Source organism: Anomaloglossus baeobatrachus, chromosome 9, assembly GCF_048569485.1.
Source record: "Anomaloglossus baeobatrachus isolate aAnoBae1 chromosome 9, aAnoBae1.hap1, whole genome shotgun sequence".
Taxonomy (NCBI): domain Eukaryota; kingdom Metazoa; phylum Chordata; class Amphibia; order Anura; family Aromobatidae; genus Anomaloglossus; species Anomaloglossus baeobatrachus.
The window spans coordinates 18646832-18791010 of NC_134361.1; the positions used below are offsets into that span (position 1 = coordinate 18646832).

The window sequence follows — 144179 nt, forward strand, 5'->3', positions numbered from 1 at the left end:
TGTAGTATGGGCTGTATTCTCAGTTACTATAGGCACAATGCGCTCAGTTGTAGTATGAGCTGTATTCTCAGTTACTATAGGCACAATATTCTCAGTTGTAGTATGGGCTGTATTCTCAGTTACTGTAGGCACAATGCGCTCAGTTGTAGTATGGGCTGTATTCTCAGTTACTGTAGGCACAATACGCTCAGTTGTAGTATGGGCTGTATTCTCAGTTACTGTAGGCAGAATACGCTCAGTTGTAGTATGGGCTGTATTCTCAGTTCCTTTAGGCACAATCCTCTCAGTTGTAGTATGGGCTGTATTTTCAGTTACTATAGGCACAATGCGCTCAGTTGTAGTATGGTTTTTATTCTCAGTTACTATAGGCACAATACGCTCAGTTGTAGTATGGGCTGTATTCTCAGTTACTGTAGGCACAATACTCTCAGTTGTAGTATGGGCTGTATTCTCAGTCACTATAGGCACAATACGCTCAGTTGTTGTATGGGCTGTATTTTCAGTTACTATAGGCACAATACGCTCAGTTGTAGTATGGGCTGTATTCTCAGTTACTATAGGCACAATACGCTCAGTTGTAGTATGGGCTGTATTCTCAGTCACTATAGGCACAATACGCTCAGTTGTAGTATGGGCTGTATTCTCAGTTACTATAGGCACAATCCTCTCAGTTGTAGTAAGGGCTGTATTCTCAGTTCCTATAGGCACAAAACGCTCAGTTGTAGTATGGGCTGTATTCTCAGTCACTATAGGCACAATGCGCTCAGTTGTAGTATGGGCTGTATTCTCAGTTACTGTAGGCACAATACGCTCAGTTGTAGTATGGGCTGTATTTTCAGTTACAATAGGCACAATACTCTCAGTTGTAGTATGGGCTGTATTCTCAGTTACTATAGGCACAATACTCTCAGTTGTAGTATGGGCTGTATTCTCAGTTACTGTAGGCACAATACGCTCAGTTGTAGTATGGGCTGTATTCTCAGTTACTGTAGACACAATCCTCTCAGTTGTAGTATGGGCTGTATTCTCAGTTACTATAGGCACAATACTCTCAGTTGTAGTATGGGCTGTATTCTCAGTTACTGTAGACACAATACGCTCAGTTGTAGTATGGGCTGTATTCTCAGTTACTATAGGCACAATATTCTCAGTTGTAGTATGGGCTGTATTCTCAGTTGCTATAGGCACAACAATACTCTCAGTTGTAGTATGGGCTGTATTCTCAGTTACTGTAGACACAATACTCTCATTTGTAGTATGGGCTGTATTCTCAGTTACAATAGGCATAATACGCTCAGTTGTAGTATGGGCTGTATTTTCAGTTACAATAGGCACAATACTCTCAGTTGTAGTATGGGCTGTATTCTCAGTTACTATAGGCACAATACTCTCAGTTGTAGTATGGGCTGTATTCTCAGTTACTGTAGGCACAATACGCTCAGTTGTAGTATGGGCTGTATTCTCAGTTACTATAGGCACAATACTCTCAGTTGTAGTATGGTCTGTATTCTCAGTTACTGTAGGCACAATACGCTCAGTTGTAGTATGGGGTATATTCTCAGTCACTATAGGCACAATGCGCTCAGTTGTAGTATGGGCTGTATTCTCAGTTACTATAGGCACAATACTCTCAGTTGTAGTATGGGCTGTATTCTCAGTTACTGTAGACACAATACTCTCATTTGTAGTATGGGCTGTATTCTCAGTTACAATAGGCATAATACGCTCAGTTGTAGTATGGGCTGTATTTTCAGTTACAATAGGCACAATACTCTCAGTTGTAGTATGGGCTGTATTCTCAGTTACTATAGGCACAATACTCTCAGTTGTAGTATGGGCTGTATTCTCAGTTACTGTAGGCACAATACGCTCAGTTGTAGTATGGGCTGTATTCTCAGTTACTATAGGCACAATACTCTCAGTTGTAGTATGGTCTGTATTCTCAGTTACTGTAGGCACAATACGCTCAGTTGTAGTATGGGGTATATTCTCAGTCACTATAGGCACAATGCGCTCAGTTGTAGTATGGGCTGTATTCTCAGTTACTATAGGCACAATACTCTCAGTTGTAGTATGGGCTGTATTCTCAGTTACTGTAGGCACAATATTCTCAGTTGTAGTATGGGCTGTATTTTCAGTTTCTGTAGGCACAATACGCTCAGTTGTAGTATGGGCTGTATTCTCAGTTACTGTAGGCACAATACGCTCAGTTGTAGTATGGGCTGTATTCTCAGTTACTGTAGGCACAATACGCTCAGTTGTAGTATGGGCTGTATTCTCAGTTACTATAGGCACAATCCTCTCAGTTGTAGTAAGGGCTGTATTCTCAGTTCCTATAGGCACAATACGCTCAGTTGTAGTATGGGCTGTATTCTCAGTCACTATAGGCACAATGCGCTCAGTTGTAGTATGGGCTGTATTCTCAGTTACTGTAGGCACAATACGCTCAGTTATAGTATGGGCTGTATTCTCAGTTCCTATAGGCACAATACTCTCAGTTGTAGTATGGGCTGTATTCTCAGTTACTGTAGACACAATACGCTCAGTTGTAGTATGGGCTGTATTCTCAGTTACTATAGGCACAATATTCTCAGTTGTAGTATGGGCTGTATTCTCAGTTACTATAGGCACAATCCTCTCAGTTGTAGTAAGGGCTGTATTCTCAGTTCCTATAGGCACAATACGCTCAGTTGTAGTATGGGCTGTATTCTCAGTCACTATAGGCACAATACGCTCAGTTGTAGTATGGGCTGTATTCTCAGTTACTGTAGGCAGAATACGCTCAGTTATAGTATGGGCTGTATTCTCAGTTACTATAGGCACAATATTCTCAGTTGTAGTATGGGCTGTATTCTCAGTTACTATAGGCACAATACTCTCAGTTGTAGTATGGGCTGTATTCTCAGTTACAATAGGCATAATACGCTCAGTTGTAGTATGGGCTGTATTCTCAGTTACTATAGGCACAATACGCTCAGTTGTAGTATGGGCTGTATTTTCAGTTACAATAGGCAGAATACGCTCAGTTGTAGTATGGGGTATATTCTCAGTCACTATAGGCACAATACGCTCAGTTGTAGTATGGGGTATATTCTCAGTTACTATAGGCACAATACTCTCAGTTGTAGTATGGGCTGTATTTTCAGTTACAATAGGCACAATACTCTCAGTTGTAGTATGGGCTGTATTCTCAGTTACTGTAGGCACAATATTCTCAGTTGTAGTATGGGCTGTATTCTCAGTTACTGTAGGCACAATACGCTCAGTTGTGGTATGGGCTGTTTTCTCAGTTACTATAGGCACAATATTCTCAGTTGTAGTATGGGCTGTATTCTCAGTTACTGTAGGCACAATACGCTCAGTTGTAGTATGGGCTGTAATCTCAGTTACTATAGGCACAATCCTCTCAGTTGTAGTATGGGCTGTATTCTCAGTTACTATAGGCACAATCTTCTCAGTTGTAGTATGGGCTGTATTCTCAGTTACTATAGGCACAATACGCTTAGTTGTAGTATGGGCTGTATTCTCAGTTACTATAGGCACAATATTCTCAGTTGTAGTATGGGCTGTATTCTCAGTTACTATAGGCACAATCCTCTCAGTTGTAGTATGGGCTGTATTCTCAGTTACTATAGGCACAATACGCTCAGTTGTAGTATGGGCTGTATTCTCAGTTACTGTAGGCACAATGCGCTCAGTTGTAGTATGGGTTGTATTCTCAGTTACTATAGGCACAATACTCTCAGTTGTAGTATGGGTTGTATTCTCAGTTACTGTAGACACAATACGCTCAGTTGTAGTATGGGCTGTATTCTCAGTTCCTATAGGCACAATCCTCTCAGTTGTAGTATGGGTTGTATTCTCAGTTACTGTAGGCACAATGCGCTCAGTTGTAGTATGGGCTGTATTCTCAGTTACTGTAGGCACAATACTCTCAGTTGTAGTATGGGCTGTATTCTCAGTTACTATAGGCACAATCCTCTCAGTTGTAGTATGGGCTGTATTCTCAGTTACTATAGGCACAATACTCTCAGTTGTAGTATGGGCTGTATTCTCAGTCACTATAGGCACAATGCGCTCAGTTGTAGTATGGGCTGTATTCTCAGTTACTATAGGCACAATCCTCTCAGTTGTAGTATGGGCTGTATTCTCAGTTACTATAGGCACAATACTCTCAGTTGTAGTATGGGCTGTATTCTCAGTTACTATAGGCACAATACGCTCAGTTGTAGTATGGGCTGTATTCATAGTTCCTATAGGCACAATGCGCTCAGTTGTAGTATGGGCTGTATTCTCAGTTACTATAGGCACAATACGCTCAGTTGTAGTATGGGCTGTATTCTCAGTTACTGTAGGCAGAATACGCTCAGTTGTAGTATGGGCTGTATTCTCAGTCACTATAGGCACAATGCGCTCAGTTGTAGTATGGGTTGTATTCTCAGTTACTATCGGCACAATCCTCTCAGTTGTAGTATGGGCTGTATTCTCAGTTACTGTAGGCACAATACGCTCAGTTGTAGTATGGGTTGTATTCTCAGTTACTATAGGCACAATACTCTTAGTTGTAGTATGGGCTGTATTCTCAGTTGCTATAGGCACAATACTCTCAGTTGTAGTATGGGCTGTATTCTCACTTACTATAGGCACAATACGCTCAGTTATAGTATGGGCTGTATTCTCAGTTACTATAGGCACAATACGCTCAGTTGTAGTATGGGTTGTATTCTCGGTTACTGTAGGCACAATACGCTCAGTTGTAGTAAGGGCTGTATTCTCAGTTCCTATAGGCACAATACGCTCAGTTGTAGTATGGGTTGTATTCTCAGTTACTGGAGGCACAATACGCTCAGTTGTAGTATGGGCTGTATTCTCAGTTACTATAGGCACAATCCTCTCAGTTGTAGTATGGGATGTATTCTCAGTTACTGTAGGCACAATACGCTCAGTTGTAGTATGGGTTGTATTCTCAGTTACTATAGGCACAATACTCTTAGTTGTAGTATGGGCTGTATTCTCAGTTGCAATAGGCACAACAATACTCTCAGTTGTAGTATGGGCTGTATTCTCAGTTACTGTAGGCACAATGCGCTCAGTTGTAGTATGGGTTGTATTCTCAGTTACTGTAGGCACAATACGCTCAGTTGTAGTATGGGCTGTATTCTCAGTTACTATAGGCAGAATACGCTCAGTTGTAGTATGGGCTGTATTTTCAGTTACTATAGGCACAATACGCTCAGTTGTAGTATGGGCTGTATTCTCAGTCACTATAGGCACAATACGCTCAGTTGTAGTATGGACTGTATTCTCAGTTACTATAGGCACAATGCTCTCAGTTGTAGTATGGGCTGTATTCATAGTTCCTATAGGCACAATACGCTCAGTTGTAGTTTGGGGTGTATTCTCAGTCACTATAGGCACAATACGCTCAGTTATGGTATGACCAGTATTCTTCTCTGTTATAGGGAATGTATTCTCATGTGCAGTAGGACCAGTATCCTCCTCTGTAGTATGGGATATGTTCTCATGCGCAGTAGGACCAGTATCCTCCTCTGTAGTGTAGGATATGTTCTCATGCGCAGTAGGACCAGTATCCTCCTCTGTAGTGTAGGATATGTTCTCATGTGCAGTAGGACCAGTATCCTCCTCTGTAGTATGGGATATGTTCTCATGCGCAGTAGGACCAGTATCCTCCTCTGTAGTATGGGATATGTTTTCATGTGCAGTAGGACCAGTATCCTCCTCTGTAGTATGGGATATGTTTTCATGTACAGTAGGACCAGTATCCTCCTCTGTAGTATGGGATATGTTCTCATGCGCAGTAGGACCAGTATCCTCCTCTGTAGTGTAGGATATGTTCTCATGTGCAGTAGGACCAGTATCCTCCTCTGTAGTGTAGGATATGTTCTCATGCGCAGTAGGACCAGTATCCTTCTCTGTAGTATGGGATATGTTCTCATGTGCAGTAGGACCAGTATCCTCCTCTGTAGTATGGGATATGTTCTCATGTGCAGTAGGACCAGTATCCTCCTCTGTAGTGTAGGATATGTTCTCATGCGCAGTAGGACCAGTATCCTCCTCTGTAGTATGGGATATGTTCTCATGCGCAGTAGGACCAGTATCCTCCTCTGTAGTGTAAGATATGTTCTCATGCGCAGTAGGACCAGTATCCTCCTCTGTAGTATAGGATATGTTCTCATGTGCAGTAGGACCAGTATCCTCCTCTGTAGTGTAGGATATGTTCTCATGTGCAGTAGGACCAGTATCCTCCTCTGTAGTATGGGATATGTTCTCATGCGCAGTAGGACCAGTATCTTCCTCTGTAGTGTAGGATATGTTTTCATGTGCAGTAGGACCAGTATCCTCCTCTGTAGTATGGGATATGTTCTCATGCGCAGTAGGACCAGTATCCTCCTCTGTAGTGTGGGATATGTTCTCATGTGCAGTAGGACCAGTATCCTCCTCTGTAGTATGGGATATGTTCTCATGCGCAGTAGGACCAGTATCCTCCTCTGTAGTATGGGATATGTTCTCATGCGCAGTAGGACCAGTATCCTCCTCTGTAGTGTAGGATATGTTCTCATGTGCAGTAGGTCCAGTATCCTCCTCTGTAGTGTAGGATATGTTCTCATGTGCAGTAGGACCAGTATCCTCCTCATTAGTGGGGGATATGTTCTCATGTGCAGTAGGACCAGTATCCTCCTCATTAGTGGGGGATATGTTCTCATGTGCAGTAGGACCAGTATCTTCCTCATTAGTGGGGGATATGTTCTCATGTACAGTAGGACCAGTATCCTCCTCATTAGTGGGGGATATGTTCTCATGTGCAGTAGGACCAGTATCCTCCTCATTAGTGGGGGATATGTTCTCATGTGCAGTAGGACCAGTATCCTCCTCATTAGTGGGGGATATGTTCTCATGTGCAGTAGGACCAGTATCTTCCTCATTAGTGGGGGATATGTTCTCATGTGCAGTAGGACCAGTATCCTCCTCATTAGTGGGGGATATGTTCTCATGTGCAGTAGGACCAGTATCCTTCTCATTAGTGGGGGATATGTTCTCATGTGCAGTAGGACCAGTATCCTTCTCATTAGTGGGGGATATGTTCTCATGTGCAGTAGGACCAGTATCCTCCTCATTAGTGGGGGATATGTTCTCATGCACAGTAGGTCCAGTATCCTCCTCATTAGTGGGGGATATGTTCTCATGTGCAGTAGGACCAGTATCCTCCTCATTAGTGGGGGATATGTTCTCATGCACAGTAGGTCCAGTATCCTCCTCATTAGTGGGGGATATGTTCTCATGTGCAGTAGGACCAGTATCCTTCTCATTAGTGGGGGATATGTTCTCATGTGCAGTAGGACCAGTATCCTCCTCATTAGTGGGGGATATGTTCTCATGCACAGTAGGTCCAGTATCCTCCTCATTAGTGGGGGATATGTTCTCATGTGCAGTAGGACCAGTATCCTTCTCATTAGTGGGGGATATGTTCTCATGTGCAGTAGGACCAGTATCTTCCTCATTAGTGGGGGATATGTTCTCATGTACAGTAGGACCAGTATCCTCCTCATTAGTGGGGGATATGTTCTCATGCACAGTAGGTCCAGTATCCTCCTCATTAGTGGGGGATATGTTCTCATGTGCAGTAGGACCAGTATCCTTCTCATTAGTGGGGGATATGTTCTCATGTGCAGTAGGACCAGTATCCTTCTCATTAGTGGGGGATATGTTCTCATGTGCAGTAGGACCAGTATCCTTCTCATTAGTGGGGGATATGTTCTCATGTGCAGTAGGACCAGTATCCTTCTCATTAGTGGGGGATATGTTCTCATGCACAGTAGGTCCAGTATCCTCCTCATTAGTGGGGGATATGTTCTCATGTGCAGTAGGACCAGTATCCTCCTCATTAGTGGGGGATATGTTCTCATGTGCAGTAGGACCAGTATCTTCCTCATTAGTGGGGGATATGTTCTCATGTGCAGTAGGTCCAGTATCCTCCTCATTAGTGGGGGATATGTTCTCATGTGCAGTAGGACCAGTATCCTTCTCATTAGTGGGGGATATGTTCTCATGTGCAGTAGGACCAGTATCCTTCTCATTAGTGGGGGATATGTTCTCATGCACAGTAGGTCCAGTATCCTCCTCATTAGTGGGGGATATGTTCTCATGTGCAGTAGGACCAGTATCCTTCTCATTAGTGGGGGATATGTTCTCATGTGCAGTAGGACCAGTATCCTTCTCATTAGTGGGGGATATGTTCTCATGCACAGTAGGTCCAGTATCCTCCTCATTAGTGGGGGATATGTTCTCATGTGCAGTAGGACCAGTATCCTTCTCATTAGTGGGGGATATGTTCTCATGTGCAGTAGGACCAGTATCCTTCTCATTAGTGGGGGATATGTTCTCATGTGCAGTAGGACCAGTATCCTCCTCATTAGTGGGGGATATGTTCTCATGTGCAGTAGGTCCAGTATCCTCCTCATTAGTGGGGGATATGTTCTCATGCACAGTAGGTCCAGTATCCTCCTCATTAGTGGGGGATATGTTCTCATGTGCAGTAGGTCCAGTATCCTCCTCATTAGTGGGGGATATGTTCTCATGTGCAGTAGGACCAGTATCCTTCTCATTAGTGGGGGATATGTTCTCATGTGCAGTAGGACCAGTATCCTCCTCATTAGTGGGGGATATGTTCTCATGTACAGTAGGACCAGTATCTTCCTCATTAGTGGGGGATATGTTCTCATGTGCAGTAGGACCAGTATCCTCCTCATTAGTGGGGGATATGTTCTCATGTGCAGTAGGACCCGTATCCTCCTCATTAGTGGGGGATATGTTCTCATGTGCAGTAGGTCCAGTATCCTCCTCATTAGTGGGGGATATGTTCTCATGTGCAGTAGGACCAGTATCCTCCTCATTAGTGGGGGATATGTTCTCATGTGCAGTAGGACCAGTATCTTCACTGCTTAACACTGTATCCATATTCCTAGGTTTAGGTCTGTCGCTGTTCTGAGACATTTCCACGGCGCCGTCTTCTGGTGGTGAGTTCTCTGTAGCACATATCTGACACGCTGCTCCCCCGATGTCACTGTGTCCTGGGGGGCAACAAAAAGATGAAAGAATAAGGCCAGACTGCTGTTATAGGGGGTCCACACACCCAAACTGCTGTTATAGGGGGTCCACACACCCAGACTGCTGTTATAGGGGGCTCCACACATCCAGACTGCTGTTATAGGGGGCTCCACACATCCAGACTGCTGTTATAGGGGGCTCCACACATCCAGACTGCTGTTATAGGGGGCTCCACACACCCAGACTGCTGTTATAGGGGGGTCCGCACATCCAGACTGCTGTTATAGGGGGGTCCACACATCCAGACTGCTGTTATGCTGTTATAGGGGGGTCCACACACCCAAACTGCTGTTATAGGGGGCTCCACACATCCAGACTGCTGTTATAGGGGGCTCCACACACCCAGACTGCTGTTATAGGGGGCTCCACACAACCAGACTGCTGTTATAGGGGGTCCACACACCCAGACTGCTGTTATAGGGGGTCCACACACCCAGACTGCTGTTATAGGGGGCTCCACACACCCAGACTGCTGTTATAGGGGGCTCCACACACCCAGACTGCTGTTATAGGGGGCTCCACACACCCTGACTGCTGTTATAGGGGGGTCCACACACCCAAACTGCTGTTATAGGGGGCTCCACACACCCAGACTGCTGTTATAGGGGGCTCCACGCACCCAGACTGCTGTTATAGGGGGCTCCACGCACCCAGACTGCTGTTATAGGGGGGTCCACACATCTAGACTGCTGTTATAGGGGGCTCCACGCACCCAGACTGCTGTTATGCTGTTATAGGGGGGTCCACACACCCAGACTGCTGTTATAGGGGGCTCCACGCACCCAGACTGCTGTTATAGGGGGGTCCACACATCTAGACTGCTGTTATAGGGGACTCCACGCACCCAGACTGCTGTTATGCTGTTATAGGGGGGTCCACACACCCAGACTGCTGTTATAGGGGGCTCCACACACCCAGACTGCTGTTATAGGGGGGTCCACACATCTAGACTGCTGTTATAGGGGGCTCCACGCACCCAGACTGCTGTTATGCTGTTATAGGGGGGTCCACACATCCAGACTGCTGTTATAGGGGGGTCCACACACCCAGACTGCTGTTATAGGGGGGTCCACACACCCAGACTGCTGTTATAGGGGGCTCCACACACCCTGACTGCTGTTATAGGGGGGTCCACACACCCAGACTGCTGTTATAGGGGGCTCCACACACCCAGACTGCTGTTATAGGGGGCTCCACACACCCAGACTGCTGTTATAGGGGGCTCCACACACTCAGACTGCTGTTATAGGGGGCTCCACGCACCCAGACTGCTGTTATAGGGGGGTCCACACATCTAGACTGCTGTTATAGGGGGCTCCACGCACCCAGACTGCTGTTATGCTGTTATAGGGGGCTCCACACACCCAGACTGCTGTTATAGGGGGCTCCACGCACCCAGACTGCTGTTATAGGGGGGTCCACACATCTAGACTGCTGTTATAGGGGGCTCCACGCACCCAGACTGCTGTTATGCTGTTATAGGGGGGTCCACACATCCAGACTGCTGTTATAGGGGGCTCCACACACCCAGACTGCTGTTATAGGGGGGTCCACACACCCAGACTGCTGTTATAGGGGGGTCCACACACCCAGACTGCTGTTATAGGGGGCTCCACACACCCAGACTGCTGTTATAGGGGGGTCCACACACCCAGACTGCTGTTATAGGGGGGCTCCACACACCCAGAGTTCTATTATAGGGGGGGCTTCAGACCACACATCGAGTCTGATGTTATAGGGGTGCTCCAGACTACACATCCAGACTGCTGTAATAGGGGGCTCCAGACTACACATCCAGACTGCTGTTATAGGGGGCTCCAGACTACACATCTAGACAGCTGTTATAGGGGGGCTCCAGACTACACATCTAGACTGCTATTATAGGGGGCTCCAGACTGCACATCTAGACTGCTGTTTGTGATGGTGGAATATGGGTGTTTGCAGGTTAATCACCCCCTGCGGGGCTTTTGTCCCTAAGTCTGGGGGAGGAGGGCCTGTAATCCACCTAAACTCTCTGCTTACCTGGGGTATTATTTATTCTGGCTGAGGAAGACAGGAAAGAAGGAGTGATATTGATCCTCTGAGGGAGAAGCTGACACCCCAGAGAGACTGTGTGAAACCCCGATTTCCCTGGAAAAGGACCTGTGGAGGATTATGACTAACCTCCTGGGACATTTATCCCATTACTGGACTATTTTACCCTCTGTGTGGTGGATTATTTGATGGACCTTCTGACTTGCTTGGAATAAATGTTCTTTGGATTGTTCAATCCTCTCTCACTCTGTTGATTGTGTGATATCGGAAAAGGACCTCGTGACAACAGGTGGCAGCAGTGGAATCATCAGAGCACAGCTCAATGGAGATCCACCCACAGAGTGAGTACAGAAACTGGACCGCATCCAGTGTACAATAGAGAGCCAGAGATCTGGGCGTGAGCTATTAGGGACTGAGTAAAGAAGGCTTAATTGATCTACTGGTGGATGTTAGCTAGACCACCTCCTCCCAGATGTCTAACGGACAAGCACTGGAGACGGGGATCCCTGCTCCAAAACGCCAGTGGTTGGTGTGGCTCAAAGAAGAGATGGCGGTTCTGGGCCCAGATGTATATCAGGAGTAGGAGGAGGCTGCTCACCGAGCACAGCAGAGACAAGAAGCAATGGAGTCTGGCAGAGGGAGTAATATGAGTTGGAGTGTAAACCCAGCGATCCAGGATACTGTACGGATCACCCGGGTGGACTTCAAGCCATTTGATGAGGCTTCCGGAGATGTAGAGGGGTTCTTCAAGGACTTTGAGCAGCAGTGTGCGGTGATGGAGGTTCCCCACTCTGGCTGGATGCGTTTGTTAGTGGGACTCCTGAACGGAGCCTGGCAGAGGCGTATCACACCATTGACTCACAGCAGAACCGGGATTACAACATTGTAAAGCGGACTATCCTGAATTATCATGCCATCACCCCAGACTCACATAGGGCATAGTTCCGAGACTTCCCATGCACCACGGGGGGGATTGTTTAGGATGTATGCTCATAAGATGTCCCAGGCATGTCGGAGATGGCTGGAAGCGGAAGACGCCTCCACTGTGGAAGACGTTATACAGGTATTTCTTATAGAACAATTTCTTTACAAGTATCCCTCAGAAATACGGGAATGGGTCAGAGAATGCACGCTGTGCACCTTGGATGGAGCTGCAGCCCTGGCTGATGAGGCCCATACTATCTGACCACAATGGAGGAGGCTTCTGGACAATAAGCCACAGCCTGTTCCTGCTCCCCGACCCTCTCCAGTTATATCTGCCCCTCCAACCAGCCGCAGACCGATGACACCCACATCTCAAAATCCTTGACCCCAGCAGTTCTGACCATGCCCTGTGGGAATCACAGATAGGAGATGTTATTGGTGCGGGCAACCTGGGCACCTGCAACCCAGTTGTCCCGCAAGTACTCGGAGGGACCCCCACGCACCTACATCTCGTCCGGTGCTTTTTGTGCATCCCATCCCGCCTGAGGAAGAGGTGCAACCACTTCCATTGGAGTGTACCGCTGACCCCTGCACCATAGATGCCCCTGTTGGAGTGTATGGCCTCCGGCCTTTGTCAGCAGGTTCTCCTACTGCCTTCTCCAGAATACACAAGTACGACGCAGCGCATATGTTATCGATGTGGACAGCCTGGGCATCTGCAAAACACTTGCCCTGCTGGTCGATTGAGGAATGACCTTGCATCAAATCGACCTGTTCACTCTCTACAGCTAAACACAATGGAGGAAGAGTTCTCGCTCTTCAAGTTGACTTGCCTAATGACTCAGACACTCATGGTCGGCCACTAGGGGTTTATGGGGTCTGGGCCTCAGCCACGAGTTCCTCTCACCATCAAAGTAAGCAGTTACATGAGGTTGTGCTGGATGGACAGAGAGTCATTGTATTTTGTGACTCTGGGGCATTTCTGACAATAGCTGGTCCCCGGGTGGTTCGGCCAGAGGCGATACATCATGGACCAGGGATTGTTATTGAATTGGCTGGAGGACAAGGGAGAAATATCCCCAAGGCGATTGTAGATCTGGACTTTGGCTTTGTGGTCAAGCAATGTGTGGTTGTGGTGATGAGCGGCCCGCCTGCAGATATTCTCCTAGGAAATGATGTAGGAGATCTACAATGCCGATTTGTGGGTGCAGGAAACACAGTTTGAGTGAAGGAAGACACTAAAGGAAGCTTGTCCTTCTGACCCTACCGCTGTACAAGGGACTATCGACCGCTGAGCAACATGGACTTAAGTGAGGTGGCCAGAGGTCTGTGTAGACCTCATGGTGCACTCATATATTAAGAAGGAGGGAGATGTGATGGTATGATATTGTGGGTTATTGTTTATTTTGTGTACAGTCATGGCCAAAAGTTTTGAGAATGACACCAAAATTCTATTTTCACATGATCTGTTCCCTCTGGTTTTAATTGTGTTTGTCTGATGTTTACATCACATACAGAAATATAATTGCAATCATATTATGAGACCGGAAGGTTCTATTGACATTAGAATGAGTTACTGCAGCAAGTCAATATTTGCAGTGTTGCCCCTTCTTCTTCAGGACCTCTGCAATTCTCCCGGGCATGCTGTCAATCATCTTCTGGAGCAAATCCTGACTGAGAGCTGTCCATTCTTGCATAAGCAATGCTTGCATTTTGCCAGAATTTGTTGGTTTTTGTTTGTCCACCCGTCTCTTGATGATTGCCCGCAAGTTCTCAATGGGATTAAGATCTGGGGAGTTTCCAGGCCATGGACCCAAAATCTCTATGTTTTGTTCCATGAGCCATTTAGTGATCACCTTTGCTTTATGGCAAGGTGCTCCATCATGCTGGAAAAGGCATTGTTGGGCGCCAAACTGCTCTTGGACAGTTGGGAGAAGTTGCTCTTGGAGGACATTCTGGTGCCATTCTTTATTCATGGCTGTGTTTTTAGGCCAGACTGTGAGTGGTGCGATTCCCTTGGCTGAGAAGCAACCCCACACATGAATGGTTTCAGGATGCTTAACAGTTGGTGTGAAGCCCCACAGGTGTAGTGTCGGTGCATTACCTTCAGGGACTCCACTCGGCTGGATCTGTCACAGGTAGGAGATCTTCTTCTTGTCGTGACGCCACTCTCAGTATTGCGGTCAGTGGGGGGGACCGCCACTGCAGGTTGAGGGACGCCTGGGGCTGATGGTGAGTGCAGTTAGTTGGAATAGCCCCCTGAGAGTGAGGCAAGCCCCAGGGCCCTGTGTAGATGTGTAGAACTACAAGGCGCAGAATGACTCAACACAGGCAGGATGTCTTTCAGGGTTTTTACTCACAGTTGATGGCAGGGTGAGTGACCCGGGCGTAGCTGGGATGAACCAAGTGGGAACCAGGTGTCCTTCAGGCTGACTTGTGAGGGTGACTACTAACTCGCCTTCCTTAGCCCTTGGTGGTTTGGGGTAACCCCGACTTTGAGTCCCTATGGGGGTCACCCAGGGAAGATGCTGCAGCCTCTCTCCCCTTCGGTTGCCGTTTGCTTGTCGCCTGGACCAGGCCACTCCAGCTGCTTGCCTCCTGTGACCTATGGGCCCTAACTGTGGCTACGTGGCTGCGGCTTTTGTAGTGTTGTGGCGTGGGCTTTGAGAGCCCCACACCGGCAGGTTTAGCAAAAGAAAGCTGGATCTATCTCCACTTCGGGATCTGCCGCCCGTTTGGGCCTGGTACTCTCTAGCAGTCTCCTTACTTCCCACTCCGTGCTCTCTCTTTAGCTGAAGATGGATTTCGGGTAGCCCTCCTAGTTGACCGTTCTCCCCCGTCAGTAGCCACTGCGCGGGCGCTGTCAGACTGCACAGCCCCAGGGATCTGCTCCTCACTCGAGCTCCCTGGACTCTACACTGCTCTGGCTCACTGCCCCTCCTCTCCTGTTCTTGCCTACGCCACCTAGCAACCAGACTCTCTTACCACACCCCTTGAGAGGAGATGGAGGCTTTTGGCCCCCTCCACTATTCCAGTGAAGGTGAAGGCTTTTCCCCCTCCTGGGATCCCCAGGGGTCCTCTCATGGGTACATGTGTGAGACCTGATCACTATGCGCCTGTGTACCACACCCCGGTCAGCCTTCTGGATTACCTGTGTTGTACTGTTCCCAGCATGGGTGCAGTACTCAGTGGTGCCTGACCAGGTCAGGGGCGCCACATTCCCCCTTAGTTATCACCAGCACGTCCTCGGGCTGCAAGACAACATTTTAAAATGCATAAAACATTAAAACATGTAAAACATTTTTAAAAGCACCAGGTACCATACATCACCACCCTCCACCCACAAGTCCGTTAACCCACCCAAAACCCTCTCACATTGGCCGCGCCTTCAGCCACTTCTGGCAGGATGTAGAGGCGGCTTTCATGGGCTGGTGGTTTCAGGGTATACCTGGCCTGGTGGATCCGCGCCTTCAGCCACTTCTGGCAGGATGTAGAGGCGGCCTCCACAGTTGGTGCTGACCAGGTACCCTCTTTGTGGTGGAGAGCCAGGCCCCATAAACAGGCATGCTCTCTGGTCGCAGGCGAGCCAAGGCCCTATATACGGACGGGCTCCTCCTGGTTGCAGACGAGCCAAGCCCCTAAACAGGCTGACTCTGGTGGTGGTGGTGCCCTTTTGGTGTAACTATTTACACTGCGAGAGTTTGTGGCTATAGCCAGTTCATAGCCTTAAGGTTTATTTCTCACAATAGTTTATGTGGGCACATTCTTGAACTTTAAAACGTTGCAAAACAAACTTTCCAAACTGGTCAAAACTTGCTGTACTTTACTTAAACTTATGCAGACTCCTCTTCACCAGGGCTTGGGCCTGTAGGGCTGCGGCACCTGTTGCTTTCTTGACCTTTTTCCTCATCTGTAGTTGTCTCGTCAGTAGGTCCTTTGTCTTTTCTTTCTTCTTCTTTGGGACATGGCACTACATCTAGCGCATACCACCCTCTTTCTCCTTGGTGCATGGTGAACTGTACGGAGTCTCCCATCTTTAAGTTTCTGCCAGGGTGTCCTCTGGGCAGATTAGCTCTGACGTCTCTCCTATTGACAAAAATGCCTTCTTTGATACCAGGTGCTACGATGAACCCGTATCCTGACTTGAGGCTGAAGTCCTCCACTACTCCTCTGCAAAGGGGTCCTCGGACCTGTGCTTTGGCTCTTCTCAGGAACCTTTTTTCTTGTAGGTCTCTGGCCGTGATGTCATCTCTCTGCTCTGGGGATGGCGGTGCAGGGGAAAACTGAGTTCTGCTGCGGCGCTGTGTCTTGCGGGCTGGATTCTGCGAAGTGCAGCTTACAAGCTCCCAGGTAGGGCGGTTGGGCAGGTCTTCTTCGTCAGCAGGAGGTGTCAGGTCTTCCTCGTCCCAGCGGGAATATGGCAGCATCTCCGGCTCTGGGACTAGCACTGCTGCTGGCTCCGGGGGCAACTCCTCAGCTTCTTGCCCTCCTCTCCCCCTTAGTTCTTCGCTGCACTCTGGTCGTGGCAGCGCCGGGGATGAGTGTTCCTCAGCTGGCCCAGGCGGTGGACTCTTCAGCGTGGTTGCTGCAGGGGTTGCCTTAGGGGTGTGCGGAGGGAGCATGTATCGGTCCACCATCTCCTGTGGGAACTTGGCCTCCAGGTCAGCCTTCAGCTGCCAGTATGCGGAGTCTTCACCTATCAGGGATTTCCTAGTAGGGACTTCCTTAGGCTGGGGAGCGGTGTCTGCTCTGGCCTTGCAGGCCGGGGTAAATGGTGATGCAATCTCTTGGCGGGCCGCGCCCTGTATGGCGGCGGCCTGGTCTTGGCGGGCCGCGCCCGGCATGGCGGCGGCCTGGTCTTGGCGGGCCGCGCCCTGTATGGCGGCGGCCTGGTCTTGGCGGGCCGAGCCTGGCGTGGCGGCGGCCTGGATCTGCGTCGCTGTTGCGGCCAGTTCTTGGCGGGCCGGACTGGGCATTGCAGCCGCGGTCTGAATTGGCGTCGCATCCTCGATGGGGTCCGTGCAGGTGGAGCTGGGCGTCGCTGCAGTGATCGGGGCTTGACGGGCCGCACCTGGCGGGGCTGCGGCCTGGTTCAGCATCTCACTTGCGGCTCGGACGAGCGTCGCTGCTGCGGTGGGGTCTTGGCGGACTGGGCTCAGCAGGGTGGCAGCCTGGGTCAGCGTCACACCTGCGGCACGGATGAGTATCGCCGTGGCAGTCGGACCTTTGCGGGCCAGGCGGGGTGTCGCTGCGGCGGCCTGGATTTGGCGGGCCGCACCTAGCGTGGCTGCGGCCTCGCTCAGCGTCGCCGCGCCAGGCGCCTCTTCTGGGACCGCGGTCGTAGCAGCAGGGGTCGGAGCACTTGCGCTGGCCGGGGCAACTCTGGACTCACCCATCGGTGGCACCATCGGGATCTGAGTCGTCGCCGCTCGATCTGGCAGGCGTCGCGCGGCTCCCTCCTCGTAGGTCCGAACCGCCGCAGCCATCTCCAGAAGCTCCATGCGTTCCTCTCTGAGCTGTCGCATAATCCTGGCCTCCAGCTGATCACAGAAGATAGCAAGCTCCCGGCACCACCAGGCAGCAGAGCCTGGTTCTGGGTATCCACGTCCGGACTCCATTTCTTCTCTCTGCAGCAGCAGGCTTGTGGCTCTCTTTCCTTCCCGCCGTCTCTGGACGCTTCCGCTCTCTTCACAAGCGAGGTCAGAACTCTGCAGGGGATCTCTGGGTAGCCACACCTCTTCGTGGGCGGTAACTTCTCCCAGCGCGGGCTGCTGTTGTTTTTCAGCGCGCTTTTCATGGTGGCAATATGGCGGCGCTTCCAATTTTTCAAGCGGACCGCCCAGGCACATGGTCACCTGTCTGAACAGGTCTAGTCCTTATCCTGTTCGTGACGCCAGATGTGAAGCCCCACAGGTGTAGTGTCGGTGCATTACCTTCAGGGACTCCACTCGGCTGGATCTGTCACAGGTAGGAGATCTTCTTCTTGTCGTGACGCCACTCTCAGTATTGCGGTCAGTGGGGGGGACCGCCACTGCAGGTTGAGGGACGCCTGGGGCTGATGGTGAGTGCAGTTAGTTGGAATAGCCCCCTGAGAGTGAGGCAAGCCCCAGGGCCCTGTGTAGATGTGTAGAACTACAAGGCGCAGAATGACTCAACACAGGCAGGATGTCTTTCAGGGTTTTTTACTCACAGTTGATGGCAGGGTGAGTGACCCGGGCGTAGCTGGGATGAACCAAGTGGGAACCAGGTGTCCTTCAGGCTGACTTGTGAGGGTGACTACTAACTCGCCTTCCTTAGCCCTTGGTGGTTTGGGGTAACCCCGACTTTGAGTCCCTATGGGGGTCACCCAGGGAAGATGCTGCAGCCTCTCTCCCCTTCGGTTGCCGTTTGCTTGTCGCCTGGACCAGGCCACTCCAGCTGCTTGCCTCCTGTGACCTATGGGCCCTAACTGTGGCTACGTGGCTGCGGCTTTTGTAGTGTTGTGGCGTGGGCTTTGAGAGCCCCACACCGGCAGGTTTAGCAAAAGAAAGCTGGATCTATCTCCGCTTCGGGATCTGCCGCCCGTTTGGGCCTGGTACTCTCTAGCAGTCTCCTTACTTCCCACTCCGTGCTCTCTCTTTAGCTGAAGATGGATTTCGGGTAGCCCTCCTAGTTGACCGTTCTCCCCCGTCAGTAGCCACTGCGCGGGCGCTGTCAGACTGCACAGCCCCAGGGATCTGCTCCTCACTCGAGCTCCCTGGACTCTACACTGCTCTGGCTCACTGCCCCTCCTCTCCTGTTCTTGCCTACGCCACCTAGCAACCAGGCTCTCTTACCACACCCCTTGAGAGGAGATGGAGGCTTTTGGCCCCCTCCACTATTCCAGTGAAGGCTTTTCCCCCTCCTGGGATCCCCAGGGGTCCTCTCATGGGTACATGTGTGAGACCTGATCACTATGCGCCTGTGTACCACACCCCGGTCAGCCTTCTGGATTACCTGTGTTGTACTGTTCCCAGCATGGGTGCAGTACTCAGTGGTGCCTGACCAGGTCAGGGGCGCCACATTGGCATGAGACAAGACTGGTGGCAGCGCTCACCTCTTCTTCTCCTAATAAGCCGTTTTCCAGATGTCCCAAACAATCGAAAAGGGGATTCATCTGAGAAATGACTTTCCCCCAGTCCTCAGCAGTCCACTCCCTGCACCTTCTGCAGAATATCAGTCGGTCCCTGGTGTTTTTTCTGGAGAGAAGTGGCTTCTTTGCTGCCCTCCTTGAAACCAGGCCTTGCTCAAGCAGTCTCCGCTCACAGTGCGTGCAGAAGCCCTCACACCAGCCTGCTGCCATTGCTGAGCTAGCTCGGCACTGCTGGTAGTCCCATCCCGCAGCTGAAACAGTTTTAAGATATGGTCCTGGTGTTTGCTGGTCCTTCTTGGGCGCCCTGGAGCCTTTTTGGCAACAATGGAAGCTCTGTCCTTGAAGTTCTTGATGATGCGATAGATTGTTGACTTTGGTGCAATCTTTGTAGCTGCGATACTTTTCCCTGTGAGGCCATTTTTGTGCAGAGCAATGATGGCTGCACGTGTTTCTTTAGAGATAACCATGGTTAACTGAAGAGAAACAATGATACCAAGCACCAGCCTCCTTTTAAAGTGTCCAGTGGTGTCATTCTTACTTAATCATGACTGATTGATCGCCAGCCCTGTCCTCATCAACACCCACACCTGTGTTACTGGAACAATCACTAAAACAATGTTAGCTGCTCCTTTTAAGGCAGGAATGCAATGATGTTGAAATGTGTTTAGGGGGTTAAAGTTCATTTTCTTAGCCAATATTGACTTTGCAAGTAATTGCTGTTAAGCTGATCACTCTTTATGACATTCTGGAGTGTATGCAAATTGCCATTAGAAACACTTAAGCAGTAGACTTTGTAAAAATTAATATTTGTAGCATTCTCAAAACTTTTGGCCATGACTGTAGGTTCGTATTTTAGGCACAATGCTCTGTCCATTCTATGTATTATTTTCCTGTCTGCAGGTTTATAACCCCGGGCAGTGCTTCTGTCCCTAGGTCTGGCTGGGAAGGAGAAGAGACAAGCAGGAAGATTCATCCTCTGGGGGAGATGCTACAGCTACAGGCAGCACCCCAGAGAGCCGTTGAGAGACCCCGATTTCCCTGGAAAAGAACTGATGCAGTGACTCATTCTCGGGACATTTATCCCATTACTGGACTACTTTACCCTCTGTGTGGTGGATTATTTTTATGGACCTTCTGTTTTGCTTGGAATAAATATTCTCTGGATTGTTGAATCATATCTCGCTCTGTTGATTGTGTGATATCGGAGAAGGACCCCATGACACTGTTATAGGGGGCTTCAGACTACACATCCTGACTGCTGTTATACGGGGGCTCCAGACTACACATCCAGACTGCTGTTATAGGGGGCTCCAGACTACACATCCAGACTGCTGTTATAGGGGGCTCCAGACTACACATCCAGACTGCTGTTATAGGGGGCTCCAGACTACACATCCAGACTGCTGTTATAGGGGGCTCCAGACTACACCTCCAGACTGGTGTTATAGAGGGCTCCAGACTACACCTCCAGACTGCTGTTATAGGGGTCTCCAGACTACACATCCAGACTGCTGTTATAGGGGTCTCCAGACTACATATCCAGACTGCTGTTATAGGGGGCTCCAGACTACACATCCAGACTGCTGTTATAGGGGGCTCCAGACTACACATCCAGACTGCTGTTATAGGGGGCTCCAGACTACACATCCAGACTGCTGTTATAGGGGGCTCCAGACTGCACATCCAGACTGCTGTTATAGGGGGCTCCAGACTACACATCCAGACTGCTGTTATAGGGGGCTCCAGACTACACATCCAGACTGCTGTTATAGGGGGCTCCAGACTACACATCCAGACTGCTGTTATAGGGGGCTCCAGACTACACATCCAGACTGCTGTTATAGGGGGCTCCAGACTACACATCCAGACTGCTGTTATAGGGAGGCTCCAGGCTACACATCCAGACTGCTGTTATAGGGGGCTCCAGACTGCACATCCAGACTGCTGTTATAGGGGGCTCCAGACTACACATCCAGACTGCTGTTATAGGGGGCTCCAGACTACACATCCAGACTGCTGTTATAGGGGGCTCCAGACTACACATCCAGACTGCTGTTATAGGGGGCTCCAGACTACACATCCAGACTGCTGTTATAGGGGGCTCCAGACTACACATCCAGACTGCTGTTATAGGGGGCTCCAGACTACACATCCAGACTGCTGTTATATGGGGCTCCAGACTACACATCCAGACTGCTGTTATAGGGGGCTCCAGACTACACATCCAGACTGCTGTTATAGGGGGCTCCAGACTGCACATCCAGACTGCTGTTATAGGGGGCTCCAGACTACACATCCAGACTGCTGTTATAGGGGGGCTCCAGACTACACATCCAGACTGCTGTTATAGGGGGCTCCAGACTGCACATCCAAAGTGCTGTTATAAGGGGGCTCGACAAATCCAGACTGCTGTTATAGGGGGCTCCAGCCATCCAGACTGCTGTTATAGGGGGGCTTTTCTAGTGGCTCGCTATGGCCTTCCTATCGGTCTTGTACAATTACAAATGTTGTGCTCCAAATACCTCCTCTGAGTAATATGGCTTATATTTGGTCACCCCGTCGCCCTCTCCGTGTCTGCGGTGATTTATGGGTCATTTTTGCTGCTCCACCTTAAAATATCAGAACAGTCACTACCAAGAAAAGAGGCCAAGTCATGCGGTCACCGCTTATCTATATGGGCGAGAGTAAAAAGCTGCTAGAAAATGTCTTAAGACAAATGGACGACAAGGCAGGGCGAGTAAATAAAGCTATTTGTAGGAACAGTGTCATGACCCAGATTTGTGAGGAAAAATAAAATGATCACCTCCATAAAGACAAACATCGGACGTATGCCCAAATACAATGTGAACAGAGGCTAAGGGCATATTCCCACACTGACCCTCAACATTTGGCTTCTACAGGCTTTAAGAATCACAGTCCACCTGCTCCTCATTATATAATATGGCATGTACAGCCTTTACGTGTCACAATACACAGGAAGCTGCAGAATATCGCTCTGCTCCTCTGTATAGGAAGTCACTTCTACAGCCTCTATATATCACAGCACATAGCATACTGCAGAATATCACTCTGCTCCTCATTATATAATATGGCATGTACAGCCTTTACGTGTCACAATACACAGGAAGCTGCAGAATGACAATCTGCTCCTCTGTATAGGAAGTCACTTCTACAGCCTCTATATATCACAGCACATAGCATACTGCAGAATATCACTCTGCTCCTCATTATATAATATGGCATGTACAGCCTTTACGTGTCACAATACACAGGAAGCTGCAGAATGACAATCTGCTCCTCTGTATTGTGGGTCACTTCTACAGCCTCTATATATCACAGCACATAGCATACTGCAGAATATCACTCTGCTCCTCTGTATAGGAAGTCACTTCTACAGCCTGTATGGATCACAGCACATAGCATACTGCAGAATATCACTCTGCCCCTCTGTATAGTGGGTCACTTCTACAGCCTCTATATATCACAGCACATAGCATACTGCAGAATATCACTCTGCTCCTCTGTATAGGAAGTCACTTCTACAGCCTGTATGGATCACAGCACATAGCATACTGCAGAATATCACTCTGCCCCTCTGTATAGTGGGTCACTTCTACAGCCTCTATATATCACAGCACATAGCATACTGCAGAATATCACTCTGCTCCTCTGTATAGGAAGTCACTTCTACAGCCTGTATGGATCACAGCACATAGCATACTGCAGAATATCGCTCTGCTCCTCTGTATAGTGGGTCACTTCTACAGCCTCTATATATCACAGCACATAGCATACTGCAGAATATCACTCTGCTCCTCATTATATAATATGGCATGTACAGCCTTTACGTGTCACAATACACAGGAAGCTGCAGAATGACAATCTGCTCCTCTGTATAGTGGGTCACTTCTACAGCCTGTATATATCACAGCACATAGCATACTGCAGAATATCACTCTGCTCCTCTGTATAGTGGGTCACTTCTACAGCCTGTATATATCACAGCACATAGCATACTGCAGAATATTGCTCTGCTCCTCTGTATAGCAAGTCACTTCTACAGCCTGTATATATCACAGCACATAGCATACTGCAGAATATCGCTCTGCTCCTCTGTATAGTGGGTCACTTCTACAGCCTCTATATATCACAGCACATAGCATACTGCAGAATATCACTCTGCTCCTCTGTATAGCAAGTCACTTCTACAGCCTGTATATATCACAGCACATAGCATACTGCAGAATATCGCTCTGCTCCTCTGTATAGTGGGTCACTTCTACAGCCTCTATATATCACAGCACATAGCATACTGCAGAATATCACTCTGCTCCTCTGTATAGCAAGTCACTTCTACAGCCTGTATATATCACAGCACATAGCATACTGCAGAATATCACTCTGCTCCTCTGTATAGCAAGTCACTTCTACAGCCTCTATATATCACAGCACATAGCATACTGCAGAATATCGCTCTGCTCCTCTGTATAGGAAGTCACTTCTACAGCCTGTATATATCACAGCACATAGCATACTGCAGAATATCGCTCTGCTCCTCTGTATAGCAAGTCACTTCTACAGCCTCTATATATCACAGCACATAGCATACTGCAGAATATCGCTCTGCTCCTCTGTATAGCAAGTCACTTCTACAGCCTCTATATATCACAGCACATAGCATACTGCAGAATATCACTCTGCTCCTCTGTATAGGAAGTCACTTCTACAGCCTGTATATATCACAGCACATAGCATACTGCAGAATATCACTCTGCTCCTCTGTATAGCAAGTCACTTCTACAGCCTGTATATATCACAGCACATAGCATACTGCAGAATATCACTCTGCTCCTCTGTATAGCAAGTCACTTCTACAGCCTCTATATATCACAGCACATAGCATACTGCAGAATATCGCTCTGCTCCTCTGTATAGGAAGTCACTTCTACAGCCTCTATATATCACAGCACATAGTGTACTGCAGAATATCACTCTGCTCCTCTGTATAGGAAGTCACTTCTACAGCCTCTATATATCACAGCACATAGCATACTGCAGAATATCACTCTGCTCCTCTGTATAGCAAGTCACTTCTACAGCCTCTATATATCACAGCACATAGCATACTGCAGAATATCGCTCTGCTCCTCTGTATAGCAAGTCACTTCTACAGCCTCTATATATCACAGCACATAGCATACTGCAGAATATCGCTCTGCTCCTCTGTATAGGAAGTCACTTCTACAGCCTCTATATATCACAGCACATAGCATACTGCAGAATATCGCTCTGCTCCTCTGTATAGGAAGTCACTTCTACAGCCTCTATATATCACAGCACATAGTGTACTGCAGAATATCACTCTGCTCCTCTGTATAGTGGGTGGCTTCTACAGCCTGTATGGATCACAGCACATAGACTGCGCCGAGCTCGTCCTCCGCTCTGAGAGGCCGGTCACATCCTCCGTGTATCACAGTACATAGCAGACTGCACTGAGCTCGTCCTCCACTCTGAGAGGCCGGTCACATCCTCCGTGTATCACAGTACATAGCAGACTGCACTGAGCTCGTCCTCCGCTCTGAGAGGCCGGTCACATCCTCCATGTATCACAGTACATAGCAGACTGCGCCGAGCTCGTCCTCCACTCTGAGAGGCCGGTCACATCCTCCGTGTATCACAGTACATAGCAGACTGCATCGAGCTCGTCCTCCGCGTATCACAGTACATAGTAGACTGCACCGAGCTCGTCCTTCGCTCCGAGAGACCGGTCACATCCTCGATGCATCACAGTACATAGCAGACTGCACCAAGCTCGTCCTCCACTCTGAGAGGCCGGTCACATCCTCCGTGTATCACAGTACATAGCAGACTGCATCAAGCTCGTCCTTCGCGTATCACAGCACATAGCAGACTGTGCCGAGCTTGTCCTCCGCGTATCACAGTACATAGCAGACTGCACCGAGCTCGTCCTCCGCTCCGAGAGACCGGTCACATCCTCCATGCATCACAGTACATAGCAGACTGTGCCGAGCTCGTCCTCCACTCTGAGAGACCGGTCACATCCTCCGTGTATCACAGTACATAGCAGACTGCACAGAGTTCATCCTCCGCTGAGAGGCCGGTCACATCCTCCGTGTATCACAGTACATAGCAGACTGTGCCGAGCTCGTCCTCCGCTCTGAGAGAGCGGTCACATCCTCCGTGTATCACAGTACATAGACTGTGCCGAGCTCGTCCTCCGCTCTGAGAGACCGGTCACATCCTCCGTGTATCACAGTACATAGCAGACTGTGCCGAGCTCGTCCTCTGCTCTGAGAGACCGGTCACATCCTCCGTGTATCACAGTACATAGACTGTGCCGAGCTCGTCCTCCGCTCTGAGAGAGCGGTCACATCCTCCGTGTATCACAGTACATAGACTGTGCCGAGCTCGTCCTCCGCTCTGAGAGACCGGTCACATCCTCCGTGTATCACAGTACATAGCAGACTGTGCCGAGCTCGTCCTCCACTCTGAGAGGCCGGTCACATCCTCCGTGTATCACAGTACACAGCAGACTGCACTGAGCTCGTCCTCCGCTCTGAGAGGCCGGTCACATCCTCCATGTATCACAGTACATAGCAGACTGCGCCGAGCTCGTCCTCCGCGTATCACAGTACATAGTAGACTGCACCGAGCTCGTCCTCCGCTCCGAGAGACCGGTCACATCCTCCGTGTATCACAGTACATAGCAGACTGTGCCGAGCTCGTCCTCCACTCTGAGAGGCCGGTCACATCCTCCGTGTACCACAGTACATAGCAGACTGCATCAAGCTCGTCCTTCGCGTATCACAGTACATAGCAGACTGCACCGAGCTCGTCCTCCGCTCCGAGAGACCGGTCACATCCTCCGTGTATCACAGTACATAGCAGACTGTGCCGAGCTCGTCCTCCACTCTGAGAGGCCGGTCACATCCTCCGTGTACCACAGTACATAGCAGACTGCATCAAGCTCGTCCTTCGCGTATCACAGTACATAGCAGACTGCGCCGAGCTCGTCCTCCGCTCTGAGAGGCCGGTCACATCCTCCGTGTATCACAGTACATAGCAGACTGTGCCGAGCTCGTCCTCCGCGTATCACAGTACATAGCAGACTGTGCCGAGCTTGTCCTCCGCGTATCACAGTACATAGCAGACTGCACCGAGCTCGTCCTCCGCTCCGAGAGACCGGTCACATCCTCCATGCATCACAGTACATAGCAGACTGTGCCGAGCTCGTCCTCCACTCTGAGAGACCGGTCACATCCTCCGTGTATCACAGTACATAGCAGACTGCACAGAGTTCATCCTCCGCTGAGAGGCCGGTCACATCCTCCGTGTATCACAGTACATAGCAGACTGTGCCGAGCTCGTCCTCCGCTCTGAGAGAGCGGTCACATCCTCCGTGTATCACAGTACATAGACTGTGCCGAGCTCGTCCTCCGCTCTGAGAGACCGGTCACATCCTCCGTGTATCACAGTACATAGCAGACTGTGCCGAGCTCGTCCTCTGCTCTGAGAGACCGGTCACATCCTCCGTGTATCACAGTACATAGACTGTGCCGAGCTCGTCCTCCGCTCTGAGAGAGCGGTCACATCCTCCGTGTATCACAGTACATAGACTGTGCCGAGCTCGTCCTCCGCTCTGAGAGACCGGTCACATCCTCCGTGTATCACAGTACATAGCAGACTGCACCGAGCTCATCCTCCGCTGAGAGGCCGGTCACATCCTCCGTGTATCACAGTACATAACAGACTGTGCCGAGCTCGTCCTCCACTCTGAGAGGCCGGTCACATCCTCCGTGTATCACAGTACACAGCAGACTGCACTGAGCTCGTCCTCCGCTCTGAGAGGCCGGTCACATCCTCCATGTATCACAGTACATAGCAGACTGCGCCGAGCTCGTCCTCCGCGTATCACAGTACATAGTAGACTGCACCGAGCTCGTCCTTCGCTCCGAGCGACCGGTCACATCCTCGATGCATCACAGTACATAGTAGACTGCACCGAGCTCGTCCTCCGCTCTGAGAGGCCGGTCACATCCTCCGTGTATCACAGTACATAGCAGACTGTGCCGAGCTCGTCCTCCGCGTATCACAGTACATAGCAGACTGCACCGAGCTCGTCCTCCGCTCCGAGAGACCGGTCACATCCTCCGTGTATCACAGTACATAGCAGACTGTGCCGAGCTCGTCCTCCACTCTGAGAGGCCGGTCACATCCTCCGTGTACCACAGTACATAGCAGACTGCATCAAGCTCGTCCTTCGCGTATCACAGTACATAGCAGACTGCGCCGAGCTCGTCCTCCGCTCTGAGAGGCCGGTCACATCCTCCGTGTATCACAGTACATAGCAGACTGTGCCGAGCTCGTCCTCCGCGTATCACAGTACATAGCAGACTGTGCCGAGCTTGTCCTCCGCGTATCACAGTACATAGCAGACTGCACCGAGCTCGTCCTCCGCTCCGAGAGACCGGTCACATCCTCCATGCATCACAGTACATAGCAGACTGTGCCGAGCTCGTCCTCTGCTCTGAGAGACCGGTCACATCCTCCGTGTATCACAGTACATAGACTGTGCCGAGCTCGTCCTCCGCTCTGAGAGACCGGTCACATCCTCCGTGTATCACAGTACATAGCAGACTGCACAGAGTTCATCCTCCGCTGAGAGGCCGGTCACATCCTCCGTGTATCACAGTACATAGCAGACTGTGCCGAGCTCGTCCTCCGCTCTGAGAGAGCGGTCACATCCTCCGTGTACCACAGTACATAGCAGACTGTGCCGAGCTCGTCCTCCGCTCTGAGAGAGCGGTCACATCCTCCGTGTATCACAGTACATAGCAGACTGTGCCGAGCTCGTCCTCCGCTCTGCGACACTTTTCTCTTTGCCTTTTTCATCTTCTAAGTTGACCGATCTGGTCATAAATCAGAACTATGGTTCAGGGGAGCAGAGCGAGGACCTAACGCTGCTGCCATCAGACGCTGCCACTGATCACAGCACATTGTGCACTCTTATGTACAGTGATCAATAGAGGCTGCAGAAGACTATGCAGACACAGCATCTAAGGCTCTGACACAGGAATTTAGTGTTTTCCTCTATCCCAGAACGTCATTAACCCCTGCACCAATTTATACTCTATTAGACCCCATGAGACACGCCCCCCCCAATTTCCAGTCCAGTACTCACCAGTAGAGCTGTGTATATAGAAGACCACAGACAAGCACAGCAGGCACCCGCAGAGCACGCACACAGCAGCAGCAGCGCGGAGCGCCATGCCGGGGGCTATCAGGAGCGCAGAGCTGAGGCGACAATCCCGACCAGCTCCGCGCAGATTTCATCAATAAGGAAATATTTCCTAAATTATGCTCTATAAACTCCGCCCGATCGCAGGGGCCAAGTGTAAAGTTAGGGAGGAACTCTGATAAGGCAGCCATATTCGTCACTCAGCAAACACAGCCTGCAATCATTCGATTCGGGAAAAATATGTTGCGTGCGGAGGATTTCTGCGGCTGTGATTTGCCCTTCCACGGTTATGGCCTTTGATTTGATAAATATCCAAGAACAGTTTCTTTCCTTTTTAATTTAGAGGTGTGGGTTTAGGAGACCATTGACGAGCAGAAGCCATTGATGGCGCCTCCTACTGGCCGTGAGGACCACACGAGCCTGGTCACCGCCACATCTGGTTCACAAACACCGTTTTCTAACTCCCGAGACGGAGTCACAGTTACACCGCTCAGTACTGATAACCACCAAATCTGCTAAAGAAGAAAACCCATACCTACACCCAGAGAATAAAAGCTGGAAATTACAGGACAATTACATCACGGGGGCGAAAAGGAGCAATAGGACCATTCAGCATTAAACATAAAACCAAAAAAAGAAAAACTGAAAAACAGGTCACAAAATAACAATATCTTTATTAGTTATCAATTAAAAGACCATGTATTAAAGTTTAAAAAAAAAACCCAAAACACAACCAATGGCTGGAAAAAGAAGGGAGTCATAAAAGGAGAGTGGACCAGCAGAGTATACAGGAAAAGGGGGCAACGATATCAATAAGGATTAAAGTGCAAAATTAGTACATAATAGGACTACAAGGGAAGGGAAAGTGTCACGTGCGAGGAAGGAGTAACCTTACATTAGAACACATATATAATATACAGGGTGGTCCAAACGTAGGTGGACAGTGTGTAATAGGGTTATCAAGCATGGTGTAAAGTGAAACTGACTCAGCTGCCCTTAGCAACCAATCAGATTCCAGCTTTCATTCTTCACAGACTCTTTGGGAAATGAAAGGTGGAATCTGATTGGTTGCTAAGGGCAGCTGAGTCAGTTTCACTTTACACCATGCTTGATAACCCTATTACACACACTGTCCACCCACTTTTGAATCACCCTGTGTGTGTGTGTATATATATATAAATATATATATATATATATATATATATATATATATATATATATTATATATGTGTTCTAATGTAAGGTTACTCCTTCCTCGCACGTGACACTTTCCCTTCCCTTGTAGTCCTATTATGTACTAATTTTGCACTTTAATCCTTATTGATATCGGTGCACCCTTTTCCTGTATACTGTGCGGGTTACCTCTCCTTTTGTGACGCCCTTCTTTTTCCAGCCATTGGTTGTGGGTTTTTTTTTTTTTAAAAACCCTTTAATACATGCTTTTTTTAATCAATAACTAATAAAGATATAGTTATTTTGTGACCTGTTGTTCGGTTTTGCTCAGTACTGGTGTATAGTGTCCACCATGCTGCTGCATTTTACTGTTCTATCTCACCCCAGTTCTGGACCCAGTACTGCTAAATAATCCCATCTGCTGCTTTCCAGCCTTTACCTCCCCCCAGTGCTGGATTCACAGGTGCACGACGCACTACTGCTGTATGATGTCCTCCATATCCCTGCTGTCTTACCTCAGAGCAGGAGCCACAGCCGCACTGCTCAGTAGTGCAGTATGTCCTCCTATGTATAGTGTTTCTCACACCCAGGTGCTGGATTCACAGCTATCCTGCTTAATAACGCCCTTCGTGCTGCTACCTCTAGTGTTTATCACTCTCCCAAGAGCTGGAACTCCAGCTACACAACTCAGTACTTTCACAGCTTCTAGTACTGTATATGATCATCTCACCCAAGTTCTGGATTCACAGTCGCACTGCTCAGTACTGCTGCAGTATGTCCTCCATACTCATTTTTATAGGGGTTTATAGCACCCAGGTGCTGGATTGACAGCCGCACTGCTCAGTACTGCTGCAGTATGTCCTCCATACTCATTTTTATAGGGGTTTATCGCACCCAGGTGCTGGATTGACAGCCGCACTGCTCAGTACTGCTGCAGTATGTCCTCCATACTCATTTTTATAGGGCTTTATAGCACCCAGGTGCTGGATTGACAGCCGCACTGCTCAGTACTGCTGCAGTATGTCCTCCATACTCATTTTTATAGGGGTTTATCGCACCCAGGTGCTGGATTGACAGCCGCACTGCTCAGTACTGCTGCAGTATGTCCTCCATACTCATTTTTATAGGGCTTTATAGCACCCAGGTGCTGGATTGACAGCCGCACTGCTCAGTACTGCTGCAGTATAACCTCCATACTCATTTTTATAGGGGTTTATAGCACCCAGGTGCTGGATTGACAGCTACCCTGCTTAATAATGCCCTTCATGCTGCTACTTCACCCAAATGCCTGATTCACAGCCATACTGCTGCAGTTAGTACACCATACTGATGATTTTTACATTGTTTATGTCATCAAAGTGCTAGATTCACAGCTACACTGCTTACTAATCCCCATAACGCTGCTACTTGTAGTGTTCAACACTCTCAGCAAAGCTACGCAGCGCAGTTCTTCCACAGCATCTAGTGCAGAGGTTCCCAACTCCAGTCCTCAAGGCACACCAACAGTGCATGTTTTCAGGATTTCCTTAGTATTGCACATGTGATAATTTAATCACCTGCAAAGGTGCTGAATCCAACACCCATGCAATGCTAAAGAAATCCTGAAAACATGCACGGTTGGTGTGCCTTGAGGACTGGAGTTGGGAACCTCTGATCTATTATATGCTGACCCAAATGCTGGCTTCACAGCTACAGTGCTCAGTGCTCCTGTATATTGTCCTACAAGCTGCTGCAGTTTCTGATCTTGTGCTACCTACAGACTGTGCAGCAGTAATATCTCCTGGCGGTGTATGGGAGACATCACAGCTGATAATCTCCACTAGCTCAGAGACAAATAAAAATTCAAGATTGACCCCGCAGAGGAGAACACTGGTGAAAAATGCATATAATGGCCAGAAATAGTGTTATGCCTCCTCAAAGAGAGGACGGAGTGTTTATCCCCTGCAGGAAGGTGCGGACCCCTGTAACAACGTCTGATCAGGGAGCTCCTCAGGGGGTTGGTTTGTTCCTGTAATTATGGAGACACAAGTCTACACGGGAACAGCACCTGCAAAATGAAAAGGGATTCATACACAGACCCAACTGTAAAGCTGAATCTAAACATCCCCCCCTATATGTGACCGGCGCCTATAGAATGGTTCAGGACATGGATACCAAACAGAAATCATTTAATTCCAAGAAGAAGAAAAAAAAAAAAACCACAATATACAGATTTCTATAAAGAGCGAACAGAACAATAATATAGAGGGACCCATGCTACCGGGGTCACTAAGGTCATCGAAGCCCAACCTTATATCACTGTGCATCTGAAAAAATATCCCGACCGATCGAATATGTACAGAGAGGAGCGGAGAAATCCTGCAAAATCATAAAGGGGAAGGCGAGACGGCGGCCAGGAGCTGGCAGTCACCCGCAGACCGAGCCCGGCACTAGTCACAGCCCGCGGTCAGTCTACGGATGACGGCCCGCAGCCAGTCTGGGCACGAGTCCTGGTGTCATGTCACATTTCCCTCTCAAAATAAATAAACGGAGGTTCAGGAATAAGAGAAGAGGGGAACAATCAATATCGCCAATATTTTGTCTACTAACCATCTTTTTTCGCGCGGGAAGAGGGCAGCGTTCCTGCAGTGGCCTCTACAGGAGAGATGTGGTATGACATGTTGGGAATGAGGCGATAATACATTTTCGGACAATGACCATGTGACAAATTTAAAGGTGTTTTTTCAGGGTGTGTGTGTATATCTATATCTATATATATCCTTCTTAAAAAAAAACAGTGCCTCCTGTCTACGGTCTGTGTGTGGAGCGTTGCAGGTCGGCTCCATTGAAGTGCATGGAGCAGACCTGCAATACCACCCACGGCCTGTAGAGGGGGTAGCGCTGCTTTTGGAAGGGTAGCCATGTTTTTCTGATCCTGGACGGCTCCTCCTATTATAATCCGTCACGTCGTGGTCGTGGCTCGTGGAATAATTTGGATAAGGCAGCAGCAGGGACGTCGTATAGATACATTCAGGCGGATATATGACGTTCTATTGGTCAGAAGCGATTATGGAAGCCGCTGAGTATCAGCCGGGAGGCGCCATGCAGGTACATTCATGAGAAGCCGTGATATCATCAGGAGCGAGAATGACAGAGCACATGAGCGAGAGAGAAAGACCACCGACCGGCTAAATATTGGGGTCTTCCCGTGACCCCCCCCTGTCTATCACTGGGTCATCCGCTCTACACCGACTCTCCCTAAAATGACATCAATAACAGAAGCCGCTCTCTGCCCGCGTGACCGTCAGTCGTGGAGACCGGCACAGCGGGCAGCCGCGCTCGCTGGGGACAGCAATGTATAAGATGCACGCGGTCTCCTCCCCCCGGGGTCTCAGTGCTGCATGCTGCCGCCACTCTCGTGGCTGGGGGGAGGGGTGTCTTGGCCCCCAGGTGTCCTCTTTTTGTGGCCCCGGATACAGTGAGCGCTCTCGCAGCAGTCGTCATCATCGTCGCTCTCGGTTGAACTTTCTCCGAATGCCCTCGGCTTCTCGTAGATGCAGCAGCCTGAAAGAGAGAGCACAAATCAGAATGGCGGCCGGAGAGGCTCGGGTCACATCTGGTCCTACAGGAAGACATTAGCATGCTCAATGCCAGAATCATTTACAGGGGGAGACAGGTAGGCAGCACTATCAGTGCCGACATAATTAAATAAAAGGAGAGAGAAGGAGGCAGCACTATCTGTGCCACATAATTTACAGAGAGACGAAGAAGCAGCATCTGTGCGGACATCATTAATAGAGGGGGGGGCCGTACCATCTGTGCAGACATCATTTACAGTGGGAGAGACAAGGAGGCGGTACTATCTGTGCCAATACCAACGGATGGAGCGATGGGGAGCCAGTATCATCTATGCAGACATTTACAGTGTGAGAGACGGGGAAGCAGTACCGTCTGTCCTGACATCATTCAGAGAGGGGGAGATAGGGAGGCAGCACAATCTGTACTCACATTTCATGGAAAAAAGCAGGGAGGCAATACAGTCTGTGCCAAAATCATTCAGATGGAGAGACAGGGAGGCATTACCAACTGTGTCAATATCATTATCAGAGGGAGAGTCGGGGAGGCAGTACTATCTGTGTTGACGTTTACAAACGGAAAGACAGGGAGACATATCTGAGCCGACATTATTTAGTGAATGACAGAAAGGGAGGCAGTACTATCTGTACTAACATTTACAGCAGAAGAAACAGGGAAGCAGTACAGTCTGTCCCAACATCACTCAGGGAGGGAGAGACAGGAAGGCAGTACTATCTGTGCTAACATCAATGGAGGGAGCTACGGGGAGACGAATATCTAAGCCAACATCATTTACAGAGGGAGAGGCGGGGAGACAGTGCCATCTGTGCTGACATTTACAGAGGAAGAGAAAGGTAGGCAGTACATGGAGGGGGATCATGGAGGGGGGGGGAGAGACCGGAGGGGAGGGGGGGAAAGACCACGGAGGGGAGGAGGGAGGGGAAAGACCACGGAGGGGAGGAGGGAGGGGAAAGACCACGGAGGGGAGGAGGGAGGGGAAAGACCACGGAGGGGAGGAGGGAGGGGAAAGACCACGGAGGGGAGGAGGGAGGGGAAAGACCACGGAGGGGAGGAGGGAGGGGAAAGACCACGGAGGGGAGGAGGGAGGGGAAAGACCACGGAGGGGAGGAGGGGGGGGGAAAGACCACGGAGGGGAGGAGGGGGGGGGGAAAGACCACGGAGGGGAGGAGGGGGGAAAGACCACGGAGGGGAGGGGGGGGGGGGGAAAGACCACAGGGGGGAGGAGGGGAAAAAAAAAAAAAGACCACGGAGGGGGAGTTTGCAGGAACTGACAAAATCTGGCAGCGTATAGAACAAGGATTACTGGATATAAAAAAATAAAAACAGGATTTGCCCTTTAAATCCTCGGCCGCTCCAGAATTATTGCCCCGGTTGGTTCTTCTGGTCCTGGTCACATGACTGCTGCAGCCAATCGCTGGTGATGTCTGTGATATGGCCTTGGAGTCAGGAATCACTGGAGCGGCGGAGGATATAATGATTAGGAGGATATGTGATCATTTCTTTATGAGGGGGTGTAAGGCCGGGGTCTGTGGGACCCTCACCTTCATACACGGTGCAGACCACGAGGGCCTCACGTGTCCCCTGCACCTGACAATCAATCCTCATCTCCCTGCAGAATCTAGGAAGATCTGCCCGTTACCATGGTAACCTGATGAAGATGTTCCATGAACGCCCACTGTCAGATGTCACCGCTCACGTTCCTAATATAGCCGAGCAGGATGAATCAGGACGGACCTGGAGAGCCGCCAGACCTGACAGATTTGAGGGGGGGGGGGGAAGAAATACTGTGTTGCCATGGTAACAACCATGCACCTGCAACGACACAATATCTCTCTACAGATCTTGGCGATTCTACACCGAGGTCAACGCTGGAAGCCGAAGAGTTAAAGGGGCAATCTGCCTCAACTCAGCCCCACTAGATGGCCGGTGGGGTCTGACCCAAGATCCCCAGGATCCAGTGGATCGGCATCGATCTGCCCGGGTCACCCTGCACAGCACTTGCACCCAGAGGGTCCCCCGAGATCTGACAAAATTAACCCATTCACCACCAAACTTGAACATGTATGGCTGCAGTATGTGAGGAAATGATTGGTCTCCAGTGGGGACCACCGGCCGCAGACCCCGCACTCTGCATGAGACCACCGGAAAGCCGCAGTGAGCCGTCACAGCTGCACTTAGGCGGATAAACAAACACCGGCGGCCACGACCAGACCGATGCTATACAGTCATGAAGGGCATTGGTTCAGTCACTGACGCTCAGTTGGGGTTACCCCCCACACACATCACCGGCCCCCCCCCCACACACATCACCGGCCCCCCCCCCGCACACATCACCGGCCCCCCCCCGCACACATCACCGGCCCCCCCCCGCACACATCACCGGCCCCCCCCGCACACATCACCGGCCCCCCCCGCACACATCACCGGCCCCCCCACACACATCACCGCCCCCCCCCCCCCCCGCACACATCACCGGCCCCCCCGCACACATCACCGACCCCCCCCGCCGTCCATCCCCGCGGATCTGACCCTCACATTTGGAGGAGCGGCGGCCCAGGTTCTCGTTGTCCACCGTGTCGCACGTCCACTCCACCTTCTTGTCCGGTTTCCTCTTCCGCAGCTTTATGGTCAGGGAGCGCGGCTCCTGCAGGAGAGGACGGCAAAGAGTTAATGATCCCCCAGATCCAGGGTCCCCGAGTGTGGAGGACTCTGCCCCGATGTAATCCCTCACCTCTCCTGCGGGGGCGCTGCAGATAAAGGACCTCACACAGAATCGTCCTACAGTGGGACCCCCAGAGTGACACATTTACTGGCTGTGACCCCAAACATGCAACGTGGGGGATCCGGACCCCATCCCCGGCCAGAGAGACACTTAGAGAAATATATCTCCACCCCCTCTCACACAGCAGCCCCCACCCAGCGGACCCCCCCTCCCTCACACAGGAGACCCACCCCCCTCACACACAGCCCCCCCCCTCATCCTCCTGTCACACACACAGCCCCCCACCTCCTCCTCCTGTCACACACACACAGCCCCCCTCCTCCTCCTCCTGTCACACACAGCCCCCCTCCTCCTCCTCCTGTCACACACACACAGCCCCCCTCCTCCTCCTCCTGTCACACACACACAGCCCCCTCCTCCTGTCACACACACACAGCCCCCCTCCTCCTCCTCCTGTCACACACACAGCCCCCCTCCTCCTCCTCCTGTCACACACACACAGCCCCCCTCCTCCTCCTCCTGTCACACACACACAGCCCCCCCCCTCCTCCTGTCACATACACACAGCCCCCCTCCCTCCTCCTGTCACATACACACAGCCCCCCTCCCTCCTCCTGTCACATACACACAGCCCCCCCCATCCTCCTGTCACATACACACAGCCCCCCCCATCCTCCTGTCACATACACACAGCCCCCCCCCTCCTCCTGTCACATACACACAGCCCCCCCCCTCCTCCTGTCACATACACACAGCCCCCCCCCTCCTCCTGTCACATACACACAGCCCCCCCCCCCTCCTCCTGTCACATACACACAGCCCCCCCCCCTCCTCCTGTCACATACACACAGCCCCCCCCCCTCCTCCTGTCACATACACACAGCCCCCCCCCCTCCTCCTGTCACATACACACAGCCCCCCCCCTCCTCCTGTCACATACACACAGCCCCCCCCCCTCCTCCTGTCACATACACACAGCCCCCCCCTCCTCCTCCCTGTCACATACACACAGCCCCCCCCCCTCCTCCTGTCACATACACACAGCCCCCCCCCCTCCTCCTGTCACATACACACAGCCCCCCCCCCTCCTCCTGTCACATACACACAGCCCCCCCCCCTCCTCCTGTCACATACACACAGCCCCCCCCCCTCCTCCTGTCACATACACACAGCCCCCCCCCTCCTCCTCCTGTCACATACACACAGCCCCCTCCCCTCCTCCTGTCACATACACACAGCCCCCCCCCTCCTCCTCCTGTCACATACACACAGCCCCCCCCCCTCCTCCTGTCACATACACACAGCCCCCCTCCCTCCTCCTGTCACATACACACAGCCCCCCTCCCTCCTCCTCCTGTCACATACACACAGCCCCCCTCCCTCCTCCTGTCACATACACACAGCCCCCCCCCTCCTCCTCCTGTCACATACACACAGCCCCCCCCTCCTCCTCCTGTCACATACACACAGCCCCCCCCCTCCCTCCTGTCACATACACACAGCCCCCCCCCTCCTCCTGTCACATACACACAGCCCCCCCCCCTCCTCCTGTCACATACACACAGCCCCCCCCCCTCCTCCTGTCACATACACACAGCCCCCCCCCCTCCTCCTGTCACATACACACAGCCCCCCCCCCCCCTCCTCCTGTCACATACACACAGCCCCCCCCCCCTCCTCCTGTCACATACACACAGCCCCCCCCCCCTCCTCCTCCTGTCACATACACACAGCCCCCCCCCTCCTCCTCCTGTCACATACACACAGCCCCCCCTCCCTCCTCCTGTCACATACACACAGCCCCCCCCTCCTCCTCCTGTCACACACACACAGCCCCCCCCTCCTCCTCCTGTCACATACACACAGCCCCCCCCCTCCTCCTGTCACACACACACAGCCCCCCCCCTCCTCCTCCTGTCACATACACACAGCCCCCCTCCCTCCTCCTGTCACACACACACAGCCCCCCCCCCTCCTCCTCCTGTCACATACACACAGCCCCCCTCCCTCCTCCTGTCACATACACACAGCCCCCCCCCTCCCTCCTGTCACATACACACAGCCCCCCCCCTCCTCCTGTCACATACACACAGCCCCCCCCCTCCTCCTGTCACACACACACAGCCCCCCCCCCTCCTCCTCCTGTCACATACACACAGCCCCCCTCCCTCCTCCTGTCACATACACACAGCCCCCCCCCCCCCTCCTCCTCCTGTCACACACACACAGCCCCCCCCCCTCCTCCTGTCACATACACACAGCCCCCCCCCCTCCTCCTGTCACACACACACAGCCCCCCCCCCTCCTCCTCCTGTCACATACACACAGCCCCCCTCCCTCCTCCTGTCACATACACACAGCCCCCCCCCCCTCCTCCTCCTGTCACATACACACAGCCCCCCTCCCTCCTCCTGTCACATACACACAGCCCCCCCCCCCTCCTCCTCCTGTCACATACACACAGCCCCCCCCCCTCCTCCTGTCACATACACACAGCCCCCCCCCCTCCTCCTGTCACATACACACAGCCCCCCCCCTCCTCCTGTCACACACACACAGCCCCCCCCTCCTCCTCCTGTCACATACACACAGCCCCCCCCCCTCCTCCTGTCACACACACACAGCCCCCCCCCTCCTCCTCCTGTCACATACACACAGCCCCCCTCCCTCCTCCTGTCACACACACACAGCCCCCCCCCTCCTCCTCCTGTCACATACACACAGCCCCCCTCCCTCCTCCTGTCACACACACACAGCCCCCCCCCTCCTCCTCCTGTCACATACACACAGCCCCCCCTCCCTCCTCCTGTCACACACACACAGCCCCCCCCCTCCTCCTCCTGTCACATACACACAGCCCCCCTCCCTCCTCCTGTCACATACACACAGCCCCCCCCGCCTCCTCCTCCTGTCACATACACACAGCCCCCCTCCCTCCTCCTCCTGTCACATACACACAGCCCCCCTCCCTCCTCCTGTCACATACACACAGCCCCCCCCCTCCTCCTCCTGTCACACACACACAGCCCCCCCCTCCTCCTCCTGTCACATACACACAGCCCCCCCCCTCCTCCTGTCACACACACACAGCCCCCCCCCCTCCTCCTCCTGTCACATACACACAGCCCCCCTCCCTCCTCCTGTCACATACACACAGCCCCCCCCCCCCTCCTCCTCCTGTCACACACACACAGCCCCCCCCCTCCTCCTGTCACATACACACAGCCCCCCCCCTCCTCCTGTCACACACACACAGCCCCCCCCCCTCCTCCTCCTGTCACATACACACAGCCCCCCTCCCTCCTCCTGTCACATACACACAGCCCCCCCCCTCCTCCTCCTGTCACATACACACAGCCCCCCCTCCCTCCTCCTGTCACATACACACAGCCCCCCCCCCCTCCTCCTGTCACATACACACAGCCCCCCCCCCTCCTCCTCCTGTCACATACACACAGCCCCCCCCCCCCCCTCCTCCTGTCACATACACACAGCCCCCCCCCCCCTCCTCCTGTCACATACACACAGCCCCCCCCCCTCCTCCTGTCACATACACACAGCCCCCCCCCCCTCCTCCTGTCACATACACACAGCCCCCCCCCTCCTCCTGTCACACACACACAGCCCCCCCCTCCTCCTCCTGTCACATACACACAGCCCCCCCCCCTCCTCCTGTCACACACACACAGCCCCCCCCCTCCTCCTCCTGTCACATACACACAGCCCCCCTCCCTCCTCCTGTCACACACACACAGCCCCCCCCCTCCTCCTCCTGTCACATACACACAGCCCCCCTCCCTCCTCCTGTCACACACACACAGCCCCCCCCCTCCTCCTCCTGTCACATACACACAGCCCCCCTCCCTCCTCCTGTCACATACACACAGCCCCCCCCTCCTCCTCCTGTCACATACACACAGCCCCCCTCCCTCCTCCTGTCACATACACACAGCCCCCCCCCTCCTCCTCCTGTCACACACACACAGCCCCCCCCCCCTCCTCCTCCTGTCACATACACACAGCCCCCCCCCTCCTCCTCCTGTCACATACACACAGCCCCCCTCCCTCCTCCTGTCACATACACAGCCCCCCCCCCTCCTCCTCCTGTCACATACACACAGCCCCCCTCCCTCCTCCTGTCACATACACACAGCCCCCCCCTCCTCCTCCTGTCACATACACACAGCCCCCCTCCCTCCTCCCTCCTCCTCCTCCTGTCACATACACACAGCCCCCCCCCCCTCCCTCCTCCTCCTCCTGTCACATACACAGCCCTTTAAGGAGATGCACACAGCACTGATTGCGTCACTCCCCGCCCAGTGACGTCACTCACCGGCTGCGCCTCGCTCTCGGTGGTCACGGTACTGGACGCGGCTCCGCCCCCCACCGCCGTCCCGGAGGTTTCCGCCATCTCACTAGACTCGCCCCGGGCTCCGCTGCAACTGGAGCGTCAGATCCGCGCCTGTAGGATGACAAACCGTCCGCTGCTGCCACTTCCGGCGCTCTATCCGGCCACTTCCGCTCCTCTCGCTGGTCCTGGGAGCCGCCTGCGGCTTTATCTATGATGTGAGCTCCGTTCCGCGCGTCCACTCCTCCGCCCGAGCCTCTGACCCTCCCGCGCGTCACGATTCACGATATTCTCCGTCTGTTCTTATCGTACTTTCACTTCTGCCCGGAACCATCATGGCCGACACGCCATTCTCTTTTCCGTGACGTAAGGCTGCGTCATTCTGAGACCTAGAAAAGTCTGCGCACCAAGAAACCATCTCTTCATTACAGGTGTGTCTCGGCGCCATTTTTCCGGAGTCTAAACTACATTGCACAAACGTAAGAGGCGCCGGTAAAATGTCTCCGCAGTGAGGACAGATCGTCACATCCATGATAGACGTGTGACAGACAACCAATGGCGTGCTCTGATCACAGCCACGTGACGCTTGTCTTCCTGAATTGACGAATCACAGCACCAAACTATTTTCGTTTCAGCTGTACGGCTAAATCCGCGCCTGACTAACTACAGATCCATGATATCCCTACGCCAAGTCCCTCGCACAGAGCCCTCGGTCGCCGTCTTGCGAGGGGGAATAGAAGCACCCGTTGCCATAGTGACAGCGTCCTGGTAGCAGCTTCCGCCGGAAGTGGAAACGACAAGGAGGAGGAGGGAGAGGGAGAGAAGGCAAAAGCGAGAGAGGCGCCTGGAGCCTGAGGCAGGGAACACCACGTGACCCCGGGGTAGGTGGCGCTGACGTCACGCTGTCGTGACGGCATCCATTAGTTTGTGCAGTTTATTGACGTCATTCGTGTCCTGTATATGACGTTCACCCCCCCGAACCTGAGCAATGGGGGGCAGAGCTGCTGCTGAGCGGCACCAGGGGCTGTGGAGAGAGGGCTGTGCTGTCCCCGAAGCACTACAAGTCCCAGCTATCCTCCACAGGCTCAGTGTGACCTCAGGAAGGCGCTGCCCCCCCATAACGTCCTCATATCTGGCGGCACAAGCTCCACACACAGGCGCTGCTCTCTGTGCACGCCACTCTGAGTGTCTGCCTTTTTTGGGGGGACGATGAACGATGTGGAGGGAGCGGGGGGAGATGGACGATATGGAGGGAGCGGGGGTATGATGGACAATGTGGGGGGACGATGGACAATGTGGAGGGAGCGGGGGGATGATGGACAATGTGGAGGGAGCGGGGGGATGATGGACAATGTGGAGGCAGCGGGGGGACGATGGACAATGTGGTGGGAGCGGGGGGATGATGGACAATGTGGAGGGAGCGGGGGGATGATGGACAATGTGGACAATGTGGAGGGAGCGGGGGGATGATGGACAATGTGGAGGGAGCGGGGGGATGATGGACAATGTGGAGGGAGCGGGGGGATGATGGACAATGTGGAGGGAGCGGGGGGACGATGGACAATGTGGAGGGAGCGGGGGGATGATGGACAATGTGGAGGGAGCGGGGGGGATGATGGACAATGTGGAGGGAGCGGGGGGAGATGGACGATATGGAGGGAGCGGGGGTATGATGGACAATGTGGAGGCAGCGGGGGGACGATGGACAATGTGGAGGGAGCGGGGGAGATGGACGATATGGAGGGAGCGAGGGTATGATGGAGGGAGCGGGGGTAAGATGGACAATGTGGAGGGAGCGAGGGTATGATGGAGGGAGCGGGGGGACGATGGACAATGTGGAGGGAGCGGGGGGAACGATGGACAATGTGGAGGGGAGCGGTGGGAACGATGGACAATGTGGAGGGAGCGGGGGGAACGATGGACAATGTGGAGGGAGCGGGGGGAACGATGGACAATGTGGAGGGAGCGGGGGGAACGATGGACAATGTGGAGGGAGCGGGGGGAACGATGGACAATGTGGAGGGAGCGGGGGGAACGATGGACAATGTGGAGGGAGCGGGGGGAACGATGGACAATGTGGAGGGAGCGGGGGGGAACGATGGACAATGTGGAGGGAGCGGGGGGAACGATGGACAATGTGGAGGGAGCGGGGGTATGATGGACAATGTGGAGGGAGCGGGGGGAACGATGGACAATGTGGAGGGAGCGGGGGGAACGATGGACAATGTGGAGGGAGCGGGGGTATGATGGACAATGTGGAGGGAGCGGGGGGACGATGGACAATGTGGAGGGAGCGGATGGACGATGTGGGGGGACGATGGACAATGCAGAGGGAGCGGGGGGACGATGGACGATGCGGGGGGACGATGGACAATGTAGAGGGAGCGGGGGGACGATGGACGCTGCGGGGGGACGATGGACGCTGCGGGGGGACGATGGACGCTGCGGGGGGACGATGGACGCTGCGGGGGGACGATGGACGATGCGGAGGGAGCGGGGGGACGATGGACGCTGCGGGGGGACGATGGACGATGTGGAGGGAGCGGGGGACGATGGACAATGCGGGGGGACGATGAACATTGCAAAGGGAGCGGGGGACGATGGATGATGCGGAGGGAGCGGGGGGACGATGGATGATGCGGAGGGAGCGGGGGGACGATGGACAATGCGGAGGGAGCGGGGGGACGATGGACAATGCGGAGGGAGCGGGGGGACGATGGACAATGCGGAGGGAGCGGGGGGACGATGGACAATGTGGAGGGAGCGGGGGGACGATGGACGATGGACAATGTGGAGGGAGCGGGGGGACGATGGACAATGTGGAGGGAGCGGGGGGACGATGGACAATGCGAAGGGAGCGGGGGGACGATGAAGATGAACAATGCGAAGGGAGCGGGGGGACGATGGACAATGCGGAGGGAGCGGGGGGACGATGGACAATGCGGGGGGACGATGAACAATGCGAAGGGAGCGGGGGGACGATGAACAATGCGGAGGGAGCGGGGGGACGATGGACAATGCGGGGGGACGATGAACAATGCGAAGGGAGCGGGGGGACGATGAACAATGCGAAGGGAGCGGGGGGACGATGGACAATGCGGAGGGAGCGGGGGGGACGATGGACAATGCGGGGGGACGATGAACAATGCGAAGGGAGCGGGGGGACGATGAACAATGCGAAGGGAGCGGGGGGACGATGGACAATGCGGAAGGAGCGGGGGGACGATGGACAATGCGGAAGGAGCGGGGGGACGATGGACAATGCGAAGGGAGCGGGGGGACGATGGACAATGCGGAGGGAGCGGGGGGACGATGGACAATGCGGAGGGAGCGGGGGGACGATGGACAATGCGGAGGGAGCGGGGGGGACGATGGACAATGCGGAGGGAGCGGGGGGACGATGGACAATGCGGAGGGAGCGGGGGGACGATGGACAATGCGGAGGGAGCGGGGGGACGATGGACAATGCGGAGGGAGCGGGGGGACGATGGACAATGTGGCGGGGGGACGATGGACAATGCGGAGGGAGTGGGGGGACAATGGAGAAATGCGAAGGGCAATGAAGAGATGGGGGTGGTTGGGACGATGGTGGATGCGAGGGGTGAGACAAGGTTCAGTGGAGGGGGGCGAAGGAGGGAAGGGAACAGGGAGTGATGGATGATGGACATGATGGAGGGGTGCTGCTTTCAGTGACGATTTGTGCTCCCCAGTATTAATAGTTCCACACTGACGGAGCTATTAATGGTGGGGGGCAGTGCGGAGTATTAATGGTGGGGGACAGTGCGGAGCTATTAATGGTGGGGGGGCGGTGCGGAGCTTTTAATGGTGGGGGGCAGTGCGGAGCTATTAATGGTGGGGGGGCAGTGCGGAGCTATTAATGGTGGGGGGGGCAGTGCACAGCTATTAATGTTGGGGGGCAGTGCGGAGCTATTAATGTTGGGGGGCAGTGCGGAGCTATTAATGGTGGGGGGGCAGTGCAGAGCTATTAATGGTGGGGAGGCAGTGCGGAGCTATTAATGTTGGGGGGCAGCGCGGAGCTATTAATGTTGGGGGGCAGTGCGGAGCTATTAATGTTGGGGGGCAGTGCGGAGCTATTAATGGTGGGGGGGCAGTGCGGAGCTATTACTGGTGGGGGGCAGTGCGGAGCTATTAATGGTGGGGGGCAGTGCGGAGCTATTAATTGTGGGGGGCAGTGCGGAGCTATTAATGGTGGGGGGCAGTGCGGAGCTATTAATGGTGGGGGGCAGTGCGGAGCTAGTAATGGTGGGGGGGCAGTGCGGAGCTAGTAATGGTGGGGAGCAGTGCGGAGCTATTAATGGTGGGGGGCAGTGCAAAGCTATTAATGGTGGGGGGGCAGTGCGGAGCTATTAATGGTGGGGGGCAGTGCAAAGCTATTAATGGTGGGGGGCAGTGCGGAGCTATTAATGGTGGGGGGGCAGTGCGGAGCTAATAATGGTGGGGGGGCAGTGCGCAGCTATTAATGGTGGGGCAGGGCAGTGCGCAGCTATTAATGGTGGGGGGCAGTGCGCAGCTATTAATGGTGGGGGGCAGTGCGGAGCTATTAATGGTGGGGGGCAGTGCGGAGCTATTAATGGTGGGGGGCAGTGCGGAGCTATTAATGGTGGGGGGCAGTGCGGAGCTATTAATGGTGGGGGGCAGTGCGGAGCTATTAATGGTGGGGGGCAGTTCGAAGCTATTAATGGTGGGGGGGCAGTGCGCAGCTATTAATGGTGGGGGGGGGGCAGTGCGCAGCTATTAATGTGGGGGGGCAGTGCGGAGCTATTAATGGTGGGGGGCAGTGCGGAGCTATTAATGGTGGGGGGCAGTGCGGAGCTATTAATGGTGGGGGGCAGTGCGAAGCTATTAATGGTGGGGGGGCAGTGCGCAGCTATTAATGGTGGGGGGGCAGTGCGCAGCTATTAATGGTGGGGGGCAGTGCGGAGTATTAATGGTGGGGGGCAGTGCGCAGCTATTAATGGTGGGGGGGCAGTGCGCAGCTATTAATGGTGGGGGGGGCAGTGCGCAGCTATTAATGGTGGGGGGCAGTGCGGAGCTATTAATGGTGGGGGGGGCAGTGCGGAGCTATTAATGGTGGGGGGCAGTGCGGAGCTATTAATGTTGGGGGGCAGTGCGGAGCTATTAATGTTGGGGGCAGTGCGGAGCTATTAATGTTGGGGGGCAGTGCGGAGCTATTAATGGTGGGGGGGGCAGTGCGGAGCTATTAATGGTGGGGGGGCAGTACGGATCTATTAATGGTGGGGGGGCAGTGCGGAGCTATTAATGGTGGGGGGGCAGTGCGGAGCTATTAATGGTGGGGGGGCAGTGCGGAGCTATTAATGGTGGGGGGCAGTGCGGAGCTATTAATGGTGGGGGGCAGTGCGGAGCTATTAATGGTGGGGGGCAGTGCGGAGCTATTAATGGTGGGGGGCAGTGCGGAGCTATTTTTATCTTGCTTTTGCCCCTTTCTATGTGAATCATGCGTCAGGACATGAGGCAGCTCTGTCTGTCTGTCACTGCTCTTACAGTAGAGAATCCCTCAGCATCGTGTTGTTTGGGTCTTGCCCCCTTCATGGTTTTCCAGGCGCAGCGCTGCTACTGTCCCTGCAGCTCCTTCCCCTTCATCAGGGGGGATTTTCCATGTCCGTTCCATTCTGCCGTCTGTAGGTTGTTACTTTACGGGGGGGGCGGCCTCAGGGGGGCGCTATAATGTCCTCATTGTATAATGTCTGCAGAATCTGCGAGCTTCAGACGTATTTGCCCTCACCATTTCTCAGGATGTGGCTGTCAGTCACTGAGGTCCGGTCTCCCCGATGTCTCACAGCTGAGGGTCTGTTATAGTCTCTAGAATGATGCGTTCCTCCTGCACTGATACATTGTAACAAACTTTCTTAGGTGGTTAATAATTAGTGATTGCTTTGAGGCAAAAAACTAAGGACCTCGCTCCTCGTAATGTGAGGTCCCAGTGACGCGTCCGCTCCTGATGGTCATGAATGTGCCCTGCTGCGCCATTAACACAGAGTCTACAACTCCTGATCTCGTGATTGGTCGGATTCCCAACAAGCAAATGCTTATCACCTATTCTGTCCATTATCCGATACATATGGTCTTATCCATCACTGCTCTGGATGATGCTCTACTTCCCCTGTGGTGGCTGCACATCACTGCTCTGGATGATGCCTCTACTTCCCCTGTGGTGGCTGCACATCACTGCTCTGGATGATGCCTCTACTTCCCCTGTGGTGGCTGCACATCGCTGCTCTGGATGATGCCTGTACTTCCCCTGTGGTGGCTGCACATCGCTGCTCTGGATGACCCCTCTACTTTCCCTGTGGTGGCTGCACATCGCTGCTCTGGATGCCGCCTCTACTTCCCCTGTGGTGGCTGCACATCACTGCTCTGGATGACGCCTCTACTTCCCCTGTGGTGGCTGCACATCGCTGCTCTGGATGATGCCTCTACTTCCCCTGTGGTGGCTGCACATCGCTGCTCTGGATGCCGCCTCTACTTCCCCTGTGGTGGCTGCACATCGCTGCTCTGGATGATGCCTCTACTTCCCCTGTGGTGGCTGCACATCGCTGCTCTGGATGATGCCTCTACTTCCCCTGTGGTGGCTGCACATCGCTGCACTGGATGATGCCTGTACTTCCCCTGTGGTGGCTGCACATCACTGCTCTGGATGCCGCCTCTACTTCCCCTGTGGTGGCTGCACATCGCTGCTCTGGATGATGCCTCTACTTCCCCTGTGGTGGCTGCACATCGCTGCACTGGATGATGCCTCTACTTCCCCTGTGGTGGCTGCACATCGCTGCACTGGATGATGCCTCTACTTCCCCTGTGGTGGCTGCACATCGCTGCTCTGGATGATGCCTGTACTTCCCCTGTGGTGGCTGCACATCGCTGCTCTGGATGATGCCTCTACTTCCCCTGTGGTGGCTGCACATCGCTGCACTGGATGATGCCTGTACTTCCCCTGTGGTGACTGCACATCGCTGCTCTGGATGATGCCTGTACTTCCCCTGTGGTGGCTGCACATCGCTGCTCTGGATGATGCCTGTACTTCCCCTGTGGTGGCTGCACATCGCTGCTCTGGATGATGCCTGTACTTCCCCTGTGGTGGCTGCACATCGCTGCTCTGGATGATGCCTGTACTTCCCTGTGGTGGCTGCACATCGCTGCACTGGATGATGCCTGTACTTCCCTGTGGTGGCTGCACATCACTGCTCTGGATGATGCCTGTACTTCCCCTGTGGTGGCTGCACATCGCTGCTCTGGATCATGTCTCTGAACTTGGTCCTGCTCTGATCGATATTTCATGGATCTGGCTGAAAACGAATATTCACATTACTTTCTGCCCTCTCGTCCTTCTGAAGATTTATTTCATGTTGATCTAAACAAGCTTCTTCACCGTATGGACACTTTGCTGTTGCCGGCCTCGTGGCAGTGGACACAGTTGAAGCCACTTCTGTGAAGAAAGTTGCCATGTTATCTAATCCTGCCCCCCCCCACAAGTGTAGGTGGGTTGGATGTCAGAAAAGTCTGATGTAGACCTATTTGCAGCCGACCATCGCTGCCTTGTGTGTCACCTGACGTGGCTCCACTCTATTGGCAGATATTGGTGGTAACGTTGTCTCACCATATTGCAGGTTTTTGGTCGCCTCGGAGCTCTGGTCGTTCGTGCCAAACTACAGATCTGCATCCCGATAGTGAATCGGCAAGTACCAGCACTGCGGGCTATGCCAGATGGAGGATGGGCAAGCAGAGCTGGAAGCACCGGGTGCAGCGGGCCAGGAGTGCGGATAGTGCGGGGACAGCAGAGATGTGCAGGTGACTGATATCCTACTGCAGGAGCGCGGTTACACAGAGGAAGGCCATGTGTACACGGACAAATGTCTGGCCAGAAATCTGGAGACAGTGTTTTCATCCTTGGCGCGCGCAGTGTGTTTCCTCCTCGGCGCGCGCAGTGTGTTTTCCTCCTCGGCGCGCGCGCAGTGTGTTTCCTCCTCGGCGCGCGCGCAGTGTGTTTCCTCCTCGGCGCGCGCGGCGCGCAGTGTGTTTCCTCCTCGGCACGCGCGCGCGCAGTGTGTTTCCTCCTCGGCGCGCGCTGCGCGGCAGTGTGTTTCCTCCTCGGCGCGCGCGCAGCGCGCAGTGTGTTTCCTCCTCGGCGCGCGCGCTGGCGCAGTGTGTTTCCTCCTCGGCGCGCGCGCGCAGTGTGTTTCCTCCTCGGCGCGCAGCGCGGCAGTGTGTTTCCTCCTCGGCGCGCGCAGTGTGTTTCCTCCTCGGCGCGCGCAGTGTGTTTCCTCCCTCGGCGCGCGCAGTGTGTTTCCTCCTCGGCGCGCGCGCAGCGCGCGCAGTGTGTTTCCTCCTCGGCGCGCGCGCGCGCGCAGTGTGTTTCCTCCTCGGCGCGCGCGCGCGCGCAGTGTGTTTCCTCCTCTCGGCGCGCGCTGCGCGCAGTGTGTTTCCTCCTCGGCCGCGCGCAGCGCGCAGTGTGTTTCCTCCTCGGCGCGCGCAGTGTGTTTCCTCCTCGGCGCGGCGCTAGCGGCGCGCAGTGTGTTTCCTCCTCGGCGCGCGCGCGCGCGCAGTGTGTTTCCTCCTCGGCGCGCGCGCGCAGTGTGTTTCCTCCTCGGCGCGCGCGCAGTGTGTTTCCTCCTCGGCGCGCGCGCAGTGTGTTTCCTCCTCGCGCGCGCGCGCAGTGTGTTTCCTCCTCGGCGCGCGCGCAGTGTGTTTCCTCCTCGGCGCGCGCAGTGTGTTTCCTCCTCGCGCGCTGCGCTGCGCGCAGTGTGTTTCCTCCTCGGCGCCGCGCAGCGCGCAGTGTGTTTCCTCCTCGGCGCGCGCAGCGCGCAGTGTGTTTCCTCCTCGGCGCGCCAGCGCGCAGTGTGTTTCCTCCTCGGCGCGCGCAGCGCGCAGTGTGTTTCCTCTCGGCGCGCGCGCAGTGTGTTTCCTCCTCGGCGCGCGCGCGCGCAGTGTGTTTCCTCCTCGGCGCGCGCGCGCGCGCAGTGTGTTTCCTCCTCGGCGCGCGCGCGCGCGCAGTGTGTTTCCTCCTCGGCGCGCGCGCTGCGCAGCGCGCGCAGTGTGTTTCCTCCTCGGCGCGCGCGCAGTGTGTTTCCTCCTCGGCGCGCGCCGCGAGCGCAGTGTGTTTCCTCCTCGGCAGCGCGCGCGCAGTGTGTTTCCTCCTCGGCGCGCAGCGCGCGCAGCAGTGTGTTTCCTCCTCGGCGCGCGCAGTGTGTTTCCTCCTCGGCGCGCGCTAGCGCTGCGCAGTGTGTTTCCTCCTCGGCGCGCGCGCGCGCGCGCAGTGTGTTTCCTCCTCGGCGCGCAGCGCGCGCGCAGTGTGTTTCCTCCTCGCGCGCGCAGCGCGCGCGCAGTGTGTTTCCTCCTCGGCGGCGCGCGCGCCTGCGCGCGCAGTGTGTTTCCTCCTCGGCGCGCGCGCTGCGCGCGCAGTGTGTTTCCTCCTCGGCGCGCGCAGTGTGTTTCCTCCTCGGCGCGCGCGCGCGCGCAGTGTGTTTCCTCCTCGGCGCGCAGCGCGCGCTGCGCGCAGTGTGTTTCCTCCTCGCGCGCGCGCAGCGCGCGCGCAGTGTGTTTCCTCCTCGGCGCGCGCGCGCGCAGTGTGTTTCCTCCTCGGCGCGCGCGCAGTGTGTTTCCTCCTCGGCGCGCGCGCGCGCGCGCAGTGTGTTTCCTCCTCGGCGCGCGCGCGCGCGCGCAGTGTGTTTCCTCCTCGGCCGCGCGCTGCGCGCAGTGTGTTTCCTCTCGCGCGCGCGCGCGCGCGCAGTGTGTTTCCTCCTCGGCGCGCGCTGGCGCGCGCAGTGTGTTTCCTCCTCGGCGCGCGCGCGCGCGCAGTGTGTTTCCTCCTCGGCGCGCGCAGTGTGTTTCCTCCTCGGCGCGCTGCGCGCGCGCGCAGTGTGTTTCCCTCCTCGGCGCGCGCAGCGCGGCAGTGTGTTTCCTCCTCGGCGCGCGCGCGCGCAGTGTGTTTCCTCCTCGGCGCGCGCGCAGCGCGCGCAGTGTGTTTCCTCCTCGGCGCGCGCAGTGTGTTTCCTCCTCGGCGCGCGCTTGCGCGCAGTGTGTTTCCTCCTCGGCGCGCGCCGCGCGCAGTGTGTTTCCTCCTCGGCGCGCGCAGCGCGCAGTGTGTTTCCTCCTCGGCGCGCGCGCAGTGTGTTTCCTCCTCGGCGCGCGCGCAGTGTGTTTCCTCCTCGGCGCGCGCGCAGTGTGTTTCCTCCTCGGCGCGCGCGCAGTGTGTTTCCTCCTCGGCGCGCGCGCAGTGTGTTTCCTCCTCGGCGCGCGCAGTGTGTTTCCTCCTCGGCGCGCTGCGCAGCGCAGTGTGTTTCCTCCTCGGCGCGCGCGCGCGCAGTGTGTTTCCTCCTCGGCGCGCGCGCGCGCGCAGTGTGTTTCCTCCTCGGCGCGCGCGCGCGCAGTGTGTTTCCTCCTCGGCGCGCGCGCGCGCAGTGTGTTTCCTCCTCGGCGCGCGCGCAGTGTGTTTCCTCCTCGGCGCGCGCGCAGCGCGCAGTGTGTTTCCTCCTCGGCGCGCGCGCGCGCAGTGTGTTTCCTCCTCGGCGCGCGCGCGCGCGCGCGCAGTGTGTTTCCTCCTCGGCGCGCGCGCGCGCAGTGTGTTTCCTCCTCGGCGCGCGCAGTGTGTTTCCTCCTCGGCGCGCGCAGCGCGCAGTGTGTTTCCTCCTCGGCGCGCGCGCGCAGTGTGTTTCCTCCTCGGCGCGCGCGCGCGCAGTGTGTTTCCTCCTCGGCGCGCGCAGTGTGTTTCCTCCTCGGCGCGCGCGCGCGCGCAGTGTGTTTCCTCCTCGGCGCGCGCGCGCGCGCGCGCAGTGTGTTTCCTCCTCGGCGCGCGCGCGCGCGCAGTGTGTTTCCTCCTCGGCGCGCGCGCGCGCGCAGTGTGTTTCCTCCTCGGCGCGCGCGCGCGCGCGCGCTCAGTGTGTTTCCTCCTCGGCGCGCGCAGCTGCGCGCAGTGTGTTTCCTCCTCGGCGCGCGCAGTGTGTTTCCTCCTCGGCGCGCGCGCGCGCAGTGTGTTTCCTCCTCGGCGCGCGCGCGCGCAGTGTGTTTCCTCCTCGGCGCGCGCGCTGAGCGCGCGCAGTGTGTTTCCTCCTCGGCGCGCGCGCGCGCGCGCGCAGTGTGTTTCCTCCTCGGCGCGCGCGCGCGCAGTGTGTTTCCTCCTCGGCGCGCGCGCAGTGTGTTTCCTCCTCGGCGCGCGCGCGCGCGCGCAGTGTGTTTCCTCCTCGGCGCGCGCGCGCGCGCAGTGTGTTTCCTCCTCGGCGCGCGCGCGCGCAGTGTGTTTCCTCCTCGGCGCGCGCGCGCGCGCGCAGTGTGTTTCCTCCTCGGCGCGCGCGCGCGCGCAGTGTGTTTCCTCCTCGGCGCGCGCGCGCGCGCAGTGTGTTTCCTCCTCGGCGCGCGCGCGCGCAGTGTGTTTCCTCCTCGGCGCGCGCGCGCGCAGTGTGTTTCCTCCTCGGCGCGCGCAGTGACATGTGCTGAGCTTTCGTGCCGATGCCTCCTCTTCATAATGTTAAAATCTTTTTGTACCAAATGTCCAAACAGCCGGTCTCCAGATGGACGTTTGGAAAAATAATCCCCGCCTGAATAACGGCAGACGCTGGTGATCTACCGGCTTCCTACAGGCTTGTCCTAGTTTTGGTTTCGCTGCAGCAGTTCTCACTTCTGATGATACTTTGTGGTTTCGCGCTCTCGGTGTTTCAGTAGAATAGAAGAAGTGTTCTCTCTCCGGGGACGCTGGGACTTTCCACAGCTGTGTCACACACCTACTAAAATATATATATATATATATATATATATATATATATATATATATATATATATCAGTACAGACCAAAAGTTTGGACACACCTTCTCATTCAAAGAGTTTTCTTTATTTTCAGGACTCTCTGAAAATTGTAGATTCACATTGAGGAAATCAAAACTATAAATTAGCACATGTGGAATGAAATACTTAAAAAAGTGTGAAACAACTGAAAATCTGTCTTATATTCTAGGTTCTTCAGAGTAGCCACCTTTTGCTTTGATTACTGCTTGGCACACTCTTGGCATTCTCTTGATGAGCTTCAAAAGGCAGTCACCGGAAATGGTCTTCCACAGTCGTGAAGGAGTTCCCAGAGATGCTTAGCACTTGTTGGCCCTTTTGCCTTCACTCTGCGGTCCAGCTCACCCCAAACCATCTCGATTGGGTTCAGGTCTGGTGAGTGTGGAGGCCAGGTCATCTGGCGTAGCACCCCATCACTCTCCTTCTTAGTCACATAGCCCTTACACAGCCTGGAGGTGTTTGGGGTCATTGTCCTGATGAAAAATAAATGATGGTCCAACTAAACACAAACCAGATGGAATAGCACGCCGCTGCAAGATGCTGTGGTAGCCATGCTGGTTCTGTATGCCTTCAATTGTGAATAAATCCCCAACAGTGTCACCAGCAAAGCCCCCCCCCCCCCCATCACACCCCCTCCTCCATGCTTCACGGTGGGAACCAGCCATGTAGAGTCCATCCGTTCACGTTTTCTACAAAGACACGGTGGTTGGATCCAAAGATCTCAAATTTGGACTCATCAGACCAAAGCACAGATTCCACTGATCTAATGTCCATTCCTTGTGTTCTTTACCCAAACAAGTCTCTTCTGCTTGTTGCCTGTCGTTAGCAGAGGTTTCCCAGCAGCTATTTTACCATCTGCACAAAGTCTCCTCTTAACAGTTGTTCTAGAGATGAGAAGGTGTGTCCAAACTTTTGGTCTGTACACATATATATATATAATTGCCTTATTCTGTCTGTCTGTCATGCTCCAAAATTGTGTCCTTACGGTGACATTGTGTCCTTACGGTGACACAAAGCTGATTGGCCGCTGGGCTCGCCATGGCCCCGCCCCCCCCACGGATTGGCTGCTCGCCCAGGCTGCTCCCCCACACGGATTGGCCAGCCGCTCGCCCAGGCTCCGCCCCCCCCCCCACAGATTGGCCTCTCGCCCCGGCACCCTGCAGGCATTGGTTACTCGGCCACGCCACGCCCCGCCCCCCTCACGCAATGCACGCTAGCTCTGGCCCCCCCCGCGCATTCCCCGAACTGACACGGTGAGTACTGTACTCCCCCCCCCCCCCCCTTCCCCCCCAACGGGAGCCCACATCAGCGTACGCCGCCAACCCAGCCGACACTTACCCTCGCATTGCTGGCCTTGCCACCGTATGCTGGTGTGGGCTCCCGTGCAAGCGGGGGACGGGATACGTTGGTAACCATGCTAGCATAGTTACCAGCTGGTAACCATGCTAGCATAGTTACCAGCACATCAAGGTCCTGCAGCGGCGGAAGATCCACACGCACACACATAACAGCACACACGCACACACATACACACACATCAGATCACACTCACTCTCACAAACACCTCACACACACCTCACACACACATCGCATCCACACACTCACAGCATCCGGCGATATCGCTTGCTTCTCGGCCTCGATACTGTGCTGTTGTGACCTTCCAGGACCTGCCGGAGGATCACATGGCCAGAAGCAAGCATGTGGTATCTCCGGATGTTGCGAGTATGAGCGCGTATGTGCAATATCGTCAATGTGTGTGTACGTGAGTGTATGCGATCGGGTGTGTGTGAGTGTATGCGATCGGATCTGTGAGTGTCGGCAGAGGAGCATGGCGTGCTGGAGGAGGCTGGGAGGAGAGAGGCTGATCCTGGGGAAGGCTGGGATGGGGAGGCTGATGCTGGGGACAGAGAGGCTGATGCTGGGGACAGAGAGGCTGATGCTGGGGACAGAGAGGCTGATGCTGGGATGAGAGAGGCTGATGCTGGGATGAGAGAGGCTGATGCTGGGATGAGAGAGGCTGATGCTGGGATGAGAGAGGCTGATGCTGGGTGTCACAAACCACCGGGGGGGTCACTCAGAAATCCCCCGCGCTGGCTACCAGTACGTCACAATCGGGGGGTAACAAGTGGGGGTCACCCCTCCTTTATACCTCCCGACCGACAGACAGAGCACGTGATGCGCTCTCTAGCGCCCCTCTTATAGTCAGGCCAATTATGGAATTGCCCGACGATAAGCAAGGAGGCCGCTATACTACTTATGCCGATTATTGAAGGGTCCCCGGTGAGAGTAGGGTATATATTCCCCCGACCTCCGCGGGCGGAATATATAATATCTTCCCGAATCTCACTGGCCTCCCCACAATAATCCTTGGCACAACTCGCTGCCACCAACCGCTTCACGGTAACTATTAGCCGAACACACAGACGTGGGATTCAAGATCGAGATAACAGAACAGCCCAAGATTAATTATATAATTTAATCAGCCTAAAGCACACTAGAAACTACAATATATACAATAGGGAATCTACAGAATATACATATGTCAGAGTACAGTTACAATCAAAGCATGGGTTACAACAGGTATGCAATTCAATCAGTTACCTTGTGCGTCTGGCCACAGGGGGGCGCTGTAGACCAGGTTTCTAGGAACTCCCGCAGATGTTTCCTGCACGTGACCCCCAGCGAAAGAACACTGGAAAATGGCCGAAGTAGGGTTATCAACCTGGACAAATCCAGGTCCCCTCCTACCTTCGTGACCTCACAGGGAGCACTGCTCCACCCCTGGCTTGAGTTATGGACAATATCCCAACATGGAATATGGGCCATAACTTTGCCTGGGAGCGTCGTAGGCAGACGCCAACGCTCTCATTGTGACAGCCATGAATTTAGCCACAGAACGAGGGGACTCATGACCTGTCTGCCAGTTCCCCATTGGCTGATATCACGCCTGGGGCATTTCCCAATGTCCTGCTCCCATAAAAAGGGTGTGCCGGCATCGTCCGCATGCGGAGACACCATTTTTATGGTTGCCATATTTATCGGAAATATGGCTTGCGAGATATGAACCATTTTTTACTGGAGTCGTTCTGTCTGGCTATTTCCATAGCCTTGCTAATGAGATACAACTCTTGTTACAGGGTGACGGCAGGGAGTCATCCTGTGTCCATTGTTCCCACACCACCTCATTTCCATATCACAGGACATGGCCATGGAGGTGTAAGTGGAACACTGAGAACAAGAAGGGAGGGGGCACTGCCAGGGAGTGATGAGGGATTATGACTGGAGTCATAATTCATCTTCATATCCCGGGATTTGCCTCACACTGGGATGAGAGAGGCTGATGCTGGGATGAGAGAGGCTGATGCTGGGATGAGAGAGGCTGATGCTGGGATGAGAGAGGCTGATGCTGGGATGAGAGAGGCTGATGCTGGGATGAGAGAGGCTGATGCTGGGATGAGAGAGGCTGATGCTGGGATGAGAGAGGCTGATGCTGGGATGAGAGAGGCTGATGCTGGGATGAGAGAGGCTGATGCTGGGATGAGAGAGGCTGATGCTGGGATGAGAGAGGCTGATGCTGGGATGAGAGAGGCTGATGCTGGGATGAGAGAGGCTGATGCTGGGATGAGAGAGGCTGATGCTGGGATGAGAGAGGCTGATGCTGGGATGAGAGAGGCTGATGCTGGGATGAGAGAGGCTGATGCTGGGATGAGAGAGGCTGATGCTGGGGGGGAGAGAGGCTGATGCTGGGGGGGAGAGAGGCTGATGCTGGGGGGGAGAGAGGCTGATGCTGGGGGGGAGAGAGGCTGATGCTGGGGGGGGAGAGAGGCTGATGCTGGGGGGAGAGAGGCTGATGATGCTGGGATGAGAGAGGCTGATGATGCTGGGATGAGAGAGGCTGATGATGCTGGGATGAGAGAGGCTGATGCTGGGATGAGAGAGGCTGATGCTGGGATGAGAGAGGCTGATGCTGGGATGAGAGAGGCTGATGCTGGGATGAGAGAGGCTGATGCTGGGATGAGAGAGGCTGATGCTGGGATGAGAGAGGCTGATGCTGGGATGAGAGAGGCTGATGCTGGGATGAGAGAGGCTGATGCTGGGATGAGAGAGGCTGATGCTGGGATGAGAGAGGCTGATGCTGGGATGAGAGAGGCTGATGCTGGGATGAGAGAGGCTGATGCTGGGATGAGAGAGGCTGATGCTGGGATGAGAGAGGCTGATGCTGGGATGAGAGAGGCTGATGCTGGGATGAGAGAGGCTGATGCTGGGATGAGAGAGGCTGATGCTGGGATGAGAGAGGCTGATGCTGGGATGAGAGAGGCTGATGCTGGGATGAGAGAGGCTGATGCTGGGGGGGAGAGAGGCTGATGCTGGGGGGGAGAGAGGCTGATGCTGGGGGGGAGAGAGGCTGATGCTGGGGGGGAGAGAGGCTGATGCTGGGGGGGAGAGAGGCTGATGCTGGGGGGGAGAGAGGCTGATGCTGGGGGGAGAGAGGCTGATGCTGGGGGGAGAGAGGCTGATGCTGGGGGGAGAGAGGCTGATGCTGGGGGGAGAGAGGCTGATGCTGGGGGCAGAGAGGCTGATGCTGGGGGCAGAGAGGCTGATGCTGGGGGCAGAGAGGCTGATGCTGCGGGCAGAGAGGCTGATGCTGCGGGCAGAGAGGCTGATGCTGCGGGCAGAGAGGCTGATGCTGCGGGCAGAGAGGCTGATGCTGCGGCAGAGAGGCTGATGCTGGCGCAGCATGGCGGATGGAGCACGTTTGGGAGTGCGCAGCATGGGAGATGGAGCACGATGGGGGGTGCGCAGCATAGGGGATGGAGCACGATGGGGGGTGCGCAGCATAGGGGATGGAGCACGATGGGGAGTGGCGCATGGCGGATGGAGCACGTTTCGGAGTGCGCAGGATGGGAGATGGAGCACGATGGGGGGTGCCCAGCATAGGGGATGGAGCACGATGGGGAGTGCGCTGCATGGGGGATGGAGCACGATGGGAAGTGCACACCTCCCCCCAACACACACCACACACACACACACACACACACACACACACACACACACACACACACACACACGCGCACTGCACAACACACCACACACACGCGCGCACTGCACAACACACCACACACACACACTGGGAACCACAAACAACTGCCCTACACAGACACCCACACACAGACAACGCTGCACACACAAATATACGCACATACCGCACAACACACACATTGCACAAAACATACCTCCCCCCCAAAACACACCACACACACACAAACCGCGCAACACACACACAACGCTACAGACACACAGCGCTCCACAAACAACGCAACACACAAACAACACCGCTCTCACCCCCCCGTCACACCCAGACAACACCCAGAAAATGTACAGCGCCCTACACAAACACTTGGTAACTACACACAACAACATCTAATAAATATATATATATATATATAAAAACAAAAATCATACATGAACTACACAATACGTAAATTCTAGAATAACCGATGCGTAGAATCGGGCCACCTTCTAGTGTGTGTGTGTGTATATATATATATATATATATATATATATATATATATATATATATATATATATATATATATATATATATATATATATATATATATATATATATATATATATATATATATATTAGTGTTGGGTCCAGAAATATTTGGACAGTGACACAATTTTGGCGAGTTGGGCTCTGCATGCCACCACATTGGATTTGAAATGAAATCTCTACAACAGAATTCAAGTGCAGATTGTAACGTTTAATTTGAAGGTTTGAACAAAAATATCTGATAGAAATTGTAGGAATTGTCACATTTCTTTACAAACACTCCACATTTTAGGAGGTCAAAAGTAATTGGACAAATAAACCAAACCCAAACAAAATATTTTTATTTTCAATATTTTGTTGCGAATCCTTTGGAGGCAATCACTGCCTTAAGTCTGGAACCCATGGACACCACCAAACGCTGGGTTTCCTCCTTCTTAATGCTTTGCCAGGCCTTTACAGCCGCAGCCTTCAGGTCTTGCTTGTTTGTGGGTCTTTCCGTCTTAAGTCTGGATTTGAGCAAGTGAAATGCATGCTCAATTGGGTTAAGATCTGGTGATTGACTTGGCCATTGCAGAATGTTCCACTTTTTTGCACTCATGAACTCCTGGGTAGCTTTGGCTGTATGCTTGGGGTCATTGTCCATCTGTACTATGAAGCAACGTCCGATCAACTTTGCGGCATTTGGTTGAATCTGGGCTGAAAGTATATCATCGGTACACTTCAGAATTCATCCGGCTACTCTTGTCTGCTGTTATGTCATCAATAAACACAAGTGACCCAGTGCCATTGAAAGCCATGCATGCCCATGCCATCACGTTGCCTCCACCATGTTTTACAGAGGATGTGGTGTGCCTTGGATCATGTGCCGTTCCCTTTCTTCTCCACACTTTTTTCTTCCCATCATTCTGGTACAGGTTGATCTTGGTCTCATCTGTCCATAGAATACTTTTCCAGAACTGAGCTGGCTTCATGAGGTGTTTTTCAGCAAATGTAACTCTGGCCTGTCTATTTTTGGAATTGATGAATGGTTTGCATCTAGATGTGAACCCTTTGTATTTACTTTCATGGAGTCTCCTCTTTACTGTTGACTTAGAGACAGATACACCTACTTCACTGAGAGTGTTCTGGACTTCAGTTGATGTTGTGAACGGGTTCTTCTTCACCAGAGAAAGTATGCGGCGATCATCCACCACTGTTGTCATCCGTGGACGCCCAGGCCTTTTTGAGTTCCCAAGCTCACCAGTCAATTCCTTTTTTCTCAGAATGTACCCGACTGTTGATTTTGCTACTCCAAGCATGTCTGCTATCTCTCTGATGGATTTTTTCTTTTTTTTCAGCCTCAGGATGTTCTGCTTCACCTCAATTGAGAGTTCCTTAGACCGCATGTTGTCTGGTCACAGCAACAGCTTCCAAATGCAAAACCACACACCTGTAATCAACCCCAGACCTTTTACTACTTCATTGATTACAGGTTAACGAGGGAGACGCCTTCAGAGTTAATTGCAGCCCTTAGAGTCCCTTGTCCAATTACTTTTGGTCCCTTGAAAAAGAGGAGGCTATGCATTACAGAACTATGATTCCTAAACCCTTTCTCCGATTTGGATGTGAAAACTCTCATATTGCAGCTGGGAGTGTGCACTTTCAGCCCATATTATATATAGAATTGTATTTCTAAACATGTTTTTGTAAACAGCTAAAATAACAAAACTTGTGTCACTGTCCAAATATTTCTGGACCTAACTGTATATATATTACACCCACCCCATGTGACACACGGGCAGGTCGGGGCGTTGTGGGAGTTTCCAACCCACTGACGAGTAATTTCATATTGGTGATATGATAATAGTTATTGTAGGTTTTCTCCTCTAGTCACATCCAGAGCCTCATTCACACTGCGCAGTCACAGACCTGACATTGCCTGTCTGTGTAACCATTGTGCACACTCCCACAATGCACTGCAGCCTGGTGACACAAAAGCAGCAGGATTCTGAGCGCAGCTCTGGCTGTGAATGGAGCATCACTATTACTAAAACTGGGGATCGTAAGATCGTATAATCACATAGTTACCAAATTGATTATTTTGTAAACTTACCGTTTAATGTTGAAAAGGGGAGTGTTCCTTTAATTTTCTGTGATGTCATTGGCTCCAACCACAACTGAGAACCAATGATTTGGTAATGTTTTTACTTGTACTATATGGCACTGTTCTAATGGACTTTTTTTTTTCTTTTTTCTATACAGCGATATGACATCAAAATGAGGAAAAATCACTGGAAACCTGGGCACGGCGATGGCGCTCTGGGGTAAGTGAGACAGTCGTGTTTTATATATGTATTTATATGTCTGTCCTGTTCCTTGTATAAAGATGCACATGATAAGATCCTGTCTGCAGCCACCACTAGGGGGAGCTCCCTGTATACAGAGATACATGATGAGATCCTGTCTGCAGCCACCACTAGGGGGAGCTCCCTGTATACAGACATACATGATAAGATCCTGTCTGCAGCCACCACTAGGGGGAGCTCCCTGTATACAGAGATACATGATAAGATCCTGTCTGCAGCCACCACTAGGGGGAGCTCCCTGTATACAGAGATACATGATAAGATTCTGTCTGCAGCCACCACTAGGGGGAGCTCCCTGTATACAGAGATACATGATAAGATTCTGTCTGCAGTCACCACTAGGGGGAGCTCCCTGTATACAGAGATACATGATAAGATCCTGTCTGCAGCCACCACTAGGGGGAGCTCCCTGTATACAGAGACACATGATAAGATCCTGTCTGCAGCCACCACTAGGGGGAGATCCCTGTATACAGAGATACCTGATAAGATTCTGTCTGCAGCCACCACTAGGGGGAGCTCCCTGTATACAGAGATACATGATAAGATCCTGTCTGCAGCCACCACTAGGGGGAGCTCCCTGTATACAGAAATACATGAGATCCTGTCTGCACCCACCACTAGGGGGAGCTCCCTGTATACAGAGACACATGATAAGATCCTGTCTGCAGCCACCACTAGGGGGAACTCCCTGTATACAGAGATACATAAGATCCTGTCTGCAGCCACCATCAGGGGGAGCTCCCTGTATACAGAGATACATGATAAGATCCTGTATACAGAGATACATAAGATCCTGTCTGCAGCCACCACTTGAGGGAGCTCCCTGTATACAGAGATACATGATAAGATCCTGTCTGCAGCCACCACTAGGGGGAGCTCCCTGTATACAGAGATACATGATAAGATCCTGTCTGCAGCCACCACTAGGGGGAGCTCCCTGTATACAGAGATACATGATAAGATCCTGTCTGCAGCCACCACTAGGGGGAAATCCCTGTATACAGAGATACACAAGATCCTGTCTGCAGCCACCACTAGGGGGAGCTCCCTGTATACAGAGATACATGATAAGATCCTGTATACAGAGATACATAAGATCCTGTCTGCAGCCACCACTTGAGGGAGCTCCCTGTATACAGAGATACATGATAAGATCCTGTCTGCAGCCACCACTAGGGGGAGCTCCCTGTATACAGAGATACATGATAAGATCCTGTCTGCAGCCACCACTAGGGGGAGCTCCCTGTATACAGAGATACATGATAAGATTCTGTCTGCAGCCACCACTAGGGGGAGCTCCCTGTATATAGAGATACATGGTAAGATCCTGTCTGCAGTCACCACTAGGGGGAGCTCCCTGTATACAGAGATACATGATAAGATCCTGTCTGCAGCCACCACTAGGGGGAGCTCCCTGTATACAGAGATACATGATAAGATCCTGTCTGCAGCCACCACTAGGGGGAGCTCCCTGTATACTGAGATACATGATAAGATCCTGTCTGCAGTCACCACTAGGGGGAGCTCCCTGTATAGAGATACATGATAAGATACTGTCTGCAGCCACCACTAGGGGGAGCTCCCTGTATACAGAGATACATGATAAGATCCTGTCTGCAGCCACCACTAGGGGGAGCTCCCTGTATACAGAGATACATGATGAGATCCTGTCTGCAGCCACCACTAGGGGGAGCTCCCTGTATAGAGATACATGATAATATTCTGTCTGCAGTCACCACTAGGGGAAGCTCCCTGTATACAGAGATACATGATAAGATCCTGTCTGCAGCCACCACTAGGGGGAGCTCACTGTATACAGAGATACATGATAAGATCCTGTCTGCAGCCACTACTAGGGGGAGCTCCCTGTATACAGATATACATAAGATCCTGTCTGCAGCCACCACTAGGGGGAGCTCCCTGTATACAGAGATACATGATAAGATCCTGTCTGCAGCCACCACTAGGGGGAGCTCCCTGTATACAGAGATACATGATAAGATCCTGTCTGCAGCCACCACTAGGGGGAGCTCCCTATATACAGAGATACATGATAATATACTGTCTGCAGCCACCACTAGGGGGAGCTTCCTGTATACAGAGATACATGATAAGATCCTGTCTGCAGTCACCACTAGGGGGAGCTCCCTGTATACAGAGATACATGATAAGATCCTGTCTGCAGCCACCACTAGGGGGAGCTCCCTATATACAGAGATACATGATAAGATCCTGTCTGCAGTCACCACTAGGGGGAGCTCCCTGTATACAGAGATACATGATGAGATCCTGTCTGCAGCCACCACTAGGGGGAGCTCCCTATATACAGAGATACATGATAATATACTGTCTGCAGCCACCACTAGGGGGAGCTCCCTATATACAGACATACATGATAAGATCCTGTCTGTAGTCACCACTAGGGGGAGCTCCCTGTATACAGAGATACATGATAAGATCCTGTCTGCAGCCACCACTAGGGGGAGCTCCCTATATACAGAGATACATGATAAGATCCTGTCTGCAGTCACCACTAGGGGGAGCTCCCTGTATACAGAGATACATGATGAGATCCTGTCTGCAGCCACCACTAGGGGGAGCTCCCTGTATACAGAGATACATGATGAGATCCTGCCTGTTTCTCCACATTTCGGCTGTAATCCCCCGCTGATTGCTCCCGTGCTTGTGGTGAGATCCTCTCTCATGTTGCTGTATGAGGGGAGCAGGTGTTGTACGTTGTATGTGTGACCCCATAAAATGTAAATCCTGACTCTTTCGTCCTCTGTGTCTGTCTCTATGGACTTTTTATGAGCGGTGGGTTAGTCAGTGACTCAGACCGGACCTCACCCTTCACCTCTGTATAGAGACTGTGTGTGATGGCAGTGATTCCTGCGGGGGGCGCTGCTCGATTCCTCCAGCAGTTTGGTGGGATATTTGGGGACCTTCCTGCAGATTTCCATTAATTTTGTCTTGCGTTGATTTGACGTCATCTCTGTCGCCTCTGATCCTAAAATCTCAGGTCCTGTCTTCTACAAGGACCACCTTGTGAGAGCCCCCCAAAGTCATAGTGTAATGGAAACTGCCTGTATATGGTCCCTCAGCTGAGCTGGCTGTGCAGAGGCGCTGTGCAGAGGCGCTGTGCATTATCTACGTATGCATCTTCATTCTGCTGGTGCGTATTCTGCCTGCTCATCCTGGGCCTCCTGCTTCATGAAGAGAACGCTAGGACCACAGCGAGGACTGACGCTTGGTGAGAGAAGGGGTTAACCCGATGTAACACTGTAGTTTGGGTCTCTGACCGCCCGTGGCTCCGGTGGCGGCCTGCGCAGTGTCCTCTTTATTTTTAGTGCAGTTACTGGACTGGTTTTGGGCGGTGTCCAGAGCCGCGGCTCCATCCACCGGCTGCAGCTCATAAAGACGTTGTTTGGACGTTGGTCACAGTCTGTACTTTGCTCTGGTTCCAGGAACGAGGCGGAAAAATGTCCACAGTCCAAGTGCACAGAGCTGTGCGGCCGTAGGAGACAATGCCGGGCCTCAATCACACCCACCTGACCGCTCTCAGGACCCAGCGCTGGTTCTGTTCTCCTGAAGAACCCAATAGGTTCCTAGCCGACACCTGCAGAATCTAGAAAGTTCTGGAACAGCAACGCGGCAGCTCTGCCGACATCACTGACACCCGGTGTATGAGCTGTGCCGACACCACTGACACTCGGTGTATGAGCTGTGCCGACACCACTGACACCCGGTGTATGAGCTGTGCCGACACCACTGACACCCGGTGTATGAGCTGTGCCGACACCACTGACACCCGGTGTATGAGCTGTGCCGACACCACTGACACCCGGTGTATGAGCTGTGCCGACACCACTGACACCCGGTGTATGAGCTGTGCCGACACCACTGACACCCGGTGTATGAGCTGTGCCGACACCACTGACACCCGGTGTATGAGCTGTGCCGACACCACTGACACCCGGTGTATGAGCTGTGCCGACACCACTGACACCCGGTGTATGAGCTGTGCCGACACCACTGACACCCGGTGTATGAGCTGTGCCGACACCACTGACACCCGGTGTATGAGCTGTGCCGACACCACTGACACCCGGTGTATGAGCTGTGCCGACACCACTGACACCCGGTGTATGAGCTGTGCCGACACCACTGACACCCGGTGTATGAGCTGTGCCGACACCACTGACACCCGGTGTATGAGCTGTGCCGACACCACTGACACCCGGTGTATGAGCTGTGCCGACACCACTGACACCCGGTGTATGAGCTGTGCCGACACCACTGACACCCGGTGTATGAGCTGTGCCGACACCACTGACACCCGGTGTATGAGCTGTGCCGACACCACTGACACCCGGTGTATGAGCTGTGCCGACACCACTGACACCCGGTGTATGAGCTGTGCCGACACCACTGACACCCGGTGTATGAGCTGTGCCGACATCACTGACACCCGGTGTATGAGCTGTGCCGACATCACTGACACCCGGTGTATGAGCTGTGCCGACACCACTGACACCCGGTGTATGAGCTGTGCCGACACCACTGACACCCGGTGTATGAGCTGTGCCGACACCACTGACACCCGGTGTTTGAGCTGTGCCGACACCACTGACACCCGGTGTATGAGCTGTGCCGACACCACTGACACCCGGTGTGTGAGCTGTGCTCCTCACAACCATCTTTGTTACTGGGGTTGGTCCTGACATGGTGTTTATGATTGGGAATATACTCAGTATACACCATGACTCCTGACCACCATCTGTGTGATTGGGGCTGGTCCTGACATGGTGTTTGGTGCTGTGGCGTCTTCTTAACCTGACCACCGTCTGTGTGATTGGGGCTGGTCCTGACATGGTGTTTGGTGCTGTGGCGTCTTCTTAACCTGACCACCGTCTGTGTGATTGGGGCTGGTCCTGACATGGTGTTTGGTGCTGTGGCGTGTCTTCTTATCCTGACCACTGTGTGTGTGATTGGGGCTGGTCCTGACATGGTGTTTGGTGCTGTGGCGTCCTGCCTGGTCATCTGTGGCTCTTGTGTGATGGGGTCATTACTGGTCTGTCTCTAGGGGCAGAGCTGGATCCTCCTCTCCAGTATTCGGGCTGTTATCGGGGCCGGTCGTGCTCTTGGGCTGTATCTTGGCTGCACAGTATCTGTATATGTTACTCCTGTGACTTCCATATCTGGCGGCACAATCCTGATCACAGATCTGATCCCGCAGAACTCTCGGATCACAGATGGCGGGCAGAAGGATATTTTTATTATTTTCCTCTGTTCCCGGCAGAATGTGGCTTTAGATTCTACAGCACAATATTAATGTCTGCATTTACACTGGGATTGTTGCAGTTTTGCAGCATTTTGGTATTTGTCAATTTTTGCTAAATGCATCATCTTCTGGAGTTGAGTAAAAAAATTATTTATTTTTTTTTTTGAGGACTGGGCCTTTTGCATATCATATACTGTATAGGAAAGACTGTCCTAAATGTTGCAAGGTGAAAGAAAAACAAAATTAGCAAAGATCCTTAATTTTTTTTTATTTTGCAAAAGAATTAAAAAACTGAAAACTCTTGTGAGTCGGGGGAGGGGGTGGGGACTGGTTTTGCCACCATAGATCAGTGGTGGACAGTGCATGGGGTTCGGGGATTGGAGGAGCACAGATGGGTTCAGCTCTTCTCTTCAGACCGGACGAGTCTCCCCCGAGGACACTTACAAATGTGTGTAATGTCAGCCGGCGATCACCGCCGGTAACTGCTGCTTTCACACAGCATCTTCCAGTAAGGGGTCCTACAGGTGCGGCGGGGCGGCCGTATACGTGCAGCATCGCCCAGTAAGGGGTCCTACAGGTGCGGCGGGGCGGCCGTATACGTGCAGCATCGCCCAGTAAGGGGTCCTACAGGTGCGGCGGGGCGGCCGTATACATGCAGCATCGCCCAGTAAGGGGTCCTACAGGTGCGGCGGGGCGGCCGTATACATGCAGCATCGCCCAGTAAGGGGTCCTACAGGTGCGGCGGGGCGGCCGTATACATGCAGCATCGCCCAGTAAGGGGTCCTACAGGTGCGGCGGGGCGGCCGTATACATGCAGCATCGCCCATTAAGGGGTCCTACAGGTGCGACGGGGCTGCTGTATACATGCAGCAGGTCGGTTCTGTCAGGTCCGCTGTATATATAATGAGGCAGGTCGGCTCTGCAGGGTCCGCCATATATATGAAGTGGGTCGGCTCTGCTGTATACGTGCGGTGGGTCGGCTCTGCTGTATACGTGCGGTGGGTCGGCTCTGCTGTATACGTGCGGTGGGTCGGCTCTGCTGTATACGTGCGGTGGGTCGGCTCTGCTGTATACGTGCGGTGGGTTGGCTCTGCTGTATACGTGCGGTAGGTTGGCTCTGCTGTATATATGTGATGGATCGGCTCTGCTGTATACAGTCATGAAAAAGTTTGGGCACCCCTATTAATGTTAACCTTTTTTCTTTATAACAATTTGGGTTTTTGCTATTTCAGTTTCATATATCTAATAACTGATGGACTGAGTAATATTTCTGGATTGAAATGAGGTTTATTGTACTAACAGAAAATGTGCAATCCGCATTTAAACAAAATTTGACCGGTGCAAAAGTATGGGCACCTCAACATAAAAGTGACATTAATATTTTGCAGATCCTCCTTTTGCAGAAATCACAGCCTCTAGTCGCTTCCTGCAGCTGTTAATGAGTTCCTGGATCCTGGATGAAGGTAGATTTGACCATTCCTGTTTACAAAACAATTCCAGTTCAGTTAAGTTTGATGGTCGCCGAGCATGGACAGCCGCTTCACATCATCCCACAGATGTTCAATGATATTCAGGTCTGGGGACTGGGATGGCCATTCCAGAACATTGTAATTGTTCCTCTGCATGAATGCCTGAGTAGATTTGGAGCGGTGTTTTGGATCATTGTCTTGCTGAAATATCCATCCCCTGCGTAACTTCAGCTTCGTCACTGATTCTTGCACATTATTGTCAAGAATCTGCTGATACTGAGTTGAATCCATGCGACCCTCAACTATAACAGGATTCCCGGTGCCGGCATTGGCCACACAGCCCCAAAGCATGATAGAACCTCCACCAAATTTTACTGTGGGTAGCAAGTGCTTTTCTTGGAATGCCGTGTATTTTTGCCTCCATGCAGAACGCCTTTTTGTATAACCAAACAACTCAATCTTTGTTTCATCAGTCCACAGGACCTTCTTCCAAAATGTAACTGGCTTGTCCAAATGTGCTTTTGCATACCTCAGTCGACTCTGTTTGTGGCGTGCTTGCAGAAACGGCTTCTTTCGCATCACTCTCCCATACAGCTTCTCCTTGTGCAACGTGCGCTGTATTGTTGACCGATGCACATTGACACCATCTGCAGCAAGATGATGCTGCAGGTCTTTGGAGGTGGTCTGTGGATTGTCCTTGACTGTTCTCACCATTCTTCTTCTCTGCCTTTCTGATATTTTTCTTGGCCTGCCACTTCTGGGCTTACCAAGAACTGTACCTGTGTTCTTCCATTCCCTTACTATGTTCCTCACAGTGGAAACTGACAGTTTAAATCTCTGAGACATCTTTTTGTACCTTCCCCTGAACAACTATGTTGTATAATCTTTGTTTTCAGATCATTTGAGAGTTGTTTTGAGGAGCCCATGATGCCACTCTTCATAGGAGATTCCAATAGGAGAACTACTTGCAAGTGGCCACCTTAAAGGGAACCTGTCAGCAGAAATGTCCCCTAAAACCTAACAGATTCCCCCTCTGCAGCTCCTGGGCTGCATTCTAGAAAGGTCCCTGTTATGATTGTGCCCCCTTTCTGACCGAAAAAAAGTGTTTATAAAGTTGTACCTTTTTGGCTTCTGATTCTGTAAATCCGTCACGGGGGCGGGCTGCCTGATGGCCGTTATTCTGCCCCCTGGTCCTGTATGCTGCCCCCATCGCTGATTTCCATACTTCTGGACGCCGCCCACTGCTCCAGCCATCCCCGCGCATGCCCAGTGCCCATCTCTCGGGGATGAGCACTGTGCCCAGCGTCACCGCTGGTGACGTGCACGCAGGGTTAAGATTATGGGCGGTGCTGTGATGTTTATTCCTAAGCAACCGCCCATAATCGCGGGACCGCGCTTTCCCCCTCGGCCTGCTTCTTTCTGCGCAAGCGCGCTGCTGCTGACCTCACTTCGCCTCCTTCCCATCTTGCCCCGAGGCAGGAAATAGATGGGAAGAGCGCGGAGCAGTGACTACACCGAAAGCGCGGTCCCGCGATTATGGGCGGTTGCTTAGGAATAAACATCACAGCACCGCCCATAATCTTAACCCTGCGTGCACGTGACGCTGGGCACAGTGCTCATCCCCGAGAGATGGGCACTGGGCATGCGCGGGGATGGCTGGAGCAGTGGGCGGCGTCCAGAAGTATTGAAATCAGCGATGGGGGCGGCATACAGGACCAGGGGGCAGAATAACGGCCATCAGGCAACCCGCCCCCGTGACGGATTTACAGAATCAGAAGCCAAAAAGGTACAACTTTATAAACACTTTTTTTCGGTCAGAAAGTGGGCACAATCATAACAGGGACCTTTATAGAATGCAGCCCAGGAGCTGCAGAGGGGGAATCTGTTAGGTTTTAGGGGACATTTCTGCTGACAGGTTCCCTTTAAATTCCTTTTCTCATGATTGGATACACCTGCCTATGAAGTTCAAAGCTCATTGAGGTTACAAAACCAATTTAGTGCTTTAGTAAGTCAGTAAAAACTAGTTAGGAGGGTTCAAATCAAGGAATTGATAAGGGTGCCCATACTTTTGCACGGGTCAAATTTTGTTTAAATGCGGATTGCACATTTTCTGTTAGTACAATAAACCTCATTTCAATCCAGAAATATTACTCAGTCCATCAGTTATTAGATATATGAAACTGAAATAGCAAAACCCCAAATTGTTATCAAGAAAAAAGGTTAACGTTAATAGGGGTGCCCAAACTTTTTCATATGACTGTATATGTGGCGGGTCGGCTCTGCCATATGCTGTATACGTGCGGCGGGTCGGCTCTGCCATATGCTGTATACGTGCGTCGGGTCGGCTCTGCCATATGCTGTATACGTGCGTCGGGTCGGCTCTGCCATATGCTGTATACGTGCGACGGGTCGGCTCTGCCATATGCTGTATACGTGCGGCGGGTCGGCTCTGCCATATGCTGTATACGTGCGGCGGGTCGGCTCTGCCATATGCTGTATACGTGCGGCGGGTCGGCTCTGCCATATGCTGTATACGTGCGGCGGGTCGGCTCTGCCATATGCTGTATACGTGCGGCGGGTCGGCTCTGCCATATGCTGTATACGTGCGGCGGGTCGGCTCTGCCATATGCTGTATACGTGCGGCGGGTTGGCTCTGCCATATGCTGTATACGTGCGGCGGGTCGGCTCTGCCATATGCTGTATACGTGCGGCGGGTCGGCTCTGCCATATGCTGTATACGTGCGGCGGGTCGGCTCTGCCATATGCTGTATACGTGCGGCGGGTCGGCTCTGCCATATGCTGTATACGTGCGGCGGGTCGGCTCTGCCATATGCTGTATACGTGCGGCGGGTCGGCTCTGCCATATGCTGTATACGTGCGGCGGGTCGGCTCTGCCATATGCTGTATACGTGCGGCGGGTCGGCTCTGCCATATGCTGTATACGTGCGGCGGGTCGGCTCTGCCATATGCTGTATACGTGCGGCGGGTCGGCTCTGCCATATGCTGTATACGTGCGGCGGGTCGGCTCTGCCATATGCTGTATACGTGCGGCGGGTCGGCTCTGCCATATGCTGTATACGTGCGGCGGGTCGGCTCTGCCATATGCTGTATACGTGCGGCGGGTCGGCTCTGCCATATGCTGTATACGTGCGGCGGGTCGGCTCTGCCATATGCTGTATACGTGCGGCGGGTCGGCTCTGCCATATGCTGTATACGTGCGGCGGGTCGGCTCTGCCATATGCTGTATACGTGCGGCGGGTCGGCTCTGCCATATGCTGTATACGTGCGGCGGGTCGGCTCTGCCATATGCTGTATACGTGCGGCGGGTCGGCTCTGCCATATGCTGTATACGTGCGGCGGGTCGGCTCTGCCATATGCTGTATACGTGCGGCGGGTCGGCTCTGCCATATGCTGTATACGTGCGGCGGGTCGGCTCTGCTATATACACGCAGTGCACTTTGCACACCTGGCTGGCGTGCTGTGGCTGTGGCGTGTCCCTCTTGGAGTGGATGATGGGAGTACCGCCTTCTGGGGCCGGCGCTCTCCGGTGACTGTAATCTAATGCTTTTTCAGCTGACTTCCTGAACACTGCAGGAAGACGCCGGCGTCTGAGAGCGAAGAACCCAGCGGAGGAGAGAAGAGGAAGAAGGAAGGAGGCGAGGAGCTGTCACCAGACGAGGAGAAGTGAGGAAAGTTGTGAGCCGCTGCTCCGGCGAGGCTGAGCCCCACAGGTCGGGTACTCGCTGCACTCCTCTCCTGCCTCGCTCTCTCGCTCTCTCGCTCTCTCGCTCTTTCTCTCCTTTTCCTGGAGTTTTTTCTTTATTAAATCCCTTCTGAGCTCTGCAGTTTCCTTTCTTCTGTCGCCTTCACTCTCCTGCATCTGTCAGCCGCTGTCCTGCCATGTACGTGTGCCCCTGATCCTGGCGGACCCCGGTGTAGAGGGCAGACCGCCAACAGCTGTGTATAAGGGGTTAAAGCTGGCGGACCTCGGTGTAGAGGGCAGACAGGCGACAGCTGTGTATAAGGGGTTAAAGCTGGCGGACCCCGGTGTAGAGGGCAGACAGGCGACAGCTGTGTATAAGGGGTTAAAGCTGGCAGACCCCGGTGTAGGGGGCAGACGGCCAACAGCTGTGTATAAGGGGTTAAAGCTGGCGGACCCCGGTGAAGAGGGCAGACGGCCAACAGCTGTGTATAAGGGGTTAAAGCTGGTAGACCCCAGTGTAGAGGGCAGACGGGCGACGGCTGTGTATAAGGGGTTAAAGCTGGCAGACCCCGGTGTAGAGGGCAGACGGCCAACAGCTGTGTATAAGGGGTTAAAGCTGGTAGACCCCAGTGTAGAGGGCAGACGGGCGACGGCTGTGTATAAGGGGTTAAAGCTGGCAGACCCCGGTGTAGAGGGCAGACGGCCAACAGCTGTGTATAAGGGGTTAAAGCTGGTGGAGACATTGTTCTGTGGGGTCTTCAGGTCAGGACTGTTTTAGGATTGCAGGATTTGTTGTATGTGACCACAGGCATTAGGGGGGATCTGCCGCAGACGTTAGGTGGGATCTGCCGCAGACGTTAGGTGGGATCTGCCGCAGGCGTTAGGCGGGATCTGCCGCAGGCGTTAGGCGGGATCTGCCGCAGGCGTTAGGCGGGATCTGCCGCAGAAGTTAGGTGGGATCTGCCGCCGATGCATTTCCTCATGGTCCTACAATTGTAGGTATTGATTGAGGAGAAACAAATGAGAGCCGGGTCTGACCTGACCGAGGAGTCATTCTCCTGTACGCTGCAGTACCGGACACGGCCTGTGGGAGAGGAGGGCGCTGTGTCAGCGAGAAATCAGCACCGGACTGTCAGCCTCCTCTGCCGGATCCCCCTTTACTTGCGTCGTCCTAGAAGACCCCTGTACAAGAAGGAGAAGATTTGGCTGTGTTGTCTCATTCTCCGCACAATGACTTGTAGGGATCTGCTGGGAGTTGTAGTTCCCGGCCCCCGGGGAGAGGCTGCGATGTGTGCGGCCGTGTGCACTGTGCCCTTCCTGCCCAGTTTCCTGTTATTGGTAGTTGCTGACTCGCTCGGTGTCCGCACGTCTCCATATGGCGGAGCCCGATCACATGGTCACCTGGCTCTGCGCGTCGCCCTCCGCTGCTCCTCTGTAATCTGGCTAACCTGCTATTTAAAAACGCTTAATCTCTTATTAAAAGAGTCGTTAATCCAAGGTGCGGAGAGGACGGGGTCAGGAAGTAGTGCCCGGATACAAGAATGTCAGGTAGCGACAGATGCTGAGGTGCGTCCGGGGGGCTGAGGTGCGTCCGGGGGGCTGAGGTGCGTCCGGGGGGCTGAGGTGCGTCCGGGGGGCTGAGGTGCGTCCGGGGGGCTGAGGTGCGTCCGGGGGGGTGAGGTGCGTCCGGGGGGGCTGAGGTACGTCCGGGGGGCTGAGGTGCGTCCGAGGGGGGAGATGCGTCCGGAGGGGTGAGATGCGTCCGGGCGGCTGAGTTCTCCATGCAGTAGTTTGGTTATTGTTTGTTCTTTCTTAGTTCTCGTTGAATAATCTCCGCCGTCCGTCTGGTTTATCAGAGGAGCATGTGTCGGTTTGTGCGGTTCCGGCTCTGAGCGGATCCAGCCGCGGCTCTGAGCGGGTCCAGCAGTGGCTCTGAGCGGATCCAGCCGCGGCTCTGAGCGGATCCAGCCGCGGCTCTGACTCTTCATGGTCTTATTTCTTTTCTGAATGGAGCGGTGTAACGAGGCGTCAGGTATACTGCGCCTCGTCTTTCTGCACCTGCTCGCAGGGAACGGTCTGCTCGGTTTGGCAGTTTTCCAGACCACAGCTCGGCAGATGTGAAAAACAACCGGATACATCAGAAGACTTAGAATCTCCGAACTTCTTGTTGAGGAGTATAGAGCACCCATGTCTGGCGATACAGCAATACTAATTATCATTTATATAGCGCCAACATATTCCGCAGCAGTGTACAATCCAGAGGGGACACGTACAGACAACATCAGACATTTCACCAGATACAAGAGGAGTGAGTCCCGCTCACAAGATACAGTCTATGAGGATTAGGAAATGATATAAATTGTGTTCTCTGGTCCGGCCATCAATATAATAAACTAGCGGCAGTGCCCGGCAGTGCCCGGGATAGTAACTGTCTCTCTGTTTCTCTCCCTGTCTCTGTCTCTTTTGTCTGTGTCTGTCTTTGCCTGCATTTACCTGTGTGTCTCTCTATCCCCCCCGCCTGTCTCTCTATCCCCCCCGCCTGTCTCTCTATCCCCCCCGCCTGTCTCTCTATCCCCCCCGCCTGTCTCTCTATCCCCCCCGCCTGTCTCTCTATCCCCCCCGCCTGTCTCTCTATCCCCCCCGCCTGTCTCTCTATCCCCCCCGCCTGTCTCTCTATCCCCCCGCCTGTCTCTCTATCCCCCCTGCCTGTCTCTCTATCCCCCCCGCCTGTCTCTCTATCCCCCCCGCCTGTCTCTCTATCCCCCTCTGCATTGTGACAGGCTAACACTCCATTCAAGGGCATGGCTGCACATTCTCCTGAAGTTCTGGCTGCAGTGTGGCTCCCAGCTCCATTGACTTTAATGGAGGCAGGTTTTTTAGCGAATAACTGTAAAGCACGGGGTTAAAATTATTCTCTCAAAACATAGTCTATGACATTCCCTGAGTCACATGGAGTATCTGCAAAATTTTGTGATTGTAAATGCGACAGTGCAAATTCCTTTAGAGGACACACACACATACTGTACATACCCACATACTGTACATACCCACATACTGTACATACACACACTCCGCTTTATATATTGGGGGATTCACATATCACTGCGTGAGCCTGTCAGTATGTGTACAAGTACGACTAGAGGGCGACTAAGTGCCTGGAGGGTGTAAACCGATGATAAAAAGGACCAGACTTTTGAAGATAATATTTTAACTGGAATAGTTACTAAGTGAGGTGGTAGGCCAGTCTAAGGAAATGTGTTTAGGGCACACTGAAAACTGTGGGTATTGTGAATTAAGCAAATTGTCATGGGTAGTGCATTCCAGAGAATTGGTGCAGCTCATGAGAAGTCTTGGAGACAGGAGTGTGAGGTGCAGATTATAGAGGATGTCCATGTATAATTTGGTCAGTTGACACCGATCGTATCTTGTATGCAAAATTAAAGGGAGGGGGAGAAGCCAACTATTGAACCAGTGGTAGAGTGCACCAATGATGGCTAGAGGGGCAGAGGGTAACGATGGGGTGACAATGACTAGAGGGAGGGGGTGGCAACGATCGGTCCAACAATGGCTAGAGGGGCAGAGGGCAATGATCGGGCCGACAATGGAGAGAGGTGAACGATTGGGCCGATGAGGGGGAGAGGGCAATGGCTAGAGGAACAGAGGGCAATGATTGAACCGACTATAGGGAGAGGGCAACAATGGGGCCCACGATGGCTAGAGGGGGAGAGGGCAACGATCAAGCCAATGATGGCTAGAGAGAGAGAGCAATGATGGACTGACAAAGACTAGAGGGAAAGGGGGCAACGATCTGTCCGACGATGGCTAGAGGAACAGAGGGCAATGATTGAACCAACTATAGGGAGAGGGCAGCGATTGGGCCGATGATTGTTAGAGATGGAGAGAGCAACATTCATGCCAACGATGGCTGAAGGGAGAGAGGGCCACATTCAGGCCAATGATGGCTGACGGGATAGACTGCAATGAGTGGGTCAATGATGGCTAGAAAAGAGAGGGCAACGACCAGGCCCAACAATGTGGCCCATGATAGAGGGAAAAAAGGGCTGCAATGGGGTTCACGATGGCTAGAGGGGAAGAGAGCAATGATTGGTTTGATGATTGGTAAGGGAGGGTGGGAAGAAACAATTAACAGTTTATAAGTTCAATGATGTGAGTGAAAAAACTGAGGGAAGGGGAGAGGGCAACGAACAAACCAACGATGCCTGGGGGAAGGGGAGAGGGCAACGAACAAACCAACGATGCCTGGGGGAAGGGGAGAGGGCAACGAACAAACCAACGATGCCTGGGGGAAGGGGAGAGGGCAACGAACAAACCAACGATGCCTGGGGGAAGGGGAGAGGGCAACGAACAAACCAACGATGCCTGGGGGAAGGGGAGAGGGCAACGAACAAACCAACGATGCCTGGGGGAAGGGGAGAGGGCAACGAACAAACCAACGATGCCTGGGGGAAGGGGAGAGGGCAACGAACAAACCAACGATGCCTGGGGGAAGGGGAGAGGGCAACGAACAAACCAACGATGCCTGGGGGAAGGGGAGAGGGCAACGAACAAACCAACGATGCCTGGGGGAAGGGGAGAGGGCAACGAACAAACCAACGATGCCTGGGGGAAGGGGAGAGGGCAACGAACAAACCAACGATGCCTGGGGGAAGGGGAGAGGGCAACGAACAAACCAACGATGCCTGGGGGAAGGGGAGAGGGCAACGAACAAACCAACGATGCCTGGGGGAAGGGGAGAGGGCAACGAACAAACCAACGATGCCTGGGGGAAGGGGAGAGGGCAACGAACAAACCAACGATGCCTGGGGGAAGGGGAGAGGGCAACGAACAAACCAACGATGCCTGGGGGAAGGGGAGAGGGCAACGAACAAACCAACGATGCCTGGGGGAAGGGGAGAGGGCAACGAACAAACCAACGATGCCTGGGGGAAGGGGAGAGGGCAACGAACAAACCAACGATGCCTGGGGGAAGGGGAGAGGGCAACGAACAAACCAACGATGCCTGGGGGAAGGGGAGAGGGCAACGAACAAACCAACGATGCCTGGGGGAAGGGGAGAGGGCAACGAACAAACCAACGATGCCTGGGGGAAGGGGAGAGGGCAACGAACAAACCAACGATGCCTGGGGGAAGGGGAGAGGGCAACGAACAAACCAACGATGCCTGGGGGAAGGGGAGAGGGCAACGAACAAACCAACGATGCCTGGGGGAAGGGGAGAGGGCAACGAACAAACCAACGATGCCTGGGGGAAGGGGAGAGGGCAACGAACAAACCAACGATGCCTGGGGGAAGGGGAGAGGGCAACGAATGAGCCAACGATGGCTGGGGGAAAGGGAGAGGGCAACGAATGAACCAACGATGGCTGGGGGAAAGGGGGAGGACAAAAATCGAACCAACGATGGCTGGGATAAGGGGCTAGGTCAACGAATGAACCACCCATTGCTTGGGGGAAGGGCAGAGTGTAACGAACGAGCCAACAATGGCTGGAGGAAGGGGAGAGGACAACAATCGAACCAACGATGGCTGGGGGAAGGGGAGAGGGCAACAAATAAACCACCCATGGCTGGGGGAAGGGGAGAGAGTAATTAATGAACCAGTGATGGCTGGGGGATTGGGAAGTAACTAACAATTTAATGAAAGATTTAATCATTTAAGTGAAAAATTTAAGTTGTAGGATTTGAATTACAGGAATGTTGATCTTCTGAGGATGATAAAATACCGTACCTGTAACAAATGCCAAGAGACCACCATTCTTATTGCCATGTATACAGTATATCACAAAAGTGAGTACACCCCTCAGATTTTGGTAAATATTTTACTATATCTTTTCGTGGGACAACATTGAAGATCTGACCCTGTGATACAATGTGCAGTGTCAGTGTGCAACTTGTATAACAGTGTAAATTTGGTGTGCTGTAACTGAACACACAGCCATTAATGTCTAAACCGCTGGCAACAAAAGTGAGTACACCTTTAAATTAAAATGGACAAATTTTGCCCAAAATGTCAATATTTTGTGTGGTTACCATTATTATCAAGCATTCCTTTAAATATCTTGGGCATATGGAGGTTACTAGACCCTTACAGAACATACTGTATCCTCTTTCATCCTCCATAATGACATTCCGGAGCTGGTGGATTTTACAGACCTTGCGTTCCTCCACCTTCTGTTTGAGGAGGCCCCACAGATGCTCCATAGGGTTTGGGTCTGGAGACGCTTGGCCAATCCAGCTGTTTTACCCTCAGTTTCTTTAGCGAGGCAGTGGTCGTCTTGGAGGTGTTTGGGGTCGTTATGTTGGAATATGAAGGGAGGGGATCCTGCTCTGCTTCCATATGTCACAGGACATGTTGGCATTCATGGTTCCCTCAATGAACTGTAGCCTGACAGCCGAGAGCACTCCTGCAGCCCCAAACCATGACCCTCCACCACCATGCCTGACTGTAGGCAGGACACACTTGTCTTTCTTCTCACCTGGTTGCTGCCACACACTTGACACCATTTGAACCAAATAAGTTTATCTTGGTCTCATCAGACCACAGGACGGTTCCAGTAATCCATGTCCTTAGTCTGCTTGTGTTCAGCAAACTGTTTGCGTTTTTTTTTTTTTTTTGTGCAGCATCTTTAGAAGAAGCTTTCTTCTGGGATGACAGCCATGCAGACAAACGTGCTGCAGTGTGTGACGTATGGTCTGAGCACTGACAGGTGGATCTCCCACCCCTGTAACCTCTGCAGCAATGATGAGAGCACTCATACGTCTATTTTGAGAAGACGACCTCTGGATATGACGCTGAGCTTGTGCACTCAGCTCCTGTGGTCAGTCGTGGTGAGTCCTGTTCTGAGTGGATCCTGTCTTGTTATACCTCTGTATGGTCTTGGCCACCGTGCTGCAGCTCAGGTTCAGGGTGGTAACCATCTTTGTGTAGCCTCGACCATCTTTATGTAGAGCAACAATTTTTTTTTTTTTTTCCCCAGATCCTCAGAGGATTCTTTGCCATGAGTAGCCATGCGGAACCTCCAGTGACCAGTATGAGAGAGTGTGTGTGAGAGAGAACACCAAATGTAACACCCCTGCTCCCCATTCACACTGAGACCTTGTAAGACTAATGAGTCACATGACATAGAGAGGGCAAATGTCTAAATGGGCACAATTTGGGCATTTTCACTTAGGGGTGTACTCAGTTTTGTTGCCAGTGGTTGTTATACAAGCTGTACACTGTCTCCTGTAGACTGTATCAAAGTGTCAGATCTTCAAGGTTGTCCCATGAAAGAATATAATGTACAAAAAATGTGAGGGGTGTACTCACTTTAGTGCTGTACTGTCTTGTATCATTAGATGACGTGTGGAAGCCTTTCTCTTGTTTGCTCGGTGACTTCCGTCATAATTTGCATTTTTTTCCCCTCATTACTAAAGTAACTGTGATTTACGTGCCAGAGGATGGGACCCGCGGTCGTTGACTTCAGACCGGGCCAATTACTGCTGCATTAATCTCTTAAACTCATTTCCATGCTCTGTAATTCGGGATTGAGTTGCAGGACGACATTCCCACGACGTGAGGGTATAATGTCAGTTTATATGGCAACGTCTCTGGTCCTCGCTAAACTGGACCGGCCGCCCAGCGCCGAGGATAATGTGGCCTAATAGTTACTACGAAATGCGTAGATGATGGAGGCAGGAGGTGCGTCGTACCTCGGTCACTGCCCAGATTACTTAGTTGGATTACTGGTCATAAACTCTTGAGTGACTGATGGATTATGTGACCTGATTAGTAATGTCATCCCTCGCTTGCTCTACCTATTTTGGCCGGTAGTCAATGCTGATGGCCGTATTAGTGGCTCCATACAAACAGGACTGCGGTAACGTGAACGTCTCCCCTGCATCCTTGTCTGACTAGTTTACCTAGTTTCTATTTGTCATCCTGATCTCTTCACTTTTCCCTACAGGTCGGTGGATGTCACGTTGCTTTGTTTGAAGACGATCCATCTAATCCTGTGACATTGAGATGTGGAGGATGTCAATATTATTTCTGTTGTGAAGACTCCTTTTGATGGTGTATTTAGCATCTACTCTGCATAAGATACAGACGGTTAACATTTCCCGATTCTTTGGGCCACCGGTGCATTTGTAGATCGGCAAACGCAAGGGTCAAACAGCGAATCTTCAGTCCTTTGAAAGGTGCACGACCATCGCTTCGAGAGCTCGCCCATCTAAGTACATACCGGGACCCCCCAGGGGAATGCCGCGCAAGGTCAGCGTGGCGGCCTGGGGGGCGGCCCTGTTCATTTCATGGAATGCCATTCTTCTACTCTACCTCATGAGCCGCCCAAGGGCTCCTGACACTTCAGACCTTACGGCACATGTAATCCGACTAGCTGAAGAAGCAGAAGCAGAGTTAGAGAAACAGAAGGGGCTTCTTCAGCAAATCCACCACTACAGCGGGCTGCTGAACCGCCGGCCCGCACCGCCAAATGCTGCCCGTGGACCCGAGTTGCCTCAGCGGCTTTTCAATGCCTCTCTTCAATCGCCAACACCTGTGGCCTCTAACTTGCAGTCAACAGTCATTCCAGTTCTCGTCGTAGCATGTGACCGGCCCTCCGTGAGGAAGTGCCTGGACTCCCTGCTCAAGTACCGGCCCTCGGCAGAGCAGTTTCCTATCGTTGTGAGCCAGGACTGCGGCCATGCCGAAACCGCAAGAGTTATTGACTCCTACGGAGATGCCATCACTCACATCAGTCAGCCTGACCTCTCCGAGGTGCCTGCACCCCCAGAACACAGAAAGTTTCAGGGCTATTATAAAATCTCCAGGCACTATAGATGGGCACTTAACCAGGTACGTCTAAGTATTGTATATGCAGCTTTGTATTTATCCCTTACCTTCTTTACCACAATCTCCCCCACGTGCAGTGAATCCTCAGCTTCTTCCGACCAGAATGTATTAATAGAAAGTTCTTTGACCAATATCGTCCCCCATCCATTAATAATGACTTAAGTCTGATTGACCAATTCTTAAAGGGGTTTCTCATCTCAGTAAGTGTTGGCATATTACCATCGTGATTGGCTGACAGTCAATTGACTGAAATTAAACCTTATTGGAGGTCCTCTGATGACATCCAGTTATAGTCACTGGACGACTACCAATCACACACTTCAATGGTCAGGTGACCAATAACGGGATGTCATCACTTCCTGTCCCACTAGAGTAGTCTGCATTGGAGCCACGGGGATTAGCGAGGGGGAGTATTCATTAATTTATGTTTTTCCCATCTGTACTATGTTTACTTTACACTGTTTTCTTTGTCACTTGTACATAGTTTATGAATGATCGTGGCAGCAGGTTGTTCCAAACATCTTGGAGAACCGACCACAGATCTTCTGTTTATGAGGCTTGTGCATTGTCATTAAGAAGAAGGTGATGAACCGGCCCCTACAGACCCCCTGAAATGATGATCCAACCCCCACAAAGCACTGATCTCTTGTCATCCCATCTGCCTAGGATTAGGAGACAGAAGGATCCGCACAGCCTTATACACAGAAGATCTGTGGTCAGGTCTCCAAGATGTTTGGGACAATCTCCTTGCTGAGGTCCATCAAAAACGGTCTGCAAAGTAACTAATGTATATTTACTCTGAAGCTGTTTTGTTTTGAAAAGGCTGTCTCCAAATATTGGGGGGATTAATATTTCTCTTTTCAATCATTTTGCATTAACACTTCTATTTTTTTTTTATAGCATTCTTACTTTGTCCTTGTTTTTCCAAAACTGCCTAAAACTTTTGCACCTTTTTGTATCTCAATGCCATAAGGCTACTGCAACATTTTCATATTTGGGGACCAGTTACTCTGTAAAAGTGTTTCAATCTTATTCCTGTCCAGTCATTATACTCCAGAGCTGTAATCACAACTCTGTCGGCTGCTTTCAGAAACAAGCTGGACTCAATCATGAGAACTTTGCCTATACTTCAATAACGAGGGTGGGGATCATTCTCTGATTTTAGGCTAATGATATAGAATCATAAAAGTACCAAACTACACAGATATTTCACTTCTGAAACCAGGAGCATTGAGAATGAAGCTCTGGAGTATAATTCAGCCTGTAGGAGATATAACTTGGGCAGAAGGTGCTCTTCATGTAAATTGTGTTCACCATACAGTATTTTAACACCAATGAGAGGTCTTTCTATAGATTCTTGATGTATCAGTGGGACTTGTTACTTATAAAAGTTGGCTAAATCTGGACAACCGGTGACCACGCTCCTTTCTTTTTCAGATCTTTAAGGTCTTGGGTTACAAGTCTGTCATCGTAGTAGAAGATGATTTGGAAGTGGCTCCAGATTTCTATGAATACTTCCTCAGTACACATTACCTTCTCCTTAAGGATCCCTCGCTCTGGTGCGTCTCTGCTTGGAATGATAATGGGAAGGAGGCCCTGGTGGACGCCAAGGGCAGCTCCATCCTTCACCGTTCTGACTTTTTCCCAGGCCTTGGGTGGCTGCTTCTTCGGGAGCTATGGGAAGAACTTGAACCCAAGTGGCCAGCAGCCTTTTGGGATGATTGGGTCAGGCGGCCTGAGCAGAGACTCGGTAGGGCATGTGTGCGGCCGGAACTGCCTCGCACCAGAACATTTGGAAGGAAAGGTGTCAGCCAAGGTCAGTTTTTTGACCAGCATTTGAGATTTATCAAATTGAACCAGGATTCAGTGGCCTTCACAAAGATGGACCTTTCATACCTCTTAAAAGAAAAGTATGACCCCTGGTTTGTGGAACAAGTTTATGGGTCACCCAAAGTTCGGGCAGAAGAAGTTCTTCAAGGGCAAGTGCCCGGTGGTAGGACGGTAAGGGTGGAATACACAACGAGAGATACTTTTAAGGCTTTGGCCAGAGCCTTTGGCGTAATGGATGACCTGAAGTCAGGGGTGGCCCGTGTAGCGTACATGGGAGCTGTTTCTTTTACTCATAGGGGTAGAAGAGTGTTTTTGGCACCTCCTCAAAACTGGGGAGGGTACGATCCATCATGGACATAGTTTCTCCAAGTTTAGGAGAACACATAAAAAAAAAAAAAAAAAGTGAGACAGGGAATTAAAGATTATTTTTTTTCTGTGAGAGGTTCAGAGGGTCCAAAATGTTTAGGTGCTATTTACTATGATGAAATTTGCACCGATAGGAAGCTTATAGCTTGCGCGAGATGTGGTGGAACATGACCCACCACCTACGCGAGCTTTATGAATGACGGTGCAGAAGCGTTATGAAGGAATTCAGAAACTACTTCGGGCAGTCAGAGATGACCGGCAGTTTGGGGACCTCACTGTGGTTACACATCTACAACTGCGCACTCAGGAAGAGATCGTCTCCGCCAACAATGGTTCCTGGCATCGGAGGGAGCCAACGTCCTCAACGTCTCCTTCCGTAAATTAATTCACCTCAATAAAGTGACCTTTATAGCCAAATGAGTCTGCGTCCTAGAGGCAAACTACAACATGGATGTCTTTGCACATATACAGTGTGTGGATGTTTTTGTTTTTGCTTATAAAAAAAATTTTGAATGTATAATTCTAAGTGTCCTAAACTGTATCTGTGTATTATTGATGACCTTGTGTTCTCAGCTGTTGTATATTTTTAGGGGTTTTTTTTGTACAGTGGCCTAAGGCCGAGTACAGGCCAAGATTTCCCAGACCAGCCGTGCATCTCCTGCCCCAAAATCAGCCGCCTCATAGGCATAAATGAGACTGTCCGCAAGTCTCCTGACCCAAACTGAACAATCTTTGAAACCACGTTCTGTACTCGACCTATTCCAAAGTCTCCGGAGTATGGCTGGTGGAGGCATCTCCTCAATGTTTGTAATCCTCAGAAGGTGACAGATGGATAAATCAGCATGGAACTTGATAAAAAAAAATGTTTAGAGTCTAAATATGAAGAAACTGAGATTCTGTCTTGCTCAATCTCAGGATTCAGAAGTCATCAGAGGACTTGAATTTTTGATGAACTGACAAGTTAAATACCTTTATAAATATGGCTAAGCGTCTCTGATTCTGACGCCCTTTACCTTTTTGCGGTGTCTCGCTTTGTTACAAAGATATTAACATTTGTTGCTTTTCGGAGCGCAGTATGTGAAATCTCTGAACTAAGGTGCACTATAAACAGAGTCTTCTCTGGGATTGTGCGCTTTTACCTCACTCCCAGATGCTTCCAATCACAGCGCCACCGCTGATCTAGCAGTCTCTGATGTGGCCGAGCTGTGATTGAGGTGGAGGTATATCGTTCAAAAGAAGACTGTTGTACTGCAAGCAGACATTTCACATACTGCGCTCCAGAAACAGTAAATGTGACTATCTCTGCAAAGGAGCGACACAGAGCTAAACAGAAAAGAGCGCTAGAAAGAGGGGAGCTCAGGGAGTTTTACAAGGTACTTAAGTGACATTTTTAGGGAATGCTAGATTCTTACTAAAGAGACCCTTTAACCTGGCACTGAAAAGTGACTATACAATTCTCATATCTACTCCCTCTCATTGATGACCCCTGTTTAGCTCCTGCTGCTTCCTCCATTGCAAGCATTGTTTTGTTAATCTGCATCCGAAATGACCACCACAGTGGTAAGTCTGAACCACAGCGTAGGAAAATAACGCTCACTGGCCACCTTTTGGTGTCCCTCTCGGATGAAGATGACTGGAAAGCTGGCCTTACGTCGAGGCAAACAAAGTAGGGAGACTGGATGTGATGAATTGAATATCCAGTTACTTTTGGGTGCCAAGTTGGAGGACCGCTATAAAGGCCCCATACACATTAGACTATTTTTCGAAATTACTGATCTCTACGGGTTCGGCTGACTCTCTGTATGGAGAGCGCTGGTTAACTGATGGTCAGGAAACATATTGATTAGCCATGATTTCAGACTGCGGATCGCTTTGTTCTGATGATTAGTGACTATACCTGTCAGCAGATCTCTCAGAGGAGTGCACTCCTGTGTATGGCAGAGACATCCGAGGTGGCGGTTGGGCCATCTAGTGTGCATGGGCAGCTTAGGTTTTATAGTAGTAGGCGTGGATGTAAAATGAAGCAATGTTCACCCGTCATTCCAGTAAGTGGTCAGTTCTCATTACTGTTCAATGCAATTCTCCCTCCTGAGTTCTCACCGTAAATCGTTTTTTTACCAAGTTCTTATAGGATAACGAATGACATGACGTCAGTGTTGGGTTCCAGTGTCTACGGGGAGCCACATTCAGGTAATTCTCTGCTTCTTCTCTGCCATAGACCAGTAAGTGCTGAGAGAAGTGGACACGTGGTCTTCACTGGTCTCTAGGATCCGTCCACTTGGATTCCAGTCAACACATAAGAGAACCCAAACTCGGGTTGCCCCAGAAGCAAAATTTCATGTTGCAATCGCGTAACTCTACGACATCTGATCCGACTTCCCAGCTGTTGGAGAAACTATTGTAAGGGCAAAACGGTAATAGATAAGTGAGGTGATAGGCCAGTCTAAAAAAATATGTTTTAAAGGCACACGTAAAACTGTAGGTACAGTGAATTAATCAAATTGTTCTTGGTAGAGTCTTCCAGAGAATTGGCGCAGCTCGTGAGAAGTCTTGGAGTTAGGAGTCGGAGTTTCGGATTATAGAGGATGACGATCTTCAATCGTTAGCGGAACGGAGAGCATGGGTGGGGTGGTAGACAGATGAGGAGAAGATGTAGGACTGTACAGAACTTTGGAGAGGACGGGTAGGTGATAGACAAAGATGAGGAGGAGCCTATAAGGAGGTGCAGAAATGTGGAGAGGACAGATAGGTGATGTAGAGCTGTGCAGAAATGTGGAGAGCTTTGTGGATGAGCGTGATAAGTTTATATTGTACTCTGTAGAGGATGGGTAACCAGTGCAATGACTGGCACAAGGTGGAGGCATCGGTGTAGTGACTGAAGAGAATATGATCCTGGCTGCTGCATTCAGGATGGAAAGGGGAGAGTTTAGTAAGAGGGAGACTGAAATGGTAGTAATGGGTTTAGAAAGGTTAATGGAGGGAGAAAACATGAGAAGTTCAGTTTTTGACAGATTCGGTGCTCAAGCGATGAAATAATGTTAGAGACAGTAGACAGACATCAGCATAGAGTACTGAAAACCAAATCTACTGATGGTTATTAAAATCAGGGCACTGTGTATAGAGATAAGGGGGGGGGGGGCTAGGATTGAGCCCTGAGGTATCCCGACATTGAGGAAGGGGCCTAGGACTGAACCATTAGGAACCCCAACAGTAAGAGGATGGAGCCTAGTGCAGAGCCCAGAGGAACCCCGACAGAGGAGGGGACCTAGGACAGAGCCCTGAGGAACACTGACAGTAAGAGGAGGGGGCCTAGGACAGAGCCCTGAGGAACCCCGACAGTAAGAGGAGGAGGCCTAGGGTAGGGCCCTGAAGAACCCCAACAGTAAGAGGAAGGGGCCTAGGACAGAGCCCTGAGGAATCGTGACAGTAAGAGGAGGGGTCTAGGGCAGAGCCCTGAGGAATCCCGACAGTAAGAGGGGGGGGGACCTAGGACAGAGACCTGACGAACCCCGACAGTAAGAGGAGAGGGCCTAGGGCAGAGCCCTGAGGAACTGTGATAGTAAGAGGAGGGGGCCTAGGACAGAACCCTGAGGAACCGTGACAGTAAGAGGAGGGGGCCTAGGACAGAGCCCTGAGGAACCGTGACAGTAAGAGGAGGGGGGCCTAGGACAGAGCCCTGAGAACTGTGACAGTAAGAGGAGGGGGGCCTAGGACAGAACCCTGAGGAACCCCGACAGTAAGAGGAGGGGGCCTAGGACAGAGCCCTGAGAACTGTGACAGTAAGAGGAGGGGGGCCTAGGACAGAACCCTGAGGAACCCCAACAGTAAGAGGAGGGGGCCTAGGATAGAGGCCTGAAGAATCCCTGATAGAGGAGGGGGCCTAGGATTGAACCCTGACAGAGGAGGGGCCTATGACAACCCTGAAGAATCCCGACAGTAAGGGGAAAAGAAGGCGGCAAAAAATACAGTGAATTTCTAATGTGAATCATTACTATGTGCCTGCAGTGCGAGCATGTCCACTCACTATCAAGATTCACCACATAATGGCTGCTGCATTCCCTGCTTCTGCTTTTATACAGGCTGTGATAATCCCTCCTCAGTGGCTGCACTATACCATGTGAGGGCTGCAAGCAATTAGGCGGAGGGCTGCCTGGTCATGCCTGAGGTCATGTGAGCCAATCTTCTGCAATGTATACAAAGTCCATTTTACATTATTTCCAAAAAGTGAATTCCATTTCATTGGATTTGGTTCATTCCTAAAAAATTGGTACAAAAACTATTTGCTCATTTTTGTCTATGAGAAAGTATACGAGAGAAAACATGGACTCCCTTAGATCGAGGCACTGAACTTGGATCCTCCCACTGCTCTACGCTGGGGCCTGAATCTTGTCGCCATATTACAGTTTCTTTTGAATTTTGGAGCTCAATGAGGAAGTCAAAATTCACAACAACAACAAAACCATAGTTCCGGATTTGGGGACAGAATACTCAGGGATGAGCAACAAAATATGCGGATGTGACTGTGAGGCAAATCCCGGGATATGAAGATGAATTATGACTCCAGTCATAATCCCTCATCACTCCCTGGCAGTGCCCCCTCCCTTCTTGTTCTCAGTGTTCCACTTACACCTCCATGGCCATGTCCTGTGATATGGAAATGAGGTGGTGTGGGAACAATGGACACAGGATGACTCCCTGCCGTCACCCTGTAACAAGAGTTGTATCTCATTAGCAAGGCTATGGAACTAGCAGACAGAACGACTCCAGTAAAAAATGGTTCATATCTCGCAAGCCATATTTCCGATAAATACGGCAACCATAAAAATGGTGTCTCCGCATGCGTACGATGCCGGCACACCCTTTTTATGGGAGCAGGACATTGGGAAATGCCCCAGGCGTGATATCAGCCAATGGGGAACTGGCAGGCAGGTCATGAGTCCCCTCGTTCTGTAGCTAAATTCATAACTGTCACAATGAGAGCATTGGCGTCCGCCTACGACGCTCCCAGGCCAAGTTATGGCCATATTCCATGTTGTGGATTTTGTCCATAACTCCAGCCAGGGGTGGAGCAGTGCTCCCTGTGAGGTCACTAAGGTAGGAGGGGACCTGGATTGCCCAGGTTGATAACCCTACTTCGGCCATTTTCCAGGGTTCTTTTCGCTGGGGGCACGTGTAGGAAACATCTGTGGGAAGGATCCTAGAAACCTGGGTACAGCGCCCCCCTGTGGCCAGACGCAACAAGGTAACTGCTGGAACTGTGTATGCCTGTTTGTAACCCATGCTTTGATTGTAACTGTACTCTGACATATGTATATTCTGTAGATTCCCTATTGTATATATTGTAGTTTCTAGTGTGCTTTAGGCTGATTAAATTATATAATTAATCTTGGGCTGTTCTGTTATCTCGATCTTGAATCCCACGTCTGTGTGTTCGGCTAATAGTTACCGTAAATCGGTTGGTGGCAGCGAATTGTGCCAAGGATTATTGTGGGGAGGCCAGTGAGATTCGGGGAGATTTTATATATTCCGCCCGCGGAGGTCGGGGGAATATATACCTTACTCTCACCGGGGACCCTTCAATAATCGGCATAAGTAGTATAGCGGCCTCCTTGCTTATGGTCGGGCAATTCCATAATTGGCCTGACTATAAGAGGGGCGCTAGAGAGCGCGTCACGTGCTCTGTCTGTCGGTCGGGAGGTATAAAGGAGGGGTGACCCCCACTTGTTACCCCCCGATTGTGACGTACTGGTAGCCAGCGCGGGGGATTTCTGAGTGACCCCCCCGGTGGTTTGTGACATATTGGTGGCATAGCGGTGGGATCGAGATAATAGTGTGTGTGAGTGTGAGACCCATACTCCCAGACACTAAAGACTGCCTGCAGCAGCTGCGGCTGCTGGGGTCTTCAGACTAGCTCAACACTAGAGTGTCAGAGTGCAGATACTGTAAGGTGTGTGGAGGCATCAGGTGTCAGTTCTGTGTCAGTGACCAAAAGTCTGCAAGAATGGCTGATGGCACCAGGAGCAGAGCTATGCAACTGGCCAATGCTAAGGCAGGAGCCGAAGAGAGGGAGGACGGTGCTGTGGACAGCAATGAGGAGGTTGCCCACGAGTCCTCCAGGAGCTCGACGCCAGAAAACCGTTCTGCCGAGGACATTGCGCAACCTGGCACTGCTGGACAAGATGAGGAGGAGCTCACCCAAGGTTCCTCAACGAGCCAGATGCCAGCCCTCCGCTCTGAAAGGGACAGTGAATCGCCTAGCTCTGCAGCGTGCCGCAGATCACAACGTGCCATTCCACCGAGCCTGGGAGGCTCAGATAGCCTTCTTCAAATGGCTATGGCCCTTCTCCAGGCTGGAGACCAGGAGGGCTACAAGGAACTCCTGGCAGAGCGCAGGGCGGAGCGGCACGCAGAGCGTGAGGCTGCGGAGCGAGAGCGGCAGGCAGCGCGTGAAGAGCGAGAGCGACAGGCAGACCGTGACTACCAGCTGCAGCTAGCTCAGCTCCGGCCCTCATCAGCCACATGTGACCTTCGAGACACCAAACTTCCAAAGGTCCGTGTTGAGGACTTCCCAGTGCTGGAGAAGGATGGAGACTTGGACTCTTTCTTGACTGCTTTTGAACGGACTTGCTTGCAGCACCATCTGGACAAGGACCAGTGGGCCAAATACCTGACCCCCCGTTTAAGGGGTAAGGCCCTGGGTGTCCTTGGGGACTTGCCTGCTGAGGCAGATCAGGGCTACGACACCATCAAGCGGGCCCTGATCCAACAGTACAACCTCACTCCAGAGTCCTACCGCAAGAAGTTCCGGAGCCTACAGAAGGGACCAAAGGACTCCTGGGCTGACCACCGGCGGGCACTTGCCCGAGCTGCCGACCACTGGACCCAAGGCCTGCAGCTTTCCACCGGACCGGAGATCCTGGACTTGTTCATCACGGAGCAACTCTTGTGGAACTGCCCTGAGGATCTCCGCCAGTTCATCCGAGACCAGAAGCCAAAGGGGTCCACGGCTACAGCTGCCCTTGCCGATGACTACACCAACAACCGGGCCCCTGAGGCCAGGAGAGCGGCCACCAGCAGCACCTGGAGAGGGGGTAAGATGAATTCTGCGACTGCCCCACCTGCCCCTAGACTGCAGGGGGTGTCCCCCTCAACTCCCCTCTCCAGGCCCGTGGCGGAACCAAGACGGTGCCACCAGTGCAACCTACCTGGACACTTCAAGGCCATGTGCCCTCAGCGTCCCAAGGCCCCGGCTCCGTCCCCGTCCCAAGGGCCGCCCAAGGTGTATTGTGTGGGTGGGGGTGGTGGTAGGTCCCTGGACAGCTTCCAACCTGTCACCGTCGGCCGGTCTGTGACCATAGGACTGCGAGACAGCGCCTCGGAGGTGACTCTGGTGCGGCCTGAGATGGTGTCCCCCCAAGACTTGATCCCTGGAAAAACCCTCGCTGTCTCCGGGATTGGAGGCACTGACCCGGCGCTGCCTGTTGCTGACATTTATGTGGACTGGGGCGCAGGGCGGGGGGTGAGGGAGGTGGGGGTAACTGATCGGATCCCTGCAAACGTGCTACTTGGGACAGATTTGGGGCAGATAACCTCCCAGTTTGGGCCCCCCCCAAGGGCTGAACCTTCAGCCAGTACTGACATGACTCCTGACAATGTTAATGTGTTATCTATGAATGATGTAAGGGAGGAGGGAGTGAACTCTGATATTTCTGCTTGCATAGACACCATAGACACACACTCAGCTGCAGCTGTGACAGGGGAGGGGGTCAGAGAAAGGTGTGACAATGCCTCTACAAGTAATCAGCCTGTGAGCTGGGATCTGTTGCCCTCTGCAGGGATAAGCAGAGAGCAGGGTGCTGCAGGGGGAGGACCAGTGTGTGGGGTGGGGGCTACCACAGCAAATGTGGGGTCCCCAGAGATTTCACAGCGGGGTTCTGTTGCTGCAGGAGGGGAACAGGCAGGTGAGATTGGGGCCGGTCCAGGAGCGGAAGTGCTCCCAGGTAAGATCTCGGTGCATGGTTCCCCCACAACCGGGGTGTCAGGAAGCCAGGTCGGTCTGCCTGAACCGGCGACTTGGTCAGGAACGGAGGAGGAGCAGGCACGACCCACGGTCGCAGCGGCTGTGGCCGCTGTCACCCGCAGTGGGAGTGCTGGAAGCCAAGGGGCCTCCCGGAGGTCCGATAGCTCTTCCCCTTCTGACCAAGTGGCAGCCGAGTCAGGCGGAGGCCAGGACACAGGTCCCGGGGTACTGACTGAAGATGTGACAGTCTCGTCGATTCTGGCCACATCTAGTCAGGGGTTTCAGGCAGCGTTAGAAGCTGACGACAGCCTGAAAGCTCTTAAGGAGCAGGCGGCACAGCCTCCCTCGGACTCGGACCCGGAGCGAGTGGTCTGGGACCAAGGACGGCTGTACCGGGCCACGGTCCAGCAGGGTTCACCGGAGGCGTGGCCCAGGGACCGACAGTTGGTGGTACCCTATCCGTTCCGGACGGAGTTGTTGCGGATCGCACATGAGATTCCGATGGCCGGACACCTAGGGATCGCTAAGACCAAGGCCAGGTTAAACCAGCATTTCTACTGGCCAAAAATGGGGGCCGATGTGGCTGCCTACTGCCGTTCGTGTGAAACCTGTCAGAGAGTGGGGAAGGCGGGGCCACGCCCCAAAGCCCCACTAGTATCTCTGCCAATCATCGATGAGCCTTTCAGGAGGGTGGCTGTGGATCTGGTCGGCCCGCTGGCCATCCCCAGCAGCTCCGGGAAACGCTTCATACTGACGGTAGTGGACTATGCCACCCGGTACCCAGAAGCAGTGGCCTTGTCGTCCATTCGGGCTGACAAGGTGGCCACCGCATTGCTGGAGATTTTCTCCCGAGTGGGTTTTCCCCAGGAAATGCTCACTGACCGGGGGACCCAATTCATGTCCCAGCTGATGGAGGCCCTCTGTAAGCAAGTCCAGGTGCGACATCTGGTGGCCAGCCCGTACCATCCACAGACTAATGGCCTGTGCGAGCGGTTCAATGGCACCTTAAAGCAGATGCTTAAGATGTTGGTCGACTCCCATGGGCGTGACTGGGAGCGGTATCTCCCACACCTGTTATTTGCTTACCGGGAGGTTCCACAGGCCTCAACGGGATTCTCACCGTTTGAGCTCCTGTACGGGCGACGTGTGCGGGGCCCCCTGGCTCTGGTGAAAGAGGCTTGGGAAGGGGATTTGGCCACCCCTGGAGTGTCGGTTATCGAGTATGTCATGCGCTTCCGGGACAAAATGCAGGCCTTGACGCAACTGGTACACGACAATATGGCTCAAGCCCAGGCCGATCAGAAGCGTTGGTACGACCAGAACGCTTGTGAGAGGACCTACCAAGTGGGTCAAAAGGTGTGGGTACTGGTCCCCGTACCACAGGACAAGCTTCAGGCAGCCTGGGAAGGCCCATACCTCGTGTACCAGCAGCTCAACCCTGTAACGTACCTGGTCACCCTGGACCCTGCCCGTGGAAGGCGGAAGCCCTTCCATGTGAACATGATGAAGGCACATCATGAGCGGGAGGCATGTGCGCTCCCCGTGTGCAACCTGCCCGAGGAGGGAGAAGCGGAAACCCTCTTGGATATGCTAGCCCAGGTTAGGGCAGGCGGATCCATTGAGGATGTGGAGGTTGGCCACCAGCTCTTGGAAGACCAACGGTCCCAGCTGTGGGCCACCCTCCTCCCCTTCCGGGGGTTGTTTACCAACCAGCCCGGAAGGACTGACTTGGCTGTCCATCACGTGGACACTGGGGATCATCCCCCGATCCGGCGTTCAGCATATCGGGTCTCCCTGGAGGTGCAGCAACACATGCGCCAGGAGATTGACGAGATGCTGAAGCTGGGGGTGATCCAGGCATCCAACAGCGCTTGGGCCTCGCCTGTAGTCCTCGTCCCTAAGAAGGACCGAACCACTCGGTTCTGCGTGGACTACAGGGGGCTCAATGCGGTCACGGTCGCCGATGCGTACCCAATGCCACGCATCGATGACCTGCTCGATCAGTTGGCCGGGGCTCAGTACCTGACCATCATGGATCTGAGCCGGGGATATTGGCAGATCCCCCTGACTCGCAAGGCCAGGGAACGCTCTGCCTTTATTACCCCATTTGGACTGTACGAGTCCACGGTGATGCCATTCGGGATGAGGAATGCCCCTGCCACTTTCCAGCGGATGGTCAACACCCTGCTCAAGGGACTTGAAGGGTACGCGGCCGCGTACCTGGATGACATTGCCGTCTTCAGTCCCACCTGGGAGGACCACCTAGAGCATCTAGCACAGGTGCTCAGGCGGATCCACCGGGCAGGTTTGACCATCAAGCCGGGAAAGTGTCAGCTGGCCATGAGCGAGGTCCAGTACCTCGGTCACCGGGTAGGTGGGAGAACACTGAAGCCCGAGCCTGAGAAAGTGGAGGCCATCGCATCCTGGCCCACCCCCAGGACCAAGAAGCAGGTGATGTCCTTCTTGGGGACCGCTGGGTACTATAGGAGGTTTGTTCCATGCTATAGTAGCCTGGCAAAGCCCTTGACGGACCTCACCTAGAAGAAGCTGCCCTCTGCAGTCGATTGGACAATGGACTGCGAGACAGCCTTCCGGGCCCTAAAGGACGCCCTGTCCAGCCCGCCCGTGCTACAGGCAGCCGACTTCACGCGGCCGTTTGTAGTACAGACCGACGCCAGTGACTTCGGCCTCGGTGCGGTGCTCAGCCAGGTGGACTCTGCGAGCCAAGAGCACCCAGTCTTGTACCTGAGCAGGAAGCTGTTACCAAGGGAAGTTGCCTATTCCACGATGGAGAAGGAGTGCCTGGCCATAGTGTGGGCCCTGCAGCGTCTGCAACCCTATCTATACGGGCGCCACTTCATCGTGGAGACGGACCACAATCCCCTCAGCTGGTTGCACACCGTCTCTGGGACGAATGGGCGATTGTTGCGATGGAGCCTTGCGCTCCAGCAATACAACTTCACCATTCGCCACAAAAGGGGCCGTGACCACGGTAACGCAGACGGGCTGTCCCGACAAGGAGAGGTCGCGGACGGGCGCACGGGGGAACACCGGAGTGTGCTGCCCCCTAGCGCCCTCAAAAGGGGGGAGGTGTGAGGCAAATCCCGGGATATGAAGATGAATTATGACTCCAGTCATAATCCCTCATCACTCCCTGGCAGTGCCCCCTCCCTTCTTGTTCTCAGTGTTCCACTTACACCTCCATGGCCATGTCCTGTGATATGGAAATGAGGTGGTGTGGGAACAATGGACACAGGATGACTCCCTGCCGTCACCCTGTAACAAGAGTTGTATCTCATTAGCAAGGCTATGGAACTAGCAGACAGAACGACTCCAGTAAAAAATGGTTCATATCTCGCAAGCCATATTTCCGATAAATACGGCAACCATAAAAATGGTGTCTCCGCATGCGTACGATGCCGGCACACCCTTTTTATGGGAGCAGGACATTGGGAAATGCCCCAGGCGTGATATCAGCCAATGGGGAACTGGCAGGCAGGTCATGAGTCCCCTCGTTCTGTAGCTAAATTCATAACTGTCACAATGAGAGCATTGGCGTCCGCCTACGACGCTCCCAGGCCAAGTTATGGCCATATTCCATGTTGTGGATTTTGTCCATAACTCCAGCCAGGGGTGGAGCAGTGCTCCCTGTGAGGTCACTAAGGTAGGAGGGGACCTGGATTGCCCAGGTTGATAACCCTACTTCGGCCATTTTCCAGGGTTCTTTTCGCTGGGGGCACGTGTAGGAAACATCTGTGGGAAGGATCCTAGAAACCTGGGTACAGCGCCCCCCTGTGGCCAGACGCAACAAGGTAACTGCTGGAACTGTGTATGCCTGTTTGTAACCCATGCTTTGATTGTAACTGTACTCTGACATATGTATATTCTGTAGATTCCCTATTGTATATATTGTAGTTTCTAGTGTGCTTTAGGCTGATTAAATTATATAATTAATCTTGGGCTGTTCTGTTATCTCGATCTTGAATCCCACGTCTGTGTGTTCGGCTAATAGTTACCGTAAATCGGTTGGTGGCAGCGAATTGTGCCAAGGATTATTGTGGGGAGGCCAGTGAGATTCGGGGAGATTTTATATATTCCGCCCGCGGAGGTCGGGGGAATATATACCTTACTCTCACCGGGGACCCTTCAATAATCGGCATAAGTAGTATAGCGGCCTCCTTGCTTATGGTCGGGCAATTCCATAATTGGCCTGACTATAAGAGGGGCGCTAGAGAGCGCGTCACGTGCTCTGTCTGTCGGTCGGGAGGTATAAAGGAGGGGTGACCCCCACTTGTTACCCCCCGATTGTGACGTACTGGTAGCCAGCGCGGGGGATTTCTGAGTGACCCCCCCGGTGGTTTGTGACAGTGACCATATCTAAAAATAAAAAAAATCTGTTTAATCACCCTCCAATGTCCTGCATGATAGCACTCACTTGGTCTTCCTCATGGCCTTTTGAAACGAGCTCTGCAGCGTGGTCAGATGTTTACGGTTAATTCCAGGGTCCAATCTGATAGCCAATGTGCCGAGCATTACCATGGGAGATTGGATGGAGAATACACAAATTCTGGGGATTTGAGCCATCTGCAGTGATGGAAGAAAATAGAATATATCTATTGGCGATGTCACAGTAAAAGGAAGCTTAGGTCGCAAAGGGATGAGAACAGTCTTGCTTATTGGACATACAACGTGTTTCAGCTCTATAGAAAATGCATTTTTAGCTCTATAGAACGCTTCATCAGTCCATAGAATGCTTCATCAGTCTATAGAATGCTTCATTAGGCTATAGAATGCTTCATCAGGCTATAGAATGCTTCATTGGTCAATAGAATGCTTCATCAGTCTATAGAGCGCTTCATCGGTCTATAGAGCGCTTCAGGCTATAGAACGCTTTATCGGTCCATAGAACTCTATCAGTCTTAGAATGCTTCATCAGTCCATAGAACGCTTCATCGGTCTATAGAACGCTTCATCGGTCTATAGAACGCTTCATCGGTCTATAGAACGCTTCGTCGGTCCATAGAACGCTTCGTCGGTCTAGAGAACGCTTCGTCGGTCTAGAGAACGCTTCATTGGTCTAGAGAACGCTTCATCGGTCTAGAGAACGCTTCATCGGTCTATAGAATGCTTCATCGGTCTATAGAATGCTTCATCGGTCTATAGAATGCTTCATCGGTCTATAGAATGCTTCATCGGTCTATAGAACGCTTCATCGGTCTATAGAACGCTTCATCGGTCTATAGAACGCTTCATCGGTCTATAGAATGCTTCATCGGTCTATAGAATGCTTCATCGGTCTATAGAACGCTTCATCGGTCTATAGAACGCTTCATCGGTCTATAGAATGCTTCATCGGTCTATAGAACGCTTCATCGGTCTATAGAATGCTTCATCGGTCTTTAGAACGCTTCATCGGTCTATAGAACGCTTCATCGGTCTTTAGAACGCTTCATCGGTCTTTAGAACGCTTCATCGGTCTGTAGAACGCTTCATCGGTCTGTAGAACGCTTCATCGGTCTGTAGAACGCTTCATCGGTCTGTAGAACGCTTCATCGGTCTGTAGAACGCTTCATCGGTCTGTAGAACGCTTCATCGGTCTGTAGAACGCTTCATCGGTCTGTAGAACGCTTCATCGGTCTGTAGAACGCTTCATCGGTCTGTAGAACGCTTCATCGGTCTTTAGAACGCTTCATCGGTCTATAGAACGCTTCATCGGTCTTTAGAACGCTTCATCGGTCTTTAGAACGCTTCATCGGTCTATAGAGCGCTTCAGGCTATAGAACGCTTTATCGGTCCATAGAACTCTATCAGTCTTAGAATGCTTCATCAGTCCATAGAACGCTTCATCGGTCTATAGAACGCTTCATCGGTCTATAGAACGCTTCGTCGGTCTATAGAACGCTTCGTCGGTCCATAGAACGCTTCGTCGGTCTAGAGAACGCTTCGTCGGTCTAGAGAACGCTTCGTCGGTCTAGAGAACGCTTCATCGGTCTAGAGAACGCTTCATCGGTCTATAGAATGCTTCATCGGTCTGTAGAACGCTTCATCGGTCTGTAGAACGCTTCATCGGTCTTTAGAACGCTTCATCGGTCTATAGAACGCTTCATCGGTCTTTAGAACGCTTCATCGGTCTTTAGAACGCTTCATCGGTCTGTAGAACGCTTCATCGGCCTGTAGAACGCTTCATCGGTCTTTAGAACGCTTCATCGGTCTATAGAACGCGTCATCGGTCTATAGAACGCTTCATCGGTCTTTAGAACGCTTCATCGGTCTATAGAACGCTTCATCGGTCTATAGAACGCTTCATCGGTCTTTAGAACGCTTCATCGGTCTGTAAAACAATTCACCATACCATGCACATTTTGGTTCTATAAAACAAGTCTTCAGGCTCACTCTGGAGCCGAAACGTGTTGTGACCAATAATGGTGAACGTTTCAGTACCCTTTGGACCCCCTTTCTTGGTAGTAGTAGTCCCTTTTCTTCCATTGGCGATTGAGTTGGATAATTCCTTCAGTCGGACTGTGATGGCTTGAAACCCCCAATTTCTCGGCGCAGACCATGGATTTGTGCCCAGTGATGGCACAGCATAACAAGGTGCGAGTAGTGCCTCACGCGTAGAATGAATTCTGGATATGACGCGTTTCTGGCGCCCTCTCCTGCAGCTTATTTGCATTCGCATTATTTCCGCACCATTGTCTCTGCTTTTTAGAGCTGATTTGCTGCTGGTGAAATTTTCCAGACGAATCCAATATGTGGGAACGAGCCCTATCCGAATAATAAAGGGTCAAATTTTGAGCAAATGATTTACAGACGAGCAGTGTGACTGTAATTCCGGGCAGCAGTGAGGTGGATGCGGGGTTTGGCTCAGATTTATTTCCCTCTGTTCTCATTGCACCATAACAGCTGTACAGAATGTAACTGATCTGCAGCCAAGGACCACGCGCTGCTCATACGTGGCATCATACCACGGTCTAGCCATGGCAGAATACACAACTGATGATTAGTGTGAGAGGGGAGAATAGGAAATACCGCCCCGTGTGTCCTGTACGAGGGAGACACCAGGTATCGGGCAAACAGGGTTTCATCGTTTTACAGATTCCAAACATCTGTAACTGTACATGAATTGGATGTGATTGTTCTTGTACATAGGGGCAGTATTATAGTAGTTATAGTCTTGTATATAGGGGCAGTATTATCGTAGTTATATTCTTGTACATAGGAGCAGTATTATAGCAGTTATATTCTTGTATATAGGGGTAGTATTATCGTAGTTATTCTTGTACATAGGAGCAGTATTATAGTAGTTATATTCTTGTATATAGGGGTAGTATTATCGTAGTTATATTCTTGTACATAGGGGGAAGTATTATAGTAGTTATATTCTTGTACATAGGAGCAGTATTATAGTAGTTATATTCTTGTACATAGGGGCAGTATTATAGTAGTTTTATTCTTGTACATAGGAGCAGTATTATAGTAGTTATATTCTTGTACATAGGGGCAGTATTATAGTAGTTATATTCTTGTATATAGGAGCAGTATTATAGTAGTTATATTCTTGTACATAGGAGCAGTATTATAGTAGTTATATTCTTGTATATAGGGTTAGTATTATCGTAGTTATATTCTTGTACATGGGGGGCAGTATTATAGTAGTTATATTCTTGTATATAGGAGCAGTATTATAGTAGTTATATTCTTGTACATAGGAGCAGTATTATAGTAGTTATATTCTTGTATATAGGGGTAGTATTATCGTAGTTATATTCTTGAACATAGGAGCAGTATTATAGTAGTTATATTCTTGTACATAGGGGCAGTATTATAGTAGTTATATTCTTGTACATAGGAGCAGTATTATAGTAGTTATATTCTTGTATATAGGGGTAGTATTGTAGTAGTTTTATTCTTGTACATAGGAGCAGTATTATAGTAGTTATATTCTTGTATATAGGGGTAGTATTATCGTAGTTATATTCTTGAACATAGGGGCAGTATTATAGTAGATATATTCTTGTACATAGGGGGCAGTATTATAGTAGTTATATTCTTGTACATAGGGGGCAGTATTATAGTAGTTATATTCTTGTACATAGGGGCAGTATTATAGTAGTTATATTCTTGTACATAGGGGCAGTATTGTAGTAGTTATATTCTTGTACATAGGGGCAGTATTATAGTAGTTATATTCTTGTATATAGGGGCAGTATTATAGTAGTTATATTCGTGTATATAGGGGCAGTATTATAGCAGTTATATTCTTGTACATTGGAGCAGTATTATAGTAATATTCTTGTACATAGGAGCAGTATTATAGTAGTTATATTCTTGTATATAGCGGTAGTATTATAGTAGTTTTATTCTTGTACATAGGAGCAGTATTATAGTAGTTATATTCTTGTATATAGGGGCAGTATTATAGTAGTTATATTCCTGTACATAGGAGCAGTATTATAGTAGTTATATTCTTGTATATAGGGGCAGTATTATAGTAGTTATATTCCTGTACATAGGGGCAGTATTATAGTAGTTATATTCTTGTACATAGGAGCAGTATTATAGTAGTTATATTCTTGTATATAGGGGCAGTATTATAGTAGTTATATTCCTGTACATAGGGGCAGTATTATAGTAGTTATATTCTTGTACATAGGAGCAGTATTATAGTAGTTATATTCTTGTATATAGGGGCAGTATTATAGTAGTTATATTCCTGTACATAGGGACAGTATTATAGTAGTTATATTCTTGTACATAGGAGCAGTATTATAGTAGTTATATTCTTGTATATAGGGGCAGTATTATAGTAGTTATATTCCTGTACATAGGGACAGTATTATAGTAGTTATATTCTTGTACATAGGGGGCAGTATTATAGTAGTTATATTCTTGTACATAGGGGGCAGTATTATAGTAGTTATATTCTTGTACATAGGGGCAGTATTATAGTAGTTATATTCTTGTACATAGGGGCAGTATTGTAGTAGTTATATTCTTGTACATAGGGGCAGTATTATAGTAGTTATATTCTTGTATATAGGGGCAGTATTATAGTAGTTATATTCTTGTATATAGGGGCAGTATTATAGCAGTTATATTCTTGTACATTGGAGCAGTATTATAGTAATATTCTTGTACATAGGAGCAGTATTATAGTAGTTATATTCTTGTATATAGGGGTAGTATTATAGTAGTTTTATTCTTGTACATAGGAGCAGTATTATAGTAGTTATATTCTTGTATATAGGGGCAGTATTATAGTAGTTATATTCTTGTACATAGGAGCAGTATTATAGTAGTTATATTCTTGTACATAGGGACAGTATTATAGTAGTTATATTCTTGTACATAGGGGGCAGTATTATAGTAGTTATATTATTGTACATAGGGGCAGTATTATAGTAGTTATATTCTTGTACATAGGGGGCAGTATTATAGTAGTTATATTATTGTACATAGGGGGTAGTATTATAGTAGTTATATTCTTGTACATAGGGGCAGTATTATAGTAGTTATATTCTTGTACATAGGAGCAGTATTATAGTAGTTATATTCTTGTACATAGGAGCAGTATTATAGTAGTTATATTATTGTACATAGGGGGTAGTATTATAGTAGTTATATTCTTGTACATAGGGGCAGTATTATAGTAGTTATAGTCTTGTACATAGGGGGAGTATTATAGCAGTTATAGTCTTGTATATAGGGGCAATATTATAGTAGTTATATTCTTGTACATAGGAGCAGTATTATAGTAGTTATATTCTGGTACATAGGGGGCAGTATTATAGTAGTTATATTCTTGTACATAGGGGCAGTATTATAGTAGTTATATTCTGGTACATAGGGGGCAGTATTATAGTAGTTATATTCTTGTACATAGGAGCAGTATTATAGTAGTTATATTCTTGTACATAGGGGCAGTATTATAGTAGTTATATTCTTGTACATAGGGGCAGTATTATAGTAGTTATATTCTTGTACATAGGGGCCGTATTATGGTAGTTATATTCTTGTATATAGGAGCAGTATTATAGTAGTTATATTCTTGTACATAGGGGCAGTATTATAATAGTTATATTCTTGTACATAGGGGGCCATATTATAGTAGTTATATTCTTGTACATAGGGGCAGTATTATAGTAGTTATATTCTTGTATATAGAGGCAGTATTATAGTAGTTATTTTTTTGTACATAGGAGCGGTGTTATAGTAGTTATATTCTTGTACATAGGGACAGTATTATAGTAGTTATATTCTTGTACATAGGGGGGCAGTATTATAGCAGTTATATTCTTGTATATAGAGGCAGTATTATAGTAGTTATATTCTTGTACATAGGGGCAGTATTATAGTAGTTATTGTACATAGGGGCAGTATTATAGTAGTTATATTCTTGTACATAGGAGCAGTATTATAGTAGTTATATTCTTGTATATAGAGGCAGTATTATAGTAGTTATTTTTTTGTACATAGGAGCGGTGTTATAGTAGTTATATTCTTGTACATAGGGACAGTATTATAGTAGTTATATTCTTGTACATAGGGGGGCAGTATTATAGCAGTTATATTCTTGTATATAGAGGCAGTATTATAGTAGTTATATTCTTGTACATAGGGGCAGTATTATAGTAGTTATTGTACATAGGAGCAGTATTATAGTAGTTATATTCTTGTACATAGGAGCAGTATTATAGTAGTTATATTCTTGTACATAGTGGGCAGTATTATAGTAGTTATATTCTTGTACATAGGAGCAGTATTATAGTAGTTATATTCTTATACATAGGGGGCAGTATTATAGTAGTTATATTCTTGTACATAGGAGCAGTATTATAGTAGTTATATTCTTGTACATAGTGGGCAGTATTATAGTAGTTATATTCTTGTACATAGGAGCAGTATTATAGCAGTTATATTCTTGTACATGAGGTTTAGTGTATCAGTTTTTCTTCTTGTGTTTTCTGGGTGAGATGTCGCTGCTGTTGCTCTTTGTGTAATGTGAGTGTAGCAGATAAATGGGGATCTCCTGAACTTTCGTGACTTCTTCTGTCACTCTTCACATTTTGTGCTACATTATGATGAAGCACTTTTACTGTAAGTGCAAACAATAGTCTCTTTGCAGTGAATAAAACAACATGGAAATGTCAGCGCAAATCTAGAATTGCTGGAAATGTGTGTTTTTCGTTGCGACGTCATCGGTTGTTACGTTGGAGGCTGTAAACTGAGAACTGAAATATAACCCTTCGTCCACCGAAGAATTTACACACATTTGCGAAAAAAATCCTAAAATGTGCCCCAATGCAGCGGCTTTTACTTTTGGTCTTTTTGAAATGTTTTTAATCATTAATAATTGGAAATGAAGCTGTCGTCCTCCCGCGTTGTCCCTGCACTTCTGTCTTTTACCAGCAGAGGTCGCACTTTTTCGTCCACGTCCCTTCATCTCTGGAGACAGAATCTAACGTCTTCCCGTGGCTTTAAGATGAAATCCGACTTCTCGGGAGTTTTCCGTCCAATTTCGCGATATCTTAGAGTGTGACTGTCATGGGGGCCGTCACCTGAGGGTCTGGGGCCGTCACCTGAGGGTCTGGGGCCGCCACCTGAGGGTCTGGGACCGTCACCTGAGGGTCTGGGGCCGTCACCTGAGGGTCCGGGGCTACATGGGAGTACTTGTGGGGCAACGTTTCTATTTCAATCAACAGATAACTGAGGACAGAGGAAGACTCCGGCATTTTCCAAAAATTTTACCATGTGACAGATCACAATTCTAAATAATAGATAATGTCCCCCACAGGAGCCTTAGAGTAGGGGTCTTAAGCACCATTTACCACCATTCCCGACCAATCACATTTGTTTTATTTTTATACTTTAAAAAGCTGTAAAAAAATATTCTCGTTCAGACATTCTAATGGTGTTTGCATCTTTATACAGTGTATACTTTATGTATTATGTGAGTGTATGTATGTATATATATATATATATATGTAATATTTTTTTATTAATTAACTTATTTTTTTTTACCTATTGTGCCTCAGAAATATCTTTTAGGGACATTTCACTATTTAAATATATACTTTTATTTTTACTTGATTTCTCCTGTAACCGGGGCTGTTATATTAGCCCCAGTAATAATGGAAATTCATCCTCCTGAATGCATAGTAAGGCAATGTGCCCACGGGATAATGTACCCGCGGAATTTGCTGCGGAAAACTCACAAATTTATCTGGATTTTCTATATAAATCCGCAGGTTCTAGCATGTACAGACACTCCCCATGTTATCCTATAGGATTTGAGGAGTGTCTGTGTCCATACACATCCATACAATCCAATGATGCGGACTGAATTGTTCATGCGGAAATATCTGCGGAAATCCCGCTCCTCCACTATGGAGATACAGGGCGGGAATTCCGCAGGAAATCCGCACTGTTTCCGCAGGTTTACCGCAACAACGCCGTAGATATACTGCAGCAATGGATAGCTGCGGATTCCGGGGAGCAGCTGCGGTAAACCTGCGGCAAATTCCGCTTGTACGTTGTCCCGTGAAAAAGGTTCCTCACCGTGTCCACTTCCGCTCAAATTCAAGCAACACTTCAGCTACATGTTTTTTATATATACCTTTCCAGTCTGATTTCTTCTTCTGTAATGCTGATAGTGTCTTCTATCCCCCTCCAGCTCCCTCCGTATTCCCAGCAATCACGAGACCGCTGGATCAGGAGGAAGATGCGCCATTAACGCTCCCTATTTCTGTGCGTGTAGCGCTTGTTCAGAATTGTGTATACAGGATCAGGAAGGCAGAGGCGGTAATAAACCATCACTGCCTTCTCTGTGTGGAGTCTGGCTGTGTCTGTCGAGCGGCTTCTCGCTGTTGCAGGTGTTGTACGATGCAGCAATGTTCTTAAACATTAATTGCAGACTAGAATGTGGACGGCCTGGACATTTATCGTGTTTGGGCAGTCCAGAAGTGATCTAAAAGAGCTGTTTGACTTTTATTTCATAAATCAATAGTTCACATGAAAATAAGAAGCTTTGTAATATAAATTATCCTAGTAATGTCCTTCTTTCTCCTTCTGCGCCGGCCTGTCACTCTCAATTCAGGTTCCTTTAAAATGCTATGGTGGAATGAAGAGGAGCTGGAGGCCGGCACAGACCTGCTGCTGCAAGTTCTCCTTTTTTTACCATAGATTTAAATTGTAACTGTCATTTCAGGAGAACTTGCAGCAGAATGTCTGTGTCTGTCTCTAGCTCCTCCTCTTCCCTCCATAGAATTTTATAGGCACCAATTGCCATTTCTTCTCCTAGTAATGTGAAGGTCTGTGTTCATTAAACACAGATTTGACAGAAGGAGCAATCCAGAAGGAGAAAGAAGCAGATGTCCCTGATAAGATACGTTATAAAGTTGCTTATTTTCTCGTGCACTATTGATTTTTAAACTGAAAATTAAAACAACTGATGGGCAATGTACAACAGCAATCAGAGGTCACCGAGCTCCATACAAAGCAACAACATAGCCTACAAACGCTGCCTCCTGGCTTCATGGAAATTGCCCCCCATATTCTTAGGGACTTTGACTTCTCGTTCGTATATTCACCATGCTATTGTCATTCCAAAAAAAGGAAAACATCACTAAGGAACTCAAAAAGTTACAGTATTTTTCGTTTTATAAGATGCACCCTAAAATTAGAGAGTGGGTGCATCAGCGGTGGGGGAGCGGGGTCACAGGAGGCAGGGACGGTGCTGGAGTAGGGCAATGCTGCAGGCGCTGCGGTGGGAGCTGTGCTGGCTTTGGTGGGGGCTGTGCTGTCTGCGGGTGCCGTGCTGGTTGCGTGGAGCAGTGCGGTGCGGCGGGTGTAACAGATGCTTTGTTGGCAGTGCAGGCTTCAATGAAATTGTGCCCGGAGTCGGCGCATGCACACATTGAGCTCTCAGCTCAATGACAAGCCGAGATCTCATCTGCACACATGCCACCTCTGGGCGCCATTTTCCTTAAGTCCGCTGCTGGGAGAGTAATGGGCTGGAGGCGGCACGTCTGCAGATGAGATCTTGAGCTGAGAGCTCCATCTGCGCATGCATTGACTCAGGGCGCCGTTATTTGAATCCTGCACCGCCAACAGAGCATCTCACCCGTCGCACCACTTTACTCCACACAGCCCCCACCGCAGCCAGCACAGCTCCCATTGCAGCCAGCACATCCCCCACCACAGCCAGCACAGCCCCCATTGCAGCCAGCACAGCCCCCACCGCAGCCAGCACAGCCCTCACTGCAGCCAGCACAGACCCCACCACAGTCAGCACATCCACCACCGCAGCCAGCACAGCTCCCACCACAGTCAGCACATCCACCACCGCAGCCAGCACAGCCCCCACTGCAGCCAGCACAGCCCCCACTGCAGCCAGCACAGCCCCCACCGCAGCCAGCACAGCCCCCACCACAGTCAGCACATCCACCACCGCAGCCAGCACAGCTCCCACCACAGTCAGCACATCCACCACCGCAGCCAGCACAGCCCCCACTGCAGCCAGCACAGCCCCCACTGCAGCCAGCACAGCCCCCACCGCAGCCAGCACAGCTCCCACCACAGTCAGCACAGCCCCCACCGCAGCCAGCACAGCCCCCACTGCAGCCAGCACAGCCCCCACTGCAGCCAGCACAGCCCCCACCGCAGCCAGCACAGCCCCCACCACAGTCAGCACATGCACCACCGCAGCCAGCACAGCCCCCACCGCAGCCAGCACAGCCCCCACCGCAGTCAGCACAGCACCCATTCACCTCCCGGTAAGCTACATTCGCAGTATAATACTCACCCATCATTTTCCTCCCAATTTTTGGGAGAACAAGTGCGTCTAATAATCTGAATAACACGGTATTTCACAGCCCTAGTAGGGACTGTTATGACGGCCATAGTGAGTGCTTGACCAGTCCCACCCCAAACTCAATTATCATTGCTCTCTACTACGTAATTCAAAATTTATAACATATTGGCAAAATCAATAATTTATGTTAAAATAATTAATATAAAGTCGTATCGTGTTGATTTTCCATAAAGCAAATGGTGAATCCCAGTGTTTATGAATGTCAATCTGCAGCAGGCCCCACAAGGTCTATAGGAGTTCCTGACATTATAGACCGAGGGGTTTCTTTACATCTCGTCCCACCTGTCCAGAAACTTAGTTTTCAACTTGAAATACTATTTGTCGGTCATTACGTCATTCACCACACTTAACGAAAGGTCATGTTGCTCCTTCAGAGTCCTCACTTGGCCGTATCCAAAGACTTCCATCGCCTTGTGGCAAACGTCTTGAATCTCTAACACCACTTTGTGGTTAAGATCTTTCCTCCATTTGTGAACAATTTTCATGGAGTCTTCGGCAAAGTTCATGAACCCCCTCTGCACTTGGGTGTGTCGGTGGGTGATATTGTACACCAATTTTTGAAGATCTTTATTTAGGCTAAGACCTGTAAATTTGTAAACCTTATCGACCACAGTCAATGGTTCTGTAGCCAAGTCCTCATGCCGTATCATCATATACTTTCCTTGCAAGGCTTTACCTGCCCGTCTGCTAAAGTTGTTGATCGCCACTTGGGCTTCACAGATTTTGGCCATGACTTGGGTGACACTAGGCTTTGACTTTTTATTTTGAGGTTCTTCATTTTCTCTGACCACAATAAGATCCTCATCATTCAGATGCTTAAACCTTAATCGTGATAAAGCCACGGCCCGAGGGTCCCTTACCAGGTGAATGATTCTAAGGTCAAGATTGGCATCTTCTAGTAGGGAAACAAGAGGACCAAGGTCTAGGATACGAACTGTCTTCAGAACCACATGACTGTGGACCTCACAAGACTCCTCCATCTTTTTTAAGGGAACATACCCACAACGTTGAAAGCAAGTAGGTCGATCATATTCCTTATTTTTGTTTAAGGCTTTACAAGCAGGTTGAGAACATAAAGCCCAACTCTCAGTCCAAAAAGGCAAATCAGAAATATACCGACCGCCTCTCGAAAGATATTCATGTAGAGGAGACACATCACAAGTGAACAATGACCGGAAAAGGTCTCTGATAGGATAATGCAAAACACTGGCCTTGAGATTTGGGAACTTGACCCAAACCATTCGTGCCGGCTCATAGATGTAAAACACATTGGGGTGATGATTGAATATCTGACCCAAGAAAGAGGAGCCGGACCTCCATGATGAGAGAATGAGAACATGCGTGCGTTTTCCTTCTTGGTCTTCAAAGTCTATCTTGTCTTTAAGAATCCATACCGAGAAGAAGATGAGAAGTGACACAATGATGAAGCGGAAGAGTGAAAGCCGAGGAGCCATGTTGTGGTTATTCTGTAATGAGATAAAAAAGAAGACAATTTTATAACAAAAATGTAATAATATGAGAATATTCTGGGCAAAATGGAAAACTTCTGCTATTTCTCGTGTCATGTTCAAGTGTGGTGCTCTTCGAAAGCTGGCCTTACAAGGAAGAACCAAAGGATTTTGTAGATCATCGATGGAGTATGAGCTGGTCCAGACTTTCCCCGACAGCAGATGTCAGGGACAGAAGGTTTGGGTATGTTAGATTTCAGTATGATGGATCGATGGAGCTGAAATAAAAATCCACCACTAGAGGGGAACACATTCCAAGTAGAGGCTGGAAGGGAGGAATCACTGTTGACCATTTGGCCAACAGCTATCATAACTGGATGGATAAGTAAAGCTGTGTAACACTTTGAGATCAGATTGAAAAGGTTCTGGAACTAGTTTCATAAAGCAATCAATATCTTTGCCCTTTAGGTTTAGAAAACCTTAATAAAGAGGGGTCTGCTGCCTAGTATACCCATCACTTGGTGAGGGCAGTTACAAGGATCTTCTCTCGCCCAGGAGGACCAGTTCTGTCCTGCCTTAAACAGATAACCCATTGATGTGAATAGCCAATGTGTAATGCTTACGACCTCCCGTGGTGGCACTGCAAGGAAATTCTACACTATCTGCCAGGTTTTGGCACCGGTCCTGGCAGGAGGACATTCTGTGAACGTTTTTTTTTGGCAAGTGGCCATTTTATTGAGTAGGGATTGTGCAGAGCAGTGAACTTCTTCATATTTCTCAGGGGAGAGGGGGAGATTGTACACCCCTGAAACGCATTGTGGCTATTTAACTAAATAAACCTTTGAGCTCTTATCTATATCATCCATCCTGTCTCCAAGCAGCGAGGCTGTTACCGTGAGTCTTCAGTTTCATATTTCTCATGTCATGGTCAAGTTTGGTGATGAGGGGGCTCTCCGAAAGCTGTCCATACAAGATGAACATGGAAGAACCTAAGGATTTTGTAGATCATCGATGGAGTATGAGCTGGGCCAGACTTTCCCCAAAAGCAGATGTCAGGGAAAGAAGGGTTGGCCATGTTAGATTTCAGTATGACGGATCGATGGATACTATCTGCCAGGTTAGGAGGACACTCTATGAACGTTTTTTTGGCAAGTGGCCATTTTATTGAGTAGGGATTGTGTGCAGCAGTGAACTTCTTCATGTCGGTACTGTGAGAGGTAACTGTTCCATGCACACCCAAATGACTGAAAGCTGGCAGCTCGAGGGAGGAAATAAGTAAATGTTCTCCTGGTAGCTGCACTTTCATTCAGTACTGTGGCCTTAAAACGCTATTAATCTGCCAATTGACTCTATATCTGCAGGTAAATGGCATTTTCAAAGATGATGGGTTCTCATTAAGTAGCATCATCCTGGTGGGACACCCGCTCAGGCACCCCTCACCCTGTGGAAGGGTTCGTGGCTTCCATCTTGATGCTTCTGCACAGGAAACCATGATTTTGACTATAAACTGTAATATTGAAGGAATAAAAAGAATTCAGTCGGTAAAATTACAAAATTTCTAAAAATAAATTAACCTAATAGGTAAACGCCGTAAAGAAAAAAATATGTTGGTTTTTTGGTTACTGCACCTTCCCCATGAAATGCAATTTATTGATTTATTGATATCAATGAAATCATCACCTCGGCTCACATATATCCGTCCTGCGCACAAAACCACAACTCGCAGCGCAGTAAAAAAGTTTCATACGTCTAGGAGGGAAAATAAAAACGTTATGGCTCTTGGACGTAGGGTAGGAAAAAACAAAGGTATGAAAACAAAAATTGTCCCCATCGTTAAAAGATTTATTGTGACAGTAAACAGGGAAATGGATGTTTTACTGGTGACCGGAGTTCAGTTTATGGCTTGGGCGTCGTTCACACTGAGGATCTGGTGGCGGGCTATGAGCCTTGTGTCTTTGGGGGAATATCACTTCAAGTATTTAGACGTACGGCGCTTGGTTAAAGGCGCGGCAGCCGGGCACATCTGTCAGTGAAGCATTATATCTCTACGATGAGTCACTAGGAAGTTTTTGTAGAGATTACTAAGAGTTTTCTTTATGGTATTTGAGGGTTATAGAGGCTTAAAATGGGTTTAGCTGCACATCTCAGTGCACCTGAGACATCGGCCGGGTCCAACGACCCCCAATATACAATCCCTACGGGGAGAGTGAAGAAAAACACCTCTATGGGCAGATTATTTCCCCTGAGAACAAAAGGATCTGACTCCTCTCCTGACACTTCTCTCCTCCAACGTAATTTGTTGACGGAGGCAGGAGGTCACCATTCACATTAGAAGGTCTTACCCCCGAAGCCTAAAACTGTTATCAACTCCATGGATGGCAAGAAGAAAAGAAAAATCAATTTTGGAACAAACCAAACCAAACATGTTACTCGAAGCAACGATCACCAAGCTATGACTTGCCAACTCTGGACACATATGAAGAGAACAATCACTGGAGGACATCGTGGTCAGAAGAATAGAAGAAACAAGACAAAGAGGAAGACCAATAACCCAATGGCTTGATGATAACGATGGAGTTTCCCTGGTAGACTTATCTAGGAGGAGAAGACCCTGGTGGACTTATCTAGGCGGAAAAGACCCTGGTGGACCTATCTAGGCGGAAAAGACTCTGGTGGACTTATCTACGCGTAAAAGGCCCTGGTGGATTTATCTAGGCGGAAAAAACCCTGGTGGACTTATCTAGGCGGAAAAGGCCCTGGTTAACCTATCTAGGTGGAAAAGACCCTGGTGGACTTATCTAGGCGGAAAAGACCGTGGTGGACTTATCTAGGCGTAAAAGGCCCTGGTGGACCTATCTAGGCGGAAAAGACCCTGGTGGACTTATCGAGGCGGAAAAGACCCTGGTGGACCTATCTAGGCTGCACAAGAGTGATCTTCCTGCAGAGCGGTCATCCATCAAATCTCCATGGCTCAAGATCTGCTGTTCTTTTTTATTATATTGGGAACAGCGGCATGGTTCATAATTTTGAGCATTTATTTTTTACTGTTGGATTTGAACCTGCGATAGTTTCATCTCTTGATGTATTACATCCAATTAAATTGCAGTATATGATAAATTTATCAATCTCCTGAGAAGCCATCGCAAACTTTCCATACACCACAATTGAGTCATGGAGGAAGTGCTCAGATTGACGGCACAATACGGGGATTGCGTCGTTTCAAGTGCTCAGATTGACGGCACAATACGGGGATTGCGTCGTTTCAAGAATTTCCATTATTTCATATATACACATATACATATTACACAGGAAAATAAGTGAATTTCATAATATACTAGCTGAAGTATCTGGTGTTGCCCGGGATAGTAACTAAGTCTCTTTCTATATTTCTCTCCCACTCTCTCTCTCCCACTCTCCCTCTCTCTCTCACTCTCTCTCTCCCACTCTCCCTCTCTCTCTCACTCTCCCTCTCTCCCACTCTCTCACTCTCCCTCTCTCCCACTCTCTCTCTCTCTCCCTCTCTCTCTCTCTCTCACTCTCTCACTCTCCCACTCTCTCACTCTCTCACTCTCCCTCTCTCCCACTCTCTCTCTCCCACTCTCCCTCTCTCTCTCACTCTCTCACTCTCCCTCTCTCTCCCACTCTCCCTCTCTCTCTCACTCTCTCACTCTCCCACTCTCCCTCTCTCTCTCACTCTCCCTCTCTCCCACTCTCTCACTCTCCCTCTCTCCCACTCTCTCTCTCTCTCTCTCCAACTTTCCCTCTCTCTCCCACTCCCCCTCTCGCTCCCATTCTCCCTCTCTCCCACTCTCCCTCTCTCTCCCACTCTCCCTCTCTCCCTCGCTCTCTCTCTCCTACTTTCCCTCTCTCTCCCACTCTCCCTCTCTCCCACTCCCCCTCTCTCTCTCCCTCTCCCACTCTCCCTCTCTCTCTCACTCTCCCTCTCTCCCACTCTCTCACTCTCCCTCTCTCCCACTCTCTCTCTCTCTCCCACTTTCCCTCTCTCTCCCACTCCCCCTCTCGCTCCCATTCTCCCTCTCTCCCACTCTCCCTCTCTCTCCCACTCTCCCTCTCTCCCTCGCTCTCTCTCTCCTACTTTCCCTCTCTCTCCCACTTTCCCTCTCTCTCCCACTTTCCCTCTATCTCCTACTCTCCCACTCTCCCTCTCTCTCCTCCCTCTCTCCCACTCCCGCTCTCTCCCACTCTCCCTCTCCCACTTTCTGTCTCTCCCACTCTCCCTCTCCCACTTTCTGTCTCTCCCACTCTCCCTCTCCCACTTTCTGTCTCTCCCACTCTCCCACTCTCCCTCTCCCACTTTCTGTCTCTCCCACTCTCCCTCTCCCACTTTCTGTCTCTCCCACTCTCCCACTCTCCCTCTCCCACTTTCTGTCTCTCCCACTCTCCCTCTCTCCCACTCTCCCTCTCACCAGAGAAATCATACTAACTGACACATAAGCTTCTTATACTAATAATGTCCTTCGTTACCTATAGCAACCAATCACAGCTCCTATTAATGACCTGTACCAAAATAGAAGCAGAGCTGTGATTGGTTGCTATAGGCCACCTGATAAATATCTGGGACAACTGTCAAAACAATATATTACCTCACACATTCAAACAGTAAGTAAGGAGGTTTTTTTGAGCGAATAACTGTAAAGTGTGTGGTTAAAATTTCCCCTCAAAACATAGTCTATGACGTTCCCTGAGTCACATGAGGAGTCTGTGCAAAATATCATGATTGTAACTGCGATGATGTGTATTCCTTTAGTAGACATACATACATACACACACATATATACACACACATATACACACACACATACATGCACACATATACACACACATATACACGTGCACACACACACACACACATATATACACACGCACACACATACATGCACACATATACATACACACATATACACGTGCACACACACACACATATACCTACATATACACACACACACACACACACATATACATGCGCACACACATATATACACACATACACACACACACATATACACAAACATATACACACACACATACAAACACATACATATACACATATATACACACATTCATACGTACACAAATACACACATACATACATACACTTACATACATACACACACACATGCATACATACACACACACATATACACATAAATACATACACATATATAGACACATTCATACGTACACATACACAAATACACACATACATACATACACTTACATACATACACACACACATGCATACATACACACACACATATACACATAAATACATACACACATACACTCAGCTTTATATATTGGATTTTATTAAAGAAATCCATTTCTTTTACCTCTGAGCTTCCACTCTCAAAATTCTCACTTCATGGGTAAAATCTGTCTTCTTACTGAGATAGGGCAGTTGGTGCTCATAATATTCTATGCAGACCTGTAGCTGTCAGGAGAACTAGCCGCGGCCTATTCGTCCCCGCCTCTAGCTCCTCCCTCTCCATAAAATTGTATAAGCACCAACTGTCACCTCCTATCTCAGTAATGGGAGAATCTGTTCTCACTGAATACACATTTTACCTTTAGTTGGACATGAAGGATCCGTCCGGGGGGTGAAAGCAGCAGATTTCTCCCATAAGATATATTTGTCAGAGTTGTTTATTTTCACTTCTGCTATTGTTTTATGAAATGTAAATGACGGATTCTCTTTAAATGCTGCGATCAGTGATTGACTGTGGCAGTGATCAGAGCTCGCTCCGGTCGCTGCTGTTAGAGGTGGTGCCAGCTGTATAGGCGCGGGCTCAGCTCCTCTATATATGCGCTGTACATATATGTAAGGAAAGAGTTAATAGAACTAAAAAAATCAACAATAAACAAATTAAAGAATTTAACTTAAAAAAGAATTGAATCCTCTATATTTTCCATATTTTCTATATCCTCTAAATTTTCTATATTTTCTATATTCTCTATATTTTCTATATCCTCTATATTTTCTATATTTTCTATATCCTCTATATTTTCTATATCCTCTATATTTTCTATATTTTTTATATCCTCTATATTTTCTATACCCTTTATATTTTCTATATCTTCTATATTTTCTATATCCTCTATATTTTCTATATCCTCTATATTTTCTATATTTTCTATATCCTCTATATTTTCTATATCCTCTATATTTTCTATATTTTTTATATCCTCTATATTTTCTATACCCTTTATATTTTCTATATCTTCTATATTTTCTATATCCTCTATATTTTCTATATCCTCTATATTTTCTATATTTTCTATATCCTCTATATTTTCTATACCCTCTATATTTTCTATACCCTCTATATTTTCTATATCCTCTATATTTTCTATATCCTCTATATTTTCTATATTTTTTATATCCTCTATATTTTCTATATCTTCTATATTTTCTATATCCTCTATATCCTCTATATTTTCTATATCCTCTATATTTTCTATATCTTCAATATTTTCTATATCCTCTATATTTTCTATATCCTCTATATTTTCTATACACTCTATATTTTCTATACACTCTATATTTTCTATACCCTCTATATTTTCTATATCTTCTATATTTTCTATATCCTCTATATTTTCTATATCCTCTATATTTTCTATATTTTCTATATCTTCTATATTTTCTATATCCTCTATATCCTCTATATCCTCTATATTTTCTATATCCTCTATATTGTCTATATCCTCTATATTTTCTATATCCTCTATATTTTCTATATTTTCTATATCCTCTATATTTTCTATATTTTCTATATCCTCTATATTTTCTATATCCTCTATATTTTCTATATTTTGTAGTTTGTGCTTTTTATGCCCTTGGATTGACTCCGGCTCACGTGCGTCCGTCGCATAGAACTGTCAGTATTTATCACTCTCCTTTACACATTAACAGAATATCATCCACAATTAAGTAATAAACGTTCTTATCTCTCGGGCTCTGACATCATCAATTTACGTTACTACTTAATAATTAAGTCTATAAATAAATAAATCCGATCCCTTCTCACCCTCGGGCCGGGAGCTCAGCCGTCCGCTCTAACCTGTGCTCAATCTCCCTACAGCGCCTCCGCAGGTGGATCAAACTATTACAGCCCATCCTCAGTGTGAGGTAGGACCATGTGCACCATCATGAATTTCCACTATAATCTGTCTGATCCACGGGACACTGAACCTGAACCCCACAAAAGGAGCACTCCCCAAAATCGAAAATCTCTCAGTATATTAATTTTCAATATGAGAAGATGTGAGATAACTATCTCTTTTGGTTGAAAATTAACTGCTGTAACTGTAAAGAACCCTTTCCTATAGTAAGTAATAAGTACGATACATTCTCTAGTTCAATCCGTTGCATCACATTTATTTACTAGTTGCTTTCTCTGAACCCTCTTCGGTTGGAACAGAATCTTGGTCAAACACTAAATGTGGAAATTATTATTAACAACCATGGAATGAACTATGTAACACTTCTAGATCTATGCTCTTTAAGTCTGGAGACTAAGGTTTTGTCTAATTGACAAATTCTGCCATTACTACCTCTTGGTGTTGAATATTTTGTAATTTAACTGCACTTACTGTAAAGAATCCTTCCCTGTAATAATTAAATAAGTATTATATAACCTATAGTTTAGTATATTGCATCAGATGTATTAACTAGTTGCCTCTTGTGTACCCTCTCCAGTTAGAGCCAAGCCTTTTACATACTGTATATATAGATATAGTTATAATCCTATTTGTCATCCTGAGCTAGATCATTGGAAAATTATTATATCTATACCCTTCAAGATTTAGAAGCATTCATGAGATTAAGGTCTATTTGCTATTGCTCTTTTGGTTGAATATTTCATAATTGGACTGCTCTTACTGTAAAGAACCCTTCCGTACAGTAATAATTAAATTACCTTTCCTCTAATTATAAGTTATATCCTCTAGTTTAGTTCATTGCATCAGATCTATTAACTAGTTGCCACTTTTGTACCTTCTCCAGTTGGAAACAAAGCCTATTACATACAATATATGTAGATATCATCGTTATCATCGTATCTCTCATCCTGAGCTAGATCATTGGAAAATTATTATATCTATACCCTTCAAGATTTAGAAGCATTCATGAGATTAAGGTCTATTTACCATTGCTCTTTTGGTTGAATATTACATAATTGAACTGCTCTTACTGTAAAGAACCCTTTCCTACAATAATGATTCAACTACCTTTTCTCGAAAAATAAGATATATCACATCACATATATTAACTAGATGCCCCCTCCAAACCATCTTTAGATGGAGATGAGACTTTTTGAAGCCTTAAATGCAAAATTCATCCTTAGGAGTCGAATCAATGAAAATGTTTTCGGAGTCCTCTCACAGGAGACATTTGCCTTCGTGATTGATCTGTTTTTGTGTCATTTTTAGATCCCCGATTGTGATTTATATCTCTCCCCCGCCATCAAAAAGTGTAAAGAGCCATCTCACCTTTTCTCCGACCCGGCTAGTAATCCTTCATTGCTCCCTGCTCCGCTGCAGACACTTTGTTTCGGGCATATTGTGCCTTTGACCTGCTCAGCTGCGTTTGACCCCTTGGAAACTGAAATCCGGAGTCTGAGGGAGTAAATAAAATAAACCCTCGTATAATGTGGCTGGTGGAGAAACCTTCTGGAGAGCACGTTCCAGCTCCTCCATATTAGCGACCTTTGTATAAGCTGACGAGCACCGCATATACAGATACCACTCCTTACTTTATTATGATGGAAAAGAAGTCAAGGTCATAAACGCCCACAGCAAAAAAAGAGAACGAAAGAAGGCAGCGAAGGAAAACAAAAAGATTCCAAAGATGACGCAACGGCGGTGACCAAAAAAAGCTGAAAAGAAATAGTTATAATTCTAAGAATTTGGGCAATCTGGGCCCCATATTGGGGCTGTCACTCGCATGTCTCACCAGTTTTTCCTTTGTAGGTTCTATCCATAATTTTTATTTCTCTGATTATATAGAAGAGATGCTCTGATGTCTCTGCAGCACAGCACACACAGACAAGAGGGATTCCTGCTTTACCGTCTATATGTTGCACACCATGGAGGCTGTTATACAGCAATACAGAGCAGTGTACATGTAAATCCAGCTCAAAGGTAAGAGACAACATTTACTAGAAGCAGCAGCATGGAGGACATCAACCAAAAGTATTGAGCAGTGTAGATGTGAATCCAGATAAGAGGTAAGATAAAATATTTACTAGAAGCCACAGCATGGAGGATGTTATACAAAATCCAGCTCAGAGGTAAGACAATATTTACTAGAAGCAGCAGCAGCATGGAGGACATCAACCAAAAGTATTTTGCAGAGTAGATGTGAATACAGATAAGAGGTAAGATAAAATATTTACTAAAAGCAGCAGCAGCATGGAGGACATCAACCAAAGGTGCTGACCAGTGTAGATGTGAATCCAGATAAGGGGTAAGATAAAACAGTTACTAGAAGCAGCAGCATGGAGGACATTAAACATAAGTACTGAGCAGTGTAGATGTGAATCCAGATAAGAGGTAAGATAAAATATTTACTAGATGCAGCTGCAGCAGTATGGAGGACATTAAACAAAAGTGCTGAGCAGAGTAGCTGACAATCCAGCAATGAGGTAAGATCAAACAAACACTAGAAGCAGCAGCAGCATGGAGGACATCAAATAAAAGCACTGAGCAGAGTAGGTATGAATCCAGATAAGAGGTAAGATAAATTATTTACTAGAAGCAGCAGCAGCATGGAGGACATTAAACACAAGTACTGAGCAGTGTAGGTGTGAATCCAGCAGTGAGGTAACAAACCAATTACTAGAAGCAGCAGCATGGAGGACATCAAATAAAAGCACTGAGCAGAGTAGATGTGAATCCAGATAAAAGGTAAGATAACATTTTTTATAGAAGCCACAGAATGGAGGACACTAAACAGAAGTACTGAGCAGTGTATATGTGAATCCAGCAGTGAGGTAAGATAAAATATTTTCTAGAAGCAGCAGCAGCATGGAGGACATCAACCAAAAGTGCTGAGCAGTGTAGATGTGAATCCAGCTAAGAGGTAAGATAAAGCAGTTACTAGAAGCAGCAGCAATATGGAGGACATTAAACACAAGTACTGAGCAGTGTAGATGTGAATCCAGCAGTGAGGTAACATAAAACAGTTACTAGAAGCAGCAGCAGCATGGTGGACATCAAATAAAACCACTGAGCAGTGTAGATGTGAATCCAAATAAGAGGTAAGATAAAATATTTGATAGAAGCTGCAGCATGGAGGACACTAAAGAGAAGTACTGAGCAGTGTAGCTGTGAATCCAGATAAGAGGTAAGATAATATATTTGCTAGAAGCAGCAGCAGCAGTATGGAGGACACTAAAGAGAAGTACTGAGCAGTGTAGATGTGAATCCAGCACCAGGGTAAGATAAACACTTACTAGAAGAAGCAGCATGGATGAAACTAAACAAAAAGTAGTGAGCAGTGTAGATGTGAATCCAGCAGTGAGGTAAGAGAAAACATTTGAATGCAGCAGTACAATCTCGGTTCTTGCTCTTCTCCTTCCTCCTCGTCATGCCATAGACTCTAATAGGCAGCCGTAATCTGATTTCTCAGTGATCTTGCAGTCTGTCTTATTATGAATGGAAGAAATTTCGGCTGTTTTTCAGAGTGGATAGTGAGTTTTGGAGGTGGAGGGTGGGAGGAAAATGTGGCTTGTAAGTGAAGAAACAAGCCCTGACTATTTAAAGTTCCGTGGTCCAGATCCTTTTGCATCTCAGTCCTCCGTTCTGCGCTACCGTTGCTTTGAAAATGATAATTTTCAGTAGGTGTTGACCGCACTCAGCAAATCTGTCTCCTCTTTTTAGTGAAGCTCCAGGAAAAGGAGAAGTTCTGGGAAAGTTGTACCTCAGGGCAAACAGGTCCCACTACAACGCCCTGATGACTCCAATCTCTAAATCAACAAGGACTGCAGAAACTCCTTGTGTTTTTCCCTGTAAGTTCCGCAGATTCTTATATTTTTCCTTGTAGACCTCTGAACAGTTGAGCACTTGTGTACTAGCTCCTTATATTTAATCTGTGGCCATTTTCCACTAGTAGATCACTTCTGTACATTTTAGATAGATACAGTTGGTGAACACGTCACCAGTTTTCTATGTAAATATATTTCTAAAGCTGCTATTGACATGAATTTCTCACCAGTTGTCAGTAACAACCCATCCAATCCACACAGGCAAAGAAATCAAACCATAGATGTCCAGAAATTATGAGAAATTACACAAAAAAATATTGAACGCATGAAGAAAGAAAGGAGCAAAAAAGCCCAGGAAAGTCCTGACAGTAGCTGAAATCTATCAACAATTATTAAGTAATCCTGCCACTTTGTGACAAATAATATCAGACGGTTCAACTGATGGCTGATAAAAAGGTGTCTCATTACCAAGGTGCCACACAAGAAACATCTCATGATGGGTAAAACTAGTCAGCTGTCTCATTACCAAGGTGCCACACAAAAAACATCTCATGATGGGTAAAACTAGTGACCTGTCTCACTACCAAGGTGCCAACGAGAAACATCTCATGATGGGTAAAATAAGTGAGCTGTCTCACTACCAAGGTGCCACACAAGAAACATCACATGATAGGTAAAACCAGTGAGCTGTCTCATTACCAAGGTGCCACACAAGAAACATCTCATGATGGGTAAAACTAGTGAGCTGTCTCATTATCAAGGTGCCACACAAGAAACATCTCATGATGGGTAAAACTAGTGAGCTGTCTCATTACCAAGGTGCCACACAAGAAACATCTCATGATGGGTAAAACTAGTGAGCTGTCTCATATAACCAAGGTGCCACACAAAAAACATCTCATGATGGGTAAAACTAGTGACCTGTCTCACTACCAAGGTGCCGCACGAGAAACATCTCATGATGGGTAAAATTAGTGAGCTGTCTCACTACCAAGGTGCCACACAAGAAACATCACATGATAGGTAAAACTAGTGAGCTGTCTCATTACCAAGGTGCCACACAAGAAACATCTCATGATGGGTAAAACTAGTGAGCGGTCTCATTACCAAGGTGCTACACAAGAAACATCTCATGATGGGTAAAACTAGTGAGCTGTCTCATTACCAAGATGCCACACAAGAAACATCTCATGATGGGTAAAACTAGTGAGCTGTTTCATTACCAAGGTGCCACACAAGAAACATCTCATGATGGGTAACACTAGTGAGCTGTCTCATTACCAAGGCGCCACACAAGAAACATCTCATGATGGGTAAAACTAGTGAGCTGTCTCATTACCAAGGTGCCACACAAGAAACATCTCATGATGGGTAAAACTAGTGAGCTGTCTCATAACCAAGGTGCCACACAAGAAACATCTCATGATGGGTAAAACTAGTGAGCTGTCTCATTACCAAGGTGCCACACAAGAAACATCTCATGATGGGTAAAACTAGTGAGCTGTCTCATTACCAAGGTGCCACACAAGAAACATCTCATGATGGGTAAAACTAGTGAGTTGTCTCAAGACCTTACCAACCTTATTGTTGTAAAACATACTGATGGCATTAATTATAGAAGAATTTCTAAACTACTGAAGCCTTCAGTGAGCTCTGCTGAGGCCATAATCCGGAAGTGGAAAGAACATTATTTCACCATAACCCGCCAATGACCTGTTACTCTTCCATTGAGAGCTCATTTGACTGCATGTTGTGAGTTCCCAGTAACAGCTTCCAAATACAAATGCCGCAACTGGAATCAGCTCCAGACCTTTCACTGCTTAATTGATGATGGATTAATGAGGAAATCGCCCATGCAGCCCATTACAGAGCTTCTGAGATAATTGTCCAATTACTTTTGATCCCTTGGAAAAAGGCAGCTACATATGAAAGAGCCGTAATTCCTAAATCCGTCCTCCATCTAGGGTATGAAAACCTCAAATTAAAGCTGATAGTTTGCAGTTTAAGCCCAAATAGATAGATGTGTTTTCATATACTTTTTTTTTTAGCATTTAATAATTCAGAATATTTGAAAAAAAAAAAATCTGTTTTGTGTGACCTCCCTTCTTTTATTCCTTTTAATCATAATTTCTAAATAAATTTGTGTTTTATACAAAAAAAATAAAATAAAAAATCTCCATTTGAAGCTGTTATTCCTTCTGACTCCACTAGGTGGAGCACACTGCTTATGAATATATAAGAAGAATCAATGTGCTCCCTCTAGTGGTGACTGCTGGGATACACAGTGTTATCCTGTGCTACAGATTTATGGCGGCACCAGGGCATGTGCACGTGGGTCTCTTTATAGCAAAAGACAAAAATCCTTGATGTGTTAAATGAAATAAACATAGGATTATTTCCTGTCCATGACCAACACTAACCCCTGCACTAATCCAGAAAATAGAATTATATTCACCACTAAAGAGGCACATGTCTCCGGGGATAGCAGAGTGGGCAGAGTGTGGCGCTCAATATACAGCTTACAAAGCTATATAGGGGCCATTATACTGTTTAGAGGGCTAGTGGGGGCATTATACAATGTCCAGGCCATACAAAATTGTGGAAAGGCCATCATACTGTCACTGTGGAGGTATCATACTTTGTGAGGTGGGGGGTAATATAGGGTCACCATATTGTGTGTGTGGAGGAACTATGGATGAATTCACTATGGGCATGACATACAGTGGTGGGACACTGTGGAGGTAACATACTGTGTTGGGGTAACATACAGTGTTAGGGCACTGTGGGGTAACATACTGTATTGGGGGCACTGTGGGGGTAACATACTGTGTTGGGGTCACTGTGTGGGTAACATACTGTATTGGGGTCACTGTGGGGGTAACATACTGGGTTGGGAGCACTGTGGGGGTAACATACTGTGTTGGGAGCACTGTGGGGGTAACATACTGTATGGGGGTCACAGTGGGGGTAACATACTGTATTGGGGTCACTGTGGGGGTAACATACTGTGTTGGGAGCACTGTGGGGTAACATACTGTGTTGGGAGCACTGTGCGGGTAACATCCTGTGTTGGGAGCACTGTGGGGGTAACATACTGTATTGGGGTCACTGTGGGAGTAACATACTGTGTTGGGAGCACTGTGGGAGTAACATACTGTGTTGTGGACACTGTGGAGGTAACATACTGTGTTGGGTTCACTGTGGGGGTAACATACATTGATGGGGGCACTGTGGAGGTAACATACTGTGTTGGGTTCACTGTGGGGGTAACATACATTGATGGGGGCACTGTGGGGGTAACATATTGTGTTGTGGGCACTGTGGGGGGTTAAAATACTGTATTGTGGGCACTGTGGGGTAATATACTGTGTTAGGCTCACTGTGGGGGTAAAATACTGTATTGGAGTCATTGTGGGGGTAATATACTGTGTTGGGGGTCACTGTGGGGGTAACATACTATGTTGGGGGCACTGTGGGGGTAACATACTGTATTGGAGTCACTGTGGGGGTAACATACTGTGTTGGGAGCACTGTGGGAGTAACATACTGTGTTGTGGGCGCTGTGGGGGTAACATACCGTGTTGGGTTCACTGTGGGGGTAACATACTGTGGGGGTAACATACTGTGTTGGGAGCACTGTGGGAGTAACATACTGTGTTTTGGGCACTGTGGGGGGTAAAATACTGTATTTTGGGCACTGTGGGGGTAATATCCTGTGTTAGGCTCACTGTGGGGGTAAAATACTGTGTTGGAGTCATTGTGGGGGTAATATACTGTGTTGGGGGTCACTGTGGCAGTAACATACTGTGTGGGAGGCACTGTGAAAGTAAAATACTGTGTTGGGGGCAACTGTGGGGGTAACACACTCTGTTGGGGCACTGTGGGTGTAACATACTGTGTTGGGGGCACTGTGGGGGTAACATACTGTGTTAGGGCACTGTGAGGGGGTAACATACTGTGTTGAGGTAACATACTGTGTTGGGGACACTGTGGGAGTAACATACTTTGTTGGGGGCACTGTGGGAGTAACATACTGTGTTGGGGGCACTGTGGGGTAACATACTTTGTTGGGGGCACTGTGGGGGTAACATACTGTGTTGGGGGCACTGTGGCGGTAAAATACTGTGTGGCGGGCACTATGGGGGTAACATACTGTGTTGGAGGCACTGTGGGGGTAACATACTGTATCACGGGCACTGTGGGGGTAACATACTGTATCACGGGCACTGTGGGGGTAACATACTGTGTTGGGGGCACTGTGGGGGTAACATACTGTATTGGAGGCACCGTGGGGGTAACATACTGCATCATGGGCACTGTGAGGGTAACATACTGTGTTGTGGGCACTGTGGGGGTAACATACTGTATTGAAGCACTGTGGGGGTAACATACTGTGTTGGGGGCACTGTGGGGGTAAAATACTGTGTTGGGGGCACTGTGGGGGTAACATACTGTATCACGGGCACTGTGGGGGTAACATACTGTGTTGTGGGCACTGTGGGGGTAACATACTGTATTGAAGCACTGTGGGGGTAACATACTGTGTTGGGGGCACTGTGGGGGTAAAATACTGTGTTGGGGGCACTGTGGGGGTAACATACTGTATCACGGGCACTGTGGGGGTAACATACTGTGTTGTGGGCACTGTGGGGGTAACATACTGTATTGGAGGCACCGTGGGGGTAACATACTGCATCACGGGCACTGTGAGGGTAACATACTGTGTTGTGGGCACTGTGGGGGTAACATACTGTATTGAGGCACTGTGGGGGTAACATACTGTGTTGGGGGCACTGTGGGGGTAAAATACTGTGTTGGGGGCACTGTGGGGGTAACATACTGTATCGCGGGCACTGTGGGGGTAACATACTGTGTTGTGGGCACTGTGGGGGTAACATACTTTGTTGAAGGCACTGTGGGGGTAACATACTGTATCGCGGGCACTGTGGGGGTAACATACTGTGTTGTGGGCACTGTGGGGGTAACATACTTTGTTGAAGGCACTGTGGGGGTAACATACTTTGTTGAAGGCACTGTGGGGGTAACATACTGTGTTGGGGGCACTGTGGGGGTAAAATACTGTGTTGGGGGCACTATGGGGGTAACATACTGTGTTGGGGGCACTGTGGGGGTAACATACTGTATTGGAGGCACTGTGGGGGTAACATACTGTGTTGGGGGCACTGTGGGGTAACATACTGTGTTGGGGGCACTGTGGGGTAACATGCTGTGTTGGGGGCACTGTGGGGGTAACATACTGTGTTGGGGGCACTGTGGGTGTAACATACTGTGTTGGGGGCACTGTGGGGGTTAAAATACTGTATTGTGGGCACTGTGGGGTAATATACTGTGTTAGGCTCACTGTGGGGGTAAAATACTGTATTGGAGTCATTGTGGGGGTAATATACTGTGTTGGGGGTCACTGTGGGGGTAACATACTATGTTGGGGGCACTGTGGGGGTAACATACTGTATTGGAGTCACTGTGGGGGTAACATACTGTGTTGGGAGCACTGTGGGGATAACATACTGTGTTGGGAGCACTGTGGGAGTAACATACTGTGTTGTGGGCGCTGTGGGGGTAACATACTGTGTTGGGTTCACTGTGGGGGTAACATACTGTGTTGTGGGCACTGTGGGGGGTAAAATACTGTATTTTGGGCACTGTGGGGGTAATATCCTGTGTTAGGCTCACTGTGGGGGTAAAATACTGTGTTGGAGTCATTGTGGGGGTAATATACTGTGTTGGGGGTCACTGTGGCAGTAACATACTGTGTGGAAGGCACTGTTATGTAAAATACTGTGTTGGGGGCAACTGTGGGGGTAACACACTCTGTTGGGGCACTGTGGGTGTAACATACTGTGTTGGGGGCACTGTGGGGGTAACATACTGTGTTGGGGGCACTGTGGGGGTAACATACTGTGTTAGGGCACTGTGAGGGGGTAACATACTGTGTTGAGGTAACATACTGTGTTGGGGGCACTGTGGGAGTAACATACTTTGTTGGGGGCACTGTGGGAGTAACATACTGTGTTGGGGGCACTGTAGGGTAACATACTTTGTTGGGGGCACTGTGGGGGTAACATACTGTGTTGGGGCACTGTGGCAGTAAAATACTGTGTGGCGGGCACTATGGGGGTAACATACTGTGTTGGGGGCACTGTGGGGGTAACATACTGTATTGGAGGCACTGTGGGGGTAACATACTGTATCACGGGCACTGTGGGGGTAACATACTGTGTTGTGGGCACTGTGGGGGTAACATACTGTATTGGAGGCACCGTGGGGGTAACATACTGCATCGCGGGCACTTGAGGGTAACATACTGTGTTGTGGGCACTGGGGGGGTAACATACTGTATTGAGGCACTGTGGGGGTAACATACTGTGTTGGGGCACTGTGGCGGTAAAATACTGTGTGGCGGGCACTATGGGGGTAACATACTGTGTTGGGGGCACAGTGGGGGTAACATACTGTATTGGAGGCACTGTGGGGGTAACATACTGTATCACGGGCACTGTGGGGGTAACATACTGTGTTGTGGGCACTGTGGGGGTAACATACTGTATTGGAGGCACCGTGGGAGTAACATACTGCAGCGCGGGCACTGTGAGGGTAACATACTGTGTTGTGGGCACTGTGGGGGTAACATACTGTATTGAGGCACTGTGGGGGTAACATACTGTGTTGGGGGCACTGTGGGGGTAACATACTGTATCACGGGCACTGTGGGGGTAACATACTGTGTTGTGGGCACTGTGGGGGTAACATACTGTGTTGGAGGCACTGTGGGGGTAACATACTGTATTGGAGGCACTGTGGGGGTAACATACTGTATCGCGGGCACTGTGGGGGTAACATACTGTGTTGAGGGCACTGTGGGGGTAACATACTGTGTTGGGGGCACTGTGGGGGTAACATACTGTATTGGAGGCACTGTGGGGGTAACATACTGTGTTGGGGGCACTGTGGGTGTAACATACTGTGTTGGGGGCACTGTGGGGTAACATACTGTGTTGGGGGCACTGTGGGGGTAACATACTCTGTTGGGGGCACTGTGGGGGTAATATACTGTGTTGGGGGGCACTGTGGAGGTAACATACTGTGTTGGGGGGCACTGTGGGAGTAACATACTGTGTGGGGGGGCTGTGGGGGTAATATACTGTGTTGGGGGCACTGTGGAGGTAACATACTGTGTTGGGGGGCACTGTGGGAGTAACATACATTGTTGGGGGGCACTGTGGGGGTAACATACTGTGCTGGGGGCACTGTGGGTGTAACATACTGTGTTGGGGCAGTGTGGGAGTAACATACATTGTTGGGGGGCACTGTGGGGGTAACATACTGTGTTGGAGGCACTGTGGGGGTAACATACTGTATTGGAGGCACTGTGGGGGTAACATACTGTATCGCGGGCACTGTGGGGGTAACATACTGTGTTGGGGGCAGTGTGGGAGTAACATACATTGTTGGGGGGCACTGTGGGGGTAACATACTGTGTTGGAGGCACTGTGGGGGTAACATACTGTATCACGGGCACTGTGGGGGTAACATACTGTGTTGTGGGCACTGTGGGGGTAACATACTGTGTTGGAGGCACTGTGGGGGTAACATACTGTATTGGAGGCACTGTGGGGGTAACATACTGTATCGCGGGCACTGTGGGGGTAACATACTGTGTTGGGGGCACTGTGGGGGTAACATACTGTGTTGGGGGCACTGTGGGGGTAACATACTGTATTGGAGGCACTGTGGGGGTAACATACTGTGTTGGGGGCACTGTGGGGTAACATACTGTGTTGGGGGCACTGTGGGGGTAACATACTGTGTTGGGGGCACTGTGGGGGTAATATACTGTGTTGGGGGGCACTGTGGAGGTAACATACTGTGTTGGGGGGCACTGTGGGAGTAACATACTGTGTGGGGGGGCTGTGGGGGTAATATACTGTGTTGGGGGCACTGTGGAGGTAACATACTGTGTTGGGGGGCACTGTGGGAGTAACATACATTGTTGGGGGGCACTGTGGGGGTAACATACTGTGCTGGGGGCACTGTGGGTGTAACATACTGTGTTGGGGCAGTGTGGGAGTAACATACATTGTTGGGGGGCACTGTGGGGGTAACATACTGTGTTGGAGGCACTGTGGGGGTAACATACTGTATTGGAGGCACTGTGGGGGTAACATACTGTATCGTGGGCACTGTGGGGGTAACATACTGTGTTGTGGGCACTGTGGGGGTAACATACTGTGTTGGAGGCACTGTGGGGGTAACATACTGTATTGGAGGCACTGTGGGGGTAACATACTGTATCGCGGGCACTGTGGGGGTAACATACTGTATTGGGGGCACTGTGGGGGTAACATACTGTGTTGGGGGCACTGTGGGGGTAACATACTGTATTGGAGGCACTGTGGGGGTAACATACTGTGTTGGGGGCACTGTGGGGTAACATACTGTGTTGGGGGCACTGTGGGGGTAACATACTGTGTTGGGGGCACTGTGGGGGTAATATACTGTGTTGGGGGGCACTGTGGAGGTAACATACTGTGTTGGGGGGCACTGTGGGAGTAACATACTGTGTGGGGGGGCTGTGGGGGTAATATACTGTGTTGGGGGCACTGTGGAGGTAACATACTGTGTTGGGGGGCACTGTGGGAGTAACATACATTGTTGGGGGGCACTGTGGGGGTAACATACTGTGCTGGGGGCACTGTGGGTGTAACATACTGTGTTGGGGCAGTGTGGGAGTAACATACATTGTTGGGGGGCACTGTGGGGGTAACATACTGTGTTGGAGGCACTGTGGGGGTAACATACTGTATTGGAGGCACTGTGGGGGTAACATACTGTATCGCGGGCACTGTGGGGGTAACATACTGTGTTGGGGGCAGTGTGGGAGTAACATACATTGTTGGGGGGCACTGTGGGGGTAACATACTGTGTTGGAGGCACTGTGGGGGTAACATACTGTATTGGAGGCACTGTGGGGGTAACATACTATATTGCGGGCACTGTGGGGGTAACATACTGTGTTGGGGGCACTGTGGGGTTAACATACTGTGTTGGGGGCACTGTGGGGGTAACATACTGTGTTGGGGGCACTGTGGGGGTAACATACTGTATTGGAGGCACTGTGGGGGTAACATACTGTGTTGGGGGCACTGTGGGTGTAACATACTGTGTTGGGGGCACTGTGGGGTAACATACTGTGTTGGGGGCACTGTGGGGGTAACATACTGTGTTGGGGGCACTGTGGGGGTAATATACTGTGTTGGGGGGCACTGTGGAGGTAACATACTGTGTTGGGGGGCACTGTGGGAGTAACATACTGTGTGGGGGGCTGTGGGGGTAATATACTGTGTTGGGGGGCACTGTGGAGGTAACATACTGTGTTGGGGGGCACTGTGGGAGTAACATACATTGTTGGGGGGCACTGTGGGGGTAACATACTGTGCTGGGGGCACTGTGGGTGTAACATACTGTGTTGGGGGCAGTGTGGGGGTAACATACATTGTTGGGGGCACTGTGGGGGTAACATACATTGTTGGGGGCAGTGTGGAGGTAACATACATTGTTGGCGGGCACTGTGGGGGTAACATACTGTGCTGGGGGCACTGTGGGTGTAACATACTGTGTTGGGGGCAGTGTGGGGGTAACATACATTGTTGGAGGCAGTGTGGAGGTAACATACATTGTTGGCGGGCACTGTGGGGGTAACATACTGTGCTGGGAGCACTGTGGGGGTAACATACTGTGCTGGGGGCAGTGTGGGAGTAACATACATTGTTGGGGGGCACTGTGGGGGTAACATACATTGTTGGGGCACTGTGGGAGTAACATACATTGTTGGGGGGCACTGTGGGGGTAACATACATTGTTGGGGGGCACTGTGGAGGTAACATACATTGTTGGGGGGCACTGTGGGGGTAACATACATTGTTGGGGGCACTGTGGGGGTAACATACATTGTTGGGGGCACTGTGGGGGTAACATACATTGTTGGGGGCACTATGGGAGTAACATACATTGTTGGGGGGCAGTGTGGGGGTAACATACATTGTTGGGGGCACTGTGGGGGTAACATACATTGTTGGGGGCACTGTGGGGGTAACATACATTGTTGGGGGGCAGTGTGGGGGTAACATACATTGTTGGGGGCACTGTGGGGGTAACATACATTGTTGGGGGCACTGTGGGAGTAACATACATTGTTGGGGGGCGGTGTGGGGGTAACATACATTGTTGGGGGCACTGTGGGGGTAACATACATTGTTGGGGGCACTGTGGGGGTAACATACATTGTTGGGGGCACTATGGGAGTAACATACATTGTTGGGGGCACTGTGGGGGTAACATACATTGTTGGGGGCACTATGGGAGTAACATACATTGTTGGGGGCACTGTGGGGGTAACATACTGTGTTGGGGGTGGTTTTGTTGATATCACTAAGTGGCTTCAATAGAAGGAAAATTGAGTTGCAAAGAGTTCTTCTGTGACTGATAAATATTAGTTGTTTTTTTGTTTTTTTTTGGGGGGGTCCAGTTAGGGCTTCTGCTCTGGGGCCCCAGGATTTCTATGTGCGCCTCTGATGACGCCATTCATTTTACCATATAATATACTGGAAAATAGTGTTACATTGTATATAATAAGAAAAGATGACTCTGTATATAATAAGGGACAACGATGCATGTAATAAAATACTATAAAGGACGACACTGTATATAGGAAAGGGGGAACACCTCTGAGCTGTGCGTCCAATCCACACTGTGTCTATGGATCTATAATATAGCGACCTTAGAGAGGATTGCCACAGCTTCTCATTGTTTGCTATGGGGTACAGACTTGTGATGCCCCCGCTATTACTAAATGATCATGGGGATGTTCTTATTTGTTCTCGACAGATTTCAGTGGGAAAAAAGGGAACATGTTGGATTTAGACCTTCCCAATCCATGTTTATGCAGCGTGAGGGGTCTGGTAACGGTGGATTCCCCCCGCGCAGTCTTGGGAAAGGCCAGCGTATGGTTATACGTAGTGTTGAGTGAGTAGATGACTATTCGTACTCACTCACGGTGCTGTTAGTGAGTTCTGTCCGCTACTCGCATATTCGTTACAAGTAGCAGGTATAATGTAAGTCAATGGGAAATACTCGCTAAGTTGCGAGTAACCCGAAAGCCATACCATTCACTTCTTGCACGAAAAGTACACCTTTCGGGTTACTCGCTACTTTGCGAGTATTTCCCATTGACTTACATTGCGCCCGCTACTCGTAACGAATATGCAAGTAGCGGACAGTACTCACTAACAGCATAGTGAGTACGAATAGTCAACTCCTCGCTCAGCACTAGTTATAAGGGGACAGGTAAGAAGACCCGTCAACTGAGCGCATCTGGTGTGTTTATGGGGCAATTGGAATGAGTAACTGGCCGAGGGCTGTTGGTAGTGGCTGTGGATAAGGGAGGTCTTCTTTACCTGAGACCATAAACTAGTCAACGCTGAAACGTGAAGACCCTTTTATTAAACATAATTTTACCTCCAAGTTCCATTTTCACATCACTAAGGGTATCCACCTCCTTAAGTCAAGAAATAAGGTCTAGGCTCATATTTTCCTGGTCACTTTTTGAATTCACTGGTAAATAACCGAACAAGTCCATGGCTTCTTTGCAGTGTTGTTCAATCTCCTTCACTTGTTTGAAGTCCATGGTCTTTCTCCACTGCTGAAGAACTTTTGAAGACTCTCTAGAATATGTCATGAATATGCCCTTTTGCCCCTCTTCGACATGAGTGATGTTGTATATCCATCGCTCTAGATCTGCAGTCATTTTAAGTCCAGAAAACTCATAGATTTTTTTTGTATTGGAGATGGGTTCTCTTGACAAATCCTCATGACGAACGAGCAGATATCTCCTCTTGAGGTAATCACCGGCTACGTTGACCATATTGTTTATGTTTGCCTGTGCTTTGCAGATCTTGGCAATAATGGAACCATTTGTGGCTGTGTCATGTTCCTTAAGCACAATGGGATCATCAACACTGAGTTCAAAGTATTTCCTCGAAAATACTATCGCCCTGGGGTCTCTAACAAGGTGGATGATCCGAAGATCAAGGGCTGGATCTCGAAAAAGTGGAAGTAGAACAGAATAGTCTAGGATTCGTACTGTCTTCATGACCCTGTGACTGTAAGTGTCACATGCCTTTGCCATTTCATCGAAGGTGGATTTCTGACACAGTTGGTAACATTTTGACCGGTTATAGCCCTCAGATGGTAGAGGATGTGAGCAAGATGGTGGTGAACACAAAGCTCGACTTTCTGCAAAGAATGACAGGCTGGAGATGTACTGGCGATCACCCATAACGTAATCTTGTAATGGAGCAACATCACAGGTGAAAAGTGAGTGAATGAGGTCTCTGACTGCATAGTGAAGAAGTGTGGCTCCTTCATTTCTGAATCTCATCCAGACTGAATGTCCTGGTTCAAAGAGATAAAAAACATCGGGGTGGTGGTTGAAGATCTGCCCGATGAAGGAAGAGCCAGAACGCCAAGAAGAGACAATGAGAACATGGACAGGTGCCTTCTTTGTTTCATCGGAATTTGGCAACTTTGAGACAGGACGGACTTTGTACAGCTGGTATGAAAAGAAAATGATGTATAAAAGTACACAGAAGTAGAAGACCGAACGGATGGACATGCTGTCGAGAATCCTAAAAACATAAAGGTGAGAGGTCAGTGAAGAGTGAGGGATAGGAAATATGAAGGGTTTCCACATTTCATAAAACTAAACCTTAAAATAAATAAGGAATATTAGAAATATCTCTAAGGCTTTGTTCACATCGGCAATCTTTTCTGTACTGTTATGGTTCCTACAAGCTAGCCTCGCCTTCAGAAATGCTGGAACACAGACAGAAATTTGGTGTATGCAAAAATAAGTCAGTGAGAACCGTCAAGAAGCATTGGGTCTTAAAATGTTATCCATCGAGATATGGAAGGCCTGACAGAAAAGTAACAAAGCCCCCCCAAAATATCAATGGGGAATGAAGAGGCATCAAACATATGAATGATATAGATAAAATCATAAGTAAGAGAGGATGGTGGACAGCGTCTTCTTACCTTCTCGAAGATGAGCCGAGTGAGGAGCCCAAGTGAAGATTCTTCAATGAGTCTTTCCATCTTCTAGAGCCACACATTTTTTTATTTTCCATTGACAAAAAAGGGGTTACACATCATTGAGAACTTGAGCCTATAAACATGTCAGAAAAGCTGGAACATTTCCTCGTATAACATTGAAAACAATTAGAACGATGAAAAACAATCAACAAACAGAACAGATCGCTGTGGGAGATGAAATCCAAATTTACGATCTACAGTGACCAATTATTCTGCCTCGTAGAGCGGAACCCGACATTCTGGAGAAGAACCTGTTCACAGCTTGGAAGAGATGAGGAATAAACAAACACTTGGAGGAAGCTCCTAACAGATTTCCTTCAAATATTAGATATGTGCCAATTAGTCAGCTTAAAATTCAAGGTGTGGTTAAAAGTCCTTCTGGATTATGTGACGCCTCTACAACCCGACACATCTATTATCATAACCACATAGTGTTATTTTAAGGTGCTCAATACCCTGTTGAGATTTTTGGGTCATTCTGGTCTTCTTTCAACTGTTCGGTCATACTTTAGCATTGAGGAGGGACTGTGGGGTAGGTGAGGTACAAATACTTACCCCTATGATAATGTGTGGTACATAGGGAGTATATGGTGTGAAGGACCTCAAGCTGAAAAAGAGAAAGGGATTCTCCGGGACGTAGACAACTTATGGCTTAGGAGAGTCAACCAATGATTGATCTATGAGTGTCCTACTTCCAGGACCCTTGCCGGTCTGCAACATGAAGGAAACTTCCCAACTCTAAACAAGAGGAACATGGCACTCACCGGAGCTTCTGGTCTTCTCTGTCATGATCAGAGATGGACCTGAGGTCAAACCCCTATCCATAACGGTACCAGGTACTGCGTAAAAAACTTATATTGGCCACATTTACGTAAACAGCGCAGTCAGGAACGTTACTGATGTCACCACTCATCAGAGTCGTCGGGTCTCACGGAGCGCAGTGTGAACCGGGAGTGGCTGCTGCTCAAAGTAATGGTGCGTTTGCGAAATGCATAAAAAAACTAAAGAATCTGCAGATATGTAGAATGCTGTGACGGGGGTGGTTGGGAAATGTGACTGTAAGTCAGTAGTAAGATCCAGCATGGTGAATGCATTATGTGATGACAGGTGATATTACACCGACGTTGGGCCGCACCCATACGCAATGGCTCCCATAGTAATTTCTCTGTGACCACGAGTCTATTCGTGTCACATTTTGCAGCACTTCTCATCTAGACATTCTTTACATTTGCTTTTTTATGTTTAATTTTTGATCCTCATGTCATACTCCTCTACAGAAGTTTCTGCATTTGAGGTACAGACTCAATATATTTTGGGTGTGATGGTTTATATAGCATGTTGACTGGCACACCTCTGCAATTTTGGAATGCTGCCTATGCTCTTATGAGACTCTTTTACCTAATTAAGAATTAAGATTCTTATTTTCTTTAATTTCAACCTCAACGTGTGCCAATTTTTTTCTATTCTGCAACTCTGCCACTGAAGGCTGTCCTCAGACTCGTGTGCTGTCTTTTGGCTTGTGCGGTATCCTCCAGCTCTTGCAGTATCCTCAGGCACTTGGGGTCTTTTTGAGCACGTCATGTTCTTTAGATCATGGGATATCGTCAGACTTACGTGATGTCCTTGGACTCATGGGGTATTCATGGACTTGTATGATATCCTTAGGATTGTAATGTGTCCTCCTAATCATGAGGTGCCCTCAGGACTATTGGATTTCATCAAACTCATTTGGGAAATTCAGGCTCGTAGGGTGTCCTTAGTCTTGGGCTCATGGGATATCTTTGAGCTTAAGCGATAAGTTTAGACAAATAAGATGTCTTCGGGTTTCTGTGGTGTCCTCAGTTTCATAAGGATTCCTCGTCCTTGTGATGCGTCCTTACACTCATGTAGAGACCTCAGACTTGTAGGCTGTCCTTGGGCCCATTGGGTGACCTCAGACTTGTAAGATGTCTTTGGGCTTGTGTAGTGTTCTCAGCCTCATATGGTATCTTTGGTCTTTTTTAGTATCCTTGGGCTCTTGGAGCGACATTGGACTTGTGGGATAACAGCATGCTTGTAGGGTATCCTTGGGTTCATTGTATGATCTCTGATTTGTAAGATATCATTTGTCTTGAGGGATAACCTCTGGTTTATAGGATGTCCTTTGTCTTGGGAAGTGTCCTCAGGTTCCTGAGGTGTTCTCGGGATTGTAGGATAGACATGTGTGGTGTGCTCAGGCATATGGTGTGACCTCAGACTTTTTGGGTGTCTTCAGGATTGGGTTGTGTCGCTAGCCTCAACTGGTGACTTCAGACTTGTAGAGCGTCCTCAGGCTTGTGTGGTGTACTCAGGCTCATGGATTGACCTTAGACTTGCAGGGGCTGGGGGTCAAATTCCCTTGGGCCGGTCCCTCACCAGCTGTTTCAAGTTGCCCAGCTTTTTGCTGCATTAGAAACCGGGTGCCAGCTCTGTACATATACACTTGTACAAGTGCCATCCGGCTGCATCCCAGTACAGCAGACACACCACACTCTGTACACTGTGTGGGCTGCATCTGCGGATCTCACCTCACGAGCGTGCCTGCCTGCTCCGGCGGCTGGAGAGGAGCTGGTGAGCAGGCTGGAGATCACCATGAGGCAGACAGGAGGTGAAGAGTGAGGAGGGGACAGGACCAGGTTCACCCCTTGGTATTTTCACGATGGTATCTCTCTGCAGTCGCTCTGTTTGAAGCACATGGCTATTTACTGCAACAGCTGAACCTTCACACAGATCAGGTTGTGCTGTCAGTAGACGTCATCACCTCGAGCACCACCAGATCTGTCTGTAAGTTCAGTCTGCAGCAATAACTCATAGAGAGGGTCTGATAGAGGCTGGAGACAGGAGTGATCCTCAGCCTGGCTCCAGGACATCATATATAATATATACCATGTTTCTCCAAAAATAAGACAGGGTCTTATATTATGTTTTGCTCCGAAAGATGGACAAGGGCTTATTTTCAGGGGATGTCTTTTTTTTTCCATGAACAGCAATCCACATTTATTCAGATATAGTCATATTGCATTATGGAACATCAACGTAACTCTCAAAACCCTGTGTCTGTCAATCTAGAACAAGAATAATGAAGGCAGCGCTCGGAGCTAGTGATATCAGACCTTTATTGGCCCTTACTGTGAGTTAGGAACATTTCAATCCCTAAGGATCTTTCTCAAGCCAAGACAAGGTTCTACATATAAAATACATAGAAGCATAATGTGATGTCCTGGCAGGTGACGGTGGAGGATCAGTCAGTGCATATAACACTGTATATCTGTGCACAGTATAACACATCCAGTGTACACATTGTTATATATCATCTCATATCTATAGCCACAGAATGGTATATACTAATCTGAATGCTGCACACACATCGGATGGTCAGAGGTGTAACCAGAGTCCTATGGGCCCCGATGCAAAATTTGAACTAAGGCCCCAACCAGCATATTAGTCAGATCTATGGGTCCCTGTAATAATGTGCTGCCCTGTAATAATATACTCGTCCAGGGCCCAGTATGTAATAATGTTCCTCGTCCTGGGCCCTGTATGTAATAATGTTCCCTGTCCTGGACCCTGCATGTAATATTTTTCCCCATCCTGGGCTCTGTGTGTAATAATGTTCCCCGTCCTGGGTCCAGTATGTAATAATGTTCCCTGTCCTGGATTCTGTATGTAATAATGTTCCCCATCCTGGGCCCTGTATGTAATAATGTTCTCTGTCCTGGGCCCTGTATGTAATAATGTTCCCCATCCTGGGTCCAGTATGTAATAATGTTCTCTGTCCTGGGCTCTGTATGTAATAATGTTCCCCATCCTGGGCCCTGTATGTAATAATGTTCTCTGTCCTGGATTCTGTATGTAATAATGTTCCCCATCCTGGGCCCTGTATGTAATAATGTTCTCTGTCCTGGGCCCTGTATGTAATAATGTTCTCTGTCCTGGGCCCTGTATGTAATATTGTTCCCCGTCCTGGGTCCAGTATGTAATAATGTTCTCTGTCCTGGGCCCTGTATGTAATAATGTTCTCTGTCCTGGATTCTGTATGTAATAATGTTCCCCATCCTGGGCCCTGTATGTAATAATGTTCTCTGTCCTGGATTCTGTATGTAATAATGTTCCCCATCCTGGGTCCAGTATGTAATAATGTTCTCTGTCCTGGGCCCTGTATGTAATAATGTTCCCCATCCTGGGCCCTGTATGTAATAATGTTCTCTGTCCTGGATTCTGTATGTAATAATGTTCCCCATCCTGGGTCCAGTATGTAATAATGTTCTCTGTCCTGGGCTCTGTATGTAATAATGTTCCCCATCCTGGGCCCTGTATGTAATAATGTTCTCTGTCCTGGGCTCTGTATGTAATATTGTTCCACGTCCTGGATTCTGTATGTAATAATGTTCCCCATCCTGGGCCCTGTATGTAATAATGTTCTCTGTCCTGGATTCTGTATGTAATAATGTTCCCCATCCTGGGTCCAGTATGTAATAATGTTCTCTGTCTTGGGCCCTGTATGTAATATTGTTCCCCGTCCTGGGTCCAGTATGTAATAATGTTCCCTGTCCTGGGTCCAGTATGTAATAATGTTCCCTGTCCTGGGCCCTGTATGTAATAATGTTCCCTGTCCTGGGCCCTGTATGTAATAATGTTCCCTGTCCTGGGCCCTGTATGTAATAATGTTCCACGTCCTGGGCCCAGTATGTAATAATGTTCCCTGTCCTGGGCCCTGTATGTAATAATGTTCCCTGTCCTGGGCCCTGTATGTAATAATGTTCCCTGTCCTGGGCCCTGTATGTAATATTGTTCCACGTCCTGGGCCCAGTATGTAATAATGTTCCCTGTCCTGGGTTCTGTATGTAATGATGTTCCCTGTCCTGGGCCCAGTATGTAATAATGTTCCCCGTCCTGGGCCCTGTATGTAATAATGTTCCCCGTCCTGGGCCCTGTATGTAATATTGTTCCACGTCCTGGGCCCAGTATGTAATAATGTTCCCTGTCCTGGGTTCTGTATGTAATGATGTTCCCTGTCCTGGGCCCAGTATGTAATAATGTTCCCCGTCCTGAGCCCTGTATGTAATAATGTTCCCTGTCCGGAGCCCTGGGCTGTATGTAATAATGTTCCCTGCCCTGAGCCCTGTATGTAATATTGTTCCCCGTCCTGGGCCATGTATGTAATAATGTTCCCTGTCCTGGGACCTGTATGTAAAATGTTCCCTGTCCTGAGCCCTGTATGTAATAATGTTCCCTGTCCTGAGCCCTGTATGTAATAATGTTCCCTGTCCTGAGCCCTGTATGTAATAATGTTCCCTGTCCTGGACCCTGTATGTAATATTGTTCCCCGTCCTGGGCCCTATATGTAATAATATTCCCTGTCCTGGCCCAAGCTTGTGAGATGACCTCAGGCTTGTGTGCTGTCCTCAGGGTCATGGAGTGTCCTCATACTTGTAGGGAGTCCTAAGGCTGGTGGGATGATCTCAGACTTGTGTGTTGTCCTCAGGGTCATGGAGTGTCCTCAGACTTGTTAGGTATCCTCAAGCTTGTGAGATAACCTCAGGCTTGTTTGCTGTCCTCGGGGTCATGGATAGTCCTCAGGCTTGTAGCGTGTCCTCAGGCTGGTGGGATGACCTCTGACTTGTGTGCTGTCCTTGGGGTCATGGAGTGTCCTCAGGCTTGTAGCGTGTCCTCAGGCTGGTGGGATGACCTCAGTCTTGTGTGGTTTCCTTGGGGTCATGGTGTTTCTTCAGACTTGTAGGGAGTCCTCAGGCTGGTGGGATGACCACAGGCTTGTGTACTGTCCTCGGGGTCATGGAGTATGTCCTCAGGCTGGAGGGATGACCTCAGGCACATAGGGTGTTCTTGGGTTCATCAATCTGAGGTCACATTTAAGGCCCATTTACACACAACGATATCGCTAACGATATGTCGTCAGGGTCATGGAATTCATGACGCACATCCAGTGTCGTTAGCGACGTCGTTGCGTGTAACAGCTCCGAGCGAGTGTTAACGATCAAAAATACTCACCTAATCATTGATCGTTGACATGTCGTTCATTTTCAAAATCTCGTTGGTCGTTGTGGACTTCGGTTTTTTGTCGTTCCTGAGGCAGCACACATCGCTACGTGTGACACCCTGGGAACGACAAACAACAGCTTACCTGCGTCCTCCGGCAACGAGGTGGGCGTGTCGTTAATCTGGCTGGTCTCCACCCCTCTTCTTCTATTGGTCGGCCGCTGTGTGACGTCGTTGTTACGGCGCATAAACCTCCCCTTTAACAAAGAGGTTGTTCGCCGGCCACAGCGACATCGCTAGGAAGGTAAGTATGTGTCACAGGTGTTAGCGATATTGTGCGTCACGGGCAGCGATTTGCCCGTGACGCACAAACGACGGGGACGGGTGCGCTCGCTAGCGATATCGTAGCGTGTAAATGGGCCTTTAGTTTTATAAATCACAGACCTCGGATGCCGTGTACGCAGCATTACCATGTGGGAGATCCTAATTTCACGGACATATTTAGGGACATGTATTGCTATCACAGGACGTGTATCTGCAAAGAAATTTACTGATCTGAATTCTAGAATGTAATTTGATAAGGATAAAGACAATATAATCTGGATGATGCATAAACGCTTCACATGAGGGTGGATAAAAATATGTGAAAAATCCGGATATTCTAAGAAGTTTCGTCACGCTTTGCCCTTAATACTAATCAATAAATGTGAACACCTTGGCCTTCAACTATTAAGTATTCACGCCTCTTTGTTTTTCTTTACTATTTTTGCGAATTAGCATAATGATCACCATACACTGAACTCCACAAACTAACTCATCCCAATTACCCATCTCTTGTATTGGCCACACAGGGTTTCACCATCACCTGCCACGCCTAGGAGACCACCACTCAGAAATGGCTGGTTATTGCTTAAGTACAAAGAGATGAGTAACCCAAGGGACTTGAGGGATTTAACCCTAGAAAACCAAGAATATCCACGTTTTGTCTATCCCAGGAAAAGTCCCACCTCCAGACCACCAGGGGTAGTAACCTCTTCACTGAACTAGAACACCAATACCTTTCCCTGCTCTAGTCCACCAATGATATAAACCTCTTCAAACCTCCGGGGAATGTAATCCTTTCACCACCGCAGACCACCATGGGTATTATTATTATTATTATTTATTATTATAGCGCCATTTATTCCATGGCGCTTTACAAGTGAGAGAGGGTATACGTACAACAATCATTAACAGTACAAAACAGACTGGTACAGGAGGAGAGAGGACCCTGCCCGCGAGGGCTCACAGTCTACAGGAGGAGAGAGGACCCTGCCCGCGAGGGCTCACAGTCTACAGGAGGAGAGAGGAGCCTGCCCGCGAGGGCTCACAGTCTACAGGAGGAGAGAGGAGCCTGCCCGCGAGGGCTCACAGTCTACAGGAGGAGAGAGGACCCTGCCCGCGAGGGCTCACAGTCTACAGGGGGAGAGAGGACCCTGCCCGCGAGGGCTTACAGCCTACAGGAGGAGAGAGGACCCTGCCCGCGAGGGCTTACAGCCTACAGGAGGAGAGAGGACCCTGCCCGCGAGGGCTCACAGTCTACAGGAGGAGAGAGGACCCTGCCCGCGAGGGCTCACAGTCTACAGGAGGAGAGAGGACCCTGCCCGCGAGGGCTCACAGTCTACAGGAGGAGAGAGGAGCCTGCCCGCGAGGGCTCACAGTCTACAGGAGGAGAGAGGAGCCTGCCCGCGAGGGCTCACAGTCTACAGGGGGAGAGAGGAGCCTGCCCGCGAGGGCTCACAGTCTACAGGGGGAGAGAGGAGCCTGCCCGCAAGGGCTCACAGTCTACAGGGGGAGAGAGGACCCTGCCCGCGAGGGCTCATAGTCTACAGGAGGAGAAAGCGAAGTAAACTGTGGAGAGAAAAAGCGCAATAGGGTCTTACCCGGTATATATCCGGGGAAAAATAAAGATAAAGGGAATGTACTCACCTCAAGTAGTTGTGACAGTCACAACTACTATGAAGCTGCACATCAAACTTAGATAATAGTATAATGCCTCAAGCATATGGACAAATATTGGAATATACAATGAAAAATGCTACTTGCTAATTTGAACATGTGAATAATGAATTGCATACCTGCCATGAATATTAGGAAAAAGGAGATATTTAGCAATCGCATTGATCAATGTAACTGTGCAGCCTTATCTGTATATAGTATGTAATTTTTGACTTGCACTCAGTATATATATATTAGTGCTCACTTCAGTTATCCTATTCAGTTATATGTAGTTTTTTTCTGAATGTGAACACAGCTCCGCTCCTTTCGGCCATGTTTTTTCCATCTCCTATATAAGAAAGTCCTTAGTTACCCCTCTCCACCCATAGCAGTTTTTAATTGCAATGAGATGACACACAGTTAGGGTCACAGAGCTAGGGACCCCAATATAGAGATATGCCTTGACGAGGCCTTGGGGCTCAGTTACATTGATCAATGCGATTGCTAAATATCTCCTTTTTCCTAATATTCATGGCAGGTATGCAATTCATTATTCACATGTTCAAATTAGCAAGTAGCATTTTTCATTGTATATTCCAATATTTGTCCATATGCTTGAGGCATTATACTATTATCTAAGTTTGATGTGCAGCCTTATCTGTATATAGTATGTAATTTTTGGCTTGCACTCAGTATATATATATTAGTGCTCACTTCAGTTATCCTATTCAGTTATATGTAGTTTTTTTCTGAATGTGAACACAGCTCCGCCCCTTTCGGCCATGTTTTTTCCATCTCCTATATAAGAAAGTCCTTAGTTACCCCTCTCCACCCATAGCAGTTTTTAATTGCAATGAGATGACACACAGTTAGGGTCACAGAGCTAGGGACCCCAATATAGAGATATGCCTTGACGAGGCCTTGGGGCTCAGTTACATTGATCAATGCGATTGCTAAATATCTCCTTTTTCCTAATATTCATAGCAGGTATGCAATTCATTATTCACATGTTCAAATTAGCAAGTAGCATTTTTCATTGTATATTCCAATATTTGTCCATATGCTTGAGGCATTATACTATTATCTAAGTTTGATGTGCAGCCTTATCCGTATATAGTATGTAATTTTTGGCTTGCACTCAGTATATATATATTAGTGCTCACTTCAGTTATCCTATTCAGTTACAACTACTATGAAAGCTTATGTTGTAGAGATGAAATCTGCTGCAGCCCCCGTGGTTGATAGCAGAGAACAATAGAGAAGGGGTTTATGCCGCGCTATTCATCAGGAAGGAGGACAAAGAGATGGTCAATGTTCCTTTATTGTAGCTTGTGTCTACGCGTTTCAGGAGCTCTGCTCCCTTCATCAGGACATACAGCACAAAAAAAACATATCTGCAGTTGATCCTAGGATCCCAGCATAAATACAACACAGAAAAAAGAAAAAAATGTCAATGTGATAACATCAGTAGGCTGCAAAATGAACATAGAGCAACCGGCTGTCTGTTGATCTTGGGGGCAGAGCTTATGTCCCAGGACCGGCAGGGAAGAGGGAGGGGGCCATAGATCTACACTCTATATCCCCGTATATCACCTCAACAAATTCGTATATAGACTATTTTGGTCTATTAATCAGCAGATATGATATAGCCAAAAAAAGGGGCACAAATTAAATTCAAAGAACACGAGGGCTCACAGTCTACAGGAGGAGAGAGGACCCTGCCCGCGAGGGCTCACAGTCTACAGGAGGAGAGAGGACCCTGCCCGCGAGGGCTCACAGTCTACAGGAGGAGAGAGGACCCTGCCCGCGAGGGCTCACAGTCTACAGGAGGAGAGAGGACCCTGCCCGCGAGGGCTCACAGTCTACAGGAGGAGAGAGGACCCTGCCCGCGAGGGCTCACAGTCTACAGGAGGAGAGAGGACCCTGCCCGCGAGGGCTCACAGTCTATAGGAGGAGAGAGGATTCAGCCCGCGAGGGCTCACAGTCTATAGGGAATGGGTGATGGTACAATAGGTGAGGACAGAGCTGGTTGCGCAGTGGTCTACTGGACTGAGGGCTATTAATATTCTTACCACTCTAGCCCACCTGGGAAAGTAATTTATTTTATTCACTAATATACCAACATTAATTTGTACAGGGCTTTCCAGACATCATCACCACTGTGCCCATTGGGGCTCACAATCTAAATTCCCTATCATGAGGTCTTTGGAGTTTTGGAGGAAACCGGAGACCTCAGAGGAAACCCATGCAAACACGAGAACATACAAACTCCTTGTGATTTGATCCCAGGATCCTAGCTCTGTAAAACAAAACAGTGCTAACCACTGAGCCACTTTGCTCAGTGCTCACAGTTCCCATTTATTATTCCAATCTACAGGAATATTAACTACTGAGCCATAAAAAAAAAGCTTTTTGCACCATTCTAGAAGAGAAGGAATTTTAATCTGATAAACAACCTAGATCATCGCGCATATTTAAGGCATTATTCCCTTAGACATCCCCTTGTTTGTTAGAGGGTCTCTTGACTATCTATAGATTATTTGTCACACTAATTTAACCTGTTTGTGAATTTGACAGCAGGTACTTAGGGCCGCCACAGGAGAAATGAAGAATTGCACAATATCCACTGAAAAAAAATGAGAAAACAAGACCACCTGAAAGAGCAACAGGCGAAACATCCTAGAATAAGTGTTATTAATCCACATAAATCCTAGACCACCAGGGATATTAACATAGAGAACAAAGATCTGAGGGGCAAATAAAAGAAGGCGCCAAAAGATCAAAGAGATACGAAGAAAGTTTCAACCAAGAGAGGGAATGTTGAAAGACGCCAACAGGAACAAACGAACTGAGCCAGAACAGATGGAAAGATGGAAAGAATACATGGAGCACTTCTATAAGAAACTGAGAGTGGAAATGATAGCGATCTAAACATCTTAAAAAGATGAAGTCGTTACTGTGATAAAGCTTCTGTAAAAAAAAACAAAGCACCTGGATGTGACAAAATTCCAATAGATCTAATAAAGTCTTCTGAAGCCGCAGTTGATGTCATCACTCGCCTGTGTTAACAGGTATGGACAACTGGTAAATCGCCCAAGGACTACAGAAGATCGGTGTTTATTCCTATTTCGAAGAAGTGAGATGCCACCAGCTGTGGAAACTACCGGACTATTGTGCTCCTACCTCATTCCAGAAAAATGTTACTGAAGATCCTACAAAGATGGCTACAGCCTTACTGTGTGAAAGAGCGGCCAGAGGAACGAGCAGGACTCCAAAAAGGCAGAGGAACAGGAGATGTAACTGCTGACATTAGATGGATGATGAAAAAAGCCAAGAATATAACATGGAGATCTATTTCTGCTTCATTGACTAAAGCAAAGCCTTAACTGTGTTGATCACCAGAAACTTTGGAATACCATGAAGGATAAGAGCTGCCAGGTACAATCTAGACACATCTGTAACGGACGGTGACAAACTAAAAGTTGTAAAGGACTTCACTCGGATCAATGATCACTCAAGATGCAGCAACGACACCGGAAGTCAATAGGAGAATCGCTATGGGCAAATTAACAATGAAGTCACTGGACAAGGTCCTCAAATCAAGGAACATTTCACTGCTGATGAATACACGGCTTGTACATAGTCTGGTCTCGGCTCGTACATAGTCTGGTCTTTTCTGTAGCCACATATGGATGCAAAACCTGGACGATAAAGAAAAAAGACAGAAGAAGAATCAACACCTTTAAAATGTGGTGCTGGAGAAGGATATTATCAATACCATGGATGGCAAGAAGGACAAACAAATCAATTCTGGAACAAATCAAGCCAGACATGTCATTGGAAGCAAGGACCACCAAGCTACGACTTGCGTACTTTGAACACATCATATGACAAGAACAATCAATGGAGAAGGACATCATGGCTGGAAGAATAAAAGGAACAAGGTGAAGAGGAAGAGCAGCAACTTGATGGCTTGATACTATCAAGATAGCAATAGAGAAGACCCTGGTGGGCCTATCTTGGCGGAGAAGACCCTTTTTGGCCTATCTAGACGGAGAAGACCCTGCTGGCCCTATCTAGGCGGAGAAGACCCTGGTCAGTCTATCTAGACGGAGAAGACCCTGGTGAGCCTATCTTAGCGGAGAAGACCCTGGTGGGCCTATCTAGGTGAAGACCCTGGCGAGACTATCTAGGTGGATAAGACTCTGGTGGCCCTATCTAGGCAGACAAGATACCAGGGTGGTCCCATCTAGGCTCCACAAGAGGGCTCTTCCTACAAAGCATTCATCCATCAAATCGCTCAAGATCAAGCTGAAGGCCGCTAAATAATAATAATATAATCACCAGGGACAATATAGTTAATATCTTGACCTTATGGTAGCGCAGTAGGGAAGGTGCCATCAGGAATGGAGCCAAGGATGAGCGGTCAGGGGGACACGTCCTGACGTCAGGTGCAGTTTATTTTTGACCCCTGATTCACCATTGTTGATTATGTATCAGTGTTAATTAAGTTCCTTTCTATAAACTAATTATTACTTATCGCCTTAAGATCTTTATGAATTAAAATTCCTTGGCATCGTTTAATTTAATTATTGCAAAATTGAGATGATTTTAGTCAAATCTGATGGATGACTCATATGGGCGGTTGTATATTATAGTTTCCAGTAGCGCTCATTCAGTCCTCGATTATATAGATATGGAAATAAGGCTTCTCATCACAGGAGTTTTCCAGGACCTTCACAGCGCACCGTCCTGGAATCGCGCCCTCCACGTAGGAACAATTAATTTTAACTTTGAGGGATCCAAAAAAATTAGCTCGTTTTGTCATGTCCCCTGACCTCTAGTGATCAGCTGCAATCAGGGTGGGAACCTCTTAGCAAGTGTTCAATTTCCCCACAGCGCCACCGCAGGTGACATTAGGTACTACTGTTTTTGGAAGGTTACCAAACTTTTTAAATTCCATTTCTTGCAAAGTAAAAAAAAAAATGGCAAATGTCTTTAAATCTTTACACAGTTAAAAAAATGAAAAATTATGTTAGTGTGCTCGTTACTCGAGGCAAGCAATTTCTGAAGCTCGGGTGATCGTCTCAAGTAATGAGCACAATGGAAGTCAAAGAGAGGCCGTACTGGGCCCAGCCTTAAAAGGGAGGCCAACATGACTGGGTTAGGACGGGAATTAAAGTGGGAACAAGCGATTGGGGTTAGGCAGGAGTTAAAGATATTTAGAGGGGGTGGAAATAGAGGATTTTGAATTGTGCATTGTGGGTGTAGTTAGTGGGAGCAGGAACAAGAAGGGGTTTATAAGGGCTGGTCAGTTAGTGGGGTCATCCATTTTGGGCACAGAAAACGGAACACTTTCCCACCCACCCTCCCAATTTTTCTTTTCTTGTCATAGCAGCATAGCGAAGGGGAGGAGGGTCCTCGAAGTTGGAATTTGGGGTTTGTGGCGGAACGGTGGGGAGGGAACCCGTTAGCTTCTGGACCCCTCATGTGGACTCTTTATATGCTGGCGGGTGGAAGAATCCTGTGGTAGGCCTGGTGGGCCGCGGGATGGGGGCTTGTGTTCAGATGAGGCCAGGTTGTTGGTTAACTGGTGCCTCTGAGCCGGTGCTTGAGCGGCTGGGGGTAAAGCATCAGTCTGGCTACAGTTTGGGTAGAATACCCATCGGCAGGTTTTTGGGGCTTCGAGGACCACCCTCCGGTTCTGTTGAGTATATTTCTGTTATTTATGTTGTTTTTGTTACAATAAAAGGCTGCTGTGGCCAATAAAATCCATATTAATGTGCAGTCTGTTTATTTCAGGGAAGGTAAAGGTGGGGGGGTTTATTTAAAGTTTTCATTAATGACTCGACCATACCCGTGGTCATGAGAAATTCGAGCATTATTTCCTGTAGACCCTCCCGGGAGAGCTGGGAAGGGCCTGGAAATAACTGAAATGGATGAAAATCGCATGGGGAAGACGCCTGGACGCATATCTGACTCCCAAGTCGCTCCTGTTGTCAATGTTGTCAGAGAGATCCGTCACTTTTACTTACTGGCATAGGAGGTGGAGGAAACCTTGATGGAACTATGGCCCAAAATTCTAGATGTCAGGAGCACGTGTGCCGGCCCAGGCTCTAACTCGGTTCCAGCTGCAAAAAGGTTTGTCCTTCGTGGTCAGCGAGTCCTGTACCGATGTCCTGCTATTATTTTAG

The 144179-nt window shown here is 49.8% G+C and overlaps 3 protein-coding genes and 1 pseudogene across 7 annotated transcripts; 1 reads left to right on the plus strand and 3 right to left on the minus strand.

Moving 5' to 3' along the window:
- Positions 1–31778: 31778 nt before the first annotated feature.
- PPP1R11 (protein phosphatase 1 regulatory inhibitor subunit 11) lies at positions 31779–40600 on the minus strand. The gene is made up of 3 exons (XM_075323149.1): positions 40259–40600; positions 35739–35847; positions 31779–33170 (listed from the first exon to the last, which is right to left on the minus strand). The coding sequence occupies exons 1-3, from the start codon at positions 40334–40336 to the stop codon at positions 32998–33000; spliced, it is 360 nt and encodes a 119-aa protein (XP_075179264.1). The 5' UTR covers positions 40337–40600; the 3' UTR covers positions 31779–32997.
- Positions 40601–40908: 308 nt separating this feature from the next.
- Positions 40909–82139, plus strand: MGAT1 (alpha-1,3-mannosyl-glycoprotein 2-beta-N-acetylglucosaminyltransferase). 5 transcript variants are annotated; one of them, XM_075323144.1, is made up of 6 exons: positions 40909–41154; positions 59881–59942; positions 66657–66731; positions 70311–70468; positions 78401–79287; positions 80722–82139. In XM_075323144.1, the coding sequence occupies exons 5-6, from the start codon at positions 78694–78696 to the stop codon at positions 81472–81474; spliced, it is 1347 nt and encodes a 448-aa protein (XP_075179259.1). In that variant the 5' UTR covers positions 40909–41154; positions 59881–59942; positions 66657–66731; positions 70311–70468; positions 78401–78693; the 3' UTR covers positions 81475–82139. The 5 variants fall into 5 exon arrangements, with proteins under 5 accessions (XP_075179259.1, XP_075179260.1, XP_075179261.1 ...); XM_075323147.1 differs by lacking the exon at positions 40909–41154 and adding an exon at positions 47986–48097; XM_075323145.1 differs by lacking the exon at positions 66657–66731.
- A 22287-nt stretch (positions 82140–104426) lies between these two features.
- On the minus strand, positions 104427–114527 carry LOC142250289 (carbohydrate sulfotransferase 4-like). The gene is made up of 2 exons (XM_075322427.1): positions 114332–114527; positions 104427–105838 (listed from the first exon to the last, which is right to left on the minus strand). Exon 2 carries the CDS (start codon positions 105824–105826, stop codon positions 104687–104689), a length of 1140 nt encoding a protein of 379 aa, XP_075178542.1. The 5' UTR covers positions 105827–105838; positions 114332–114527; the 3' UTR covers positions 104427–104686.
- Positions 114528–128317: 13790 nt separating this feature from the next.
- On the minus strand, positions 128318–129517 carry LOC142251719 (carbohydrate sulfotransferase 4-like; annotated as a pseudogene).
- Positions 129518–144179: the final 14662 nt, after the last annotated feature.

What these genes read in the sequence shown, in the direction of transcription:
- PPP1R11 (XM_075323149.1), bottom strand. Translation starts at nt 40,336, where the DNA reads ATGGCGGAAACCTCCGGGACGGCGGTGGGGGGCGGAGCCGCGTCCAGT. An exon ending in CCGAGAGCGAGGCGCAGCCG is followed by an intron (nt 35,848 to 40,258) that starts GTGAGTGACGTC and finishes CCTCTCCTGCAG; the next exon opens with GAGCCGCGCTCCCTGACCAT. An exon ending in GGGCCGCCGCTCCTCCAAAT is followed by an intron (nt 33,171 to 35,738) that starts GTGAGGGTCAGA and finishes TCTCTCTTTCAG; the next exon opens with GCTGCTGCATCTACGAGAAG.
- MGAT1 (XM_075323144.1), top strand. Translation starts at nt 78,694, where the DNA reads ATGCCGCGCAAGGTCAGCGTGGCGGCCTGGGGGGCGGCCCTGTTCATT. An exon ending in ATAGATGGGCACTTAACCAG is followed by an intron (nt 79,288 to 80,721) that starts GTACGTCTAAGT and finishes TTTCTTTTTCAG; the next exon opens with ATCTTTAAGGTCTTGGGTTA.
- LOC142250289 (XM_075322427.1), bottom strand. Translation starts at nt 105,826, where the DNA reads ATGGCTCCTCGGCTTTCACTCTTCCGCTTCATCATTGTGTCACTTCTC.